Source organism: Macadamia integrifolia, chromosome 11 (assembly GCF_013358625.1).
Source record: "Macadamia integrifolia cultivar HAES 741 chromosome 11, SCU_Mint_v3, whole genome shotgun sequence".
Taxonomy (NCBI): domain Eukaryota; kingdom Viridiplantae; phylum Streptophyta; class Magnoliopsida; order Proteales; family Proteaceae; genus Macadamia; species Macadamia integrifolia.
Genome location: NC_056567.1, coordinates 9,760,400 through 9,864,783, shown reverse-complemented (window position 1 = coordinate 9,864,783; position 104,384 = coordinate 9,760,400). Strand labels below are relative to the sequence as shown.

The 104,384-nt window shown below is 38.7% G+C and overlaps 3 protein-coding genes and 1 long non-coding RNA gene across 5 annotated transcripts; 3 read left to right on the top strand and 1 right to left on the bottom strand.

The window, feature by feature from the left end:
• Positions 1–24,356: 24,356 nt before the first annotated feature.
• LOC122094187 (exportin-7-like) lies at positions 24,357–53,759 on the top strand. 2 transcript variants are annotated; one of them, XM_042664914.1, is made up of 8 exons: positions 24,357–24,619; positions 25,712–25,883; positions 26,045–26,384; positions 26,823–26,983; positions 37,720–37,785; positions 52,926–53,043; positions 53,210–53,319; positions 53,433–53,759. In XM_042664914.1, the coding sequence occupies exons 3-8, from the start codon at positions 26,144–26,146 to the stop codon at positions 53,706–53,708; spliced, it is 972 nt and encodes a 323-aa protein (XP_042520848.1). In that variant the 5' UTR covers positions 24,357–24,619; positions 25,712–25,883; positions 26,045–26,143; the 3' UTR covers positions 53,709–53,759. The 2 variants fall into 2 exon arrangements, with proteins under 2 accessions (XP_042520848.1, XP_042520849.1); XM_042664915.1 differs by lacking the exon at positions 25,712–25,883 and having other exon boundaries at positions 53,433–53,758.
• On the top strand, positions 37,798–46,970 carry LOC122094189. The gene is made up of 2 exons (XR_006144685.1): positions 37,798–45,299; positions 45,393–46,970. It is a non-coding gene; the product is annotated as an uncharacterized LOC122094189 (long non-coding RNA).
• Positions 53,760–56,878: 3,119 nt separating the features above from the next.
• LOC122092900 (endoplasmic reticulum-Golgi intermediate compartment protein 3-like) lies at positions 56,879–79,142 on the bottom strand. The gene is made up of 7 exons (XM_042663203.1): positions 78,927–79,142; positions 78,334–78,426; positions 69,961–70,043; positions 69,699–69,774; positions 69,502–69,569; positions 61,655–61,786; positions 56,879–57,064 (listed from the first exon to the last, which is right to left on the bottom strand). Exons 2-7 carry the CDS (start codon positions 78,419–78,421, stop codon positions 56,879–56,881), a joined length of 633 nt encoding a protein of 210 aa, XP_042519137.1. The 5' UTR covers positions 78,422–78,426; positions 78,927–79,142.
• Positions 79,143–84,589: 5,447 nt separating this feature from the next.
• On the top strand, positions 84,590–86,275 carry LOC122093134 (putative F-box protein At5g55150). Its single transcript, XM_042663392.1, has 2 exons — positions 84,590–84,688; positions 84,903–86,275. Exon 2 carries the CDS (start codon positions 84,924–84,926, stop codon positions 86,043–86,045), a length of 1,122 nt encoding a protein of 373 aa, XP_042519326.1. The 5' UTR covers positions 84,590–84,688; positions 84,903–84,923; the 3' UTR covers positions 86,046–86,275.
• The last annotated feature ends 18,109 nt before the right edge of the window (positions 86,276–104,384 follow it).

Here is a 104,384-nt window from a genome sequence, read left to right as displayed (position 1 = left end):
CATTCTTGGCTACCAATAATGCATTAATCAATTGTTGAAATGGTTTCCTAAGATTATCTTTTGGTAACCAAACTGTTGAGTTTTACATGTTTAGGATAGGCAAGCAACCACATATGGAAGAAGAGATTAATATGATTGAGGATTTTCTGGATTTTATGATGATTTAAGTACCAACTTTGATATTAATTATGATTCAGAATTCCAATAATGTATGGATGAGTTGGATGATGATAGTGAATATTTCTTTTTTAAAGTCTTGAGTCTTCACACACCTATGGAGCCCTTAGGACCCCTTTCCAATTCCATTCTCAAACCTTCCACAGTTGAGCCCCCTAAGCTAGATCTTAAGGAGTTGTCATCTAATTTGAGGTATGCTTTCCTAGGGCCTGACCAGACTCTTCCTGCAAAAATTTCTTCAAATTTGACTTCTAGCCAGGAAGAGGAGTTACTTAAAGTGTTAAAAGATAATAAGGAAGCCCTAGGTTGGACCATGGCTGATATCAAGGGTATAAGCCCTTCTATTGTGCAACATCATATACATCTTATGGAGGATTCCAAACCATCCACGGAACCCCAAAGAAGAGCTAACCCGGTGATGATGGAAGCTATTAAGAAAGAGATCCTAAAGTATTTGGATCATGGAATAATTTATCCTATTTTTGATAGCCAATGGGTAAGCCTAGTTCACGTAGTGCCTAAGAAGTCTGGTGTGACTGTAGTTCCCAATGCCAATAATGAACTAATTCCAACCCGTGTCCAATCTGGGTGGAGAGTGTGCATAGACTACAGGAAACTTAATATGGCAACCTGGAAGGACCACTTCCCATTGCCATTCATTGACCAGATATTAGAGAGGTTAGTTGGACATGAATACTATTGTTTTCTTGATGGATATTTCAGCTATAACCAGATCCCAATTGCTTTAGAGGACCAACATAAGACCACTTTTACATGCCCATATGGAACATTTGCTTTCAGGCGTATGCCCTTTGGGCTTTGCAATGCCCTTGCTACGTTCTAACGATGAAGGATGAGTATATTTTCTGACATGGTCGAAAAATTCTTATAAGTATTTATGGATGACTTTTCAATTCATGGGAATTCCTATTCTGAATGTCTTCATCATCTTTCTCTAGTTTTGAAAAGGTGCATATCTAAGAATTTGATTTCGAATTGGGAGAAATGTCATTTCATGGTTAAATCTGGTATTGTTTTAGGCCATGTAATATCCAAGGAGGGAATTAAGGTAGATAGAGCCAAAGTGGATTTAATTGATAATTTACCACCTCCTCAATCTGTTAAGGACGTCCGATCTTTTCTAGGGCATGCGGACTTCTACAGAAGGTTTTTTAAGAACTTTAGTCAGTTAGCCCGACCTCTCACTTCATTACTTGCCAAAGATCAAACTTTTTAGTTTTCTAAAGAGTGCCTAGAATCTTTCAAACAACTCAAGAAGGAGTTGACCAATGCACCTATTGTTCAACCACCTGTTTGGACTGAACCTTTTGAACTGATCTGTGATGCTTCGGATTTTGCCATAGGAGCGGTTTTAGGTCAAAGGATTAATAAGTTGCCCACTGTCATTTATTATGCTTGTAGGACCATAAATGATGCACAACTCAATTATACAACCACTGAAAAAGAATTTTTAGCGGTTGTGTTTGCATTAGAAAAGTTTCGGTCTTACTTAGTTGGTTCACATGTGGTGGTGTATATTGATCATTCTGCTCTCAGATACTTAGTTCAGAAGAAGGATGCCAAAGCCCATCTCATTAGGTGGGTTTTACTTTTACAAGAGTTTGATTTAGAAATTAGGAATAAAAAATGAGTTGAAAACCTAGTTGCAGACCATTTATCCCGACTTCCCAATTCCTTGACTGTCGATTCTCCAGTCAACGAGAACTTTCCAGACGAATAGTTTTTGCAGTGTCCAGTGAACCATGGTTTGCTGACATTGTCAACTTCTTAGTTTCAAGTGTGACTCCAGATCACTGGTCCACTCAAGATAAGTATAGGTTTCATTCCCAAGTTAAGTACTTTTTCTGGGATGATCCTTATTTGTTTAAGATATGTCCAGATCAGATTATCCGACAATGTGTTTCTGATCATGAGCAACAGTCTATTCTCTCTTTTTGTCATGATCATACATGTGGTGGACACTTTGGACCTAAGAAGACTGCCGCAAAGGTTCTCCAATGCGGATTTTATTGGCCCACTCTTTTTAGAGATGCTTTTGATTTTTGTAAGGCTTGTCCCGCCTACCAGTCTTTTGGCCATATCAATAAGAGGAACATGATGCCCCTCAACCCTATTTTGGTAGTTGAGATCTTTAATGTATGAGGCATCGATTTTATGGGACCATTCCCTAATTCCTTTGGGAATTTGTACACACTTTTGGCCGTTGATTATGTTTCTAAATGGATAGAGGCCTTACCTTATAAATCTAATGACCACAAAGTGGTGGTCCAGTTTCTCAAAGAGAACATTTTTCCCTCTTTGATGCACCACGTGCAATAATTAGTGATAGGGGTACTCATTTTTGTAATCAGCCTTTTAAGGCCTTAATGAAAAAGTATGGGATTACCCATAAGTTATCTACCCCTTATCACCCCCAAACTAGTGGCAGTGTGGAGGTGTCTAATAGGCAGATCAAAAAACTCTTGGAGAAAATTTTTAAACCCAATCGTAAGGATTGGTCCCTTAGGCTCATTGATGCCTTGTGGGCCCATCAGACTGAATTTAAGACCAATCTTGGTCAGCCTCCCTACCGTTTGGTGTATGGGAAAGCTTGTCACTTACCAGTTGAGTTGGAGCATAAGGCCTTTTGGGCCATCAAGAAGCTCAACTTTCATTTGTCTGATGCAGGAATTCATCGTAGGCTCCAACTATCTAAGTTGCAGGAACTTAAGAATGAAGCCTATGAAAGTTCTAGGATTTACAAGGAAAAGACCAAAGCTTTCCATGATAAGCACATTCTGTGTAAATCTATTGCAATTGGTGATAAGGTCCTATTGTACAACTCTCGATTGCATCTTTTTTCTAGTAAGCTTAGTTCCCGATGGGATGACCCGTTTATTGTCTATAATGTATATCCCCACGAAATTGTGGAGATTTTGAATCCAGGAATAGGGGTAATTTCAAAGGTTAATGGTCAGCGTTTGAAACTATTCCTCGAGTTTCCTAATACTGGTAGTGAAGAGGTCATGGATCTCCATGAACCTCTTTACACTGATGATTAACTTTTAATCAGGTATGACCCCCTTGCATTGTCTTCGTTTTTAATTCTTTCCATGCATTGAGGACATTGCATGACTTAAGTGTGGGGGAGGGAAACCAGTTTCTGCTTTTTCCACTTTGTTTTATTTGTTTTTCTTTTCGTTTTTTCTGAGCTTGTTGAAGGATGAAGTCCTACTTTGGCTTTTGACTAATGATCATACCATTCGGTTGCTTGATGTATGAAAATAAAAGTTTTGATTAAGATACCAATTTTGAACGTCTAAAAACCCTGTTGAGAAGAAAGAAACAAGCATGTGTCTTAAGATGGGACTTTCTTCTGAAAAAATAAGAGACCCCTATTTTATGGTGTTGGACTATATGTAAGTCTATGGGTTCCTTGTACTTTTGATTTGGAGTTGAGACATTCTTTTTAATTTGGCATGAGTTGACAAATGCACAATTTTAAATTAAATGCGAAATGTGGTATAAAGAATAATAAGAGTTGATTCCCTTGGAACTAGAAAGGGCATTGCGCCTCAGGAAGCGTGGTGTCTTGATCGAAATTCTTTAGGAGAAAACTTCTGAAGGAACTCTAGCATCACTGTCTTTGTTGGCATATACAAAAAGCGAAGCTACATAGTAACTTGGGTGTCTGGTGTTTGCTTCACCATGTCATTCAGGCCAAAAGTAGTGGTGTAGAATAGAGTTTATTAAATGAAAAAAAAAAAAAGGAGAAAAAAATGTGCAAATGTCATTAATGCTTAGTAATATGTTTTGGTAAAAAACACTCCAACGCCTTAGTCATTGGTTCCCTATTTCTTCACAAGTGGTTATGCCTTAAGATAAGCATGTTTTGGAAGAGACAAGGTGAGTTCCAAATTAAGAAATATGCTAGTGCCTGGAATTGATAAAGGGTAATAAAAGTTCAAGTGTGGGGGTCCCTTATAAGAGAAATTATCTTTGCTCCGGATCGATATGGCCCTTACCTTTAGCCAAGGTTGGGATTTGTTTATTCTTAATTTTGGGTTTATATTCACTACAAACACCCACGAGACACAACTCATCCACTAGGGGTGACCTAGGGGTTTAAAGGTTTGTTGCACAAGCTAAGTGCAACCGTGATTCCTACGAAAGTAAGTTAGGATTCTTATTTTTATTCTTTTTCTTTTTATTTTGCTCAAGGACTAGCAAAGTCTAAGTGTGGGGGAATTCTGATGAGCACATTTATGTGTGAAATCTAGGGTAATAAAACATGCATTTTATATATTTAGAATGGAGTTACCTTAGGTTTTTCTCTCTTTTTGCAGGTTTTGTATTTTAAAGGCTTTAAGCATTATCGGACGTCATATCTCTCCAACAACAACTACCTAGTGCAGTTGGTGAGCTATGGTGTGCAAAATTCCCTTGCTCACCAGGAGGTCTCAAGTTCGAATCTCATGGTTGTCTTTTTTTGGAGAATTTTGTTGAAGACTTCCTACTTTTCACTCACTTAAAACACTAAGGGCATGGAGGGGATTTCCACATCATCACCAAAAGATTGCCCAAATCACACAAAGCAAGAAGGAAAATCCTCCCTTGGAGGGAGAAAAATAAGAGAAATAAATTTAAAAAAAAAATAAGCAAAAAAAAAAATTATAGGAAATTTCTCCAAGTTTATTTTTCTCTTCTCTCTCCTTTACCTTAGCACTTTTGGTCTCAAAAGATCTCACTACCAATTGTGGGTTTCTCCATTTTAGGAAAGAGAAATTTGTTACCCTACCTTCCTATTCCCTATAAATACAACTCATGTAAGAGGAGGGGAGACACTTCATTCTTCTTCTAGGTTTTTTTTTTTAGTTGCTCTATCTCTTTCTCTAGTTTTCTCTTTCTCTAGCTCTAGTTCTAGGTTTATGCTTTAAACACTTTTGTAAGTTCTTTTTATTCAATTAATGCAAATACTTTTGTTTTTTATTCAGTTTTTTTATTTTTATTGTTTAAGCAATTGAAGTTGTAATTTTCAAGTTCTAGTTCTAGTCTTAGTTCTAGGTGACAAGAACAAGCTATGAAGCATGTCTTTCAAGTTCCATTTTTTTTTTTTTTTAGATTTGTTTTCTCTAGTACTAGAAATTTCAGATTTGGTTTATTCCAGATCTGGTTTTTAGTATTGGTAGTATCTTAAATCGATCAAGTTTTTAGTTCAAGGGTTGAAGTTCAAGTAAGAAGGCTCCCTCAATAGTCTTCTCTCCCCCCTCTCATTCCCTCTTCTGACTACCCTTTCTTTCTTAATTTAGGATTTTAATTTCAGTCGTTACATTATTGCTATCCCTTTCCCCCAAGGTTCATGGCTAGTGTATGTGTTGGCTTTGCCCTTCCTAGCCATAGAACCATCAATTTATTGATTTTATTTTAATTGTCTCCCTTTCCCTAAAGCTAAGTAGAGTAACCCTTGTAAGAGTGGCTCTCTGGTCAAGTAGGGAAGCTCATATTATGATGCATCCCTCGGGCTAAGTAGAGAAACCTACTTGTGAGTCTCTCTCTAACTTTCATCCCTTTCTTTTACTTTATTTTTGTTTTAGCATTTTTTCCTTTATCATTTTTTCTTTAAATTACATCGGTTGTTTATTTTCAGTTATTTATTTATTTAATTTTAATTACGTGGCTTGCGTCTTTAAATTCTTAGATGACGAATGGTTAAGACGTTATTTTAGATACATATGTTTAGGACGGTAATTAGAATTAGATTACAACCATTAATCAGTTCACTTTTGCATTATTAAAAGAAGTAAAAAAATAAAGTGGCTGCTCTCCCTATGTTCGACCCGTAGCTACACTGATCCGCACGCTTGCGGTTACATTTAAAATCTCAAAAAACAAATCTTCCTGAAGAATAAATTGGGTGGCATATATCCTCAGAAACTTATTTTCCCTGTTAGTTGCTCCACTCGGGTACTTCCTTTCTCTGATGAAATCCACTATGTGAGCAAACCAAGACTGGCCATCCACAATGAGGGAGTTCACCGAATTTTGATAAATAGGCATGCTTCTTTGTTCTACCAAGAATGGTCAGACTTTAGCCATAGGGTTACATTCTACCATGGATGCCAAGGTTGCGAGGGCATCAACAAACCTATTGTTATCTCTCTAGAAGTATTCGAACGAGATCTTCTCAAAATGTTCAATCACCTCTTCCATATGTTCTTGGTACGGCTTCAGCTTTTCATCTCTGGTCTTCCACTTTCCTTGTGTCTGACAAATGACAATGGATGAATCCCCATACACCTTGATCTTTCTCACTCCAATACTCAAGGCTATTTCTAGTCCCAATGCACTAGCTTCATATTTAGCAATATTGTTGGTACAGGGGAGTCCGAGGCGGAATGACGAAGGCAAGTAAAGGCCATCAAGAGTGACAAGCAATATTCCCGCACCACACCCTTTTTGATTAGCTGCTCTATCAAATAACAACTACCATTCATTAACTGTGTCTTCTTCCTCTATTGCTGTGATTTCTTCATCGGGAAAGGCATCGTCCAAGGATCTTTCGTCTTTTGTGGTGTGGGCAGCCAAATGATCAGCTATAGCCTGCCCCTTAATAGATTTCTGAGTAAATAAGTGATGTCAAACTCTGATAGCAAAAGTAACCACCGGTCCATCCTTCCTGTTAGGGCTGGTTTCCACAAAGAGGTACTTGATTGGATCCATTCTTAAGATCAAATGTACAGGATAAGCTACCATGTAATGTCGCATCCTTTTCGTTGCCCAAATCAATGCAGCACAAGTTCTTTCCAACGATGTGTACCGTGTCTCATACTCTAGGAACTTCTTGCTGAGGTAATATATGACATGCTCTGCCCCCTTTTTCGTCTCTTTTTGCGCTAGCAATGAGCCCATGGAATATTCTCCTATGGATAAGTACGACAGAAGTGGTTCTCCTTCTACCGGTGGTGTCAATACTGGTGGGTTCATGAGGTACCCTTTGATCTTGTCAAAAGCTTATTGACATTGCTCATTCTATTCTGTGGACCGATCCTTCTTTAGCAGCTTGAAAATTGGTTCACAAATTGTAGTCAATTGAGCTATGAATCAACTAATATACTAGATGTGACCAAAAAATCCTCGTATTTGCTTATTAGTCCGAGTTGGGGGCATCTCCTGAATTGCCTTGATCTTGATAGGGTTGACTTCAATACCTCTTTCACTCACCAAAAAACCTAACAAATTTCCTATTGTTGCCCTGAATACACACTTCTGAGGATTCAACTTTAGCTGATACTTCTTAATCCTTTCAAAGAATCGCCTTAGCATAGGAATATGCCCCTTTCGATCTTTTAACTTCACTATTATGTCATCCACATAGACTTCCACATCTTTGTTCATCATGTCATGCAATATAGCCGTAGCTGCTCACTGATAAGTTGCCCTGACAGTCTTTAGTCCAAAAAACATCACCTTATAAAAATAGGTTCCCCATGGAGTGGTGAAGGTTGTCTTCACACGATCCTCCAGGTGTATGCTTACTTGGTTGTATCCCGAGAATCCATCCATAAATGATAACAAGGCATGCTCTGCCATGTAATCAACCAATACATCAATGTGAGGTAATGGGAAATCATCTTTGGGCTTATTTTTTTAAGATCTCGGAAGTCTATGCACATTTGTACCTTGCCATCTTTCTTTGGTACTGGTACTAAATTAGCCAACCATTAGGGGTACTTCACCACTTATAGAAACCATGTATTCCATTGCTTCACAACTTCTTCTCTGATCTTCTCACTCCATTCTGGCCACATTCTTCCAAGCTTCTGCTTTATCGATTTTACCCCAGGGTAGGTTAACAATTAATGTTGCATGATATCGGGGGTCTACACTAGGCATATCCTCATACGACCAAGCAAAGACTTTGGCGAACTCCTTTAGAAGACCAATCATTTGTTCTGCTTCTTTATTGTCTAGGGTGGTACCAATTTTTATATCTTGAAGGCATTGGTCGATTCCTAGATTAATAACCCAGGTATTCTCACGGATGAGTTGGGATTTCTTTGGTTTTCAATGTTTTATTAAGTCTTGATATTTATTAAGTTCATCATCAGCAAAGGAGGCAAGTCATAATCAGAATCAGAAATTTCATTCATGAAAGATGGAGTAACAGACTTGACATACACGGATTCTGGGCTCTCCTCAAGAGGGGAGGCCGACACGAAATCATAAACAGAAGACTCAACAACTGACTCGACTACAAACTTGATGACTGACTTGATGCTTTTGTCAGTGGTATTTAGGTTGGTTGACTCGATAGCTTGAGTAAACTTCAAGTCTTCTCCAATGGTAGTCCAATTCAGGAGTGGTTCGATGGCTCGATGGATGAGGAGATGTGGCAAAGGGCCTTATTTTTCTTCTGAGAAATTAGCTGCTATTTCTTCAGTGGTACAATGGTTCTTCTGGATAGGTGTATGCTTCTTCACAAATACCAGTTGATCGACCTCGTGCTCTCGGAAGCTGAACTTTTTGAGGGGTGAAGAATGGTGGAGACTACTCAATCCTCTTTCTATAAAGTCCATCTTTTCCAGCCTATTGAGGGATGCCATCCTGTTGCCTTGGTCACATCTTTGACCACCTTCACGGACCTTCCCGTTGCAGTTGATTCTGGTACAATACATGCAAACCATCATTCTTTGTGCTCTTCTTTGCTTTGCATATGCACTTCTTCCTCTGAACGGATGAGGCTTGAGCTCATGTAACTCTCGGGCTCTTGGTTCTTATAGGAGAGGGCAAATGTAGCTTTTCAAATTGGTGGGAAGCTGTAAACTCCAAGTGAGCTTTATCTTCTTTTCCCATTCCTTTTCAGAAGGACTCGAGGACTTGGTGCCTCCTTTGAGCAGATCATTGTTGTAGGGTTATTAGAGGAAGGCCCATTCTCAATTAGTGCAATTTCCACTATCGTGGTGATGCAACTGTCTTGATCACTTTCCTTGACTACCATTTGTTGTTGCTCTACCTTATGAGTTACCTGGTTGAACTCATCTTGAAAGAATACTTCAAATCCGGGTTGCATCTTTGTGGTGGTTCATCAAACCATGGTTCAACATTTCTGCAAAAGGGAAAATCCTCTCCTTCCCTCACGAAGTACCCATTGAGAGTGGGGTAGTAAGAGGCGGATATTTTCCTAGTCATCCTTAGTATCTTCTGCCCTTTGCTGCCATTCTTGCTCCTTGGACTGGGGGTTTGAGGAATGTACCCAAGACCACTCCTTCCTTTGCTAACCATTGGACTAGGTAACTTTGAAATACCTTGATGATACTTTTCTAATCCCATCCCTGGAAAGTATTGCATGTTCCACATCATTTGATTCACCGAAGGGCTCCATATGGCTTCATAGTTAGCCAGAATCCTTTCATTTAGCAATTCCTTGGTGAGCATTGCACAAGTTTCCTTTATTTCAAAACCACTAAGTTGAACTTCCTGATCTTGTTCTTCTCCATTTTCAATGTTGGCTAATGTGTTCACCACTTCAGGATCTCTGGCTACAATAATCACCTTTCCTTCATGAATGAATTTCATTTTCTGATGGAGACTAGAGGACACTGCCTTTGCATGATGCAGCCAAGGCCTACCCAAAAGCATGTTAAAAGATGCCAGTATATCAATGACTTAGAAATCAATATCAAACTTCACCAAGCCCATCTTTACGGCGATGGCAAGGATGCCATGGATTTTCCTCTTGGTGTTGTCATATGCTCGTATGGTTTGGTTTGACGGCCTCATCTCTTCCAGATTGATGCCAATACTCTTTGCCGATTTTAAGGATAGAACATTCAAAGTGGACCCGTTGTCAATGAGAACCTGGGGAACCACCTTGTCAAGACATTCTACCGTGATGTGTAGAGCTCTATTATGCTAGGCTCCTTTGGGGAGTTCAAAGTCTGAGAACATCAAGACATTCTACGACTAGGGCCTTGCCCTTGTAGTCTCTTCCACTTCGAGTTTCCATCATATTGGTAGGTTTCTTTACAATGATCTCTGTAGGATAGCAATCTTCATCATCACTGTTTGTTATGGTAATTATCCCTCCCATGAGGTCATCTTCTTCCTCAAATTCCTCTTCACTACTTAGGGCAGGAGGTTGAGGTCTTCCACAAATGTCAAGGGCCCTGGCTCACACCTTCTTGACTGCATTGGAAAGCGGCGCAACTGTTGTATCTATCATTTCTGGAAGTGTGGAATGTCCCCCTGTTTTCTCACGGATTATCAACTGCTCGGTGGAGCATTGTTCAATGATGGCTACTTCACCTAACATTCAGTCAATTCCATCGACCTCGAGTTTTATCTCAACCAAATGCTCATAGATGCTACTCATGTGCTCTATTATAGGGTTTACTTTACCCTCAAAGGTGATCTCATAGCCTTCACTATCCTCCAAATCTGATGCCAGATCTTCCCCTTCCATGTGAATTGTGAGTGCTAGCTGAATAGCATCTGTGGGATCAATCATTGGGTCATCTTCACCAATTACATACACAGAATATCCTCCTGGATCCCTGGGTGATTAGTACCCTGATTCATCATCATCATCATTGTGCCAAGGCCCCTGGTAGTCATCCCAATCTGGGTACTCATAATCAACTTGAGAGCTAGAGTCATCTCCATCCTTCTCAGCTTCGCTCTCATCCTCATCATCGTCGTCATCATCATCTTCTTCACTGATTTCCCCCTCACTTGGCTCTTCATCAAATTCCTCTTAATCATCAAATCCTCTAGCATCCAAACACTCATAGTATTCAGAGCGTATAGATTGAAAGATTTCCATATGGATAAACTTGACATCACTAGCTCAAAGTTGGATCAGACCTGATTCATCATCCTTTGTGTCACTCCCTATGTGGATTAGGGAGGTGTACTCTTTAAATTCCTCCCCAATGGCCAATGCTACTACTGCTCTGAGAAGATCATCTGTAATCTCTTCAATCATCTTTGGATTATCCTCTGAAGATATAGCGGGCTGAATCATAGAAGTAGGATCATTATCTTGGTCTTCCCCTAAGACATTCACTGATCCTGTTGATGAGGTCATCTTTGGGGAGTCTGGTAGTGCAATCATATCCTTCCAATTGTACCTGTCCATCCATCATTCTTTTGGGTTGTACACAGATCTTAGGAATGGGATTGGTGTGAGGGTGATAAGGGATATGAGGCGGGGTGGTATGAAGGTGATGTGATAGAAGAAATGGGGTATTGTGAGGAAGATAGGGGGTGATAAGATGATGAGCTTCCTTCTCCTTGATGGTGTGGTGAAGGTTGATGATATGGTGGAGGTTGGTAATATGGTGAAGGTTGGAGGTATGGTGGAGGTTGGTAATATGGTGAAGGTTAGAGGTATGGTGGAGGTTGGTAATATAGTGAAGGTTGGAGGTATGGTGCGGTAGATTCTTCTGTTGATGAGGAAGGATGAATGGCAGATGTCTGATCTTTTGATAATTCTTCTGATGACCCTTCTCTTTTAGGAGCCTTCATGACCTTAGCCCTTTGAATCATGGCCCTCCTATAAGCATGGGCATTCATGTGATTCTTCCAAGCTCGGGACACAATGAATTGAGTGGGATCACTCTCTGTTGCTTCTTCATCTAGGTTGTTCACATGATCATAGAGCATGGGATGACAAAAGTGTTTATCCATCTGATATATGTGAACATCCCTTCGGAAGGAGTCACACTCCTTCTGACAAGCATACTTAATGAATCCACAGATGTGCCCTATCAATTCTGGAGGAAGGGATAACCTTTGCACAAGCTAGAACTTCTCTTGCCATTCAACATACCTCTCCTCTTGATATTTCTTGGCATCCCTAATAAAAAGGGTTGGATCATAGAACTTAGGATCCCAATTTTTCCAATCACCCATTGTTGCCAAAATGTTGATGGTTCCACGATCTGGGAGGGGATTGGTATTGACATTAGGAGATTGCTTGATCTTGACTTGAATAGTCCCGTTGTCTACCAAGTCCTGAATCGCATGTTGCAGACTCATGCATCTTTCAGTGTTGTGCCCCTTCTGAGTGTGGTAAGCACAATATTCATGATCTATATCCCAAGTTAGAGGAAGGTTGTTGATTACTCTTAGAGCCACTATCCCTAGCAATCATTGTTTCTTTAGATTTTCATACACTGCTGTCACGGGCATTCCCAAATCAGAAAATTGTCTTCTTGGACGAGGTGCCTTTTGGGAGGGTGCATCTGCTTGTATCACAAATGGTTATGTAGGGGTGATATGAGAGATTGACTATTGGACCGCACCTACCACATTAGTTTCAAAACCCTTTCCGCACCCAATCCTAGTATTCTTGCTTGCATCTTGAGAGGATCCTTGATACTGGGCCTCTCTCAAAATTCTATTTTCCACACGTGTGCCAGTGGCTATTAGGGCGTCAAAATTCTGTAGATGTTGGTAGTAAAGAACATCATAATAAGGATTTGATAAGTTCTCAATCAACATCTCTACTTGCTCTGCTTCCGAAGGCTGATCTACCATCTTAGTGGCCTTATCCCTAAACCTCATCAAGAAGGTGGTGAATCCTTCTCTAGGCTATTGTCTCAACGTCTCAAGCTCCTGACGTTTCACATCCACTTCGGTGTTGTATGAGTATTGCTTGGTGAAGGCTTTCACCATTATTGTCCAATTCTGGGTTTGGGAAGACTCCAACTGGGTGAGCCACCTTAGCACTAGTCCTGATAGGGTTAATATGAAGGCTTGCCCCATCTGGTTGTCCGCAAGTTGCCATGACTTGGCGATGCTAAGGAAGACCTTGAGATGAGCCTTTGGGTCCCTTGACCCATCAAATCTATCAGTTTACCATTTGAACTTTTTGGGGATTCTTGCCGTGGAGAAGAAATTCATGTCATCAGAATCCACTATTTGACTTTTCGAGCCTTTTCCCGCTCGAATCATATTCTCCAACTTCTCTAATTGCTCTCTAAGTTTCCTTTCTTTCTTCATCTCTGGAGGCTCCATTCGGACATGTGCGGTGAATTCCTCTTCCTCATCTTCAATCACTACCCTAGGAGGAGGGACCCTGGAATAGGTCCCTCATTGACCATTCAAACGGATAGGTGAATCTCCTCTCTGACCGGTTGGCCTGACTTGCTCTAGTTCGAATGAATCAACTTGGGAGGAATTCCCACGATGACCTATAGGACCTTCTTGATCCAACTCTCCTGTAGCTAGTGCTGGTTCAACCCTAGGATGGTTTTGGAGTGCATGCAGTATTTGAGCTATTCCTCTCTTGACCTCGGCCATTTTTGTTTGCAAGGTCTCTAGGGATGGATCCATAGTTGCTCGGGTGATTCAAGGTCATGTGGATCCATATGAACTAGGTTGTAATCACTTGGCGGTAGACAATCTTGGAGATACAATGGAGGTGACACTGGACTTAGGTGAGTCAATCGATTACCCTGACGTGTCTAAATGGACTGCAGAGAATACATAAGGTGTGGAATTATGCCTGAACCAAAAATTGCTTATTTTAGGATTCTTGAATTCCCAAACCCTTGTTCACTCATTCACTTGATTAACAATCAATGATCCATTCAAAGTTAGTTTGCTTGATGATAAGGAGTGATAGGGGTCGATGCCCTAGTCCACATTATGTCATAAGTAGGAGATTCATACAAATTACTTGACCGGAATACCCCTATTAAGACATTCTTCGTCGATAAAGTCATGCTTTCCTTAATCTTGCCCCACTAGGTGACCTTCCTCCTAGTTTCCTTGGGTCTTTTAAATAATTCAGCATTTTGCGGGACTTTGATAGAAGCCAGTCCGGATTATGTATGCCAAATCGTCCACATTTCATTTCTAAGAGGAATGACACCTTTGATCCGAAACCCACTATGACACCTTTTATCCGAAACCCACTTAGGAAAGCATTTCTTTATGACTAGAATGCATTATAAGAAAATTCCTTTTCAAGATCGCAAACAAATTCTACAGATTAGCTTGTGGCATTCCTAGCATTCTCCATCTATTTCCTAGATGATGCGAGTATGCAGTGGATGCAATAGGACCAACAAGGCTTCCTTGACAGGATCTATATACACAAGGTACGTGATCCTTTTGATATACCCATTGGTACGAGATCAAAGGGTGACTTCCTTGCCCATTACTTATGACTACACACGAGGTTAAGCAACTTGCCACGAGGTAGTGGAACCGTGAGTGATTGTGTGCAAAAGTGTAATGCGGGAATATCATTATCTGATCTCAGAATGTCCTAAAGTGCACGCACCTCCTGACATAATTATGAACATCCTCACCGTTTAAAAATACCCCACACCCTTGTATAGGAAGCTGCTACCATTGGCTCTCAGAGTACTCTCCATGACATGCACTGACCTCCCTGAGGGTGCGGGCATGACAGGGAGTCCCTCGCCAAATGATTTAACTTCGAGCATGATGCATGATGTATGATGCGGTTAGCGAGTACAAATAGAAACATAGGGTTAGCTAAACATGTTTTCAAACAAATGTGGTGGAAAATGTTCTTGCATTTAATGATAGTATCTAGTGTCAAAAGCTTGACATTTATCCCAGTGGAGTTGCCACTGTGAGGGTAGCGGGCCATAAAACATGCTCTCTCTTCCCTTTGGGGGGAAAAGGACTCGCATTAATTCTGTCCTCTCTCCTCTCTCTCTTTCATGAGGGAGGGGTGTGTCGTGTGTGCCTTGCGGGCCCCGCACCACTGTATCACCACTCGGAGATACATGGAGGCCTATTTTGCAAGAGTGTAAAGTTCATCATTCGAGATGGAGATTTGATGATGGTCCAATACAGGGATCGGGATCATGCAAAAGGGTTTAGAATCACCATCTAAGATTATGGGCCTAGGATCCAAGGTGGGCCCAATTCCTGAGAAAAGGGCCCAAAAGTTGGTCTAGTCCAGAGATTTAGGGTAAGTGTCAGGTTGTAGAATTGGGAAGGTGTTAGGCACCCAATCTACCCAGTTCAATCAATCTTCCTACTAGATGCTTAAGAACGAACATTTTCCATAATTATTCCTATTCCGCATGCATGGCTAAGTTATCACACATATATACATTGACTGAATTTAAATAACTATATACACTAAAAAAATGTCAATATAACGTCTACATTGTGCTAATTCTATTGAGAAATTATACCTGAGCTTGACCCCTGTTTCAGGACAAGAGGGGTGGACCCCCTGGTTGATGTTAGTACGAACTTTCTTATGGACTCTCCCGGCTTAGGGGAAGATGGTCTTGACCTCCAACTTCCTTTCTCGAGAGATGCTGACTATGATAATATTCGGATAGAGTTCTACTAGGAACTGTTACTTTTGGATTTTGGCTGAGGTGGCACTCTGGCAGAGCTTCTGCTAGGGATAGGCTATGGGAGGGCTAGGCTGAGGTGGCACTTGAACAAAGCTTCTGTTAGGGATAGGCTATAGGAGGGCTAAGCTGAGGTGGCACTCGGGCAGAGCTTCCGTTAGGGATAGGCTATGGGAGGGCTAGGTTGATGTGGCATTCGGGTAGAGCTTCCGCTAGGGATAGGCTATGGAAGGGCTAGACTGAGGTGGCACTCGGACAGAGCTTCCACTAGGGATAGGCTATGGGAGGGCTAGATTGAGGTGGTACTGGGACAGAGCTTCTACTAGGGATGGACTGAAACCTAAATGGTTGAAGAACTTCGAAGGCTCGAAGAACACTTCGAAGATTCGAGGGAATCTTATGAAGATCTCTCTGAAGACTTGAAGAACCTCAAAAGGGTGTGGGAGACTAAAGGGAAACTTTTCCTACATAAAAATCTCACTCAAAAAAGGCAAAGGATTAAAGAGTTCCGAAGGCCCGAAGATTTCTTCGAAGACTTGGAAAACCTCAAAGGGGGAGGGGAGGAGAGAGGGCAGAGCTTTGCTACCATGGGTTACTCCTAAAAGACTTGGGTTGTTGTGGTGTGTTGGTGTGTAAAATTAAAGGGAGGGGGTATTTATAAAATTTTTGGACTAATAGGGAGGAGAGAGAAAATTCGTTAACCAATGGTAGTAAAGAGTAATTTTTCTAAACCAATGGGGTGGAGGGTAATTTTCTATAGCCAATGGGGTGAAAGATAATTTTTTTGGACCAATAAGGTAAAAGATTCCTTTTTAGACCAATGGGAGGCTGCGGTGTAGGGTACGCTAGCAGGGCAGTGTAGGATACACAGGCGGGTGAAGAGGACATTCCTTCTCCAAATCGATCACCAAAAGAGGGATTTTGATCACCGATGGGAGTGTCGGAGGTTTCAGCAGGGGTGCGGGAGGTTCAATAGAGGTGTTGGAGCTCCTGTAGGGGCGGGGCGCTGGAGCTCTGGCATGGATGTTGGGGCTCAGGTATGGGTGTTGGGGCTTTGACATGGGTGCTGGGACTCCGACATGGGTGCTGGGACTCCGACATGGGTGCTGGAACTCAAACATGGGTGCTGGAACTCGGTCGAGTATGCACGGGGCTTGGTCAGGTACACGCAAGGTTTAACCAAGTGTACACGGGGCTTGGTTGGGTGCACGCGAGGCTTGGACGAGTGCATATGGGTGATCACATGGGAAGGGTTTGGGAACTTAAGGCAAGGTATGGGTGCTCGTATGGGCGGGGTTTAGGTACTCAAAGTGCAACTTCCAGGAGTGATTGCAGAAGATTCGATGGTTCAATTTTGACGTACCATATATCGTTGGAATCATAATTCTGAGTACTATGCATTTGTGTGGTCACTTTGATCAGATTCCTTCATATATGAAATGTCATAATTGGACCTTTTTTTTCTCTCACACAGATTTTTTTGGGAGTTTTGGGTGAGTACGGAATGCTCCTAGGAATAGTTACCTCAGTCAGTTATCATCTCTATTGATCGGAGGTGAAAGGTCGTGTCCAAGATCCGTATGTCATTATAGACGGGGGAGGGTGACAAAATTGGGTGTCTACAATGGGCACTCTGCCCAATGCCCAAGATCTTCAGGGACCCACCAATCCTCAACTGGAAACTCCACAGTGGGTCCTGGCTCTAGCCCTTCATCCGTATAACCTGCAAGATTATCTAAAAATGGTGCGCATGTGGGATGAGCTCACTAGCCTAGTAAGTGAAAAGAAAGACCAAGCAATCATTCACAATACAAATGTACCTATATGTATGCAACTTCATTTTATTATCTTAAACCACCTAAACATCACACCTAAGTTATAGGTCATGTGCTACTCGCAACCACAGTGTACGTATGCCCCGAGTACGAGCCACAAACCCCATCCCATGATACGCCCCTAGGGTTGCCAAATAAGGCCAGCCGTGGGTACCGTAAAAGTAAATGGGTTTTGCCTTGCATTAAAGTAAAATGGGTCTTGCCCTGCATTAAAGTAAAATGGGTCTTGCCCTACATTAAATTAAAAGCAGTATAATTGGCCCTCTTGTTGTATCACCAAAGTTGTCAACCCTCCTACTGATTGGTTGGGCGTACTTCTAACCTCTACCATTGGTACACAACCTCGGGCTTCCCCCCAGTGATATACCCAATACCTAAATCTTTGCTGAGAAGGGTCATAGTACGGGGATATGTCATTCCTAATCGTAAACTACTATATGAGATAGTACGACTGCATAGTGCCACCGCGTCCCATTCTATGGGCCACCAATGCATTTGTGTCCAAACTGACTCCGAAATTTAGTCTAGCAATGCATCATATTCAATAATTTAAAGTCATCCATCTTATATCTTGAAGTAGGAATAAGCATTTAACAATCAAAGATATCAGCATATCAAGTCATAAATGAATTTCATAAAGCACACATCAATGCGTGCAAATGGCATTCGAGGATGACTAGGCTACTCACAATAATGAAATGATGTCATAGCTAGTCTACCACAATAATGGAATGATGCAAAAAAATTTCAAAATAAAGTCAATGTCCTCTTCCCACTTACCTAATTGTGTACAATGATCACCCTTCATACAAGGAAGATCTGACATGCGATGACGGTAGTTTCTAGTGAAACCTATCATAAAAGAGGTCAAGTTTAGTATATCTCCACATTACGCTCATAACCAATGAGGTATGTTCATCCCAACATGTTTAAAATTATCAAAGGAGGTTGCCCAACAATTGGGCCCAATCGGAACCCGATGAGTCAGATGGGTAGGTCAACTAGCGGGTGAGGTACCCGTCGATCCTTGCCTGTCACTCGACACAGTGGCCCTGTAAGGGCCGACGGGCCAAGAATGATAGGCTAGGTGCCCAGCAGTCTTGCTCACCAATCTAGCCAACAACCCATCTAGGACAAGCGGGCTCCGGATTGGTGGGTCTGACCATTTCCAGGCACCCACCACTCAGAACCGAGACTTCGCTGTTCACTTCCATTCTTCATCCCACATTGGAAAACCACCACGAGTCGAATCGACCACATTTTCCATAAATCCAAGGTCATATATCATTATTCCAACATAGATTTATGATCGATTCAAAGTTCTAAGCTTGGGTTTTACCTCTTTGCTCAAAAACACTTCAAAAACCTCAAATCTTCTCTTTAGCTCAAGAGATCAACAAATGCTTTTCAGATCTTGAAATTTCTTCCTCTAAAACCTTCATAAACAACATGTAGGCCCTTTATTAAACCTTAGATTCACATTCTCAAGAGATATTAACAAGATCTAAAAGATTCCTACCCAAATTGAAGGGTTTCACTTAGGGTTTCTTGGGGGTTTAAGAAATATAGACTTTACTCACCTCAAATCGTAGATCTCGAGATGAGGATCACTAATCTGGCATCGAAATCGAAAGATTCAACCCTGGCATCACACAACAAGCATCTTCTTCCCCTTTTTCTTCCTCCTTCTTCCCTTCTCTTTCTTCTTTTTCTATCTTCTTTACTTTCCTCACCCACCGTGTAAAACAATAAATGAGGGAAAGAAAAGGTAATAAATGGTATTTATACTTGGGCCAAAATATCTAGTGACCAGAGTGATAGGTCACACTGGTGGGTCCGACCCACCCATGACCACCTACCAATCAGCCAAAACTTAGCCGAAACATTAGGATTTTTGATGGGGCTCAGCCCCGACACGTATTTCACTCTCGATAATTGGTTAATGTGTGCACTCAACAGAGAATACGACCATGTACCTTTATTATGAGTACATGGCCCGGTGGTATGTGCTGGTGCACGGCTTGGGCACATGGACTTCACTAGGCACTGACTCCAACTCATCTGGCCAACCTGAGTTTAGAGTCACCCTTGCCATCGCGTTTCATAAGGTACTCACCTCGGCTCGCTCGAGTTCAGGTCCTGTAAGACCAAATCAAACTAATTGAGAAATTAAACTGGGTTTAGAGAGATAACCCCACATCTTTGATTCAAGCAGCTGTACCCCAGGAGTAAGGTCCAAAGATAATTAAAGAAGTCACGGATGACCTTATGAGAGTAGTAATGGCATTGGCAGTAGGTGAACAGATCAATGAGCACACCTCCTTAATCCATTTAGGGAGTGACACAGAAGATGATGAGCTTGGTATAGGTTGAGGAGGAAGATTATGACGTTGTTAACCAAGCCTGTTCGAGTAGTCCTTGCCTCCCACCTATCAGAGGACCAATACCTGTTACGGTATAGTATGAGTTAGTGTAAGAAGTTCTTCCATTAGTTGATGTTTTGGTCTGGGTTCCTTGTTTTTGTGGTTTTGTTCCTTCTTCGTACTTCTAATTTGATTATGTGTGTTCTTTTGATACCCCTATGGATCGCAACTATAGCCCCTATGGATTGCAACTACATGATTAACATTCTTGATGACATTAACGTGGAAGAGAATGAGATCGAGGTAGAGGAGGATACCAATGGTCGGGATGGGGATGTTCTTATTGATATTTCTGAGGATCTTTCCGAAGCAGGGCTCGATGATCTTCACTCTCATCCTCAAGTGGTTGAATCGTCCGAAGAAGGTGTTCCTCTAGCTGCAAGGGCCACTAGGAAACACAAGAGGGACGAGGCCTCAGGAGTTCAAGAGGAGGAGCACGTTGTTTCCCCCGGGGGCTCCAAGCTTCCTTCTTCCTCGACTGGTTTTGAGGGTGCGTCCGCTACTGTGTTTTTTCCTTCTAGCTATTAGCCTAGATTCAATCGTGCATTGTCTTATTTCTTTAAGAACCTCTTTAGGTAGCCTTTCTTGATCAAGTCTTCAATTGCATGCATAAGTTCATGGCAGTCTTCAGTAGTGTGACCATGATCTCTGTGCTATTCCCAAAATTTTTGCCGATCTGTCCTTTCTGGCTGTGACTTAATCTTTCGTGGTTCTTTCACCTTTTCTCGGTCCTCGTTGGTGAGGTCCGTGTGTTCAGTATGATCTCTCCTCCTTTCATTTCGTTCCCCGAACTTTGGTTTCCTATCATCTTGATGGTAATTTCTTCTTCGATCATTCGGGGTATTAGTGTTCTTATGACCAACCATTGCTTCCTCTACATTAATGTACTTCCGTATTTTCTCTCTTAACTGGGCCAACGTTTTTGGTTCTGATTTGGAAAGTGAGACCTTTAGCTGCTCATCTTGGATTCCATTTTGCAGGGCCATGAGCTCCACTTTTTGGTCAAAATCCTTTACTTCTAGCTTTTCCAAATTGAATATGTTCACAAATTGTTGGATAGTTTCTCCTGGTCTTTGCTTCAGGTTAATGAGATTCTCCGATGTTCTTCAACATATTTTGCTACCCATAAAATAACCTAGAAATCTCCTGCTAAGTTGCTTGAAGTTGTGTGTGGATCCGAGGCTCCAAACCAGAGAACCAAGTGGTGGCGTGCCCTTGGAGAGATGCTAGAAATACTCTGCATAGGAGAGCTTCTGTTGCGTCATGCACTGTCATGATCGATCTATAGGTGTGCAGATGTTCCTTTAGGTCCTTGGTCCCATCATACAGTTGGAAGGACGGGATCTTGAAATTTACAGGGATTGGTATTTGTATGATTTCTTTTGATAAGGGGGTCTCCCCACACAGTTTGAGATCGTCATGCTCTTTTTCTGTTCCCATAGCTTGCTCGATCTTTGCCTGTAGTTCTTTAAATCTGCAATCCAGAGTAGCTTCCAGTAAATCACTTTTGTCATCTAGATCATTGGGGATTGGTTTTCCTTGCTTCGTTTTTGGACACTTCTTGATTTTGCCGTATTCTTCTTTTTCGTGATGAGGGGGAGATCTTTTGTTCCGAGGAAGGTCCACTCTTGGTCAACGAGGCTGAGGTGGATCAAGACTTTCTTCAGTATGTGCTGCATAGTTGTGCTCATCTGCGCTTCGTCCTGTTGAGCCAGATTGGCTATTGTGTGTTGGGGAAGCTTTCTTGTGATGGCTTAGCTCTTCATGGGGTGGTCTACTAAAGTTCTTCGTGGCCTCTCAGCTGATTTCAGCCAAATTATTTACTTGCTAGTGGAGTTCTCTGAATTGTTCCATTATCACCACTTCTGGTGGGGTTGGATGGAGATCGGATCTAGCCGGTTCTTGATGGTTTTATCCGTCCACCACCATCGAATCTTGCTCTGTTTCCTCTGCTACTTCTTGTTATGGTTGGAGTAATAAAGGATCTTGGGGTTGTACCCCCCCTTCTTGGAGCAAGTTCTTATTGCTTTTGTCATTCTTCAACGTGTAGGGATTGGGTTCTTGTCTGTTTCCCACTGACGGTGCCACTATTAGTACTTATATATGTTCTTGAGTTGGATCAGCAACCTGGCGCCCTTCTGGAACTGAGATCTGCACTTACCACAGATTAGAAACTAGCTTGGAGTCCCCTCCGTGAAGAAGGCTCTGATGCCTAAGTTAAATTCGGGTGAGTTTGAGAGATAAGAATGGGTTTCCGATATTTTGAATTGCTTACCTTCCTCTTCTAATACATGCCCCTTTTATAATGATTATGGCCCTCTTCTTATTGGTTGACTTGTCCACTTATGGTTGAGCTGGCTTTCCTCGTAACAGTTAACTTGACTATAGTCTACCTTTAGTCAGATAACCACCCAGGTTTAGTCAAGGAACGTGCTTAGGGTCGTGGTTGGAGTGGTCAATGGGGGGATGGTCGAGTGGTTAGTCTTTGCCTGGTTGAGTCTCGTGGTCATTTCTGCCTCTCCTAGAGGTAGGGCTTGATTTAGTGTCCACCGACCACTAACCACTGACCACTGACCACTGACCACCCCCTGGTCGTAGTAAGCATATTATGGTATATCAATAACCAATATAAATTTGGAAAGAAACATATTCTTAATATTCTCAAAATGGTTAATATAAGCTTAAATAAGTATATAATAAGAAATTGATGAACGATACTTGCCTAAAATAATTAGGGGTTCAAATTACAATGAGAGAAGAAATATAGGATTTTGGAAATGATAAAATTTGGGATCTGGATGCACTAGATATTTGTTCGAGATAGTTAGATATTCAAACCCCCATGAGAAAATGAATAAATAATTTTTGGAAGGAGAAAAACTAGGGATTTCTTTGCACAGAGTACTTATCATATCACGCTAATCGCAATCCTCTGCCACAGCGTGAGTAGTACTACAAGTTACTTTTTGTGTTGTATTTTGGACTGCTCAGGTATCATCTAGAATTGCTTTGGAAAACTAGATCCCTCGATGTACTTGACCTCCACAAAGGCACTGTTAAGAAGTCACTTGGAGAGAGAGAGAGAGAGAGAGAGAGAGAGAGAGAGAGAGAGAGAGGCTACAGATTAGAGAAGATGATATGATTCCAGTATGGAGTTGTTGCCTGCCAAGCATAGGGTACATGATGTAGAACTAGGGGTGCCAATCAGTTGGGGCCACCTGGGCCTGGTGAGCCTATACCTTGGACCGTGACCTACCTATTTAAGTAACAAGTCGATCTCGTGTTTGGTTTTGGTTGGTTATGAGCTTTAACGGGGCTTCTCCTAATCAGGCTACAATCGGGCCTTTAATGGGGTAATATATCGATAAAGCCTTAAACGATCTTTTACTATCTCAGATTTAGGATACGTTAATATATTTTATTAAATCATCAACAATTTAGAAAGGATATTACACTCAATACATTCATTAATTGATAAAAATATCAATATATGCCTTATTCTATAAATAAATATTAAAATATACATATAAATGGTCAGGCTAAACGTGTTAGACCAAGTCAGACTTATAAATGGGCCAGGCCAATCGGGAGCCCGTCGAACTTACCCCTTGCATCAAGTACTATCTGTTTATAAATGGGCCGGGCTTAAGCCCGACATGTTTAATAATTGGTGCAGGCTAGGCCGGGCCGATATTTACACGGTCGGGCATGGTCGGTCGAATCGGTGCAAGCTTGATATTGACACCCCTTTGTAGAACACTTTGAGCTGGCAGCCGAGGTTGGGGAGGAAGTGTAGTAGGGGATGTAATTGTTTCATATAAGAGAAATATATTATAGTGGATCTATGTATGAGATGGGTAATGTAATCAACGATCATGATTTTTTTATTATATATGAAGGGATGCGATTACTCCAGAGCACACTAGATATTGCAGAAAAAACTTTTGGGTTTTATGCATTCACAACCATCGAATGGGGATGAAAGAGGCGTATCGTAGACCCTCATCCGTCATCCAACCATTTTAACTGTTGTGTGCATGACTATGCATCATATAAAACTGTGTACAAAACCTTTTGCCAAAAAAAAAAAAATTTTTTTGTCCTGCTCGTGCAAGGAACACCTGAATATAGGGGCAATGATTGTCTGCCGCGGGTGCGATGGTGTGGCGAGCATCGAACAGTCGAGACAACATTGGCATGCGCCCGATGTCATTCTGGCCATCGAATACTTGTCGCATCATTGCATCTACGGCAAAGGATTTTTTTCGCGAATATAGGGAGCGTGAGAAAACCACACTACATTGTGCCTAGAGTGCTGAAGATGCCGATGCATATTCTTTCATTGGACCTGTGCGAAAAAATAATAGAATAACTGGATCAAACCATTTTGTGCAGCGTTCCATTATAGCGTGAACCTTTTTGTACGAAACGTGGAGAAAGATCTTTATCATACCGTGCAGCGAGATAGCTTCCAACATGTTTACGTCTCGACTCGACCTGACCTAACGAACTAGTCCGTGGGTAAAATGGAGGACAATTTTGTCTTCTCAGTGGTAAGACGGACAATGTTGTCATTTCATCCGACCAGGATAGGATGCGCATACTTGCATACGTACGCACGGACGCACGCACGCACGCAAAGCGGCCTTTTGTCCGAGAAGGAGACGAAGACGAAGACGAAGAACCCGAGAAGTCGAGTACGAATAAAATTCCCAGGTCACTGAACCAAAAAAGCCCTAAAGCTCCTTGTGCTTTCTCTTCTTTTCTTCTCAATGAGAAGACAATAGAAAGATTGAACGATAACAAGTCTCGATTAATATTGGCCCAACAGGTATCTTATTTTTGTCCTTGGCTTCTTTTCCCAAAATGAATGAGTCTTGGTTCTTTGAGCTTCTGATTGATGAGGTTTTCTTTCATTTTCTGTGTTTTTCTATTTGTCATATGGGGTTTTTTTTTTGTGCTTCTTCTGGGTTTCTGCTTTCAATGTTTATCTCATATGTATGCTAAGAACAGTAGGGTTTATTGGGTTCTTCCCTTCTCTATGTTTTCTTGCGAAGTTAAAGTTAATAAATTGTTAGAATGAATGAGTAGATTTTTTTTCCCCCAAATATTTGCAAGGATATCTATGGATTAAGTGAATATGGCCCAACAGGTATCTTATTTTTGTCCTTAGCTTCTTTCCCAAAATGAATGACTCTTGGTTCTTTGAGCTTCTGATTGATGAGGTTTTCTTTCATTTTCTGTGTTTTTATTTATTTTTTTATTTTGTGTGCTTCTTCTGGGTTTCCATGTTTATCTCATATTCACTGGTGTGTAAGCTAAGAACAGTAGGGTTTATTGGGTTTCTTCCCTTCTCTATGTTTTCTTGCGAAGTGTAAGTTAATAAATTTTTAGAATGAATGGAGTAGATATCTATATCTATATATATATATATATATATTTTTTTTTTTTTTTCAAATATTTGCAAGGATATCTATGGATTAAGAGAGTAGAAAGGGTATGTATGGACCCTTGTTGAAAGAATATGGAAAGGAGTAGAACACCAACAGCAAGTCAAAAAAATCAAGGAGATATCCTGAGTTACACAGTACTTATTGGGAAATTTCTAGTTTGTGTGAAACTTGAATGGACACTTCCTTGATGTGAGTGTCCCACAGTCCACATTGTTTTGATAGTTCATTTTAGCTATAATTAATATTGCCAAGGAATTGTAATGGGACATCCATGATGTTGTTGGCTACTTTTATTTCTATTAATCTTTGGGGGCACTGTGGCAATAGGTCAATGTGTTTTGAAACCTTAACTCTTTGTTTCCCTTGTGCCCCCCACCCCTATGACGGTTTGGATGAATCTTTAAAACCTTAAAATTTTGACTCCTATAGACCTATTGATTTTTGATGTTTTGCATTTGGCTTTTCCTCAGGACTGATGCTGTGCCCAATTTTTCTGTTGGACTAGTGCTCCTGTTGTGGCCGAGATTTTCTGAAGACCAGCTTCATGTGCTTTCTCTTGAGTTATCAATTATATTTTGAGTGTTTCTTGTAACATGGAACAATGTCAGATTGAATATACAGTACAATAAATTTGTAAATAATGTAAAATTCACAATGTGATTTCTATCTATTCCGCATTTTATCCTCGTTGGCAATGTTTGAATGAATTATCAATTTCTTCTCAATTGTTCCTTTCTTTTCCTCTTTTGCCTACTCTTACTTTTTTTGTTATCTATGTAACTGCATTTTGTGGGAAATTGTAGATGTGTATTGGATAGACGAGGAGAAGAGAAACAAATCAGTTCTTTTATGGTGGATTCTTGACGACCTGAAACTTTGGAAACGACCTTTCTCTGTTGTCAATGGAGGGCTTAGCTCAATTGGAAGCGTTATGCGAAAGGCTTTACAATTCACAGGATTTGGCTGAGCGAGCTCATGCAGAGAGCACTCTGAAATGCTTTTCTGTGAACACCGATTACATTTCACAATGTCAATATATTTTGGACAATGCTTTGACACCATATGCATTGATGTTGGCTAGTTCGAGTTTGTTGAAGCAAGTAACGGAGCACAGCCTCTCTTTGCAGCTGCGGCTGGATATCCGTAATATTCTTGTTCTGCCATATATATATATAAACATATTACACCAATGTTTGTATTAAATGTACATTTGTTAATTCGTTAAAGAATGAACCATGAAGTATTGGCTATATTCTATGGTCTATCCATAATCTCCTTTTTATGGTTTGATATTGCCCACAGTATAACGAGGTATAGTTTAATACATGGATCCTAAACCTTGATATGCATTAGTTTCCATTGTACATCAGCAAATTAATTTCTCATGGACTTCTATGATGGGCTCTTAAATGTTAATTTTAGAACTTGTTAATCATATGAAATATAATGTTGTTAGCATTTGTGTTGGTTAACATTCAAACCTTTATAATTTTATCCATTATAACCTTAAAATATTATTTTAAATTTGCAGTTGATTCTTTTGCACTTGTTTGAGCTGATGTATCTGCAATTTGTCTGAAGGAAACTACCTTATAAACTATTTGGCCACCAGAGGACCTGACTTGCAGCCTTTTGTAACTGCATCCCTGATTCAACTGTTTTGTCGAGTTACAAAAGTTGGATGGTTTGATGATGATGGATTCAAAGAGGTGGTAAAAGAGTCAATGAACTTTTTGAGTCAGGTGACTTGTATTCTAAGCATTTACTGCTTTCACTTCTGATGCTTTTGAACAAATTTTTTTCTTTTGTCGGTAGCTGAAGCTCCATTTACTATCTGGCTTGGTTATTTCTCCTGCAGCTGTTTCTCATTCTAATTAGAATGTTTCAATAATCTCTTGGTCATGATATAACTTGAGTGTAAATTGCCAAGCTTTGCAGAGTGTTCCCTGCCTCTCATCCCCATTTGGAAAATCATTTGTTTTTAAGTAATATGTTTTACCTGTGTGTTTAATGCTCATGTTATTTTCTGTATTATTGATGGACTAAATTGATGAGAAAAATTTCTATTATTTTTTCAGTCGACACTTCAGCTGGTAGTACCTGTCTGTTCAATGCTTATGGTTGTTTTTATGTATTATTGATAGTTTAAAGAGGATAAGAGAAGTCTACATTATTTCTTTGCTAGACATTTACACTTGTAGAATATATGTATGGGTGACCTAGTATGAACAACATAGAGGTATGATAGTTGTTGGATGGATAGATGGCATACTGGAATTCCCACATGTCAAATAGGTGAGCCAACTCTATCACGTGCCCCATCATAGCAGAGTTCTCCTTTGTATTTTCAGTTGCATTATACATTTGTCAGGCTTGACGTCGTAACCATATTCTGAAGCCTTATTCTGCCATGCAGTAAACTTGTTTAGCCTATAACTTATCTTTAGTAGGGAATGGTGGTTTGAGCACTTAGTAATGGGGCAGATGGAAGATCCACCTAGAGTAGTCTCTATACATAACCTGTTTAGAGAACTACTGCGCTATATATGAGCATGTTTTTGTCCATGCATGTATGTGTGGGATCCATAGTTGTCAAGGCGTCGCCAAGGCGACGACTAGGCGTCCAGGCGGTTTGCCTGGGGCCTAGGCGACAGTCACCTTGTTGCACTGCATGTCTCTTTGTGTTTTTACCCTTATTTATGCCAAATATCATTTAAGTAAATGTTTTATTTACTTAAGATATTATTCATAAATAAGCAAATACCCCCTATTTGAATCCAATAAAAATAGTTTAAAAATAAATTCCAAAAGGATAAAAAGTCAACCCCTAGTCAAAGAACACAAATTGGATTTTGGTTATAGGGGTGATTTTCAACTTTTAAATGATGGGGTTTTTCTCAATTATGAAAATTTTATAAATTCTATCATGTTAAAACATTGTTAAAAACCAAAAGTCCGGTAAAATAATCTTGTTTTGATATCCATAAAATTATTTTCATTCAGGTGATTTTAACAGCATTCGCGTATTTAAAATTAATTTTAACTAGAGCATAACTTTGTCATTACAACTCAGATTTAAGTAATCTTAGACTTGTTAGAAAGTTGGTTTTATGTTATAACTAATACAAAAAGTCTCATGTAAAAATAAAATTATTTGACCAGTCAAACTTATTATAGGACAAAAGCATTTATCTAAATGTTGATTTTTTATAACTTAATGTTAATTTTTTATGATTTAATATGGCTAATTGTTGATTTTTAATGACTTGATATTGCTTAATCTTTAATTTTTATGATACAAGATATATATAACTTACTAAATAATGTTAGAAAATGGGGAAAATAAAAAATAACACTTGGTCGCCTTGTTCGTCTTAAGGCGGACGCCTTCTCGCCTAAGCGCTTAGACAACCCTCCACCGCCTTGGTTCGCCTTGGCGCCGTGACAACTATGGTGGGATTTGTATGTATGTATGTGTGATCCAAAGGCTGAGTGGCAAGCCCTCATTCCTTATTTCGCTCAACCTAGTGGTCATTGAATCTTTTGTCATGCAGTAGCATTATTTTTATAGTTGCTAGTTTTGTTAATTTCTTAGGAAGTTATTGAGTCGTAGATTGCAAGTTCTATTAGGGTTGAGATTTTTTTTTTCACACAGTAATATTATATTTTGTAGGCAATAGCTAAGGGGGTGGTTTTATTGTCTTATCTAGGTTATGTGGTATTTTGGATAGGCAATCCAATTCATTTTATGCACAGCTTGCATGAATAAAACATATTTTTGGCCTTTGTTTGCTTGCATATTCTTTTTGGAATTGATCATCTCCAAGAGTTCCCTCAAGTCAGAACATTTTTTTATGAAAATGAATGCGAGTCTGTAAGAATTTGGAATACTTCAGTTGAAAGATTCTACAGGAAGCTGACTCATGGAAGAGACAATATGTGTGGGGAAAAATACCACCTATCTCTATTATCCATCCTGCTTCTGTGGCTTGTGAGCTAGAAACATTGCAAAGGATTTATTATGGCTTGATAGAAAGGCTCTTATCTGATAGGGTCTTGGGAGGGGCAGATTGGAGTCTATTCTAACATTTTTGCATGAAGTGGCTGCTTTCAGACTCAATCACATGTGAAGCTTCATGCTGGAAGGACAAGCTTTTACCCTTGCAACAAGTGATGTTCCCCTATGGATTGATATGGATGTGTAGAAGTAACATCTTGTAAGTAGGGACATAGTAACAATGTTTGAGAATCATTGTGGCCTGGGTGATGCAGGTGCACAAACTTGGACCAATCCAAACCCTCATGGGTATCCAGATGGAGAAGAACTGGATCCAATTTGGGATCAAAACTATCAGGATTTTTTTGGATTTTATTTGCTTCTGTTATGGGATTAACATGCAATCTTTTATTTTGTTTGCTTTAGTAGGAGATAGCTATGAGGATTTGGTTTCCAATTAATTTAAGTTTCCAAATTAAAGTAGGTTTCCTTTCATGTTGGTTTTCTTTATTATTTATAGCAATATAACCGATTTAGATTTTAAAGTTTTGAATAATGAATTGATTTGGGTTTATCGTTTACCATGTTTGTACGAGAACACTAGGTCATGTGACCTTCTTTCCCCACCCCCTTGTGTGACCTCTGTATTCTCTCCTCTCTTTCTTTACTTTCTTTCCCGTCTCTACTTCTATATCTCTGCTCCAGTTGCTTTTCCCTGCTAGCGGTACTATTCATCTCAGAGGTTCTCTGGAAACCCCATGGTTCCTTCAAGTTGTTGACTGATCCTTGAGGGTTTGCTTCTACTCCCAAGGATGACCTGAGCCTTAGGAAACATTGCTTGAAAACTTCTTCCATCCTGAGATTAAAACCAGATTTCAGTTCTGAACCTAAGTTCCACCGCCAGATCTGTTTCAGAAGCCCTAGATCTTGCCATAACTAATTGATTGACCTGATTGTTGCTTGCATTCAAGAGCTTTATGAGTGTAGAGTCTCTCCCTGAAGTTTCAGACCCATCGGATCCCTATTGAGGGAGTTCTCTCCACCTGAAGACTCACTGGACTTCCGCCCTGTTTCTTGTCTGGAGGTTGAAGACAACTGTCATCGTGGGATGTCAACAAACTCCTGTTTTCCCTTAGTATACCCATCTTTCTCCCATATTTTCCTTTATCCTTAATTTCCTTTTACTTCCAAGATTGTCCCTGAATTATAAATAGTAAACCCTTTCAAGTCCCATTGTTTCTTTAGTACAAACGGGCCCTTGGAATTTCTGGAATGTTACGGAATTGCCATTTGTTATTAGATTTGAGCTATTTGTCAATCGGATGGGCTGATAAACGATCCAATTCCAGTTTTGGAACCCAGAACTGCATCACTGGGCATTGTGTATTTTAGCAAACAAATCAAGCTTTCCCTGTCAAATGGTAATATGGCCCCGAATCTGATAGTTCCAGTAATTAAAAAGGAAATAGTAGTGTTTCTGTGAAATTAATCCATTGGTGACTCTCCTGGGGCCAGTAGAGTCGGGGTTGCTTTTCTGAATCATGATGCAAAGTTTATATTATTGTATTTTCAGGTTGAATTGGTTAATGAATCTCAACAGGAGAGTTTAACGAAATGAATACAATGTTGATTGTAGCCTCCAGGGTTATTTAGTCCCAGTTGCCACATTCACTGATGAATTTGTTCAGGTTACCTGGAGTCACTGTCCATGCAAAACTAAGAATCTCATCTCATGTGTCTTCACTATCTTCTGTATCTCATGAATTGCCTCACTCAGTTTGCCTCACACACTTTGAGGGGAATTTCTTTCTTTTGAAAGAAAGGCTTGGTCCAGAGCAGCAAATGCAAGCAACGGCCCCTGTTTGACAAGCTGATCATAGGCCAGCATTTTGCTAGGCCAGAATATTTCAAAAAATGTATGTCCAATGAGTTAATGTTTGATTTGGATAGAGGGAGCTGGGCAATGAAGTTATGGAGGGCCTCTCTTGTTGGCCAATAGGCATCACGAAGGGTATATTGTTTCTTTAAATAATTTTGTGAGCCTATTTTGGTTGTTGCTTTTTTGCTGTTCCTGCTTGAACACAGAAAATAACAGCATTGGAAATTTAATCTGGATGTTACAACTTTGACTCTTTTATTAAACCATCCATATAAATTAAAGATAAAGATGTAATACCATTTATAAAAAGGGTGAGGTACCTACGTTTAGGGCCTCACATTTGAAATATTATGTTTGGGGTACCTTAAAAAGGATATTGCTAGTTAAATAGTTTTTATATATTACCAACTTTACCCATAGGAACCCATCCTTGAGCACTGGTGCCAATGGCTGAGAAATTTTCCACCAGGTGAATCTGCCAGACCCAATCATTTTTAACTTTCTTTGAGCCATTCTAGCTCAGGTATCGATCAGTCTCTATCCCCCTTGCTCGTTATCGGAGGTCTTGACAGCTGGTGTAGCAGATAGAGTTTGCTGCGGCTACTCCCAACTCGTGGCCAGCACCCCCTCTCTCTTCTCTTTTCCGAGAACCTCACCACAGCTGAGCATTGCTTTGCCACCTCGCACATCGAACCCCCAACTTGCTGCCTCCAATTGCCCGTTTCATTGCTTTCACACTGTAGCCATTGCCACTTGTCCTGCTGTTCTGCCACGATTCCCTATTGCCCCCATAGCCCCTCATGCAGCTCCTTGGGCAGCCCACTCCTGCAGGCCTTCCCCAAGCCCCTACTCTCACAAGTCCCTGTCAACCTGTAGCCAACACCCCTACTCTTGCAAGTCCGTGCCCTCGTCTTCTCTGCATCGGACCCTCACTGGTGTGCTGCCTCTACATCTAATTCTTGCTTCGTTTTGCCTCCAATTGCCGATTCCATTGCCCTCACACTGTAGCCATCACCCCTTGTCACTACTGTTCCACCATTATCCCCTGCTGCCTCGCACCCCCTACCGAAGCCCCCAGTTCTGATACAGAATTTCAGCAAGAATAGAAGATGGGCTTGTTGGTTTGGGTGTGTTACACTTTCTTGGGTCAAGTTAGGCTTAATTTTGTATGCCCAATGGGTTATATGAACCATAAGCTTAGTATTTTTGAGTTTTCTATTGTAATGGGCCAATTCTATAAGCCCAAATATTAAGGATTTAGGTCCTATACGTGATTAAGTAGTTAATTTTTAATTTTTAGCAGTCTAGAAGCTTTCTATTTTGTTTTCTTGAGAACTCTTTTGCTTGTGCATCGAGAATTACTGTTTTTCTTGTAATTGTGCAAAGTTATAAATAAAGGAGTAGGGACTAGGGAGACCATACCATGGTTCAAGATCTCGCCGAGATCTCGGAAATTTCGTATTTTTTTTTTTTACCAAGACGAGATATGCTAAGAATTACAAAATAGACATCATCTTGGTCAAAATTTCGGTATCTCGGCCAAAATTTTGGTACCATTTTGGCGAGATACCAAAATGATACCAACCAAGGCTTATACATCTCGTGAGGGTCTCGGTGAAATTTTGACTCCAACTCTACTGTCTTGGCAAAATTTCGGCTTCTCCTTGCATTTGAACACAAAATCACTCCATTGTCCACTAATTAGCCACATCATCACATCTATTGCCTTGAAGATCACTCCAAGTTGAAGATATACACATTTCAAGCTTTGGAAAGGTAAACCACTTTCCCCCAAACCATTTTTTCTGAAATAGTAACATAAATACATGTATAGTAGGGGTGTCAATTGGACAGTTTGGTTCGGTTTCGGTCCGGTTGAATCGGTTTCGGTCTAGGAATGAGGGAGACCAAAACCAATCCGTTAAGGAACTTTTTTTGGTCGGTTTTGATTTCGGTCCGGTTTGGTTTCGGTTTATTTCGGTTTTCAATATCGGGTTAATACCGGTTTAGATCGGTTTATTATTGGGCTTGAATCATAATGAATCTTACACTCGTAACTTATAGTGACAAGATTTGACGAAAAAAATACTTTAAATTTATAATTAAATCATGTTTTATCATTGTAAGTGAAAGATGATTAATATTGAAACCAATGGATAACAAATTACTAAGAAGGTAATTAATATTGAAATAAAAAAATGAACCTTGTTATCCAATCATTCATTTTACTATCCAACTAGTTTTCTATAGTGAACAAAGAAATCAATGGAAGCATTATTACAATTTACAAATTAATTTCTCTATTCATAACCTAATGTTCAATGATTTGTAACAATTCCCCTTACAATAAAAAATTTTCTCACTCATTGTAAAAAATGGATGGTCAATTCACCAATTTATAATCTCATACTCATTTATTTTTTTATCGGTTTCATTCGGTTTGGTTTGGACCGGTTCCATACCTCAGTCCAAAACCAATCCAATAAGGATCGGTTTGGTTCGGTTCGGTTTGGGTTTTATTAGTCAGTTTTGGTCGGTTTTATCGATTCGGGCTAGGTTTTGACACCCTTATTGTGTAGGGCTAGATTTTTTATATGTTAGACACTAGGGGCCGATCTGTGACCTCATGGAGTCGATTTTTTTTTTTGTTTATAAATATATATATATATATATATATAAATATTTTATTTTTCTCGTTTAAAAAATGCATTTTTCATCAACATAAATTGTATTTTTTTTATCGTTAATATAGCTTTGATAGAACTCAATTATATTTATATATTACTCCCCATTGGTTGATCTACGACTCTATCAGAGCAGAATTTTTTTCAAAGGAAAATGCATGTCGACTCCATTGTACTGCGCATGGAATCTAGCCAGACCATCATAGTTCTTTCCAGTAGACAGTCATTATGATTAGTGTTGTATAAGTAATATGTTTGGGACTTGGGATATTATCATTTGGGACTTTGAGATTTAAGAGTAAGGTGCTCAGTGGATGACTTTAGTTGGAACTTGGGAGTTAGTGAGTTATATAGTATATTACTTTAGTACTCTAAATATTAGCTAATTAATGTTTATGTATGTTTTGATCATGGCTTAGATGCATTATTTATTTGTTTTACTATCATATTATATCTTGTTCTAGTAATGAAGCAGGTAAAATCTCCAAAACAGTTTAACGATTACTGCTAAACAAAGGTGCAACACTAAAACACTGTCATGTTTTAATATTTTTGCAAATTTAAGTTTTAACATTGAAACAAGCTACCCACCAAGTTTTAGGTCATAATATGGCCATTTGACCACTGAAACAGTTAATCGAGTCCAAAAAAAAAAAAAAAAGACCAATTCGCCGAGATCTCGCCGAGATTTCGAACCTTGGACCATACTACCCCAACGATTTTGACAAAAAACCTATGGCTGTTGCTGTTCCTTGTGAGATGCAGAAATCTCTGGTGAGGTGCTGGCAAAGACCTAAGGTGGGAAGCCTTGGCTATATCTTTTCCTTCTTCTTATTCTCTTCTCTGGTTTTGGAACCCCTCTAGTAAGCATATCAGTTTGGTCTCAAGTCAAGTACTACTGCTTTGTTACTCTTACTCTTTGTTGACTCTTGATGCCATATTCATATTACATGCTACCGTTACACATGTTGATTTATACATGCTTACGGTCGCTATTTCTCTCATTAATGGTCAGCGGCTGTAGAGTGTTTAATGCAGATGCCTTGGTTTTGCTGGATCAAACCGACCCACTATGGAGGCCTAAACCAAGATGCAACCAACCCTAACCGGGTTGGTCTTGCAAGGGTTGGTAGTTGATAATTAGGGAAGCAATCTTTATATATTTGATTCCCTTTGTTTTAGAAGTAGATACGTATAGGTTTCCTTTGGAATTATTTAATTTCTATTTTTAGAGTAGTTTCCTTTCAATTTGTTTCTATTAATTGTTTTAATTTCTTTTATATTGGATATGTAATCAATGGAGCAGTTCAGATTTAGACTTTGAAGTTTGAGTGGAATAATTTTTGAGAGCCTGCGTGACTGTGGCTTTGTGTGATTTCCCCTTCCTTTCCATTATTGCCTTCTTCTTTTTTATTCTCCTCCTCCTCCTCCTCCTCCTTATCATTCTTTCTCTTGCTTGTCGAACCTCTATTTCTGGCGATAGTTGCAGCACCAAAAAAGTGGATTGATCTCCCTCACTCTTGAACTGCTTGGACTGAAACTTTGGTTGAGGGTTCTCTACCTATAGGTGACCGAAACCCTGGAGTATCACTTCCTGGATCTAATGTAGTACTATATTTGAAAAAATCAAAATAGTAGCCAGTTGATAAGGATCTATGCTCAAAGGATAGTCCAAATGCAAATAATGAAGACTATGAGTGAAATAAGACATCAACTATGGAGGGAAAACGATAAAATAACTGTGAGAGGCAAAATAGTAATTCCTAGCCCAAAATTAGGGTTCAGAAATTAGGGTAATAAAACGCAAACAATCTCTGATTTCAATAATTAACTTGAATCAACAAACGGAAGCAAAACAGTAACTATTTGAACAGAAAACAGTAACCTTTTCCAGATCTTGAGAAGGGAAGGGCAGAATTGGTATATTATAAATATCTCAAGATCAAGCCATCAGAAAGGGCCCAAATTTGAATCGATCTCCAAATTAAGGTTCTTGAATGCTTGGTCATAATTTGAATTTGATCAGATGGCTAAATTGCTTAATCTGAAAAAACGTGTGACATCCAAACTTCTAGAAGACTTGAAGAAATTCAAGGAAAACTTGAAGAGCAATACTTACTTGTTGCTGGATGAAGAAGATGATGAAAGAATAAATAAGAAAGAATGATTGAGATGGGATCAATAAGGGTGGGATGGCTACCTCAGCTTGGGCCTATCATCCACATCTATCTCAGTCGTTGAAGAATTATTTTTTAGAATTTTAGGAGCACAAAGCTGCAATTTCATAAACAAATTCGTGTCCAATGCTGTAGCCACTTACAAACTTATATAGAAGACTCAAAACTGACTCAAACACAAAAAAGGAAAGGCCTAACCCAATCCTTAACTAGTTGGGAAACCTAAACTGAGTAGAAAACTGAAGTAACAAAGAAAATAAACTCAAAACAGAAGTCTAACTAAACTAATGAATTAAATCTCGTTTTTCTACTTTCTATCTATATTTTAGGTCCATTAAAGTGGTCTGTTACAAAGAAAACCCATGGAATTAAAGGCCCAACACCTGTGTTACCCAACCCAAGGCTCATTTCCAATAAAATAAGCCCATTAAGTGACTTATCTGAATTAGGAACTCCTCTTGCTGTGTGAATCAACCAACTTACAGATTTGGTCTCTGCTTATTGATGCCAAAGTCCCCCTAGACCTCCCATCCCTTCGCAAGACCACTGCTTCCCTCCCGACGAAAGCTTTGCCGACCTTCGCTGCTAGCAGTGTTGCACAACAATCTCCCATGCACTGCCCCCATCACCCCCATTGCAATCCCTCCGATGACCCATCCTCCCTGCTGCGGCGTTGCATGAGGATGGGTTGTCATGGGTAAAGTTGGAAATATATATAAAAAAAAAAGAATAAGAAAAATGGTTAACTAACAGTATCCTTATTCAGGTACCCCAAATATAATATTTCAAATGTGAGGTGCAGGTACCCTAGAGTCCTAGATGTAGATATTGTAAAACAGTAGGTACCTCGGCTGTAATTTACCCAAGAAAATAAAAAAAAAGGAAAAAAGAGGAGCACATAACCATGAAGCATCACAGTTACTCTTTGGTGTGTAATTGCATTGTTCCCCCATGGTTGATAAAAAGATTGCCTGAATTTTGAAGTGGGAGTAATTGGTTATTTGTAAGTATTAACCTAAACTAAGGGTCACTATCCTCGAGAAAAAAAAGAGAGGATGTTTCTCTTAGAAAATTTCTATAAAATTGAAAAAGATTAAATATGTGTGTTAACACGAAGTGGTGATTATGTTTTCTTCAATTTGGTTTGAGAATGCAATTTACAAGAGGTTCGGGGAAGATGGATGATTGCAGTTAGAAGGACCTGTCGATGAGACAGGGGGGGGGGGAAGTCATTGAGGCGGGAAAAAGGCTTGTACAGTTGATCCAAAATCTGTAGATGGGGCTTACTGAAGATTTGAGAATGGCGAGGAGGTTAAGGTTGTTGATGTCAAGTAGGGGCCCTAATTAGTGGATGGTGTATTTGAATGGAATAGGGATTGGTGATGTTTTGTCATTCTCGTTAACTTACACTCCCTTGCCATGTCAAGGATCTGGACAGAGTATCTCAAAATTCAAAGTTCAAATTTCTGCTCCAAAACAAATCACAATAAAGTGAACATAGTTCTATGATTTTGGACCCTTTAGTTTTTCTGTCATACATTATATTCTTGAACTTTTTGCTTAGTATTGTTGTTGATCGTGTTTTATATATTATTACTATGATTATTAAGTTCTCATCTTTTTCCCTGCTCCACCCCTGCCCAAAGCACTTTTGTGCTTGTTCCATTTGGAAAGTTTCAGGCTTTTAGTACACAATGATTAAAAATGTGTTTATCTGACCAACTTCTTATGTTCTCATCAGGTATCATCTGATCACTATGCCATTGGTCTGAAGATACTGAATCAGCTTGTGTCTGAGATGAATCAGGTTTGCCTTTTTAGTTGGCATTGTTCTAGAGAATAATTGCGATCTAAAGTTCTAAGCTATTGTATCTGCTCTAACAATTGTAACCAAGATCAAGGTCCATCTGAAGTGTAATTTTTGATGCATGCTGCTAGCTAGGTATATACAGTTGCAAACCAGCTTTGTCTACCACAATGTTTAACTGCTGTTTCTTGTGCTCAGTTACTTCCAATACGTTTAGGTCAGCTAGTAATATGTACATGAGGGTTGGCAAATGGGTTTCTGATAAATTCTGTGTTTGGGTTGTCGGAGTTTGTTCTCCTGGTCCTGGGTATTTAGAGTTTTATTTAAGAGATGGGGGGAAATTAGATATTGATGGGAAGCAATCTATGATGCTCGGGTTTAGCATTCCTAATTTCTTTAGGGTGTAATCACCCATTGATTAGGTTAAAATTTTATTCTCATGGTTAGATGGCAGTGGAAAGGTTCCATAGGTAAGGCTTCCACTGATCTGATGGCGATTTTAATCCTTATAACTAGATGGTTCTGGGGTGGAAATGCCATCCTGTTTGGACTCCAACACTCAAACATTGCATTGTAATTTATTGGTTTTTTATCTATGTTTTGTGCTTGATATCAATTTCTGGTTTGGACTGTTTCGAATTGGCTTGCTGTGTTTTGTTAACTAAAGGGTATTATTCATGTGAGAAAGTCAATGGCACCAACAAGTACCTGTGTAGATCTAGAGAAGAAGAAGAGGAATAATGAGAAGGAAGAAGGAAGAAGGAAGAAGGAAGAAGGAAGAAGGAAGAAGGAAGAAGAGAAGCTGATCGGTTAGGGTGTTAGGATACCCTAATGGGTCACAAGGTTTATATTTATAACATAAATATGATGGTTGATTACAATAAACTCCTCAGCATATGAGTAATTACTCATATACCCCTAAAATACAGGAAACACTTCAATCATGGTTTAGTGGCCCTATGACCAAGTTAGGTTTTGAAACTTGTCAACCAGCCTATTTTAGGCCTTCTAAACACAGTGAAAATATTGTATTTAAAAATCAAATATAAAATGGTACTTTAACTTTGGACCCTAGGTTTGATGCATTTACGCATCCGTGGGGCAATCCATACCCATCTGGACTGGGCTCCTTCATTCTTGGGCCAGCCCTCCTTGCACTGCCAATCATGACTTTGTAATATGTCCCTTGAGCAACAGTAGCTGGGATGTTGTTATAGAATAAGAACGTGGACATTGCATCACCAAGTTTGTCTCTCTAAAACACCCTAGACTTGCTTTATGGTTCTTTGTCTAATATTCCGCTGCCTGTACGCGAGAGGATCTTATTGAAGAACCTTAATGGGATAATCATGTTGGGCTGGGGGTGCGGCTGCCCTCACTCTGGGTTCTCCTGAAAGGTAAATCCCCTTGCATTTGCTTCTTCCTTTCTCCTGCGGGCCGTGCATCTGACGCAGCTACTCTAGAGCCAAAGCCATGTGCTCCTTTCCCCATCTCTACCTGCCTAACCCTCTCCATCTGATGTGAGAGCCTCCCTAGCTTGTTGGTACTGTCTCCACTTTGCTTGCATTTCATAATCATCAAGCTTGTAATCATTGTTAGAGTCATTAGAAGCAGCCCCTGTTGTTCATGGTTGTCTCTCTAAGCCCGCCTCTTCATACTCTTCTTCTGCCTTCTTTAGTCTTCCTCCCTTTGAAGTGTTTAGACATGGCCTGTTGCACCTAATAAGAAACTTTGGTGCATTTTTCCCCATCACTTGCCCACTAGCAAAATGTTGCTTCAATATAGTGGCCCCTCTAAAAATTTTGCATTTTCCTACAAACCTACATCTTAACTTTTTCTTGTCATTTCCTATTGGCTCTCCGTGCAACCATGCTATATCTCAACCTCTGGCTTTGAAGGCCATCTCCTCCTGTATTGGCAATGGTGCCGAGGTATATCTACTCCTCTGGTCTAGGCCGATCTGCCACTGTTGCTTCCATCATCTCTGATAATGGATGGTCTCCCCTTCCTCTCCTCCCCCCTCCTGGATCTGTGGTCCTCTCTCCCTCCCCTCCCCCTGGGTCACAGGGGCAGAGAGGACAAGATTATCTGGATCCCATTTGCCACTGGATCCTTCACTTCTGCCTCTGCTTAGGACTTTATTAGATCCAAAGGGCTTCTAGCCCCTTGGTGGAACATCATTTGGTTCAAAGGCCACATCCCCTGCTACAACTTTACGACCTGGCGTGCAATCTCCAACTGCCTTCCTACGCAATCTTTCCTCATTTACTGACACATTCCTGCTCCCCCTTCTTTCTGTCTATGTTGGAATGGAAATGAGGATGTCAATCACCTATTCTTTCCCTATCCCTTTTCCACCTATGTTTGGAAGAGAGTGCTCCTTAAGTGCTGGCCTTCTAGAAGAATCATCCTCCCTTTTGCTAAAGAATGGATCTGGATCGACATGACCTTTGCCGGTGCATCTATTTGTGATACTATAGGGAAGCTTGCTTTCTGTGTCACCATCAACCATATTTGGATGGAGAGAAATCTTTGTAAATGGACTTCCTACTCTCGATCATTCGACATGATTTGGAAAGCCATCTTCTTTGATATCACCTCCAATATGAGATCCCTCCATCATCGTACCGTCCAAAACACCCCAAGGAACAAGCTCATTGTTGTCTCCTGGGGCCTCCCGTCTTCTATCATTTTCCCCACCCCTCCTCCATAGACTGGTTTAGTTTTGTTCGGGCCTCTTGCGGTGTTGTGCCAAGGCTTGTTTGTTTGTTTGTTCTGTTTTGCTTCATCGGGCAAGTTGGCCCTCCCCCCCCCCGGCCCCAATTCACCCTTGTATATTCTTCTACTTCTTGGTAATGAATTTATTTCTTCATAAAAAAAAATTGCTACATCACTCACCTCCACCTTCAGCCATTATGTAGCAATATTAAACCTTTTTTCATTGTTACATAAAACATTGCATGTATTATTAACTATTCAACATCATTTCAAAGTTCTAAAACAACAATATAGGTATTTCCTATTTTTTCCCCAACACTTGTATTGTTTTCATAATTAAAAATATTTTTATGTTAAAAATAAAAGAATAATACCATAGTTAATAAAATATTATAATGGAACGAAATAAAAGTCATCATTTTCAAGTTGAAATACAGTAACAATGCTTTCATTAATTTTAAACAATTTTTAAACCAAAACAAATTCACCCCCCCTTTTGGATTTTCCTTTACTTTTTAAAATAATTTTAAATTTCAGAAATGAAAATAAATAGTTTCCTAACTGAAAAAAAGTGACTCCATGAGACCTGTAGGTTGACCAACAGTGTCGAACATACATAAAAATGAGAACCAAATAATGACTATTAACTCTATTTTTTTTTCCAGAAAAATAAAAAATAATTAGAAAACAGAAAATGCAAACGAACTCTTATCACGTCATGGATCGGGCAACATTGTTTAACATATAAAAACTTTAATCCCATCAGCCAAGTATGTTTCATCATTTATTTTGCAAAAAAAAAAAAAAAAAAAAAAAAAAAGTTTTTTAGAAATTTTTGTTACCTTCAAGTGTCGTTGGGCAGAAAAGTTACTCCAAATGTTGTTGTTGGTCTGTCAATCCACTTGTTCCAAGCTCCTTTGGCATGATTTGCCCAAAAATAGCGGCAAAAATCAAATTTGGAGTGTGTTCTTCAAAACAGGGCAAGAGGAGTTGAGTTCACCGATGTTGGGTCGAAATTTCAACCTAATTTAATTGAGATGATGCTTTTATATAGGGTCATGTGGGTGGTTTTGATTGAGGCGACGACACAAAAAATAGTACCGACGAAATCTCGGTGGAGATTTTGTATATTTTGTGTATCTTACATGGTTTCGACTCATTGAGACCTCGAACCGTGACTACAATTAATACCAAAATATACCCTATGGTATATAACTTCAACACTCTCTCAAGTTGGAGCATAAATCCCATGCCCCAGCTTGGAACAACCTTAAAGAAATACATTGTTGAATAAGGCTTTGGCAAACAACTCACCAAGTTGATTCGTAGAATTGACAAACGGAATGGAGATCAACTTCCTGGTCACGACATCTCTCGTAAAATGACAATCAACTTCAATATGCTTGGTCCATTTATTGAAGGTAGTATTACTAGCTATGTAGATAGTTGTTTGATTAATGACTATCACAATACATGTCAATAGGCTTGCTGATCAGAAAACGGTTCTCCAAAAAAACTGATCTTAACCACATTAATTCAGCTGCAGTATGAACCAGCTTTATGCTTAGCTTCAGCATTCGACCTAGCCACTATAATTTGTTTCTTACTCTTCCAAGTTACAAGATTACCACCAACAAACGTATGGTAACTAGTGGTAGGCCTCGTGTCACCTTCAGCAAATGCCTAGTAGGCTTCAAAATAACTAATATGATCAATATGGTTATGAGGTTTATAAATGAGGCCCTTTCTTGGAGCACCCTTGATACATCTCAAAATACGACATGCTGCCTCCTAGTGAACCTGTTTGAGTTTCTCAATGAAGTGCAACCATGGTTCAAGATCTCGACGAGAACTCGTTTTTTGAAAATAACGAGATGAACTATAGGCGAGGTGAGACATTTGCCACTTGACTCGGTATCGGTCTAGTTTTGATCCAAACTTGGCCCAACCAAGGCATATAAAGCAAGGCTTCGACCCAAATGAAGAGAGATCTCACTGGTTTCGCCTGGATCTCACTGGTTTCGACTCTTGGAGCTATATTTTGGGAGAAAATCACCATAAAGCTGTTGATTAGGTGTTTCTTCTTGGAGATTTTCCTTGTTACAGTCATTGATGCAAAGATTTTCAACCTTGGTGGTGATTTTTCTTCTCAAGAACCCTATTAAGGTAAAATTTCTTCCCAAACCCATATTTTTCATAGAAACATCATCAAATCTTGTTTTTGGCCATTGATTTTTTTTATATGTGATGCTACTAAGTGTGATCTATAGATTTATGGAAGAAAAATATTTTTTTGTTTGTAAAATAATTTTTTTATTTTCTGTTTAAATAAATACTTTTCTTGCAAAAATAAAATTGAAAAAAAATATGATTTATATATGATGTTAGGTACTCAATTTTTTTATATGATGCTCACCAAAGGCTGATCTACAGTCTCATGGTGTCTATTTTTTTTTTTCTAGTCAAGAAATTAATTAATGTTTTTTTTTTTTGAAATATATAGTATATAATGATTACAGAAAAATAAAAAAATATGAAAAAAATTTCTGTTTTGTATGGAAGATTACTTTAATGTAGTGTAAATATTGTTAGTGTATTTTGAAACGAAAATTCACTATACTATACTTTATTATTAACTATGATATTATTATTAATAAAAAATATGATTTAAAATTAAGAAAAAATGATAAAAAGTAGGAGATTAATATATAATAGATATATGATATTGAATAGCTCTTAATGCATTCTTTAATATAGTATTGATGTTGTATAGTTACTAATTCATGCACGTAGACTCATATGTAATAATGTTGAAGTTGGGGCACAATTTCTAGTATTGGAGGTGGAGATATTGCATGGTTACATGGAGATCCAATGTCAGATGACAAAAAAAAAATCAAGGTGTAGGTATTGTAAGAAAATGATAAATTCTGGAGGTGCTGCTAGGTTGAAGCAACATTTGGCTGGGGGGTACAAGGATGTTGCCAAATGCCCCCAAGCTTCATATGAAGTGCAAAAACAAGTGCAGTGGAGCCTACACGGTGGAAGTTTAAAGAGGACAGAGAAACAAAGGTTGGATCAAGAATTCGATGAGGCAGTCTTAGAGAGGCAACCAACAACAATGGATGTTGACTCTGATGACTCTGATTCTGATAGTGAATATAGGCTAGATCGAGGTATGACAAGGGCAGAGTGGAGATAATTGCAACAAGTTAAGGTAGCAAGCAGGATCTCTCATAAAATGGAAAAGGTTAGACAGGTAAAGATGAAGAGAGGAGTAGGTGGCTTTGGTTCTAGAGCAGTTGCTGTTGCACAGATGTTCCTCCCATAGAGGAAAGAAGGAATAAGAAGTAGAGGAATGTAGATGTGCCTTATAGGAGAACTTAGAGTGTGAGGGCTGCCACACCCTCATCACCACCCCCAAGACAGCATGATGAGCCTGATGAGGTCCTGAGGCAAGACCTCTGATATATAGACAATAGGAATACAAGACAAAGAACTATGAAGCAAGTATGGGGTACATGGAAACAACTTGAGGATGCTATGTCAAAAAGATTTTTCTATAATAGCATCCCAGCTAGTGCTGCATACGGGACATATTACCAGTCCATGATTGACACTGCTGGAAGGGCTGGTCTAGGAACAAAGGGGCCCACTCTTTATGAGATGAGATGAGATGATGAATGTTTATTTGCCTCATCAAAAGGAGTTGGATGAGTATATTAATGGCTTGAAGACTCAGTGGGAACGATATGGAGTTATTGTGATGTATGATGGTTGGACTAGACCAACTAGACAGTCCATCAACTTCATGGTGTATTGTGATGGGAAGACTCTCTTTTTAAAGTTTGTTGATGCATCCATAGAGAAGAATGATGCAAGCCATGCAATGTACTTATGCAAGTTATTAAAGGATGTTGTTACAGAGGTGGGGCCTGAGAATGTTATTCAAATTGTGTTAGACAATGGGAGCAACTTAAAAAAAGCGGGGGAGAGACTGACGAATAGGAAGAGCAAACGGATTCACATTTTCTGGACACCATGTAGCCCACTAAATTGACTTAATGCTTAAAGACATGGGGAAGAAGTCTTTGGTATCAGGTGTGGTCGAACGGGTAAGACAAGTGATGACATTTGTTTAGAACCATGGATATTCTCTATCTTTGTCGAGAGAAAAATGAGGTGGAGATTTGGTAAGACCAGACATTACCCGATTTGCAACCAACTACATTGCTTTGAAGTGCTTTCAGGATAAGATGGTTGGTTTGAGATCCATATTTTCCAGTGAGGAGTGGTTTTTGGATGGAGGGAATTGGGTTCGCTAGGTGGTAGGGCAGCACAGGCCACCATCTCTAGTGAACAATTCTGGAAGGATGTGAAGAAGGTCCTTTTTATATTTGGCCCAGTTGTAACTGTCTTGAGATTGGTAGACTCAGAGAGGCAGCTTACCTTGCCATATGTGTATGCTGTAATGGAGAAGATGAATGAGAAGGTGAGAGCATCCATTCTTAGATGTGCAAAATCTTAGATAAAAATGATTAAGGAGAGATGGGGGAAACATTTGATGCATCCATTGCATAAAGCTGGAGAGTTTATAAACTTAACTATAGTCCAAGTTAAAGTTACTTTGCATTCAATAACAAGTTATTTATGGAATTTTTGCAGCGTATTATCTCAATCCTAGGCTCCACTATAACTACAATCTAGGAATGGATGATGTATTGTTAGAAGCAGTGGAACTTGTGGTGGCAAAGTTGGTCCCTAAACCTGATCTACATGCAACATGCAACACTGAGGTGGGTTAATGTTTGAAATATGTATAGTTTCCTAAGTCTTAATGAATTCCCTATTGTGTACTAATTTGTATTCAATGTTTGAAATATGTATAGATAAAGGAATTCAGGGATGCTACTAGGAGTTTTGGTTGGGTAGCGGCAGTGGCTGGAAGACAAAGTATTGCCCCTGGTGAATGGTGGGTCCTCTATGGAAAAGATGCACCTAACTTGAGGAAGATAGTAATCCAGGTGCTCTCCTAAACTTGTTCTGTATCTGGATGTGAGTGCTGGATCCACACCAAGAGTTGGAACCGAATGGGTTACGAAAAGCTACAACAGTTAGTGTTTGTGCATTACAATATGAGATTGAAGATGTAGCACATACGTTAAGGCATGGAGGGTAACAGTGAAGTAATTGAACTTGCTCATGTTTTCCAAGAAGACTCAGATGAGGAGGATGATCCCCTATACCAATGGGTGAAGGATAGAGGTGAGTCACTTATGGATTGGCCTGGGAGTAGGCCTGACCCCGTGGTAGCTAGCCAGATGGGTACTGACGTGGATGAGTATATGTATGAAGAGGGCCGTGTGCTTTCACAGGTATCCAGGCCTTCCGAGTCCCAAGCTACTGGGGTTGATGTGGGGTTTGAGACTGTTTGGTCATGGTCAGTGATGATGATGATGGTGGTGCAGGACTTGGTGGTGGTGGTAGTAGTGGAGTCCATGATGGTGATGGTGATGGTAATGATGGTGGTGATGGGGGGATGTGCGAGTGGTACCATTACATTGAACCGGAGCAAGAGCTGGTGCGGTTCACAGGAGAGACTCAGTTCACTCATGCCACACAAGACATGGACCACGGCGCATCACGCACGTTCCCCCGCACCTTACAAGAGAGGCTCATATCGTCGATTCATAGTTGGTGGAGAGGAGCAGGATAGCGTGGACTCTGGTCATCTCTATTAGGGGCTTAACTGACACTCTAGGAGGCTTAAGCATGAAGAGTGGTATTTGTGGGGAGCAATTGCATGCACCGTCAGCTATATATGGCACAGGGATAACCGGTTCGGACTATAGTCATTATAGTCAATTTGGCCAATTTGGACACCCGCATGCCAGCTCCTTCCCCTCTGCCATTGAGTATGAGGGTCAGTCACGCTCCCACATTGGGCCAGGTTTTGTGGATAGCATCTTCGGGGTTCCAGAGCCCCAATCATACATGCCGGTGCAGGTTTCCATCCGTTAAGCACCAACCAGCTACTATGTATCTCGTTCCAGCTCATTTAGTTTTAGAGATATCTACCCAAGGATTCCAGTTTGTTGGTGATGATGTTTATAAGGCTGCTGTGGCAGACTTTGGGTATTATTTCTGCCATACTATGGCATGGCCACTCTTTGTGATTCAATCAGAGCAGAACATACATCGACATCAGCATCAACAATATGGAGGCTATGATGATACGGCCCAACACTCATTTTAGTACTAAGAGTCTTGGTCTCTAGGATGGAGTCTAAATTTCTAGTTGTCTGCTATATCAGTATATCTATGTTAGTTATTACTAATATATACTTTATACAACGATGTTGTTATTTGTTATGCTAATGTCGCTCATGTTATGTCATTACAATTTTTCAATGTATGTGACTCATCAATCTTCAATAGTAATTAGAAATGATGACTACTATATTCTACTGATTATGTTGTGCCAGAATGATGATTGTGGAAGGTGGTTTGATGAATATATCATGCTAGATGAAGGGTTCGAAGAGTCGCCGACTATTTACATAGGGTACAAAGTCAAAGTACCATTTTGAGTTTGTTTTTAAAAAAACTGATGTTTCCATTGTGTTTAAAATGCCTAAAATAGGGTAAATACACACTTTTAGGGGCTACAAAGGCCATATGCCCACCGAGATGAACGCCAAAAACATACAAGATCTCGGTGAGATCTCCTTTTTTTTTTTTTTAGTGAGATGGGTGGCAAGAATGAGATCTTAAACCTTGAGTGCAAGTGCAAATAGTATGTCAAGCCTAGTCACAGTAATATATATATAATTTTTTTTTTTTTGGGTACGACACAGTAAGATAAATAACTTTACCAATCAATCTTCTACACTGATTGTTGTTTGCAAACTCCTTACTTTTATTTCATGGTAGCTCCAGTCCCCTTACGAAACTTTCGTTATTGGGTTAACCATGCACTTAACATGGCATCATGAAATGATATAGGTCTTGGATTAGAATCTACTAGCCAATCTCAATATTTTTTTAATGGATTACCATTTCAAGTATTCCTCCTATTGGACTCAGGATATGGATGGAATAAATATTCTTTTTTAGGTGTTTTGGAACCTGGATCCGCATGAATAATATATTCGACTTTCCAGTCATATGAGAGGAATCACCTTATTCAATAACTCAAGTAGCAGGAGATGAAGAAGCGAGAAGAGCAGTAGTACCTGTATTGGCTATTGTAGCAGTGGATGAAGTGGATGACTGAGTGTTAACTCTCAAGCTTCTGAACTCGTTTCAGTAACTGATGATAATTATCACGAGACACAGTAACTGATTGACTAAAATTAGATTAAGAAGCATGATTAGTATCAGTATATGACACTTCTGAATTCTCATCAGGGACTGATGTGTTGACATATTACTGCTCACATTGAGCTTTACCTATGCTTTAACCAGCACTTGTCATCTGTACGATTAGTTTTACCCAGTTTTTGTTCATATCCCTCTCTCTATTCTGAGAAGACTCTTATGGTGAGAAATTGACGGTCACTCAATGGTAGATCTTCTCTTCTAGTTATAGGCTTTTAGATTCTTCTTGCTTAGTTCCCTGAAAGCTGAAAGTGAATCCTCTATTCCAGCGGCAACGAGCTCTCATATTCTGATGCACAACCCTCTCTCTTTCAATGTGCAAAGATGCCTCTCTGGAAATTTCAGACCACAAACCCCCACCCTCTACTATTGAGGGATGACCCTATTGTAGGCGGCACCAACACCGTCTCTATGAAGTCAGAAGACATGGAACCGAAATTGTTTTGTGTTCGCTAGGGCAAGAAGTTGTAACGGAGTTTGCTGGAGTAAGGTTGGGCGCCACCCGCACTGCACCCCTTGAAATGCAGAATTGGATGGAGAAGCTGGTGTTCTAGTTGGTACCTTGCGTGATGCAGAATCGAGGCTGAACTGGGTTGACCCATCGGGCAATCTCGACCGAGACGAGTCGGGTCCGATTAGATTTTTGAAATCAATAGGATATTTTAGGAGTTACTTTATTTAGGAAGAATTGAGTTATTTAATTTGGGATGATATGTAATCTTTTATTTTTGGATAGTTCTTAGTCAATTAGGGAGTTACCAATTTAAATTTTATTTGTTTCTAATTTCATTAGTTAGAATTTAGAAAGCAAATTTGAAGTTGCTAATTTTAGTTTTAGATTTTACTAGGCAAGTTTTAATTTTCAATTATTATATAAGGGCATGTAATCCAAGTTATTAGACAGATTGAAAAGATGAATTGAGTTTGAGTATTTAAGAGCCTGCGGGCGTGTGTGTGATTCTTTCCCCTCCTTTCTTAGTGCGATTTCTCCCTCTCCCCTACAATTCTGAGATCCCTCTCAGGGATTTCTTCCTTACCCCTACCGGCCCTCCATCATTGCGACCCTGGGCGATAGTGATTCTATCCTCCCCAGACGTCTTGGGGGTTGAAATATTTTTATGCTGTTAGTCATTCTGAAATATTTTTGTGGGCTAGCCTGTGGCGCAACGGTTAAGCTGCACTATTGCAACATGTTGGTCACAAGTTCGAAACTTGAAAACAGTCTCTCTTGAGGAGCAGAGGGGTTAAGGCTGTGTACATTTGCCCCTTCCAGACTCTGCAGTAGCGGGAGCCTTGTGCACTGGGTTGCTCTTTTTGTGGTTGTTCTGGAACTATCTAATTTGGTATTTATTCTGCAAGTGCATCTGTTTTTTCAGTGTTGAGGCGGTTTGTTTGCACACATTGGACTTTTCTTCCTTGGCAGTTGGTGGATTGACCGAGAGAGAGAGAATGTTTCCCACCCTATGTACCGTGCTAGAGTCCCACCATATTGGTGGGAATTTGGAAGGCGATGGGGTGGTGGACACAAATAGACAAGGAAAACTCACTTCCCAAGGTTAATCGCAATGCTAAAGTGAAGTTACATTATTAAATTCAGCAGAATCAGATCAACAATAACAAGTGTCGATTTGAGCAATTTGACAGCCTATAAGCAATCCTATGTGGACTAGGACTGTATCAGTGACTTGGTAGAACTGAAATTGAAAACAGGAGATGATAGAGAAAATTCTTAATTTCAGTTTTCTGTAATCAAATTCGAAATCAGCCTTATGGAACCTCCCAAACCAAACACTTCTAGACTTCTAGTATGAGTAGGATTGTTTGATTGAAACAGAAAAATCAGAAATCGAAAACTGACTTTGAAAGCAGTTATTTAATGGATGATTGCAGAAAACAGAACTACAATAAAATTATAAACTCACCTCCAATTCAGCAATCTATTGGTGAGTGAACAGAAGAATCGGAATTGCAGGAAACAATATAACAGTACCTTAACCAGAACTAGAGAGAAGAATGATAACTATGGTTTCCCACCAACAAGGGACAGAGTCTCACTGCCCTCCATGGATTTCCCACCCTTAACTGAATCTCACAGAATGCATACTTTCTCAGCAGAAAAAAATAAAGGCTCAAGCCAAAATCTCATTAATCAAATTTGTGTACCAGGTTGTGGCCTCTTACAAACTTACATAGAAAACTAAAAAACAGACACAAACACTTAAAAGAGAAAAGCCTAATCCAATCCTTAACTAATTAGGTAACATAAACCGACTAGAAAACTAAATAACGAACGAAACTTACTCAAAGCAGGATTCTTAACTAAACTAATGAATTAAATATCATTTTCCTTTTTTCTGCCCATATTTTAGGCATATTAAAGTAGCCTATGACAAAAAACACTCATGGGATCAAAGGCCCAACTCATGCATAACCCATCCCAAAGCTTATTTTCAAGAAAATAAGCCCTTTAAGTGACTTATCTGCATTAAATAGTGTGATGGAAACTCAAATAATAAAAAAATTAAGGCAGACTAAAATTCTTCTGTATAGAGATTGGGTGAACATGTTGAGAAGTCAACTGTTTAGTTCAGTAATATTATAAATACTCACGAGTCACTTGGTTTGATCCGTTTTGGGGCAAAGACTCAATAAATTGCCCACAGTGATTTATTATGCAAGTAGGATTCTCAACGATGCACAACTTAATTACACTACCACTGAGAAGGAATTCCTAGTTGTTGTATTCGCTTTAGAGAAGTTCAGGCTAGCTATTTCACTTCCTCCGTTGGTATCAGACATTGTTGTCCCTAGGGAAGAAGAAAAGAGAAGGAGAGAAGGGAAGAAGAAAGAAAGGAAGAGGGCTTCTGCACCTAGGGCTGCTATTGAACAGTTCAGCCAACAGGTATGAAATTTTGCCATGTACAATTGCAGAATTTAAACTGGTTCATCTGAATTCATAATTAGGATTAGGGATTTTAGTCCCAACCAATTAAAGAACTATATTAACTATTTGTATTTTATACTACTTGTGGGCCAGACTATTGACAAAGACTCCTCAATTGAGCCCCCGTAGACCAAAGAAAAAATAGAAAAAAAACGAAAACACTTGTTGATAATCTATGGGCACTACTTGTTTTACATTCTAATGATTTTTTCTTGACAAAATCTTGATTGGTGGTTTTTATAATTTTCTCAACCTCGTTGATCCAGAGCATCCAAGTGCTCCTTTTCTTTGTAAAGTACTACGGAAACCCTATATTCCTTTCAAATGCAAGGCATTAGGAATGGAACTTATAAAAAAAGAAAAACAAAATATGGGCACTTACTAATTGAGGAGGGAGGTGGATATGCTGGTTCTCTCCTTTCATTTTTATGTGTATGGAGGCCGGGAATTTGTTGACCATCTTTTTTCTTGATTGCACCCTTGCCAAAGGGTATGGTGTTAATTTCTGATTTGTTAGCCTGAATCGGACTTTACCTGAATATGCGGTGGGGTTAATGTGGTTTTGGCAAGCTGTTCGTAGCCTTTGGTTTTTCTATGGGAAAGGAATACTTGAGAAAGTGAAGAGGAAGGTGGCTGGGATGTCTGATATTTTTTCAATAATGTTCCCTTGTCTTTTCTCTTTGGTGACTGGGACAATATCATTAAGACTTCATTCTTGAGAGAGAGAGAGAGCGTGGTTTGAATTTTGGAGTCCCACTTTGGGACTGGACTTAATTTGATGGTTAATCTCGTTCGAGTGGCCAAATCCAAGTACAAGATTTCAGTTTCAACTGGAATTTCGGCCTTGTCGAAACCGAGATATACCACTGAAATGGCGCTGAAACGTAACCAAATATGGTCCATTTTGGTTAAAAAAGAAAAAAAAACTCCTCCATTCACATTTCGTATCATTTCGACTAATGTCAAAACTGAAATAGGTTGCCAAAAATTCGACATTTTGGACCGTGGTCAAATCAAGCGAAGGATTAGTCTGGTGAGCCTATTCAACACCGATAAGGGAAGGGAACTCTGTAAGGACCCAGCATTTTTCATGGGTTTGGAATATGCTTTGAGAGAAGGTATCCATGATATTATAGTTGTGGGTAATTTGGATAAACTCTATATTCTTGGAAGAGGTCAGATTCAGAGGTTCCTGGAGGTTTGCTCTCTATATATCAGATCTATGGCTTCCGGGGTTTCAAAAATCGGTGAATCAGATTGGTAATTGGTGGATTCGCCTCAGAATCAGTCGTGATTGATCCCAATTTCTGCCGTTCTGAATCGGAATATTTCTGCCAAGATTCCCCTGATTCGGTGGGTTTTCAGTTCAAATAGCCATATCTGGGGTTCTTGGAACTGATTCCAGCCATTACCGAACTGATCTGAATCGAATTGGCAGGGACCAATTTCTGTTTTTAAAACCCTGACTGCTTCCCATGTGGATTCCCAGATCTGCCAATGAGGTGGCAGACCAGTTGTCTAAGCTAGGTGTCAGTAGCCTCACAGGGAGTTTTTGGGTTTTTATTCCATTGACAGACTAAAATATGTGTCATTGTTATTCTTTTTGTTTCTGATTTTGGTTGTATTTGTCCTTCATGTCATTGGATTGACATGTCTTTGGTGTGGTGAATCTATTATCTTTATCAATAAAATTGATTCTAATGTTATCTATATAAAAATAAATTTTTTTCTTCCATCAGCTCAATTTCCACCTGGCTTTGGAATATATTTTCTGGTGAACCATTTGAATCCTACATGCAATCCAATGGCTCTTGCTTTGCCTTGTATTTCCCTCCCTCCACATTTTCTGATGGCAAGTGGTATTGCTTTCCCCAAGATTTTGTTTCTAGGAACTTTAAGGGATATATGGTGAAGCTCAAAGGAACTTATGCATATTTTTTGCTGTTATCTGAACCTCTGTTAATCACATAAGTTGAACTTTGATTATTTATTCTTTTGCTGTTCAACATCCTTTCTGATTATTCTTACTAAGAAAAAAAAGAAAAAAAAGAAAAGGGAGAAATCCTCTGATTAGTGCTTGTCTTTTTGAACTATTCAGCCTAATTCAGGATTTTCCTTGACGCATCACCGAAGAGTTGCCTGCTCTTTTAGGGATCAGTCCCTCTTTCAAATTTTCCAGATATCGCTTACGTCACTATGCCATCTCAAGAATGATGGTAACTTAATAACTTTTACTTGTGTTTTAGGTGGTGGTTGTTCTAGTTAATTCATTCATTTATTTTTTTGGCTAATTTCTTATTCGTCGCCCTCTTTGTTTTTGTTTAAATTTTCATGGCTCTAAATTTTTTCTGTTTTCTTCTATTTATCCTTCTCCTGTTGCAGTCTCAAGCAGGTTGCAGGAACTTGCACTTTCACTTTCGCTTAAGTGCTTGTCTTATGATTTTGTTGGTACATCTTTGGATGAAAGTTCTGAAGAGTTTGGTACCGTTCAGGTACACATTAGCATTTCTCTTGTTTGATGTTTTTAATATTTAATATGGTACAGCATGAATTCCTTCATACAATTGGAAATTAAAATATATTTTCCTTGTGGGTTTCCTGATAGATCCCCTCTGCTTGGAGGCCAGTCATAGAGGATCCATCGACATTGCAGATCTTTTTTGATTACTATGCAATCACTAAGCCCCCACTCTCAAAGGAGGTTAGAATATTTGTTCTTATAATCTCTTGTACAATAAATGTGTGTTGGATCCAATTGCCACATGTATTTATTCTTTTTTACAAAACTATCTCATTTAGTATAGTCAGCGTCAGCAGGTTATTTTTTCCTTCAATTGTGATTATATGTAATAAGAAAATGCTTGCTTTATATGACGGATAATGTGGATGAGGAATGATAATGGGATGGATTAAATGAGTGACCAGCTCTGCTGCTCCCCAATTGGTTGGTTGTGTTAAAATCTTAGGTTTTGGGTCAAATACGGTTTTGAGAATGCTAATTTCTGGGTTTGGGGTAGTTTAAGTTCTATACCTGATCTGGAGGGTTGCCCTTGATTTCTTTCAAATGATGGCTCATTCTTTCTCATCTCTGTATGATGAGTTTCTGCAAAAGTAGCATGAAATGAAAACTAGAATAACTAGCTTGAAAGATTTACTCAATGATGACACAATGAGGTTGATTGAAGAAAATACTTCAGCATTTCAGGGGAAAATGAAGGACTTGAGTTGTTTTCCTTCCCATCCCTTGCATCTTTTTTAAAAAGAAAAAAGAAAAAAGAGCAAACCAGTGTACGAGGCTCCTGCTACTGCAGTGTATGGGAGGGGGATCTTTTACAGTTTTATTTATTTATTTTTAATTTTTTATTATAATTTGTATATAAGTTTATTTTTCTGGTACAAAAATAAAAAAAATAGGTTGCACAAATAATAATGGAACATAAAGGAAGAAGGAGAAAGCAGTTATGTTGTTAGATTAGAATTTTTGGTGGCTTCTGCTCTCTATGCATAAGAGAAACTTGATTCTGATGACTAGAGGAAATGCAATCCTACTCTTGATTTTTCTGTATGAGGGTGAACAGTCAGACAGATGCTGCATAGAATATAGTTCATTTTGGAGACTTAGGAATCAATGTTGGGTTGTAGGAAATTTGATGGCGGAGGATCAAGAAGCCTGAGACCATAGGCCCTAAGAGTAGAACAGTTAAGCTGAAGCTAAGAGAAACTTAGTTTAGAGCTAGAGATAGAGAGAGAGTGAGAGATGATGCTTGAAAGGGATCTGAAATTGACTGAGGATTCAAATTCAAGACCTAGATTTAGTCAGATATAAAATTAAGAAAAGTAGAAAGTAGAACTGAAAGGGTAATGGAAAGCAGATTCTGAAAATATAGTAAAATGATGAGTTGACAGAGAAGTTGGAAAGAAGCAGAAAATATTGTCTGGTAAAGTAACATATGAAAGAGGGACAGAGAATGACATGACCGTCTAAACTGCATCTGAATCTAACAAAATGTGGAAAGCAGATCCTGTAAGGGTGAAGATATGAAGAACAATTTAGAAGAAAGAGAAGTAATTGATCATCAGAAGGGAGATGCCGATCAAGGAGAGATTTGTATGAGACAAATCAAACAATTTAAACTTTCCATTATCGAACAACGAATCAGAAGATCATGGGTTATTACATCCTTATGTAAATATTGGAGGAGAAAAAATATCCTTATGACTATGATTGGACAACTGTCTATAAAACTGTTCCTTATGTTCCCATACATCTGGTTAACAAGCATAGACAGATTAGATGAGCTTAAGACAAACCCTTGTACGACTATACTTCTAGCATGGCCCCACTATAAGTAATGGTATTTGAAATAATTTTAAAAAATTAGGACTTATAATTTGAAACTAACACTGTACTGCTCACCCTGTTGTATTGCAATACAACCAAATATAAAGATTACATTTCAAGGACCATCAATGGAAATCAGGCAACATTAATTGCTCGACCATGTAGCCAACCCCATTTAGTTGGGAAAGGGCTGAGTTGTTGTTTGATGCTCTTGGACCGATTGATGGATGATTGGCAAGACAAAACTTGATCTAGAATATGAGGATCAAGTAAGGAGAACAAGGGAAGAGAGGAGAGAAGAGAGATCAATAAGATAGAGAAGTGGAGCATGCTGGAACACGATATGACTCAGTATCAATGATGCAGATTTATTACCGAAATACACTCGTTTCATTAGGAATAAGCCTAGGGTTCTGTTCCATACATGTTGGGCCTTTGATCCCATGTGTTTACAGTGTAATAGGCCACTTTTATAGGCCTAAACTGGGGGTATTAAGCTTGCATACGGGAATTACTGATTAGTTTCATTTTTAGTTGGGTTCAATTTAAGTTATATTTGTTTTCTTAGTAGTCAAGTTATTAGTTGAGTCAAGTTATTAGTTGTTAGTTTCCTTTTTGAAAGTTTATTTTTTTAGTTCTTGGAAACTGTTGTATTAAGAGAATATTTGGTTTCCTTTTTTAGAACTTTTTATTTTGTAATTCCCTCCCTTATCAACATTATAAATAAAGAAGAGGAGGCTCCTAAAGCTCCAACAATTTTGAAAAACAAATTAATGGCTGCTGCTATTGTCTTCTCCATTAAGAGTTGTCTTGTGTTTCATCCAATTGACTCTTTTCGGTGTAAGCCTGAGAGTCCTCTTCCTTTGCTTATCTTCTTCTCCTCTCAATTAGTCAAGAATCTACTGTTGCTGCAATCATCTACAAGTAAATGATTCCATCTTCTTCCATAGTTCTGCTTAGAAAATCTTCTGAGTTTCCTATTTGATCCCCTGCTGCCTGAAACACTTTCAGCCATCCTCCGTGGCTGAAAATTGGATTGAACCTCCCTCCCACCTAGTACTACCTTCAATCCAAACCTGGTCCAATTCTGACCAGCCAATTGGGAGAAATTAGAAATCTCCCCAATTTTGTCTTTTATTGACCTATTCTGCCCAGATTTGAAATCAATAGACCTGCCTTGATTTCTGTTGGTTTCTTTGAGTGTTGGATCTTATTATCAGTTGGATTTAGGCCTCTTACAGTCCCTGTTAAGGCCCTATCATCTATTGTTAGTTCTTTTCACAGATTCTTAACAGTTCTGTAATCGGTTGGCTGTTATAGACTTGGTTTTCCGTTTTATGCCAGAGTTGCTTTGTGTTGCTGTTATACTTTGGATATTGGTTGTTCTTTGAGAGCATCCTGTAACATTGGGATTAGGTTGCCTTGCCAATCCTGGTTCTACATTAATCAACCTATCATGGTCCAGCCTTACCCTTTATAATGCATTTCAGTAATGGACTCTTAGTAGGAAACCTGCTAACAGTCAATGTCCAATTACACAATTACACTTTTAAGTAAATAACTAAATGGAAACATGGACATAAGCCTTAAACTAAACTCTACAACTCAACACAACGTAATCCTAAGCACATCAGTGGAAAAAGATCTTCGTGTCAAACAAATCCCGGATGGCAACAAGCAAAATAAATTGCCGTGAACATCAACGCAATTCAAAATATCATAGCATCATCATCAACATCATAAGCCCATTCTCCAGGAAGGCAAGTAGTAATCTTCACAAAGAAGACAAATAAAAAGTGTAGCATAGGTCGCTGTGAACCACTAGTAAAATTGCAATAGCTGTAAAGGTTTCCGTGGACCAGTGATAAAGGTGCAACATAGGTTGCTACAAACCACTGATAAAAGTGCAGTATAGGTTATTGCATACCACATAACTTTACATAAGGTTGCCGGAAACGACTGATAACAACATAAGGTTGCTGGGACCACCACATAAAAATATCTTGTTGCTGAAAACCACAAGTGATTATCTTTATAAGGAATTATTTTGCTGATGACAAGAGCAGATGACACGAACAGATAATAATAATCTTCAGAACTGAGATGCCAACTCCAATCTCCCCCTCACATGTAGCAAGATCAGGTGAGCCACAAATGAAGAACCATTGAGAAATAAAATCTGCACGTAATATGTTCCAGATTTATGATGCTAATTGATGCAGAAAATTGCAGATTAGGTGCGTCACGAGTGGAGAACGATTGATGGATGAAATTTGCTGCTGTAGTGCTTCAGATTCATATTGTAGAGGATCCATGCAAGATGCAATCAGTAGGTGGATGAAACCAGCAGTACTCCATAGACTGAAGATTTGATCAGTAGCAGAATATAAAAAGACAGCAGTGACAAAACTTGGTCTAGAATAACTGACCTTAGCAAGTAACTGAAGTTTTTTTTTTTCCTTCTCCATCTCCCTGATACCATGTGACAAAACTTGGTCTAGAATAACGGAATCAAGGAAGAAGAACAAGGGAAGAGTGAAGAGAGAACAATACGATAGAGAAGAGGAGAAGAATGCTGGAACACGATTTGATTCAATATCAACTATTGTGGTCCAGCCTTACCTTTTATAATTTATTTTAGTAATGGACTCTTAATAGGTTTCCTACTAAGGTCGAGGTCCAATTTCACAATTACACTAAAAGTATATACCTGAAAACATGACATAAACCTAAACTGTCAACACAACTCATGATAGGGACACTCCCCTATCATGAGTAACCTTTAACGAGTAGGATTTAGTTGGGCAAAAGAAAATACTAAAGCATGGAGAAGTGAGTTCTGTTGTTGGGAGGAAAAATGAATAGAAACAAAAGCTACTGTTCCAGACTTCTAGTGCTGTGAGAATAGTAAGAATGGAGAAAAAATGTTCCATTCTCAGATTGAAGATGAAAATAGGAAAAGTAGAGTAAAATTGTAGCAGAAGACTATTGGATAAAGGTGATTAGAAGTTCTGCCAGCTACACAAACAGAATATAGAAAATAAAAATATTTGTTGTAGAATAGGACAGGAAAAAGGGGAAGGAGAGAGTGCTTTAGTGGAATAACTGACCTTAGACATTGGTACCACTCTATGCAGTTCCATTCTCAGAAGGCCTTCCTACTTTTTGGAAGCCAACCTATTTGTAAGAACTGCTAAAACCTTCCTTTAATCTGATTTATACATGATAAGGCCCCTTTAGTAAAGTTTTAAATAACTGACCTTAGACATTGGTACCACTCTATGCAACTAGAATAAAGATGTAAGAACTTAAGAATTACAACTGACCCTAAGAAATAACACAAACTATCGTAAGACTACTTTCATTTTTTTTTTCAACAACAACAACAACAACAACAACCTTATCCCAACTTAATGGGGTCGGTTAGATGGAGATTCCAAGCAAGGATGAGTGTAAGGATCCGTGCAAAAAGATTGACGGGTTATGGCTAATTATAATAAGTGTCGGCTGTCAACCTAACGCTCCACTACAGATCGGCCACATGCTCATAACCATAGTTGTCACGGCCAAGGATTAAAGTATCGGTATCGGTCGGCCAAAATTAAGATACGTATCTGAGGGTATCGTATCGTATCGGAGATATGCTGAGATATGTATAGATACGCTAAAGATACGCACATAAATGGATAGGAAACATTTTTTTATACACTTTTGCATAAAAAATTTGTCAAAAAAAGCTATTGATGACATGTATTATGCATAAACACTAAATTGAGGGTATTGCACTAAGAATTCAAGGTTTGTAGTTATCCCATAAATGTAAAATCCTTGTTCCCAACCTTGATTTTCACTTTTGTTAGAGAGAAATATGGTTGGGAGCAACTTTAGAATAAAAACCCCTTAAAAAATTGTGTTTTTTTGAAAAATGACCTAACTTGGCCATTATATGACTGTAGTGCACCATATCGGTACGTATCGTACCGTATCGGTATGTATCGACTGATACATACCGGTACGTACCAATACATATCGAAACTTACATTTCACTCGATTTTATTTTTTTCATAGAGTATTGGTACGTATCGGTCCGTATCAGTGAGTATCGGTGGTGTATCGGTGCGTATCGTAGTATACGTATTGATACGAAAGGGTTTTAAAAATTTCATGTATCGTATCGATAAGGGCCAATACGGTACGATACACACCGATACTTAAAACCCTGGTCACGACGCCAAAGTGAACGAAGGCGTTGGAGGGTTGTCTAAGCGCTTAGGCGAACAAGGCGCCAAAAAAGATGATACTTTTTTTTTTTTTTTTAATATATCTATTATATCTAGTATAATTGTATAACAATGATATAATTAGCTTTAAATTGCTCGTAAAAAATCAAGCCTTTAAGAAAATACAAGAAGCACCACTTTAAGCAACATCATGGAAAAAAAGTACACACTTTAAGCAATATCAAGAGACAAAAATCAACATTCAACATGAAAGTCATATCAATGCAAATTGCAAAATGATATATATTTTCTAACATGAGAAAACACAACAAAAAATGAGCAAATTATTCATAAAAAAAAACAAAGCTATAAATGAAACAAAAGGCATAATGACATATAATTCCTATTGAAATATTATAAAGAATATAATATTTAACTATTTTAGTATGGAGTTAGATATACTTGCCTCTATGATGCCCAAAACGAGATCCACAAAGTCCATCATAGACCATGAGTCCATGATATTTCAATGTTTAACCCCCTTTCAGTCAATACGTATAAGTTAGTGACACTAAAGCACTAAGCAAAAAGAGAAACCTTGTTCCTTAGTATATATGAATCATGATAGGTGATAGGCCATGGGTTCCAATCCTACTTGGGGAGAATTAAAAACACCTAATGGAAATTGAAAAACATAAAAATAAACCAAAATGCTAAACTTTAGTAAGCTTTATAGTATGAATTTTAAAACAACAAAATAAACCATCAAGCTAAACTTTGTTCTTGTTTAACCATAATCAAGCTAACAAATTAACATCTACTTCTTCTCCCTCCTGTTGTTGCTGACCCATAGAATCAATTGGCCTATCACCAAAGTCTTCATCAATATCTTCATCGCCATGCACAACGTCGTGGACCTCGTCTTCAACTTCATCATCTGACGATTCCTCAACATTGACCGTCCCCCTACCACGACGTATGTAGCAAATATTGGCTGCACTTGTTGATCCTTGAGCCCTCCTAGGTAAATTATTACCCCCCAACCGATGTAGATGCACCAACTGCTCTATCAACATCATAGTTTTTAAGGCGCTGCAAAGGCGATGCCTTTTTAGCGCCTTGGCGCTGATGCGGTCTAGAGATGGTAAGGCAGTGCTCCGCCTTACGTGAAGTGGCGCCTTATGGGTTTTTTTTTTTTATTAACACATTTTAAAATTACTTGATGAAGATTTCAAATATATATTTTTTATTGGTAGGTGCATGATTTTATTAACACTTGAGATGTGTGGGATCAACTTTAGTCCACCAAAAATAACCAAAACAAACAAAACAAAAACACGATTCACAAACAGGGTTTGGATTTTGTCAAGGGTTTTAAGAAAGGGCTTTGAGAAGGAATCAAGGAACAAGGAAGAACCACTTATCTAGGCGACCATTTTGCTCCGGCATCGGTGAGCTTCATTCTTCATTGACAGGAGTAGAAATATAGTGGATGATCTTAGGGCTTAGGCACTCATTTTGGCATCATAGAGGTAAGTATAATGAATACTTGCATTTTTTATGTCTTCTTTTCTTTATTTTTATAATTTTGCTTCATAATTATGTATTTATATTATATTTTAATATGTTATGATGATTGATGAAGATGAACTTAGTTTATTCACTTTATTGATTTGTTTTCTTGATGAATATCTTACATTGGTATGAATATGAACCTTTAATATTTATTTAACATATGAGTAATAGGATTCAACTAGGATTTGAGCCAAANTAATAAATACTTGTATTTTTTATGTCTTCTTTTCTTTATATTTATAATTTTGTTTCATAATTATGTATTTATATTATATGTTAATATGTTATGATGAATGATGATTGATGTTTCACTTTATTGATTTGTTTGCTTGATGAATATCTTACATTGGTATGAATTTGAACCTTTAATATTTATTTAACATATGAGTAATAGGATTCAACTAGGATTTGAGCCAAATAGATTGGTTTTATAAAAAAATTACACAGGAACGCTTTAGTCGATAAGGCGACGCTTTATGCCCGCCTTATCGCTAAGGCGCTCCGAAAGACCCTCAAACACCTCCGTCGCCTTACCGCCTTAAAAACTATGCCCCACACACACACAACTTATATCGTGTGATCACAAAGTGACAGGCTTACAGCCTTCTAATCCATACAGTAAAGACCAATGTATAACAGATGGGGACGTAATACTTATTTGATCATAAAAGATGAGATGAAAAACTTTACCAAAATTCGTCCTAATAAAAGAATGGATGATGGAAACACCACGGCATTACCATGTTTGTGAGTATAACCCCCTTCAACAAGGTCAGATAAGTATTCGGTGCCAATGATGTGGCCATCACGATTCAAGCGAAGCTGCAAGGAGCATCAAATCATTAACAGAACAAGAACTTCATGAGAGAAGAAAAAACAAGTCTAGGCCCACTGTTAAAACAAAGAACAATGATTAATGACAATTAAATACACAGTAATTTGTAAAGCTTAGACTCCTCCATTAAAAAAAGATAAAAAATTTCTCATGTGACATGACTCCATTACTAAATTGAATCAGACAATCGAAAAAAAAAATTGTGAACAAAAGTTAAAAGAACAAGAGTGCAACCACGAAAGGAAACATACAAATACATGAGCCCCTAAGGAATAGAAATGATGACAAGGTTCGATATACACAAGCTCCTAACCCCTCTCTTGCAGCCTTATCTGCCAGAGCATTGGCGTATTGCTAGATTTAACCCTCCAAGAATGAGATGCTCCTGGAGGTAAAGAGAGATCTAGCCTGTCTAATTAGGTGAGAATATTGCCACTGGGAGTGGAAAGTCTACTCCATAAGTCATTCATTGACCCAAGTCTTTAAGAACCGGAGCACAGGTTATATGATCCACTGTTTGGATTGGCTGAACCCAACCAATAGATGCCTCTACCCTTGAACACAAAGGCCAAATCTCCCTCTAATCTTCCAAAGTTACCAGTCTAAGAATAGTTAATCCCTTCCCTGAAGCGCAGCCCTTTCAATTATTCAAAAATCAAATCTCCAATAACCATATGCCTAGAAAGGACAGGCATGATCTCCCCTGTGAGATTTCAAAAAGTGCCCCCAGCAGCAGCACACCCTGGTTTCTGTAGGACCTCAAGTCAAAGTTTAAACATCACTGGGGAGGAGTCGTAATACTGCATGTGCATGGGGTGATTTTAATAAACACCCCCAATTCCCTCAAGATGCAGAGGAAATGCACTCTCTAGGTTTAACCACCGTAAAGTCAAAAGCAATGCTTAAAAGCCCAATCACACACAAAAATGGAATGGTGATGAGCCAGGCAAACTCAATAGAGCCACTGGTCAAACATGGCTAACTCAATGATGTCAGCAAAAACAGAGCAAGCTCTCTTGTCTCATTATGGTCAGCCAATTCAAAGCCATCCTTAAAATTCAAGTAAGAGCACTATGAATCTAAGATGGAATGCATAATCCTACTTATTGCTTAATAAATATCTCCTACAAATATTAGATTTAGTTGCCTTAAAAAGTCGTTAAACTTGAAGACATACTAATGTAATCCATCTAATTATGTAAGTTTCAAATTTTATAATTTGATTTGCCCATTTATAACTGGTAACCTAATGCCCTATAAATGAATAAGTAATCAAGAGGCTAATTAATAGCTCACGAACCAAGGAACAAAATCTCTTTATCTTTCCTTTCCAAAAAGCAATCCAAATCAACTAAATAAGTGGTTATAATGACTTAACCTGGACCAAATGGAATGACTTAACCTGGACCAAATGGCTTGACACCAAAGTTGAAAACAATTCGTAAAGCCGAACAGTTTGAACAGTTATACTCATCTTTTGACAAACATTTGTCCAGAACAAAGCTGAACGGAGGATAGCCATTAATAGATTGAAAGTTTCGTCTCCTTCAGTTGCAGAAGATTCATAAGAAATAAATAATTAACCAAGTATTATTTAATAATTCAAAATGACTTACACTGAGTAAATTAAAAAGAGGTATGTGTTGGAATATGTGTCCACGATAGGAGGAGTGTCCCCATCCTGGCATGATTATCTTATTACCTTTCCTAGTTAGATTAGATCTCTATTTTCCTAAATTAGAGTTAGACTGGTATTGTATTTCCTATTCCACCTATGATTGTACTTGGATCCATTTATTATAAATATACGATGGAGGGAGACTGCTAAACATTTCGGCTGCTCCTCTCCCCTGCCATCTCTCTTCTTCTTCTTTCTCATCTCTCTTCTCTCAAGTTACTAGTTACAGATCTTTGGTTTTCTACATGGTATCAGAGCCATGAGGGGAAAAAAATTAAAGTGATTTTTCCCTTTTATTTCTTCTTCATATAAAGGTTCCTGTTTCTGTTTTTCTTCTCGTTGCTGGTTATCTTCATAGATGGTTATTGAAGGTCCCTCCCAACTGGGTAGATTTGCCATCCCCCGAGTTTTCTGCTGTCTTTTCTACAAGCAAGACCCTGACTTTCTGATTTTCTGGTCGTATTGGTCTCCGTTTCAATATCTTGCTGGGATCAATTCTAAACTGGTCGATTGGCTCGTAATTTTCTGTTTCTCTCCATCGTTGTTTCTGTTCTGATGGTTGGTTGACTCTGTTACTGTGATCGAAGATCTGATACTGCTGCTATTTTGTGAGTTGCTGATGGCATGATATCATTGTCGTCTGATTTGACTCTGTTGGTTCGATCTTCTTGACTTGATGGGTCATCATCCGCTGGTCACTGGTTGCTGGCTGCTGGTTGTATCGATTGCAGCAGTGTTGGGCACACAATCATGCTATTTTCTTCTGGTTTTATCAGGTATTTGCTGATATCGATTTACAGTTGCTACCACTGATGTTCCGCTGCTGTTCCCCTTTCAATCTGCTGATTAGCTTCTTGTTGATGTTGTTTGCTGCTATGATTCTGAAACCGACATCATCAAGTATCATAAAAAGGGATGCAAAAATATTGCCACTGCTGATCTACGTTTTCTGCTAATGCCTATTGATGATCAACTTTGCTTCAGACTTGTGAGATCACCGCCCCACCTTGTGGTTACTAGTTTCAGAGATTATCTCGGTATTCCGATTGCTGGTTTTTCTCGTGCTAACAATTTGCTCGTGATTAATCCTTATCTTTCAGCCTCTGTTTTACCCTTACATTTATCTTTAATCGCTTTATACCCTTTAGTTATTTTCCCTTCCAAGTTTGCCTTATTTAATGTCCCTTTATCTTACCAATGGCCTTTTAAAAAATTCTAATTGTTTACCAGATTGCCATTCAGCCAAGCCACTCCCCATTGAGCACCTGATATATTTACCAAACTGCCATTCATTCCTTCATTCCCTTTGATCTACCCATTGACCACCTGATCTATTTAATCTTGGACATTTTGGTTAATAACGGTTCTGCCATTGCCCCTTGTTATTGCCTATTATGAACTTGGATGAGTCTATACAAAACCCAATTGGGTATTTTGACCCAGGTTCCACATCAACTGGGGATTGCATTAAGTAATTACAGAATTGCCATCGGGCATATACATGTGTCATATTATTGCTTTGGTGGGCCCCAAATCACATCTCTGGGATTGACAGTGTTATTGACATGTCTCGGTGCTTGGAGATTGTTCCGCTTTGCAGCCGTGAGGGGGAGTTGGAAATTATTTTATGCTCTTGGTAAGAGTTTATTTGGGATGCTAACTATTGGAATTATTTGTTTCACGTGTAATGCTACACATGAGGGGGAGATTGGAGATTTTTATTTGCTCTACACAATTCACCAATTGGAGATTTTTTTGACAGTGAAGATTATTTATCAGCTCATGTCTTCGGTAACGATTTTAGCTTTTGAAGGACAATATTAATGAAGTGATATCTTAAAATGAGGTGATCTCATAAGGATCTAAGTTGTTGCCTTTCATCTTTATCTCTTTTAAAGCATGATATGGTGTGTTTTGAAGATTGGCTATCCACCTTGTGCGATTGAATTGATTCCTTTCTTTGAAGATCGAGTTCTTCCCTTATATTGAAGATCGTGTCTTCCCCTATTGGAAATCAAGTTCCGAAATTATAGGAGAGCATCTGTCATTGTAACCTGTCTACTACTATGGTATTTTGGATTGTGGTTGATGATATCTACCATTTCTGCGATTTTTGGTTCTTCCTTTTGGAGATTGAGTCGTCCTCAGACATTGAAGATCAAGTCTCCTCCTCTTGAAGATAAAATACTGCACATGTTGATGACTATCTACCGTCCATTTTGTTCATTGCTGATGGTTCAACACGACATTTTTTATTTATTGATGATGGTGTGCTAGAGTTGATATTGTTGTTGGTTTTTATGGTGGTTGATTGAAGTTTCCACTGTTCTCATTGGAGTCTACAACGACTATTTAAGATTGATGTCACATCTGTTTTTCAATTCTCGTTGGTCCAAGCTGGAGCTTTATTTTGATATATGTATACTCCAGCTTGAGCGGGAGTGTTGGAATATGTGTCCACGATAGGGGAAGTGTCCTCATCGTGGCATGACTATCTTATTACCTTTCCTAGTTAGATTAGATCTCTAGTTTCCAAAATTAGAGTTAGACTAGAATTGTATTTCCTATTCCACCTATGATTGTACTTGGATCTATTTATTATAAAGATACGATGGAGGGAGACTGCTGAACATATCGGCTGCTCCTCTCGCTTGCTGTCTCTCTTCTTCTTCTTCCTCATCCCTCTTCTCTCAAGTCACTGGTTGCAGATCTTTGGTTTTCAGCAGTATGTAATGGATGCTAATGAAGATTTGTCCTCTGTGAAAACCTTGGTTATTTTAGAAAAATTGCTATCAGATTGTGGTAAGAAGTTATAACCTTAATCCTCTCTTAAAAGTATCTGTTAAAATTGAACAAAATCTAGAGCAACGCATTCAATTAGCCAACTCTTTCTGTGAGCTACAAGATCATTGCAATAAAATTGTAGCAAAAATTCCACTCACATCATAGAAATTTCAAGATTTTAATTGCTAAAAGTATTATCCATAAACTTAAGGAAAAACCATGACATAATAATATAGGGAAAAAATCGACTGTTACACTATAACGATTTGACAAATGATTGTGATCAGTGAGATACTATGATTCCTCCCATTCTTAAATTTCAGCCGTCCTCATCATATGTGCTAAAGTTACTACAGTAGGTACTGCAGGGGTTATTTGTAGACAGTTTTTATGATAGGGGCTTATGGGTGATTACCTCTAAACCTAAGGGGGCAACTCATAAAATGCTAAAGTTAATGTTTATAAATAAAGGTTATGGCTGTCAATAGGGTAATACAATCAAACCCTATTTGATTAGTCTTCTCTTCGCTCGGTACTTCTTCTTCCAGTGACTGCAATTCTTTTCCTTATTTTGAGTGTCTAAAGATTTCTGTGGAGGTGTGCAGCAGCTACTGCTGCTTCTATCAGTTATGGGTTCTCTTGTCTGATGAAGGCAGCTCAGCTGGATTCATGCATTTATTTGAAAGAAGGCCAGAAAAAAAAAACCAGTGATTGCCCTGGTTCTGAGTTCTTTGTGCTGAACAGGATTCTACACGATCTCGTGATCTGACCATTTGATCAAAGTGAAACTTTGGGATTATTTTCTCCTATTCACCGGCTACACTCGACCAAAGTTTGGGTCAGATCAGAGCCGTTGATTGAGAGAGATTTGATTTCCTAAAATAGATCCATAATCCAACATCCAGACGTCGGATTTTCTTCAGATTTCAGTCTTGTTCTGTTGATTCAAGGCTATACTCAATCAAAATTTCAGAGCAGTTAGATGAGTTTTTCCCCATCAATCTGCAGTCTTACTTTTATGCAATTCCGTTTTCTGCTTCCTGCGTTTTTTGGCCTTTTTTATTCTGCCGATTCCGGTCATGGCTTATGTTTGATCCTTATGTGGATTTTCGATATTTCTTCTTTCTGGCTGATTATGGTTGCTGTTTTGGCCAGAGTTCTTTGTTCTCTAGTCTGTGAATGTGATTTGTTGTGATCTACCTTCCCTAGTGCGATTCGTTTTGGTGCTGCAACTATTTCTATCCTGATATAATGTGTGACTCAAAACTATGTGTGGACTCTATGAATGTCCAACTTACCGCTATCAAATTAAATGGTGCAAATGACCACCTTCTGGGGGCTCAAGCCATGAAGGTTTATACTAATTCTAAGGAAAAATTACTTAACTTCAGCCATGATAATATAATCGTCAGGTTCCTTCAGAAAGTACACACGTTATGTACCAGTAAACACCAAGCCAATGTTATGTACCATTAAAAATCAGATTTCAGCTGAAACACATCAAGAATTTGCACCAACCAAATGTTATACATCACTCCAACACGCATATATTTCTGTACCATGAGTGCTGATGTAATCCATATACCAGCAGAAAACCAATGCCAAGTTATCTTCTTGTCACAATTGTCTGCTCAAATTACCTACCACAATAACTCAAGGAACTTGAGCACTCATAGCTCTCTGGTTTCTGCTAAAGGTCAAATACCTTTCGACTTATTCAACCTAAGAACACAGGATAACTTTTCCCTTTCCATCACATTACTTCCTCTAATTGAACCTCCAACCCAAATTGAATCTGTCTCCCATGTATCTCTATGGTTTCTGCTAAAGGCCTACCACTTTTCAACTTAAGCAGCCTAAGAACAAATGATAACTTATCCATTTCCATCACATAACTTCCTGATGCGGATCTGGGTTCCAAAACCAGAATTGGATTGCTTAAGGGCCCATCCAAGAGTGCAATAACCCATTAACAAAGAATTATGGCAGTTCTGTAATTAACCTCAATTTTCCAAGAAGAGTGCCAATTTTGAAATAAACAGATTCTAAGGATCACAAGGATGTGAGAGGGTTTTGATTAATTGGCCAGGGATAAACTAGGAAGGAAACAAAAGATAGTGGCAACCATTAACCAATAAGGGTGAGAAGGGTAATAGATTAAGTGGAGACATAAGCCAAAGAGATGAGAATTGTGGGAGGGTTTGGTGGTTTCCATCTACTTCCAGCCAAGGCAAGAGGCAGAGAACCCAAGTCGATTCAGGTGAGATATCTTCCTCAATAGGACTCCAAACCAAACAAGATTTCAGGTTTAACTTCCTAACCTTTCAGCCTCTTAGAAACACCTAAAAACAGACCCTATAATCAGATAATGGGTTCAGACTAATTGATAGGAGCAGATCTAGGCGATGCTTCACAGAACAGACCTGATTGTGGCTTCGATTCTTACTGTAGAGTATCAACAGGAGCCAAGATTCTAGGGTTTCAGTCGCCCTTTGATAAAGAACAACCACACAAAATTTCAAGAGGGAAGGAAGAGGAACGAAAGAGATCGACTCACTTTTATCAGACTAGCAGTGCCGCTTGTTGCAGGAAATAACAGTAAAGAAGGAAGAAGAAGAAGAAATAAAGAGAGAGAGAGAGAGAGAGAGAGAGAGAGAAATCACACAAAGGGTGGAAGGAGAAGGTCACACAACCATTGCAATCATTACCATTCGGAACCATTAACAATCAATCAATCCATTCTTCAAAACTTGCTCTACTATGCCCATCGGTCACATACAAATAAAAGGAAAGACATCCTAAATTGGAAACCTATTCTATTTAGGAATAAAATAAAAATTGGAAACACAATAAAATATCCTACCCTAATCTACCCAAGTAAGAAGAAAGGAAATAAAAGATCACTCCTCTGCATCTACCCAAATAAAAGAAAGATTACAATATTATTCCCAAAATATATAAATCCCACTAGATTCCAAAAATAAACTGAACCCAGGTCGTCTCGGTCTAAATTGCCAGAAGGGTCAACTAGTTCAGCCATGATTCTGCATCACTTCCTCTAATTGAAACTCCAACCCAAATTGAATCTGTTTCTCAAGTATATCTATGTGATGTATGTCTTCCTTTATGAATGTCTTAACCATTACCAAATAGAGCAAGAAATACAAAGTATTGGCAAACAGACAGAAACTATATCAAGTTCAACCTGCACAATCTTGGAAGAATAAAACACTTCCTTACCTTCCAAATGTTTGTATCAATGTCCACTTCATGTTTGCCTGACATATCAACAGCATCAATGCTTAAAACTGCAACATATCAGAATAGCATTAGTCTTCGACACTTGAAAAAGATAATTTCACAAATAAATAGTCAAAAGAATCAGAAAAAAAAAATTTTGTCACCACGAAAATTGAAAGTAGAATCAGAATGCTAACCGTCACAAGGTAAAGAAGGGAATGACACATTTAAATGGATTGGAAGAGTCTCTCCACGTTTCAAATCTACAGACATCTGAAACATGACATGCGAACCACAATTAGATAACCCAGATGATCTAAGGAACCAGACTTGCTAACTGCAACCAGATGCAAGTAGAATTATGCTCCAAGAGAGAAGTTTATCCTCCACAAGCCACGAATATCTAACAATGGAGATGCATAATACATATTAAGTGACAACAAGAAGTTAGACTCACACCTGATGTACTGTATATGTTGTAAGATAGTACTTCAGCTCATGCAAAAACAACGTAGCCATGATGATTAAACCAACAATGGACACTACAAAAAGGAAGAGGAAGAAAATTAAGGCATACAATAAGTTAAAGGAAAAGAAAAGAAAATATAATCCTATTAAACAATAAAAATGAGCAGGGTTGGGTTTGAAGCGCATCAAGGATGTCAACTCAGCTGGTTATCAAACTGGTTTGGAAATTAGTCACAAACAAGAAAAGCATCAAGGGTTGATTGGGTTTCCTCGACCCTTCTCTGGTCAGACTCTTTCTGGATTCTGCAAATCTCTTCTAATGCCTCCTGGGTGTGGCGCAAGATTATCTTTCTTAGACAATTTGTCTCCGAAGCTATCTACTCTCAGATTGTTGACGGGGCCTCTACTTATCTTTGGCTCGATTGTTGGCATCCTAAGTGAGTTCTATCTCAAATCCTAAGTACTAGAGCCATCTATAGTTCTGGATTGTCTAAGCATGTGCTTGTTTCTGACATCTTATGCTCTGGTATTTGGACCCCCTCGGTCCCTTCCCCGGAACTCGGCAGTGGAGGCATAATACTATTCTCTGGATCCCTTCCCCGTCGGGGCTTTTTAGTGCTAAGGCTGCTTGGGATTTTGTCAGGGTTCATGATCCCTCTTCCCCTTGGCACAAGCTTATTTAGTTCAAGCATCACATTCCTCGTCAATTTTTTACGGTTTGGCGAGTCTTCACAAATTGCCTACCTATGCAAGCATTTCTCATTCAAAGAAGAATTCATCCCCCCCCCCCCCTGACCCTTGTGCTTTCTTTGTGGTGCCAAGCAAAAGAACATTGATCATCTCTTTTTTGCCTACCATGTTTCCTTTTCCATCTGGAAGGGGTTCTTGCCAAATGTTGGCCTTCAAGTAGGGGTATTCTCCCCTTTCAGAGGGAGTGGATTTGGATGGCTATGACGTTTCAGGGGACGACGATTTGTGATATTGTGGGCAAGCTTGCTTTCTGTGCTACTATAAATCAAATCTAGATAGAGAGAAATCATAGGAAATGGACCTCCAACTCTCGGCCGCTTGGGAAGATTTGGTGCTCCATCTTCTTTGATGTCAAAGCCAAGATTTCCAATGTAATTTCCACTTGTAATCCCTCCCCAAGAAATTATCATATCGTTGCTTCTTGGGAGCTTCCTAGCTTTGTGATCAGGTCTCCCACTCCTATTTGAGGATTGGTTTTTGTTTTTCATTCTCCCTCCCCCCCCTCTTCTTTAGGGGTTGTATGTATCTTCTTCTCATTTTGGTAATGAATTATTTATTCACCTAAAAAAAAAGAATAAAACTAAAATATTTATTGAGGTTGGGAAAATATTTTCAAGCAGCCATTCAACAAGCACAAAACATGAGAATGTCTGATTGAAGAGGAAGGATTCGTACTAGGTAGCAAAGCCAAACAGCCTAGCCTTTCATGACGAAAAAGTTAAAATGCATATGAAATCTGCTTGTTAACTTTACTCTCTGACTTTCTTCCTGGTCTGGATACTGTATGTGGCTTGGTCGTCAAGCTTTCAGTATAACTCCATAACAAAAAAATATTGAAACTAACGCCATAAGTAGGGACAATAATCCTGTCCAATAACGTTTCACTTTCAAAATAGAAAAATCGCTTCCAACAAACTTCTCGGGCTTCTTAAAATATAGCACCCAAAAAATATCAAGGAGATGAATCTGCTGATTATAATAAGCCTTTCAGCTCTCTATTAATCCCCAAATAGAAGGAAAGAAGTCCTACCTGATGTAGGTAAGGGGGAAATCGAACCATCTGTAGTGTCCCCTTTCAGGCCTGTTTATTTGGGGCCGGATAGCCATCGAACCAGGGCATTCCTGGCCCAGAACTGCCCCTGATTTGCCCATCGAACAGCAGCTTCTTCAGGCCAGATTTGGGTAAATAGTTGTTTACCATTTTTGGCTCACAGTCCAGCTCAGCAGCAGTTTCCCTTCTCATCGATCAGCATACTTGGGCTCCAAGTTTTGACTTCCAAAAGATCTTCCAAAGATTCATACAGATGTCCTTTATTAGGTGGAAAGCAATCTCAAGAAGAATGACTACTGCAACCATCGAACTACACTAGGATTAGTTTCTATTTTGTGTACAATTTAAATTCTTTTTTGGTTAGTCAATTAGTTTCCTATTTGTAACTAGGCTAGTTTCCTTTTTTAGTTTCTAAATTACTCCTACATGGTTAGTAAGTTAGAGTTTAAGTTACGAAGTTTATTTCCAGGTTTTAGTTTCCTATTTTAGAATTCAGCTCTGTAAGCCTATATAAGAGGCACCCATCAATTGTAAGCAATCAGACTTTGATTAATGAAATTTTTGAGTGAAAACTCTTGGCTTAACAGCTGCAATTGAGAGGGGAGATGCCTAACCCATTGAAGGGTGTGATACCCAAAACCTGAGGGGTGAGATAACCATTCCACTGTTCTCTTCCACCCTTCTCCATCCCTCCATCGATACTCCTTTTCTTTTTTTCTCTTCTTTCTTTGCCTATTGTGATAGTGTTTGAGTGCTATTGGAAGACCTATTGAAGGACAGAAGATCACCCATTGAAGCAGCACAGAAGACAGCCAAGAGGAGGGATCGTTTTCAGCAAGGATCAGGGTTTTGACCTGAGATCGATTTCTCAGATCTCATAGATCTAAGACCATCTGCTGGAACCCTTTTGAGGGTTGCTTCAGGCCCCTAAAATAGGCCTTCGACCAGAGCTACAAGGCTATCAGAGCCTTGGTTTGAGAGCTTCTGGATTTCTCCCTATCGAGCTACTCCAACTCTGATTTGCTGCTGAACTTCTGGTTGCTGTGCTAGTGTTCCCCTACAGCGCATCTGCAGACCAGATTGGAAGACCCTCAGGTCCCATTTGAGACATCTATCGACCACGTGTGTTAGCCATACTTCTCATACTTGGTGAGTTATAGCATCCCTCTCGGATCAGCACTACCTGTCCAGAACTTGATGCTTTCTTCGAACCCTTATTCTGTAAGAATTGAACTTTTCAAGGCACCATCTTAGTCTATAAACAAATCTTTGATTTTTTTTTTTTTTTATTACTAACTAAATTTTACTGGGCACCTGGCCAAAGACAACAATACACAGAATGTCCAAGGCTTTAACACCCAAAAAAAAAGCTTCAACTCGTGATTTGCGTAGATGGAATTCCAAGGACCACAAGCACAAAAAGGTCTCCCACATAAGGGGGAGGGACACTCTAAGAGGTCACCAAATCCCAAATCCTAAGGGTGTATGATGCAGATAAAACACAGAACTGAGCTCATTTTTGTGGAATGGAGGCTTGGGTTGATTATATATGTGTTGGTCTTCAGTCCAATGGGTTTCTTTGTAATAGACCATTTTAGTGGGCCTAAATTATGGATTGGAGGTAGGAGAGGTGGCAGCATGCTACGTGGCAACCATCAGAAAGCCACCTGCATTTTTGGGCGTTGATCCAATGGCCCATGTCTCTCCCGCAAGGGTCTTTCTAAGTCACAATGACACAACAACCATTAGTTTTGTTCCGTATGTCTGCAAAAACTCAAAAAATTACCAAAATGCCCCTACAGGTTTGAATGGCCATATCTTGGCCAATATAAGTCCAAATGGGGTGGTTCAACTTGCCACTTGAACCATTTGAAGAGTAGAACACCCATGTGCAGCAAGAAGCATGATTTGAGGAAATGTTGCCAAGAATTTTAAATAGAATAATAATAAAAAATAAAAAAGACAAGGGTAGATCTGAGAGATGGAGTTGCATTGAAGCTTTCCAACCACCTACTTTGGGTGTAATGAAGCCATGGTGATGGCCAACAAGGTAGGTGAAGCCCATTGAAGACTTGGAGAGGGATTGCAAGAAAAGGAAGAAAACGAAGGGAAAGAAAAGGGGTATTCCATGTGCAAGCACACATTGAAGGTGGGTGTGCCTAAGAGGCGGTGACCTAAGCTCTCCGAAGACCGGTTCTTGTGAAGGGTCTCTTGGTGAGTGATTGACTATGTTGATGTGGGGAGCGTACACAGAGTTACACTTTCACATTAAGGGAGCAGTCAACAAGTGAAATTATGTTGGGCGAGGTAATCCACATTTTACAAGTCCCTAATTTTTTATATTGGACTGTAGGCAAGGTGTTTGGGGAAATGCCTAAGTCACTATTTTATTGTAATTGGGGAGATTTGTATATTGGTTTAACACAATAAACTGCACTATATTGTAGGGCGTCATTGTAAGCTACCTATTTTAGCTGGGTGTTCAGTTGCAGCTGGAAACAGGGATTGTTGTTCCTTGATAGTTGTAGCTACCTAAATATTCCAGCGTTGTAACACCCTCTCAGTTGTATGCTAGGTAAACCAGGGTCGAAACCCTAGCCTTTGTTTTTGCAAGGGTGGAAGTAGGTGTTGTTACTAGGTCATTGCAGCAGTCAAAAGCAGTATTAAGTAGATGATGAGCCCTGCTGGGCATTACTTCGTAAAGTAGGCAGCTGCTGAACCACGCTATATCTTGTGTAGTGGGTGTGCTTGTTGGGAGTTGTACTGTTGTATATGGTGTCTTGTAAGCAGGATGGATGTGCACACCAGGTAGACCTTACCACAGGATTGTATCTCTGCTTGTGGTTGAGAGGCTAGGTGTGTCACACGATTGTGTTTGTGTAAGTTTGATTAAGTACTGCAGAGCAGTATACGTGTGTGATGTTGGTTGAGGATCTGCAAGCAGTGGGATTGAGTGACTGCACATCAGTGAAGTCCACATTTGTGCTTGTGAAGCATGAGTGCCAATGACATCAACGAGTGAGTTTGGAAACAAACGAGTTGATTCGAAGTTTTTGAGTTCACTAATTCACCCCCCTCCTCAGTGACCATCTTAGTCCAACAATTCCTATTATGGATAGAGTTCCTTTGATGTAGATCGCAAGAACAAGGCCCCAAACCAGTCCAAACCGGTTGTGGGATACAACTGTCGTGGGAGGTAGCCTGGTCTGATGTGGCTTGATTCTTGGTTCTTGGTTCTTGGTTCTTGGTTCTTGGTTCTTGATTGGTTCAATCCAAGGACATCTTGCATGGAGAAGACTTGAAGAAGATTCCCTCTTGATTCATTGACCCCATGGCCCGCTCACATGGAGCAGTTTAAGTTGCAAGATTTTTTAAGAAATCTTTGATTTATGTAGTTTTCATTTTCATATTTCCTTGTAATAGTTAGGAAGATATTATCTAGTTAGTTTCTAATTATAGTTTTTTACTTTTAGAAAGTAGGAAATCTAATTTATTGGGTTTCTATCTTTGTAAAAGGGAGGGATTTAATTTGATTTGTAATTAGTTTCCAAATAGGATAATATCTAATTATAAGGGGATTCCTTTCCTTTTCCATGCAAGGAAAGACCCAATTTTGTAATCATTTTAAAGTTTATAAATAAAGGAAGAAGGCTGATCTATAGCCCACGATTGAATGGAAAAAAAACTTTGTGCTGGAAAACTGTGAGATGCAGTGCTATAAGAGACAGCTTGGGTGAGATGCCCTATCGATCTTCTTCTTCCCCTTCTCTATTTTTTCTGTTTATTTCTTTCTCTCTATTTTATTTTTTAGCTATCCTAAGTGATCAATCCCTATTCGAGTTTAGTTTGAAGCAAGGATTAAAGTATCGGTATCGGTATCGGTCGCCGTATCGGTCGGTCAAAATTAAGATACGTATCGGAGGGTATCATATCGTATCGGAGATACACTAAGATACGCTAAAAATACACACATAAATTGATAGGAAACATTTTTTTAAACACTTTTGCATAAAGAATTTGTTAAAAAAAGCTATTGATAACATGTATTATGCATAAACACTAAATTGAGGGTATCGTACTAAGAATTCAAGGTTTGTAGTTGTCCCATAAATGTAAAATCCTTGTTCCCAACCTAGATTTCCACTTTAGTTAGAGAGAAATATGGCTGACATCAACTTTGGAACAAAAACCTTTCAAAAAATCATTTTTTCTGAAAAATTACCCATATTGGCCATTATATGACCGTAGCGCCGATACGTATCGATACTCACCGATACGTACCGATATATATATATATCTATACTCACCGATACGTGCTGATATATACCGATACGTACCAATCGATACATACATACTCACCGATACGTACCAATACATACTGAAACGTACAATTTACCTCAATTTTATATTTTTCATAGAGTCGTATCGAGGCATGTCGTATCGTATCAATGTGTATTAGTGGTGTATTGATGCATATCGATATGTATTGTAGGATATATATATCGATACGAAATGATTTAAAAAATTCAATGTATCGTATCGGTGTGTATCGTATCGACCGACTGAATTTAAGATACGTATCGGAGGGTATCGTATCGGTATCGGAGATACTTAAAACCATGGTTTGAAGATTGATTACAAGCCCCAACACTTGCTGCCATTGCAGACAAGTCCAAGACCTGTGACATCTATTTTGTTCAATCTACTAACCGGCAGCACTTGTGATCTTGTTCAGAATTAATTCCTAGTCATTTACCTGCGAATTTGTTCTACATTAATTGGTACCAAAGCCAGAAGGGCAGCGAATGGTGTTGATGATTTTGCAGTCTACTACCCACCAAAAGATGATCATGCAAGTCTAATTCAACAATTCAACCAAACTTGTGGACGAGTTTTTTTTTTTTTCAAGATGGAGAGAGCTGATGTAGATCGCAGGAACAAGGCCCCAAACCAGGCCAGACCGATTGTGGGATGCACCTGCTGTGGGAGGCAGCCTGGTCTGATGTGGTTTGGTTCTTGGTTCTTAATTGGTTCAACCCAAGGACAGCTTGTATGGAGAAGACTTGAAGAAGATTTCCTCTTGATTCGTGGGCCCCATGGCCAGCTCACATGGAGGAGTTTAAGTTGCAAGATTTTAGGAAATCTTTGATTGATGTAGTTTCCATTTTCATATTTCCTTGTAATAGTTAGGAAGATATTATCTATCTAGTTTTTACTTTTAGAAAGTAGGATTCTGATTTATTGGGTTTCTATCTTTGTAAAAGGGAGGGGTTTGATTTGATTTGTAATTAGTTTCCATTCCTTTCCTTTTCCATGCAAGGAAGGACCCAATTTTGTAATCAATTTAAAGTTTATAAAAATAAGAAGAAGGTTGATCTACGGCCCATGATTGAATGAAAAAAAAAAAAGCTTTGTGCTGGAAAACTGTGAGATGCAATGCTGTGAGAGACAGCTTGGGTAAGATGTCCTAGGGAAGAATGAGATACTCAACCCAACCTATACCCCTTCCCTATCTATCTTCTTCTTCCCCTTCTCCTTTATTTTTTCTGTTATTTCTTTCTGTCTATTTTATTTTCCCTGCTATCTTAAGTGATTCCAGCCCTTTTTGAGTTTAGTTTGAAGCTTTTGATTACAAGCCCCAACACCTGCTGTCATTGCAAGATCTGAGAAGATAAGTCCAAGACCTGCGACATCTCTTTTGTTCTATCTACCAACAAGAAGCACCTGGGATCCTGATCTGTAATTAATTCCTAGTCATCTAGCTAGGAATTGGTTCTACATTTTCCTTTCTTTCTTTCTTATTTCAAGTATACTTTTAGTTTCTAATTAAAATATGTAAGGCCATAGAACCCCCCATAGTTTTTAATATTGAACAAAGCTTGGCTTTGCTCCTGTGAAATTCTAAATAGTGTTGTGGGATGTAGTATGACACCCTTGGTAAGATGCTAAGGTCGGGCTGATGCCTAGTTCCACGTAAGATGCTTGGTTCATAACAATCGATCTTTCTTCTATTCTTCTATTCTTCTTCATTTTATCCACCGTCAAACCAGGTTAGTTTTTCTTAAGTGTCTATTCTGTTTTCATGCATTCCTACTTGTTACAATTTCAGTTCTCTATAGTTTACATATGAGATTTCAATCTTATTTCATATTTGGCAATCAGACTACATTCTAAACACACACAAGGTTTCAAAATTTGATCTTTGTATTGTTTTCCTAGAATGCTACTTCTAGTCAAATTTTTTGTTCTACTCTATTTAAAGATCAGATTTTATTTTCTGTATTCTACCAAAAAAAAAAAAGGATCTGATTTTCTGTCTGGGTTAGTATCCTTATATTATCACTGAAATCTGTTGGTGTTTTGGTAATTCAACAGATACTACCTTCCCCCTGCAGAAATTCTTAAACTTGGTAGTGGGTGAAACCAACTACATACAAGCTGTAAGAATCCAAAATTTGTAAAGCAATAATTTCATATAATTGTGGAGCAGACGAACAATGTGCCAAATTATTTATAATTTAAGGTACACAGAACCGACACAATTTACAAATAAAGAAACATACCCACTGCTCCAGACTGTGTCTTCTGCAACAAGTGCTCTTCAGCTCGAGGAAATGCATCAATGCTCTTCAGAACTTGCTTCACCCCCATTTTAACTTGCACCCCACAACATAATGTTAATTAACCTCTCACCTCAATATATAGTAATACAAGTCCCTCAAGTAGAAAACAAAAACAATCAAGTAAACCAACTAAATTATGTTACATGATACATCGATCTCACAAGTGCAGAGTAATCGACAGTAATCGGATATTACTTAGCAAAATCAAAATTTGCACACATTGCAATTACAATTAGAATTGCTTGAGAGGTCAAGATTAGCGACATCCTAAAGCTAAGCAGGTACCATCCCCGCAACCCTATATATCAATTTCCTTGCCTCAAAACTCTAATTCCTAAAGAGAGGATACAAGAGCTACAGAGATTATCAGGTAGAAAATAACTGTTAAATAAGGAATTAAAACCTCGAAAAGAAATATAGGATCTTTCGAGTTCAAACACCAATACAAAAATCTAACTAAAACAAATCAACAATGAAAAGACAAACTAATGATGAAAGATCTAAAACAGCATCAAACGGAATGAATGTCATACCAGTCACAAGATTTCAGATGGGGAGAGATTTTCCCTTCTTTTTTTTTTCTTTTTTCAACCCTTCGCGCTCTCTCTCTCTCTCTCTCTCTCTCTCTCTCTCGGTCTTTCCCGCTCTCTCTTATTTCCTAGACCTTTGACGGTGTCAGGGTAGAAGTACAAGATCGAGATGGGGAAGGAGAGAGACTCTCAGGAAAACAGCACGAGATTTACGCAGTGTATTTATCGGTAATGCTTTATAAGTCTTTTTCTTTTCTTTTTTTCTCTTTTCGGCGCGGAAAGGGTGGACCCCACATGAGTCATCGGGATCCGGGACTTATTGTTGAATCCTTACAATAAGCGTAACGTACGCATCGGAGATTCTGTATTGGCTAAGCGAGTCCTGTGACTCGTGTCGATATACGCCCTGTTGTATTCTTCATATTCTACGGCGCAACGATGCGATTAGTGTTGGAAACCCGGCCGTAGTGGGCACTGGGCAGGTTGTCACGGCCATAGTCTTGGGGCCCATTTGATAACGTTTCTGTCGTTTCTATTTTAAGAAACGGCAGAAACATAAATTTTCGTTTTTAGAAATAGAAACGGAATTGAAGGTGTTTAATAAGTCATGTTTTTAGAAGTCGATGGTAACCAGTGAAATAATTGTCACAAGTCGTTTCTAGAAACGGCGAAACAAGTTCCTGGGTCGTTTCTTGAACCACAAATAAGTAAAAATTTCTATTTCTATTTCTAAAAATAAGTGAAACGAAACAGTTTTATCAAACGTTTTTTGCTCCGTTTTTGCTATTTCTGGAAACAGAAACGGCAGAAACGAGTTTCTTGAAACGTTATCAAACGGGCCCTTGGATTTAGTTCTCCACTGGCACTAAGTCAGTCTTGCACCTCACCTTGCGAGACTTTAGGAAGAGGACTTGGAGAAAACTTGGGAGAGTGTTGAAGAATGAAAGTTTTATTGTACTAGAATGCTTGGTTGCTTGAAGGATGCCTTAGCCAAATGAAGTCCCTTCCATTTATAAACATCTTGACTACAAAGAGCACCTAATATCTTTACAAATGTCTTCATCCGAGGATATTTACAAGTACTCTAAAGCTTTCTTGCTTCTAAAAGTTTCTCTACAAGTATCGAGATTTCTTACATTTTAGTAGAAAGTTATCGACAATGGTAAGGATGTGGATTTGAAACCAAAATTGTTTATCGTAATCAAATCAAACCATTTACACCAAAACCATGAAATCGTTTATTAAATGGTTTGATTTTAGTTTAAAGTTTAAACTGTTAAACCAATTAACATATACGTAGTAAGTTTAAGTTATTCAATATTAAATTTACATACATTTCAATAAAAAAATAAAATAAAATAAAACAACTATTAAAAAAAAAGCATATAGCAATAAACAATTATAAAAGTTTAAAAAGTAAATAAGTTGTTTGGATAAAAAATTAGAAAACAGAAGAAAACCATTCATTATATGATTCGATTTTGATTTTACCTAAAAAATCTCTCACCGAACCGAATTGAACCATCTACAACAGAACCTAATCAATTAACAACCTTAGACAATGGACCTTGTTTAGCCAATGGCCTAAGTTCATGGTCTTATGAGCAGGCCCGTGGGCCTATGGTGGTGGACAATGACACTCCCCACCCCCCCAACCGAATTTGGTGACATCCTCATTGTGTACTCCTCGTGGAACCTTTGTATAGCCTATTTAAACTATCATTTAGCATCTTTCAGTTCCCAGCTTGTCTTGCTCTCTTGAAATCTCTTCCACCTAACCAAATACTCCACTACAAGGAGATCTACTTCGAATGACACAATCCATGATCATGTATTCAGCTTCTCTCTCATAAGAAGTAGAAATACCCACTGGGCCTCTCATCAAAGTCGTGTGACATGGGTGTATGTCTCCATGGTATGGTTTGAGTGAGTTTGCATCGAAGATCGGATGGATCATCAATTTTGGAGGTAGAATTACCTTGTAAGACACATTGCCTACATACTTAGGATCTCGTATAGGCTTCATATCGGCAAACCATCCCGTTAGGCATCTTTCGTTGGGACTAAAATTATGAAGGAAGAAACTTGATGAGCCCTAAGTTTGTGACCATGAAATTTGTTGGTTGTCTCTTTTTGTCAGCCCATGTCTTCCTCTCCTTAGTGGTCTCGTCTCAAAAAGACCGAGCCACATCCGCCTTCCCCCTAGGTGATGGTCTCTTATGCAACCTTGATGGCATGACATCCTTGAATCTATCGAGGACATTCTCAAGAGGCATTTGTATCGCATCCACAAGGCCTCCTTTATTATTGAGTGGTATGACGATATGGGTGTCTTTGCCCTTCTTACCCACTTTCTCTTGTCGCATTACTATCAAGAGTTTTTCACATCCGCTATCCCTAGTCCCTTGTATACCATTGGACCATAAATGATGCTCCTTCATGATACATACTGTGCTGGTGAAAGGCATTTTTATGGGCTAATCTACTTCAAGTAAAGCCTACAGGTTATAGATGCTACAATAACAGACTCGGCAAAATTATGGAGAGTATTGATGTCACAGTTGATGAGAAATGATGTTCCCTATGGCTCAAGAAATGAACTCCCAGAGTCTGAAGAACTTGATGATGAGAATGACTTGGTTAATAGTAAACCAAAAGGCAAATATGAGATTGATGATGAATAGCTTGAAGAAGATTCAGATGAGCAAAGAAGACACAACTGAGCTGATTAATAGGGAAAAGATGAGTTGATCATTGGTGACCCCACTGTTGGTGTTCATACTAGAAGAATAAAGACCAATACCTACTCTCTTTTTCAAAGATTGAACTAAAAACTATTGATGAAGCAAGCAAAGATGAGAGTTGGATGAAGGGCATGAATGAAATTGACCAGATAGAGAGGAATCACATTTGGGTTCTAGTCCCTAGCCAATTGACAAGAATGTGATTGGCACCAAATGGATTTTCAAAAATAAACTCAATGAAGATCATCAAGTTGTGAAAGCAAAACTTGTATGCAAGGGTTATGCTCAAGTGGAAGGCGTTAACTTTGAAGAAAATTTTGCTCCACTGGCGAGGCTTGTGGCTATCAGAATGTTCTTGGGTTAGGCAATGTACAAGGACTTCAAGCTCTATCAAATGGATGTCAAAGCAGCTTTTTTAAATGGGACCTTGAAAGACAAGGTTTATATAGAGCAACCTGATGGGTTTCCGCTGAGGACCCCACTCTTGTGTGCAGATTGAAGAAGGCCTTGTATGGTTTGAAGCAACCTCCAAAGGTATGATACTCCAAATTGAACTCCTACTAGTATAAGTTGGGATTAAAAAAGGGCTAGTGGACAGCAATCTGTACATCATAACTAAAGAAAACAATCAGCTTGTGGTAGTTGTGTATGTAGATGACATCAAAGTTGTGCAGAGACTTTGCAATGAGGATGAAATATGAGTTTGAAATGTCTATGTTGGGTGAACTCTCAATTTTTTGGACTTGCAGATTAGTCAGATGAAAGAAAGAATGTTTATATCTCAAACCAAGTGAGGGAGATGTTGAAGAGATTCACTATGGAGTACAAGTCTCTTAGTACATCTATTATGACTGGGTGTAAGTTGAGCAAGGAAGATGACTCTCTATCAGTTAACCAAACATCTTACAGGTCAGTGATTGGTAGCCTATTGTATCTAACACCTCGTAGGCCTGACATCTTACAATTTATGTGCATAGTAGCTAGATTTCAAGCATGACCAAAGGAAACACATGTGGCAACAGTGAAGAGAATTTTCAAATACTTGAAGGGACTAGTGAGTACTAGTTATGGTACCCCGAAGGTCAAGAGCTTTACTTTATTAGCCTTTTTCAATGAAGATTGGGCAGGGCATGTTAATGACAAGAAGAGTACTAGTGGTGGTACATTCTCCTTGGGGACCAGCTTGGTGGCTTGGCATAGCAAGAACAAGCAATTTCTTTCAATAACAAAGGTATAGTATATTGCAGCTACATCTTGTTGTACACAAGTGTTGTGGATGAAACAGATGTTGAAGGATCTGAGTGTGGAGTTTGAACAGGCAGTGCCACTGTATTATGACAATACGAGTGCAATCATTATTTTCTAAGAACCCGGTGGTGCATTTGAGAATGAAACATATTGATATCCAGTATCACTTCTTGAGAGACAAAGTCTTGGAAGGTGAAGATAGAATAAAATTTGTTCCTACAGCAAAGCAAGTGGCTGACATTTTTACTAAACCGCTTCCCAAAGAGTAGTTTGATTTTCTCAGGCAGAAGCTGAGAGTGGTGGTTCTTCCTAAGCACTATGGGCACTAAGAAAGGAGGAGCAAATTGCTTGATATTGCTACCCCTGTATTAGACTTTAGGGGAATCCATTATTGCCTCCCTTCGCACTTGTTATCAAAGGGAGAGAGATTATTCATCGGAGCTTTGGAGTGTAATTGCTAATGAGATGGTTGCCAATAAGAATTTCTACAAGGGCTACCCCATACTCTTTAGTATATGGAATGGAAACAGTTCTAGCCATTGGATTAGAAATACTATCACTCTGAGTCAATAAAAAAGTATGAAAATATACTACAAAATTACAAAATATCCAATAACAGTATGAAAATATCCTATAAAATCACCAAATTATCCTATAAAAGGTACAAAAATATCCAATAAAAGTAGGAAAATATATCCTATAAAAGTACAAAAATATACGAAGAAATTAGTAATATATCCAAGAAAAGTAAGAAAAATATCCTATAAAGTGCCAAAATATCTATTAAAATTACAAAAAAAAATACTATAAAGTTATATACTATGAAATTACCAACATATCCAATAAAAGTACGAAATTATCCTATAGAAGTATATCATATGTTTGAAGGTTTTTATACATTGATGATATATTGAAAAGATGTTAAATCAAGTCATAGAATTTGTTTAGCTTCGATCAAATTTCGAACATTTCGACTTTGGCTTCTACAATTGTAATACCAAATTTACCAACACTTTTCTTTATTGAACTTATCGGTCATTTCAACCCAATTCCACAATGAAGTGATTCTAGGGAACGAAAAAGGGAAATGGAGGTTGATATCAGACACAATGCTTTATTAGTTAATCCAACAATGAAATGCTTGTGAATTTTTATTTTGGTCAGAGGCCAAGTATAGAATTAGCTCACTTTGATCTCTCCATGCTCCATATAGAGTTCCTAATTCCCATTGAATCTATGCAAACTGAACAACTGGAATCACCATTAAAGGCTCTCAATTCATTTTTTGTGATCATATGGATATTAACTAGGCTCATCAATCATCATACTATTTTTCTTGTAATACCGCAACTTCCCATTAAGCTAGCTGTTTTATGGATTGGAAGATAATATATGTCAATTTAAATAAAAATATAGGAACAATGTGGGCTCATCAATTACAATAATTTTCTTTCTATATCCTTAACTTACCATCGATAAGTTAGGGTTATGTAATGGATGATCTTATGCTATCTCCAACCCAGAACTGCAAGGAAGGAAATCCATGATACTATCCCTTGGCTGGCATGCTCTTGTCTCCCACACAAGGAAATCCAGGATTTGGATCTTAGTTAGCGTATGATTCATATCCACCACATCTCGGGCTTGAGGAATTTTTTACGAGTTCTAAGCTTCTATAGATATAGCCCTCCATCTTCTCTCATTCTTGTCACTCTCATAGTTGACGCCTCAGCTTATTTGCTAGAAAACCATCAACAACTCAAACAACAAGATGTAAGATCTCTTTTTCTGAAACTTCTTCCATTGCATCTTCTTCGCTTTATTCAATTTTGAAGTGTGCACATTTTTATTTATTTATATATATAATTTTTTTTTTCGTTTTAGGGTTTAGTGATAGGATTAATCTTTTTCTTTGCTAATGTTGGTCTTGATAAGGTTTTGGAAAGTACTGACTTTTTTTTCCTCTTCTTCCTTTCTTTCTTAAAAGATACCACAGAGATAAGCAAGTATGGTTCAATGCTGGTCCAGGCTTCCCGAAGAACTCATTGGGTACATCACGAAGCGGCTTCATTCAGTCGAGGACATTGTTAGGTTTGGTGTAGTCTGCCGATCATGGAGAGCTGTTACAATTCAGAAACGTTACTACTCTTCAAAACTTTCTCCTCCATGGCTCATGCTGGTGGAGAATGAAAGCAATGAAAACCGTGGCTTTTACAACATCTCAAGCAATAGGGTTCACCATCTTCATTTGCCAGAGGCTCAAGGAAGGCGATGTTGGGGTTCTCCCCATGGCTGGCTGGTCACTATAGGCATTGATCTTGAGATCCATCTATTGAATCCATTAACAAGAACCCGAATAAGGGTACCACCTCAAACGACCTTCCCAGATCTGTATGATACTGGTCGGACCCCAAAAGAGATATGTGATTCATTTATAGAGAAAGCAGTGATATGTTCAAGTCCATCATCATCATCTTCAGCTGATAACTGCATAGTTATGGCAATATATGGTGAGCTTTCTCTATTGGCCTTTGCAAAAATTGGAGACACAAAATGGACTAGTTTAGAGAATTGTCCTCGTGGATTTATCGATCTCATATATTCAAATGGTTATTTCTTTGCTCTTCAGTCTCTTGGGAATGTAGTGAAATGTGAGATAAATGGTCCTCATCCGAAGGCAATAGAGTTTGCATCACCACCGAAGGTAAATTTTGTGGAGAGAAAATATCTTGTAGAATTGTCAGGAGAACTGCATATGGTAATGCGAAACTTCAAGAATATTGGACCATACAGTTCCCCACAATCTAGAACAACTGATTTTAAAATCTACAAGTTGGATTCAAGAAATAAGCAGTGGGTGGAAGTGGAAAGTTTAGGAGATCGAGCATTATTTGTTGGTAATAATTCTACATTTGCTATCTCAGTTTCCGATCACCCTGAGTTTCAAAGCAATTGCATCTACTTCACAGATGACTATTCTCTCTTTTATAAGTTTGGAGGAGGAGGTGATATAGGAATATTTAATTACACCGATCATACAATTCAACCATGTTACCCAGGTCATCATCATCATCATGACATTATTTCTGATTTTTCTCCACCTCTTTGGATCTCCCCAAGTCTATGGTAAACAAAAACCCTTAGGAGATCAGCTACGATCAAGAAGAACCGAGCTAACAAATAGCCCAGCTTGCATGCCACATCAGCAAGGTCTCTTTCCCCTTCTCCACGCCTCTAGTAGAAGGCTGGAAAACGTGAATAAAATAAAGTCCCCTCCAATCCTTCTTATTTTTGAAGATCTCAAGTGATTGCATTGGGAATTAGTTCTTTCCTATTTAAAGCAAGGATTTGATACTTTTGGAAAACCAGCTAAGCACTACTGTTGGGAGATTTTAATCCCATGAAATATTATCGATTTGGAAGGAAATCCAAAAGTGGATTTCTACTGATAAGAAATATAGTTACCCAAAAATGATTTGCACATCTGTCAAGACGTATTATACGTATCTATCCAAAGTGTTACATTAGAATTCTACACAAAAGAATAAAAAGAGGAAAATGACATCTATCATCTTCAGGGTGCCCCGTAGGCATAGTCATCACAAGCACAACCCTACTCGTGCTCCTTAAGCTCCTCTACTAGTAGCTCATCATCAAACAAAGTAGGTGTCTTCAACTTAGATCGGAAGGGATACTTGTGTATCATCTAAAAACACATAACAAATGGGATGAGCTTCCATGAAGTCCAATGAGGCGAGGGACATGCAACCAAACACATCAAAATATGATGCAACACACAATTCAATAGAAATTAAATGAATGAAGCATGATCCTGATTATTAACACTAAATCTGTTGTAACCCAGCAGTCACTGAGAGGGGGTGAATCAATGAGTCCAATTCGATCCCCAAAAATCAGTCCGATGTCTGGCCAAGAAAAACCTGATACACCTGTCCCTGTTTGCACACAGTCGTATGCATGCTCAGCCTCTCATAGGCACTTCCAAGTGTGCACACCCATTCCGCATTTCATACACTTCAATAGAAAATACAAACAACAAGCACCCACAGCACAGGTTTTTTACGAGGTTCGGTAATTTTTCTACATCCCCACAGTAGTGCCTGTAAAGGCTTCGTACCTACTCAATACATTACTTTTGACTGCATCCACAGTCGGGAGCACCCACTCTCAATTTTCTCAAGCCGAAGCTGAGATGGCACTAGCAGTGCCGGTACAATGTATAGCATCTACTACATGAGAGCACCCACTCCCGGTGCTTAACATCCACTAAGCACTCAATAAAAAATACAGTAAATTTAGGCTTATATCAGTGCCCTATAGCCAAGTCATGCCTAGCATATACATCCATAACTAGCTAGCATGCTTACAGTTTATCCACAATTAACCTAGCATGTATACATTCATCCACAACTAACCCTAGCATACATACATGTATATAATGAAAATCAAAGGTTAGGAAACCTCACAACCAGTTACCTGGGATGACTGAAAACTTGCACTGACAAGCTTGATGTTCACACCTTCTCTCCCCTTTGGCTTCTTGCTCTTCAAAGTAACCATAAGCAAACCCTCATTTAGTTTCTTCTCTTGCTCTTTGGCTTTGAATCAATGCATCATCAACACACATTAATCACCTCCTCAAACTCTCATTAATGGAGTAAACAAAACTCCCATTCAGCAACAAAACCCATTTATGGTTCTACCAACAAAGGGGGAAGCTCCTATCTTCATTTTTCTTTTTCCCTTGGCTTAGAAACAAGATGCCATCAATACCACCCAACTACTCTTCTAAACCACCATTAATAGAGTGTAAAATAACTCACATGAAGCCTTCAAGCTTTCAATGGTCAACAATAAAGGGAGGAGATTCACACACCAAAACCACAGCCTTACAGTCTCTAAAACCCTTATTTCTCTCTTACACTGTGTAGAGGTCGGAGAGGTAAAGAAAATTCAATTTGGTTCACCCAAATCGAAGTTAAGATGAGGGAGATATGACCATTTGAAGTTTGAGCAATGAGATAGTCTGAAATGGAATCTTCATAGGAGTGGCATAGTGATGCAGATATGGCTGCCCTTTCTTGGTTGGACCAGCATGACCGGCTTTGGAAGCCAAGAGCCAAGAAGAACCGGTCCAACCCAGGGTTTTGGTCCAACAAGGGTTGGAAATAAAATTAATAGTTTACTTAGTATTTTATTTCATGCTTTTATTTTTCAGACTTGAACGTAGGAGTAGGATTTATTTTCTTTCTTTGGTTTCCTTTTTATAGTTGTTTCCTAGTTTAGGCTAGTTTCCATTTCAGTTAAGTTTCTAATTTCATGTTCATATTTTTCTATATATTGGCTGTAATCGATTGAAGATTTAGAGAGTGATTTTGATTATTGAATGAATGTGTTGAGTGTGATTCTCCTCTTTCCCCCTCTCTACTCTGGTCTCCCCTCTCTTCCCTAAGGTTCTCCATCAACTTGGAATCAGAACCGAAGGATCCTATTCCTTCCCCATCTTTCTTCTTCTCTTCCCATTCTCTGTGTCGGCTTCCATTGATACTGAGAACAAAAAAAAAAAGCCTGATTCTATCCAGAGAAGAATCGAGCCCCCTTTTTCTCTACCGCCTCCTCTGTTCCTTAAGACAGCAGCAAAAAAAAAAAGAAAAAATCCCAAACCCTCCTGCCTCTGCTTCTCTGTTCCTTTCTGGCAGCAGGCAAAAAAAAAAAAAAAAAAGAAAAGGAGCAGCAAGAAGAGAACAAAAGACGAAGAAGAAGAAGTAGAACAGAGAGAGACGCATACCTGGTTTCTGTCGGACCCCTGAAGTGTCTCGCCTCCCTTTCTTTTCTCCTCACTTCGATCCCCAACCAGAAAATCCCACCGCCTCCTCTTTCTGTGTCCGACAGCAAAGAAAAAAAAAAGAGTGGAAGAAAACAAGACAAAGAAGAAGAAGAAGAAGAAGAAGAAGAAGAAGAAGAAGAAGAAGAAGAAGAAGAAGAGAAGAAAGAACATAAAAGTAGAAGAAGAGATTGAGAAGCAGAGAACCACAAAGATAATCGAACATACCTGGTTTGAACTTCAGCTCCAGCCACCTCCTTCGAAGTCGACCCTATTCCGTTACCGGTAGAAGACAACTCCAGGTCTTCAACATCTTTCACCCCAATCCGTGAGATAACCGTCCCCTTTAGCTTTAACCCTGAATTTCCAAAACTACCCCTACCTTTTATTATTTCTTTTCTTCCATATTTACTTGTAAGTTTCAAATTTACCCTTCCATTGAGTCTCCTTTTTATTTTATTTTCTGATTTTTTCACAGTACCTCTCTTTTATCTATTAATTCCTTCTATCCTTCATTTTTTTTCTTATTTACATTTAGATCCCTACCCCACACTTGATATCCTTTGTGGTTTAATTGAATCTCAAGTAATTACAATTCTGCCCTTAAAAAAAAAAAAAGTTATTTACTATTCTACCATATATTCTTGAGTGCTATTTTGTTAATCATCACCATGGTAGCCAACAGTGAAGTTGTTCAATAGCTGAATTCTCATAAAGGAGAAACTGATACAAAATTTGATGCTCTCACTAACATGGTCACATCCCTAAAAACAATGGTGGAATCTATGCAAGTTTCTATTGATTGTTTGGTGGCAGCAGATAAAGGAAAGAGTCCCATTCAATCTGGGGATTCTTCCAACACCACTCCACAGGATCCGCCAGTAACACTACCACCACCACCACATCATACACCACCACCTCCACCACTATATGGGACTGGTAGACATGATGATGGAGCAGAAAGAGCAGTAAAATTGGATGTCCTTGATTTTTATGGAGACAATAATCCAGAATTGTACCTTGACTGGATTCACAGCTTAGATACATACTTCAGATGGTACGGGTTGACTGAGGCTCGAAAGATCCTATTTGCAGAGGCCAAATTGAAAGGCACGGCTCGAGTCTGGTGGATCAAGCAACAACAACAGAACCGAACCCGAGGCATTGGTTTGGTCACTACTTGGGCTGAAATGTACGAAGTCATGAATCGGCGATTCTTGCCTTTTGATTACAAGCAACGCATGCATCTCAGGTTTGCACAGTTGAAACAAGAGAATTTGACCGTTGAAGAGTATGTTGCTAGATTTTATTATTTGGCCACTCGTTCTGACTTTGAGTGGGATGAAGAAGTCTTAGTGGCCCAATTTCACAATGGTTTGCACCCTCAACTTAGTACTGTCCTTACATCTAGTCAACTACCTACCATGGAAGACGCCGTACAAGTAGCATATCAGGTTGAGGAAAGTCTGAAACGCCCATACAACCGGAGAAATTTTGCAGAGTTCCGTTTGGCAACAGTCTCCTACCCAAGAGAGGTCATCTAGCAAACCACAGGCTAGTGCTACATCTATGGCCTCTTCACGACCTAGTCGGCCGTATTCTCCACCTCGATATGTCTCTGAAACGTCATCTTCACGGCCTACTCGCCCATACTCACCCCCTTGGCATGGTTCAAATAAACCTTCTAATTCTTCAAAATTTACAATTCGGTGCTACTCATGCCATAGATTTGGACTTATCAGTGCTCAATGTCCCAGCCGTTTGGTTGCTTTTATTGATAAGGATTCTTCTATACCATATATTCCCGAAGAGCAACTTGGTTCTGACACAATTGATTTAAGAGAAAAGCGTGCAACAGGTGAAGTCAATGACACTCTCAGTGACGAGGACCAACATCCTTTTTATGTCATTCGTCATGTGTTGACCACTCAGAAGGCCACTGAAAATGAAGATTGGCACCGCAGTAGTAGTTTTCAGACTCGTGTGAAGTGCAATGATCAGTTGCTAACCTTGGTCATTGATGGAGGCAGTTGCATTAATGTTGTCTCTGAAGACGTTCGTAAGCTGGGATTGAATACAGAACCACATCCTAATCCTTACAAGGTTGCTTGGGTGAACAACACTAATCTCAAAATCACAGATAAGTACTTGGTCACATATTCTATTGGTGGATTTAAGGATACAGTCCAATGTGATGTCCTCCCTCTGAAGGTGTGTCATATCCTTCTTGGTCGACCTTGGTTGTTTGTTAAGAAAGTATAGCATTGTGGCTATGCCAATACCTATGCCTTCAAGCATGCCAACAAGACTATGAAGTTTCATCCTGCCAAAGATCTCCCTGAAATTAAGCTCAAGAAGATGGTGGGATCGTTCCTCATTCAGCATATTCCTTCAGACGGTCTCCTCAGTCCTTTCCCTAACTCGACGGAGTCGAGTTCTTTTCAGAGGAGGAGAGTTGATGCAGATACGGCTGTCCTTTCTTGGTTAGACCAGCATGACAGGCTTTGGAAGCCAAGAGCCAAGAAGAACCGGTCCAACCCAGGGTTTTGGTTCAACAAGGGTTGGAAATAAAATTAATAGTTTACTTAGTATTTTATTTCATGCTTTTATTTTTCAGACTTGAACGTAGGAGTAGGATTTATTTCCTTGCTTTGGTTTCCTTTTTATAGTTGTTTCCTAGTTTAGGCTAGTTTCCATTTCAGTTAAGTTTCTAATTTCATGTTCCTATTTTCCTATATATTGGTTGTAATTGATTGAAGATTTAGAGAGTGATTTTGATTATTGAATGAATGTGTTGAGTGTGATTCTCCTCTTTCCCCCTCTCTACTCTGGTCTCCCCTCTCTTCCCTAAGGTTCTCCATCACGTAGGCTACACCGGTGGCGTGTGCAATAGGGGCACAAATCTTGCCATAGATCTCATCAAAGAGTATCTTTTAATCTTAACCGTCGGATTTAAATAACAGACAAAAACCCATAGCCATTCGATGAGAAATCTAGATGACATCAGTGTGACATAGGCCATTAGCACTTGCGTCAACGTCAAAATCATTGTCGACGTGCCATTGGTTGGTGCAACACATTTCACGGTATGCTATTGGCTGGCTTTATCAAAGGCACATTGATCCTGGCCGTTAGATCGGAACCGATCTGAACTAGATTTGATCAGATCTAAGGGAAGAGAATCAAGCATGGTGTACCATGCACATGTGTTGCACTTGATCAAGACCCACTTCTTTAAATCATGCACCAGCCCCCTGACTTCTTATAATTATAAGAAAACCCTCCAAAAATTCAACCAAAATTCTAAAAGAACCCCTACTCGCCGAGAGCTACTATTGGTTTTTTTGTTCAGATTTTCGAATCAGCTTTACGGAAATACATGTAACTTTTTCATACAATATCTGATCGAAATGAAATAAAGTGTGTTGGAACCGTGACTGGACACTCTACGACTTTCTAGAAGACTCGCTCATCTAACTCAGTCATATACAAAAGACCAAAATGCCCCTAGACCTTTCTAATGATGCATCTTCCTCATATGGAATTGAAATGCAATGAAATCAGAACCGTTGGAAAGATCAGATTTTTGTCGTATCGTTACAGGGAGAAAACTTCTTTTAAAAAATTTATCTTCAATACCGAAATTACCCCCGAATGCCATAAATACCGTAACTTCTTCATACGGTATCGGAACGCGATGAAATCAAATGCACTGGACTAAATAAATTACAATCTATCATTTTCATGAATAAAATATCTTCCAAAAAATATTTTTCACTTTCAAAAATGTCACCGAGCATAAATAGGTCAATTTTCCCAGATTTGACCTAGAAACCCGCACCACCTACCATGGATGAATCAAACCACTCCATGCACACAATGTGGCTATGTTTTCTCATCGGTGACACTTAATGCTGTCATTTCTTCACTTTCAACCACATCACCCAAACTGACCACATCATCACTGCCATGTGGCTAGGTTGCCAATAAGGACAACCATACAACAACAATCTCCCCCTTTGGAGTTGTTGGCAACCACCTCATCACTAATACACTCCAAAACTTCAATGAGTAACTCTCTCCCCCTTTGACAACAAGTACAAAGGGTGGAAAGAGTGGACTCCCCCTGAGTCCGATATGGGGGTAGCAACATCGAGCAACTTGCTCTCCCTCTCCTAATGCCCCTAGTGCTTGGGAAGAACCACCACTCCCAGTTTCTATCTGAGGAACTCAAATTGATCTTTAGGAAGTGGTTTAGTGAAGATATCAGCCACCTGCTCTACTGTGGGAACAAACTCCATTCTTACTTCACCTTCCATCACCTTGTCTCTTAATAAATGATATTGGATTGCAATCTGCTTCATTCTAGAATGTATCACCTGGTTTTAGAGATGTTGATAGCACTAGTATTGTCACAATATGGTGGCACTGCCTGCTCAACATCCACACTCAGATCCTTCAACATCTGCTTCATCCACAACACTTGTGTGCAACAAGATGTAGCTGCAATGTATTTTGCCTCTATAATTACAAGAGAGATTGACTCTATTTTCTTACTGTGCTATGCCACCTAGCTACTCCCCAAATGAAACGCACCACCACTAGTGCTCTTCATGTCATCCACACATCCAGCCCAATCTACATCTGAAAAAGCTGACAAACTGAAGCTCTTGACCTTCGGATACCATAAGCCAAACTTACTGGTCCCCTTCAGATATCTGAAAATTCTCTTCACTGCTTTCTTTGAAGAAATCTTGGCAAGGTTCTTGAAACCAATATGCCTAGGTCTTCTATGCCACAACCATGTCTCCTCATCTATGCTGACCATGCATGAATCTTTCTCTAACTTTATCAAGGTGTACAGGTTCCCTGAAGTTCTCTGTCCAGTAGCCACGACCTTTCCACTGCTTGATCTTCTTATCTCACACCCTTTACTAGTGAAAGTTATTTCATGCCCTTTGTCACAAATTTTACTGATGCTGAGAAGATTGTGTTTGAGCCCTTCAACATATAAGATATCAGGGGATTTCACCTTCCCATGGTTTAGACTTATGGATCCCTTCCCTGTAATTCTGGCACCATTGTTGTTGTCAAACTTCACAAATCCACCTTCAAAGTCATGTAATTGTTCAAACCTTTCCTTATCTCCTGTCATGTGGCTTGAGCAACCACTATCAAGAATCCATGGAGTAGAGTCTCATTGAGCCTTAAAAGCTCTCTGAATAACATATGCTACTGCATCTTCTTCATCTTCTACACACTCTCTCTCTATGAACCCAGACTTTCTTGACAGATTGAGATTTCTTTGCTTTCTTCTGTCTTGAAAACTATCTCTCCATCTCATCATCTTCTGTGCTTCTAAAAACTCTCTGCTTACCTCTGTTCTGCTGTCTTTGTGGAAGAAACACAGTTCTACAATTTCTTGTAATATGTCTAAAGTTGTTGCATTTGTAACATTCAACTATTTCCTCCATAAGGGGTGCAAAAAGATTTCTGTCTACATAACTCCTTGGACCAATGTTAAACTTGCAATCTGAGATCTTGTGTCCAAAAGTGTTGCATTTGTAACAATAACCTTGAAAGGTGTGCCTCTGTATCATAGGTTCCATCTGCCATCTGTAAGGAGCTCTGAAGTTGTCAAATACTCTAAGTCTTTGTTGAGGACCTTGACTGTATCCATAGCTCTCTATTATCCTCCTTGGCCTTGCCAACTGTGGTTGTCTAGCATGGTTAGTCTTATGGAATATAGATGTATTTACTCTTTTGATTGGACCAGTCTGTACTCTTTCTTTTTGTACTGCTCTCTTGACATGGCCAGCAATAGCAACATGTGCCTTCCCTCTTTGAGCATTCCTGTCATTGACTTTGATAGGATTATGTACTATTTTCTTACCATTTGCCTTGGTATTTTTGGAAGATTTCCCAACAAATCTAAGCCTAAATTTGATGTGAGTTGATCTTTGAGCATTGATGATGTTATTAAGCTTCTTACTGCTAGGATGATCTTTTGGAGTAGAGTCATCTTCAACATCTTCATTTTCTAAGTCTTCTCTCTCAATCTCAGTTCTCCCATAGTCTTCAACCTTATCCTTTAATAAGGCTAGCTCATTGCATAACCATCAAATTGTGCAAGAATCTCATATTGCTCCTCTAGTTGTGCTTTCAAAGCCACTTTCTCTAACTCAAGAGTATTGCAGTCACTAGTCTTCCGTGAGAGTTGATACTCAAGATCATCTAAGGTCTTCCTTGACTTATTGGCTTGATCTCTCAACTCAATAACTGTTTATTCTTGCCCCTTAAGGTCTTGAGTGACCTTTTTCACTTTCTTCCTTTCTCTTTTAAGCTCTCTAAGGGCAACTGTGAGTTCAGCCTCTAGATGTATTTTTCATCTTCCTCTCCTTCTTCTATAGAATCTTCTTGATTTTCTTCCACATCTATTGAGACCATGAACATAACCTCATCATCTTCATTGTTAGATGATTCTTCAGATTCTTCATTAGACGTGTCACTACATTTCTTAGAAACCAAATTTTTTTTCTTGTCTTACCTTTCATGTATCTGTTTGAGAATAACTTCTTATTTCCCTTGAAATGACTTTTCTTTTCACTTTCATCTTCATCACTTTCTATTTTTCCATGGTTAGGACACTTGGCTGCAAAATGTCCAACCCTTTCATTGTTGAAACATTTGAAAGGCAACTTGTCATTGTATTTCCTTGTTCCCCTTTTTAACTTTCTGGTGAAATGAGTTGTAATCTCATCTTCACTCTCATCAGTATCCTCCACAGGCTACTTCTTTTTATCCTTGATTTTCAAGTTTTTCATTGCCATGAAAGCAATTTGTTTGTCAGTGGATTTGCCCTTTTTTCCATCTCATTTCAAGAACTGTGAAAGTATCATGCACTTGATCAAGAGTGATAGTGTCTAGGTCCTTTACCTCTTCAATAGCTGACAACTTGGAGTCATACATGGGCAACAAAGATCTCAGGATTTTCTAACAAACAACTGGATCCTCTAGATTGGCTCCTAGAACCCTTATAGAGTTGACCAGTTCATTTACCCTGGTTATATATGTGTCAATATTTTCTCCCTCTCACATTAGTAGACTTTCAAACTGGCCTCTGAAGGTCTGAAGCTTTGCTTTCCTTATCTTTTCATCTCCTCCATAAATACTCTTTAATCTTCTCAGATGTCCTTGGCTGAGTCACAATCCGTTACCTTAGCCATCACACTTTTATCCAATGCTGAGAATATTACATTCACAGCCTTCTGATTATAACAATAAGCTTTTTTAGCTTCATTGTCAATCGGACCTCCTTTAGATTCCTTGTATCCAATCAGAACTGATGCCCAAACATTATAACCCAGTGAGCCTAGGTACGACTGCATTCTCCTCTTCCACAAGATAAAATCAGATCCACCAAACTTTAGTGCATGTCCTGAATAGCCTTCACCTGCCATACTGTCACTGCCACTGCCACTGCCTCTGGATCACTCAGCTGTTGATCAAATTGTCACTGAGTATCGGCGATGATACCAATTGTTGTAACCCGACAGTCATTGAGAGGGGGGGTGAATCAGTGAGTCCAATTTCGATCCCCAAAAACCTGTCCGATGTCTGGAAAAAAAACCTGATACACCTGTCCCTGTTTGCATATAGTCGTAAGCACACTTAGCCTCTCATAGGCACTTCCAAGTGTGCACACCCATTTTGCATTCCACGCACTTCAATATAAAATAGCAACAACAAGCACTCACAATACAGAGTTTTTACGAGGTTCAGTAATTTGTCTACATCGCCAGAGTAGTGCCTGTAAAGGCTTCATACCTATTCAATACAATACTTTTGACTGTACCCACAGTCGGGAGCACCCACTCCCAATTTTCTCAAGCCAAAGCTGATATGGCACTAGCAGTGTTGGTACAATGTATAGTACTTACTACATGGGAGCACCCACTCCCGGTGCTTAACACCCACTAAGCACTCAATAAAGAATATAGTAAATTTGAGCTTATATCAATGCCCTACAGTCAAGCCCTGCCTAGCATATACATCCACAACTAGCTAGCATGCTTACAGTTCATCCACAACTAACCTAACATATATACATTCATCCACAACTAACCCTAGCATACAAACATGCATATAATGGAAATCAAAGGTTAGGAAATCTCACAACTGGTTGCCTGGGATGGCTGGAAACTTGCACTGACAAGTTTGGTGTTCACACCTTCTCTCCCCTTTGGCTTCTTACTCTTCAAAGTAACCACAAGCAAACCCTCATTTAGTTTCTTCTCTTCCTCTTTGGCTTTGAATCAATGCATCATCAACACATATTAATCACCTCCTCAAACCCTCATTAATGGAGTAAACAAAACTCCCATTTATGGTTCTACCAACAAAGGGGGAAGCTCCTGTCTTCATTTTTTCTTTTTCCCTTGGCTTAGAAACAAGATGCCATCAATACCACCCAACTACCCTTCTAAAGCACCATTAATGGAGTGTAAAATAACTCACATGAAGCCTTCAAGATTTCAATGGTCAACAGTGGAGGGAGGAGATTCACACACCAAACCATAGCCTTACAGTCTCTCAAACCCTTATTTCTCTCTTCCACTGTGTAGAGCTCGAAGAGGTGAAGAAAATTTAATTTGGTTCACCCAAATCGAAGTTAATATGAGGGAGATATGACCATTTGAAGTTGAGCAATGAGATAGTCTGAAATGGAATCTTCGTAGGAGTGGCGTAGGCTACACCGGTGGCGTGTGCAATAGGGGCTCAAATCTTGCCGTAGATCTCATCAAAGAGTATCTTTTAATCTTAACCATCAGATTTAAATAACGGACAAAAACCCGTAGCCATTCGATGAGAAATCTAGATGACATTAGCGTGACATAGGCGATCAGCGCTTGCATCAACATCAAAATCGTTGTCGACACACCATTGGTTGGTGCAGCACGTTTCGCGGTATTCTGTCAGCTGGCTTTATTAAAGGCGCATTGATCCTGATCGTTAGATCAGAACCGATCTGAACTAGATCTGATCAGATCTAAGGGAAGAGAATCAAGCATGGTGTACCATGCACTTGATCAAGACCCACTTCTTTAAATTACGCACCAGCCCCCTGACTTCTTATAATTACAAGAAAACCCTCCAAAAATTTAACCAAAATTCTAAAAGAACCCCCACTCGCCGAGAGCTACTGTTGGTTTTTCTGTTCGGATTTTCGAACCGGCTTTACGGAAATACATGTAACATTTTCATACAATATCCGATCGAGATGAAATGAAGTGCGTTGGAACCGTGACTAGACACTCTACGACTTTCTAATGATGCATTATATGCATGTTTGTATGCTATAAAAAGACCAAAATGCCCCTAGACCTTTCCAATGATGCATGTTCCTCATACGGAATCGAAATGCAATGAAATCAGAACCATTGGAAAGATCAGATTTTTGTCCTATCGTTATATAGAGAAAATTTCTTTTAAGAAATTCATCTTCAATATTGAAATTACCCATGAATGCCATAAATGTCGTAACTTCCTCATACGGTATCGAAACGCGATGAAATCAAATGCACTAGACTAGATAAATTACAATCTATCTTTTTCATGAAGAAAATGTCTTCCAAAAATATATTTTTCACTGTCGAAAATGCCCCCGAGCGTAAATAGGCCAATTTTGTCAGTTTTGACCTAGAAATCCACACCACCTACCATGGATGGATCAAACTACTCTATGCACACAATGTGGCTATGTTTTCTCATCGATGACACTCAATGCTACCATATCACTTTCGACCATGTCACCCAAACTGACCATATCATCACTACCATGTAGTCGGGTTGCTAACAAGGACAACCATACAGCAACAAAATCCATACGGGGTCTTAGTGCTATTGCAATATAGGTGGTATCCCTAATCCCAAAATTTGCCATCGGTACAAGCTAGCTCTTTGCCTTAGTAGTTGTTTGGTTGGCTGTCAAACTTTTTTAACAAGTCTATTATATCATATGGTAACGTATTATTTCCTCCTTTTGTACGTATGTCCGTACGTATGAAAGGGATATATATTTTTTATGCAGCAACTACCAAGATAGGCCTACACCCACAAGGCCACACACGACATGACCAAACCCCACCGTGTGTGTATGAAAAGCAGTTCGAATCAAACCCTAGATATCTACAAGGAAAGATACTACTATTCCTTAATTATATAAGAACATGTTAAGAGCTTTCCCCTACATTCCATATGGGACTAAAGAATTTTGAGGCACAAGATTTGTTTTTGTCAAAGCAATACTTGGGGTGGTCAAAGGTTCAAACCTTGAAGACTACAAACTAAAACCAAAACTAACAAAGGGGAACATTTCTTAAAGGAAAAAAAAAATGTTGCATGGTCTCGTAGCCCTTGCACCCAAACATAGGATGCGCAAAATTATCACCCCACCCCTCATGTAGTTAAAACCTCATCATGTTGATGCCCCTGTGCATGCTTTTATTGGCCCTGACGCTAGGACAAGGACACACGGCTAGGCAGTGATCTCTTTCCCATTTTTCAAATGGGAAAAAATAACAACCTGACCGCACACCCCTACTCCCAGACATAGAGGGTGACAAAAATCTCACTACCAATGGTCATTGTCCATACGAGAAAAGTGTTTATAATTAAGACGCATGTTGATGTTTTCCATCTAAGCACTAATAACTAATTGGGAGAAAGAACTCTACCCGATAGTATTGCATACACCCAGACATATGGGGAAATAGAACCGGTACATGGATGTCTTTTCACAACCTGATTTTAATTCCCCATGTGTTTAGACGTGCGTAACACTATCTTATGCTCTAAATCTTTAAAATGGAACTGGTGATTTACATTTGAATTTAATGATTGGTCTTGACAATTAATAATCTAAATCTGTTTGGTGATTGACTTCCTCTGGAAATGTTCTAAAATCTTAAATTAGCCGAGTGCTTGTAGGGGATAAGGATATGTTTGAGACGGTTTTTAATTTTATTACAATGAAAGATGTGATGTAGGTTAAGCTCTTGTTGTAGAAACCCGGTTTAGTATTTTCTTTGTAGAAAGGTTTGTGGCAAGGTCTCATGTTTACTTGTAAATTCCAAGCACTTCTTAATGGGTCTTTAGCTCAAATTGGTAGAACATTTGGAACATGAGCGTGTTCCAAGTATGTTGTTCCGAGGGAATGATGGTTTAAATCCATCATGACTTTTTTTTTTCAATTGTTTTGTTTTGTTTTTCCTTAATATTCAATTGTTCATAATATAGTCAGTTAAAGCAATCATCCACACAAAACATGAGTGTTCATGATACGTCAACAGCTAAAAACCATTCTCATGGAATGAAATTGAAAAAGATCACTTCTGTAATAATATTTTCATAATTATTTTATAAAAATGGAAATATAATATCCTACAATTATTCAATTCATTTTCTATTCAATTTAGTTTGTTACAAGGGTTAGCTATTGAAGGATAAAATATAATTAATATGATCTTCGACAACTCTCTCTCTCTCTCTCTCTCTCTCTCTCTCTCTCTCTCTCTCTCTCTCTCTCTCTCTCATTTGCACATGAGTTTTTACTAGTATATCATATCATATCATACTAGTATTAAAAGTATGTACTTCACTTCTTTAGTATATTTTTTTAAGAAGACAAAACATGACATCTACAAAAAAAATTCGAAAGGATCAAAACCCCCTCCAAATGGAGGACAAAAAAAAAAAAAAAAAAACGTGGCACATAATAACACACAAAAGGCGTGATTAACCCTTTCCCTAAACGTGGAAACATAATAACCCACGAAAAGGGAAAGTTAAAAAAAAAAAAAAAAAAAAAAAAAAAAAAAAAAAAAAAAAAAAAAAAAAAAAAAAAAAAAAAAACCTAATGCGCATAATAACTCACAAAAGGGGGAAGTTTTAATGATATTTTCTAGCTTACCTGCACATGCCCCACCACATCATAATATTAACATCGGAGTGGTTCAAATTATAGTTGGGTGGGCCATATTTGATTTATTATGCCTAATTTTATAATCTAATTGGATGTTCGGTTGGAACCTTATAGAGTGACTCATTGCATTTTCTTTTGTTCTCTGTCGATTGTTCTAATATTATATATATGCTATTTAAAATTCGAATTTAACTTCTATTTCACCTTCCAATTTAATTTGGATTCATATTAAATTCTCGATTTCTATACTCTGGATTAGAATCATTACTACTACTACATAGTATGGAGTTCGGTGAATCTTCAAGTAAGTGAAGTGGGAGTCTAATTCACTTACACTAGAATGTTGACACATCTTTATCTTTTAATGGAATTATGTAAAGCTGTTAATCCAATTTTCTAAATGTTCTTAATATTTAAATAAATAAAAAGATTAAGTAATCCTAACAAAAACGTAAAGTGTGTGCTCCTTCGATTCTGCTAATTTTTTTGTTTATATTATAACACTAAAAGAGATTATCTTAATTTTATTTTCTATCTTCTTCTTTAACATTTTTTTGTTCTACCGTAAGATTATTCCTGGGTTGCTCCATTTGCCAGTTAAACCTTTGCAATTAGTTTCTCCATCTTTTTCTTTTTGGTATCAAGTGGGCATGCCCGGCCTTGTCTTTTATACTCTATTTTTTTTCTTCATAATATAATCTGATCCCTTAGCCAAAAAAGATAAAGCAACACAGATAATTCATTGTTGCGCCATGTATATTCTTGTCTATAGGTTTAGAGTGATGAATCAAATGGTGATGAGTCAGAAGACTCTGAAAACTCAAAGGATAAGTCTGCAATATGATGAAAGGTTTGTAAACTGTTTGATACACTCCTTGAAATTGAGCTTTTAGATTTTTATCTTGTGTTTTTCTAGTTTCTACTACTAATTCGTATTAATTACTTGCTAATTTTGTAAGATATAAGATAGAAAGCCCAGAGAGAGAGAGAGAGAGAGAGAGAGAGAGAGATTAAGATAATCTCTTAGTCTTATTATAGTAACGGAATTAAATGAGCACAACACATACCATTGGTATTTGTTGGGATCACTTAGTTTATTTATTTATTTATTTAAATCTTGAAGATATTTAGAAAATTGGATTAACTGCTTTACACCATTTTGTTACAGATATACCTATGTCAACATTCTAGTGTAAGTGAATTGAGGTTCCCACTTCACTTACATGAAGTTTCACCAAACTCCACAATAAGTTCTCATGAACATCGTTTTCATGTGAAGAGCACAACAACACAATTGCAGGTCTATCATGTCTAATTTCCTTTTCCAGTGGTTCTGTTGTGTTTGCCCACGCTTGAATGGCAGTGTAACTGTATGCCCATATGTCATGAATCATGTGTGTGTGATTCTCAGTGGAGTATGACCAGGTGGGCATCTTGGAAGGTTTATTTTTGAAAATTTTAATTAGTTTGTGGTAGATTTTGCAAAATCTTCATGCTAAACACATCAGAGATGCATTCTTTTCTCCTTTATTTATTTGAGTTTGAATGAGGACAAGTGATTTTGTATTGAAATTTAAGTTTCAACCTATATTCAAAATAGTCGTTTCAAAATGGTATTTTTGAATTTAGTTTTCCCCCCTCAAAAGTGTCTTTTCTATTTTGTCTTTAGCACTTATAGAGTTTTAATGAACTAAGACATCTCATAATGTTAGTCCCACATATGTTTGGGAGAAAAAAAACTTGAACATATATAGGATTGTTTCTTAAGAGTGCAAGCCTTTTGGAGAGGAGCTCTCCCTTCTCATGTGTGTGTGTGGTATATTCCGATGCTTTTGAATCACGTGCATGCCGAGCCGAATCGGGTCAAGCTGAGGTCAAGATCAAAGAACCTACTTTTTTACATGTTGAAACTTTTAGCTCCAAAAACAAAAGTTCACAATTCAAATTTAAAATTATAAAGACACACCCTTACACACTTTGTCCTAAGGGGTACATTTATACATATACCTATATAAACTCGTGTAACTTTACATATCAATACATGAATACGTTATCACATGCATAGTCATATCTGTATATGTATGGGTACTTCTTCTGGTATACCTATTTATATGCAGAGGCTTGATTATGTTTATAGGTTACTCACATCCTACCGTATATGTGGTTCTGTACGAAATATGTATACACATGTTGTGAGAAGTTTCAAGTTTACTGTTTATTGTAAATAATCTATTCTATTTGTTTATACTTCTTTCTTGATTTATTGAATTCTTGAGTATTTCCTTCGGGCATACTTATTGGAATTGCTTATTGAAGTGCACCTTAAACTGTTTCAGAGTTGTTTTATCTTGGAGGCGATGACGCATGGTCAAGCCAGCTACATACATATATGGGATGTTCAAATACCTTAGAGAGATTATATATAACGATATGACTCAACTCTACATAAGTTAGAGGATTTATGCTATTGTTTCAAAGGATCAATTTTAGCAAGTAAATTAACCTTCTACTTAGAAATATATATTGAATTATATAATTATTAGTATAAAAGTCTTACACCTATTGCCTAAACCCTATTGCTTACATTTTCCACTCATTTGATTCTCTCCACACATCTCAGATTCTCCTCCTAATGATCCAGTATTTCGATCGGTATCCCATGTAATTTATCAATACTAAGTAATTCTACCAAAAAAAAATCAATACTAAGTAATTCGGAGGGAAGGAGAAGGGGAAAAGTCGGGAAACCTCTAAAGCTAGGGAGTACTAATATGAGAATGCATTACATCAATTCTATAAACATTTTGGTGAAATAAATCCAGAGGGTCTAGTGGTCATTTTACACTTCCCACTTGACGTGCTAGAAATCAAGGAAAATTTGTTCTAAAAATATAAGGGACCCAAAAGCTGCCCCTATGTCACAGACACAGGGGTGCAATGACTACCGTGTCCCTCCTAGATGCACACCCATGCCTAGGCACAATGGACAGTGTTGCAAAGACGATAGGGTGAGAGAGAGAAGGTGTGCATATGGTGTACCGGTGGAGGAACTGATGTATTGGAAACAGTCAAGACCTTTTTCCCTTTCTAAAAACAGAAGAAGAAAAAAACCTTTTACCCTCTCATCCAACGGTTTAAAATTCCATAGCACGGGAAAATGTGGGAAATTCCATTCCACCAAGACCGCTCAAAGAACCTTGTGGACAAGTCCAATCCCAAGCCTCGAATGGAATCCCACTCTAGAATTGGCCCAAAAGCTCTTAGTCTGGTTGGTGATCCTATACGTTGAACCATAAGAGCCAATGCCTTTGAAATTATAATCTGTTGTTCCAAAAAAAAAAAAGAATCTTTGATCTGAGTCATCAATCACAAAGAAAAGAACTCAATTTAAATCTAAACAGTATGCGTGTAGTTGGTGCACTCATTCTCTCTTGAGTCTCGAGCTCAAGTCCAATTTCCTAGACTATTCTAAAGTCGCAATTTCCATTTCCGGTTTTATTATTTTACTCTTATTTTTTTCTTTTAAATAAGAAATAAACAGAAATTAAATGACATACTCTTCACCTTTTCCATGTCAATTATTATTTCGACATTCTCTCTCTCTCTCTCTCTCTCTCTCTCTCTCTCTCTCTCTCTCTCTC

What these genes read in the sequence shown, in the direction of transcription:
- LOC122094187 (XM_042664914.1), top strand. Translation starts at nt 26,144, where the DNA reads ATGGAGGGCTTAGCTCAATTGGAAGCGTTATGCGAAAGGCTTTACAAT. An exon ending in TTGTGTCTGAGATGAATCAG is followed by an intron (nt 37,786 to 52,925) that starts GTTTGCCTTTTT and finishes TGAACTATTCAG; the next exon opens with CCTAATTCAGGATTTTCCTT. An exon ending in AAGAGTTTGGTACCGTTCAG is followed by an intron (nt 53,320 to 53,432) that starts GTACACATTAGC and finishes GTTTCCTGATAG; the next exon opens with ATCCCCTCTGCTTGGAGGCC.
- LOC122092900 (XM_042663203.1), bottom strand. Translation starts at nt 78,421, where the DNA reads ATGGGGGTGAAGCAAGTTCTGAAGAGCATTGATGCATTTCCTCGAGCT. An exon ending in CAACATATACAGTACATCAG is followed by an intron (nt 69,775 to 69,960) that starts GTGTGAGTCTAA and finishes GTCATGTTTCAG; the next exon opens with ATGTCTGTAGATTTGAAACG. An exon ending in TTTTATTAGGACGAATTTTG is followed by an intron (nt 57,065 to 61,654) that starts GTAAAGTTTTTC and finishes CACTTTTATCAG; the next exon opens with TGGTTTGTAGCAACCTATGT.
- LOC122093134 (XM_042663392.1), top strand. Translation starts at nt 84,924, where the DNA reads ATGGTTCAATGCTGGTCCAGGCTTCCCGAAGAACTCATTGGGTACATC.